The following is a 137218-nucleotide window of genomic DNA, read 5'->3' as shown; positions in this document are numbered from 1 at the left end:
TTTCCTCAAGTTTATCTTCCAAACTTTCTGTTGTATTCTTTTTTATTTTATTTTATTATGTTATGTTAGTCACCATACAATACATCATTAGTTTTTGATGTAGTGATCCATGATTCATTGTTTGTGTATAACACCCAGTGCTCCATGCACTATGTGCCTTCCTTAATACCTATCACCGGGCTAACCCATCCCCCCCACTCCCCTCCCCTCTAAAATCGTCTGTTTCTCGGAGTCCATAGTCTCTCATGGTTCATCTCTCCCTCCGATTCCCCCCTTCATTTTTCCCTTCCTTCTCCTAATGTCCTCCCTGCTATTCCTTATGTTCCACAAATAAGTGAAACCATATGATCATAACTTTCTCTGCTTGACTTATTTCACTTAGCATAATCTCCTCCAGTCCCATCCATGTTGATGTAAAAGTCAGGTATTCATCCTTTCTGATGGCTGAGTAATATCCCATTGTATATATGGACCACCTCTTCTTTATCCATTCATCTGTTGAAGGGCATCTCGGCTCTCTCCACAGTTTGGCTATTGCGGACATTTCTGCTATGAACATTGGGGTGCATATGGCCCTTCTTTTCACTACATCTGTGTCTTTGGGGTAAATACCCAGGAGTGCAATTGCTAGATCATAGGATAGCCCTAAAGTGGTGTGGAGTGGGAAAGTAGAACTCAGCTATAACTTACTATCAAACGAATTTTACCCAGTCTTCCTTATTTTGGCCCTTATCTTTCCACCCAAACTTCACCCTCAGTTGGTTCTCAATCCTGCCAGTTCCTGAGGCTTTTGGTGATTCTGGAGTATAAACTGGATTGTTTCTTGGGTTTCTGCACTGACAAGTAAGACTTGGCTGTCCTGCCTTATTAAGTTAATTACCACTCATCCATCTATTTTTCAGACTCCAAACTGTCATCTTCTTTCCTATTTTTGTACTGTTAAGTTTTTCCACTTAAATTAAAAAAATTTTTTTTTCTTTAGTTTTAGTGGAATTTCAGAAGGTAATGGAATTAGATGTGTGTATTTAACCTACCATTGTACCTGGAACTCCCTTCTAGGACTCTACCATTGAAGGCCTTCAGTCTAACATCCAAAGTCATCAACAGTGTGACTTGAAACTAACTCAACTCTTTACCAATCTTATTTTTCCCCTCTCCTCATCATATTGGAAAACCATGCTACTGCGAGATTTAGCTACTAATAATTTCTGAAATATACCCTGTTATTATCCAGGTTGTTTCCATTTATGCTATTCTGCATCTCTGGAATATTTTCCCCCATCTTCCTCTGTTTATTGGACTCTTGTTCACCATTAAAGCCTGGCTCAAATACCACTACCTCTGCTGGGCCACATACCTAACCACCACCCAGGCTGTGTAGTGACACCATACCCTTGGATCACAGAATTCCCCTTCCAGCAATAATTCATTCTTATCCTAAAACATTCCTTCCCCACCAAGTACCATGATTCTGGCCATTGGCCAATATATAGAGGAGCTCCAAGTTTCCCAGGGGGACTTCAAGCCACCAAAGAAGCAAGTGTTATTTTGTTATACACAGCTTTAGTCTTAAACCACTTGGTCTGGGTAGTTTGATGCTCTACATGCCAACTTCTCCCAACCATCCTAGGTTTGGCTTTTCATCATCCGATTGCGTCCTGTCCTTGCCATACCACTTAGACCTGAAAATCATCTCCTTCTTCCAGGTTAAAATCTTAGTTTCCCCACTTTAAGTATGACTTGGATTCACTTCCTAAAAAAGCTGCTTCTGACCACCCAGCATAATCATCCCTTGACCCATCTCAGCCTTCTGAGCCCATTATTTCAGAGCAGTCACACCAGATCAGATCTTCCCAGCCAACAGGAAGCAGGATTACAGTCACATGGCCCTACACAGGAGGTAAACGTGTGCCCTGTATCTACTCCTCAATTTTAGTAGACATCCTCATTAACTTAAGTAAAACCTCTCATTTCATGGAATCATATAATTTTAGAGCTTAGAAGAACTCAAACAGTCCTTGGCCCTCATGGGAGGTGGAAGCTGGATACCACAGGAATTGAGAAGCAGGGTCTGGAGAGATGTGCAAACAGAAAATGAAGACTCATAAAGAGATGGGTAGGGTGGTGGCAAGGCTAAAGTAGAATAGAAAAGGAAAATTGTCTGTTTACAGCAACATTTCTGAACCTTGCTACACTTTAAGTTTGCCAGCATGTAATAAAATATTTCTAATTACGTGAGCAGTTATTTTTGTCTGTTCCTTATACATTTCCTAAGAAAATATTTGTCTGCAAACGTGCATTAACAAGCATTAAGGATAAAAGGCACAGATAATGAATGAAACGGCAAAGAGATCAGAATCAGTAGTTTACACGTCGTATGAAAAAGCACATAAGATTTCCCATTTCTCAAATTACTTCCTATTAACCTACACTTTTCCTTATAGCAATTAATAAATTTTCTTTAGTGAATGAGGAGAATACATCTCAGTTTTTGTAGGGCCCTACACCTGTAAAATCTAAATCAGAATCACAGAGTCGGGGAACCATAGATGCTGTGTCTTGGGTCAAGGCTCTTTACTAATGATGTTTTCAGAGAAAACTAAGTACCCGTGCCTTCTTCATCCTAGCACCATTTACATTGTTCCCTATTCACATACACACAAGAACAATGTAGTATTTTTTTTATAAACAAGTGTAACATGATAAAGATTAGAGGAGTTACTACTTTTTAAATGTTTTATTGTGAAAAGAAGGCCTTTAAAAATATATGTGAAGTTATTTCAGAAAGTAGCTCTCCACCCTGGCAGTAGTATCAGCTTACTCCTACCCATTGCATGAGGCAAAGTGGTCTCTTTTCCCATGATCTGATTGTATGGCACTGTTCCTGAGATTACACACTGTGAACCCATAGGTTTCCAAAATATAGAGAGTACAAAGTAAAAAGTCACTAAATTGTCCTAACAGTCTATTAGACATGGAAGAAATATAAGAAGCATCCAGTAGAGCTCTTCCATTTCAGGTGGCAAACAAGGGCAGAGAGGAGAGGGATTAACCAAACATCAAAGAAAACGAGCCCCAGAACTCAAATTCCTGACCTTCAGGTTGGTGCTTTCCACTTTATAGTGCCCTCTGCGCTTCCTGCTAGCTGGAAGAGCTGGGGAATGGGTATCAACAGATGATAATACAGCAAGAGCATGGACTTTGGGGTCAGATAGACCTGACACTGCTATAGTTGGCATGTGACCTTGGGCAACGTAATCTCTCTGATTCTAGGTTTCCTTATGTGTAGAATAGGGTTAATAATACCTACCTACTTCATGAGATCAAGCACTTGATCTCATGAAGTAGGTAGGTATTATTAATTTAAAAAAAATTTAAAAAAGATAAAGATTATACAGTTGAGAAGAGAGGAGAGAAAAAGAGAAAAGGCAGGGAGGGAAGGGGAGAGATGGGGAGAAGAGAGGAGGAGAGGGGAAGAATCCAGGAAACAAGTAATGTGTCGCTTGTGGCAGTAGGGTGGATTAGGGGTGGTGAATGAGCATTAGTAGTGGGAGGATGGGAACATGAAGCCATCATAGACTAATAGAGGTGGGTGTGGATTCTTTCATATAACACTCAGCCCAGAAGTCCCTCTACACCCTGCTGAAAGCCAGAAATGCTCCTACAATTCCTCCTACATCAGCTTCACTTGAAGCGAATTCCCTTGCTCAACATCTGAACCCAGGGACTGAGATGATCCATGCAATCACCTTACATGCATGGGAACTTTCTGTTCTTACTGCTGAAGCCAAAGTCATCTTTTTAAGACCTCTATCTTTGTCAAGATTATTTCCAAACTCAAGAATACCTACTTCTCTGTCAAGGTGGCAGAAAGTTCTGCCCTTACTAAATACAACATGAAATTCTGTGCAGTCAGGCTGAGAGACAAAGGAGGTCTCTCAAGGGCCAAGAGCTCCCAGTCCAGATTTTGGGAGACCTTTGCCTTAGAGGGCAATCATGCAGAAAATGGTTTTGGACGGTAAGGGTGTACAAATTGGAGGCAGGAAAACCAGTTAGAAAACGGGCACAATTAGCCCCTGTAAGTTTGGCATTTCTAAGTTGCTGAACTAAAAGAGCCTCCTTACATTTCCAGACTGGATCCTGGTGCCTGGGCTCATCAGATCAGGGACAGGGTAATATACTCTACTACAGAAGCAAATCCAAATGACAGGGAAAAGGAAACGTAAGGGAGCTGCTTTAGGAGAGATGGACCACAGGAGTTCTCTGCACTCAATCAGAATGGGATGAAAGAAATCCTAAACTATGTTGGAAAGGTGAGATGATTCAGGCACAGCTACCAGACTAAAAATAGTAATATAAGTCATAGTCTTTGAATAAACCCACAATTATATGGTCAGTTACTCTTCAACAAAAGAGGCAAGAATATGCATTGAGTCTCTTCTACAAATGGTGGTGGGAAAACTGGACAGCAGCAGCAAAAGAATGAAGCTGGACCACTTTCCTACATGATACAAAAAAGTAAACTTAAAATGGATTAAGGACTTAAATATGAGACCTGAAACCATAAAAATTCCAGAAGAGAACACAAGCAGTAATTTTTCTGACATCGGTTGTAGCCAACATTTTTCTAGATATGTCTCCTGAGGTAAGGGAAACAAAAGCAAAATTAAACTATTGGGACTACATCAAAATAAAAAAAACTTCTGCACAGCCAAGGAGACACTCAACAAAACTAAAAGACAACCTATGGATGGGAGAAGATATTTGCAAATGACATATGTGATAAAGCATTAGTATCAAAATATAGAACTTTTAAAACTCACCACCAAAAAAACAAATAATCCAATTTAAAAATGGACAGAAGAGGGGCACCTGGGTAGCTCAGTCCATTAAACAGCTAACTTTTGATTTCAGCTCAGGTCATGATCTCAGGGTCGTGAGTTCGAGCCCCATGTTGGGCTCTGCACACAGAGTGGAGTCTTCTTGAAATTTTCACTCTCCCTCCCCCTCTGCCCCTCTCTCCACTCTCTCTTTCTCAAATAAATAAAGAAATAAAATCTTTTTTTCAAAAATGGGCAGAAAATATGAACAGACATTTCTCCAAAGAAGACATCCAGATGACCAACAGACACATGAAAAGATGCTCAACATCACTCATCATCAGGGAAATACAAATCAAAACTACAATGAGATATCACCTCACACCTGTCAGAATGGCTAAAATCCAAAACACAAGAAACAAGTTGGTGAGGATGTAGAGAGAAAAGAACACTCACGCACTGTTGGTGAGAATGCAAACTGGTAACTGGTACAGTCACTGTGGAAAACAGTATGGAAGTTCCACAAAATACTAAAAATAGATCTACCATATGATCCGGTAATTCCACTACTGGGTATTTACCCAAAGAAAATGAAAACATTAATTCAAAAAGATGGATGCATTATTTATTGCAGCATTATTTATAATAGCCAAATTATGGAAGAAGCACAAGTGTTCATCGATAGATGAAGAGATAAAGAAAATGTGAGATATATATATGTATATATGTATAATAGAATATTATTTGGCCATAAAAATGAATGAAATCTTGTCATTTGCAATGACACGGATGGAGCTCAAGCGGATAATGCTAAACAAAATAGGCCAATCAGAGAAAGACAAATACATGATTTCACTCATATGTGGAATTTAAGAAACAAATGAACAAAGGAAAAAAAAGAGACAAACCAAAAAACAAACCCTTAACTATAGAGAACAGAGGGTTACCAGAGGGGAGGTAAGGGAGGAGTGACATAGGTGAAGGAGATTAAGAATACACTTATCTTGATGGGCATTGAATAAAACATGGAAGTGTTGAATCACTATATTGTACACCTGAAACTGATATAACACTATGTTAACTACACTAGAATTAAAATTTAAAGAAGGAAAAAAAAACTAGATTCTTTAATAAAATGGAAACATTAAATATTCAGTAATAAAACTGTTATCTTTCAAAAAATAATAAACAAATCACAGTCTTTGATATAGTCACCTATATAAAAAGATCCTTTTTTATATCATAGATCCAGTATGGGGGTAGGGCAAAGGTGATTTCCGAAATGAGACCCAAAAGACACAGAGCAGGAAGCAGAGGCTCTTTGCTTCCAGAGCACTGGCTGCCAAATAATTAAAACTCTTTAGGTTCATATTTGCAACCCACAGCATATACCTGAAGGTTCTTATTAGAACATGCCAGGGTAGGGTTGCCATGCTGACTGGCAACACAAACTAGTTACATGCTGTTTTCACCAGTCCACCTGCCACTTTTTAACTGCACACACCAAGTATGTGCCTTCAGGCTTCAGGCCTCACAACCTTTGTAGAACAGTTGAGCTGTATCCACTTGATGAGAAAACATCAAGTCTATTCCATTAAAAAAAAAAAAAATAAAGCCAACCCCAAACAATCAAAACCTAGTGGGTTTCTTTACTGATTTACTTTTTCCTGTGGTTTTCAATTTATTTGTTGAATACTCTTAAGAGTCATAGTCTCAGAGTTTGAGACTCTCATTATCAATTTAGAAAGAAAAAAAAAGGAATGCTTTTTTAAATGTTAAAAATAATTTATTTTTAAATTCTATTCCTGTGTCTAAACCAGGTATGCATATTAACATATGTGAATGTCTTTAGGGTTTAAAGAGTCTTAACTGGAAAAATAAATATTGTGGCAAGACTTAAAGAAACTAGGTGACAGGTCAATGAAAATTTTAAGAATTTCATTCTCCCTAATTGCTTACTAGATATAGTTTATTTGCAGCAGGAAGTATAGGTAAGTTATAAAAAAACATTGCATCAGGGTCTTAACAATTTCTTTGGTCAAATCTTCCCAAAACCATGTAAGGAGGGGATGCTGCATCATAGTTGTCATTGTCGTCTTCATCTTCATCATTATCATAACTATTTATTGAGCCTACACTAGGTCAGGCACTATGTTAACCAGTTTATGTATATTATCTTCGGAAGAAGGAAGAAAGGCTACGTCATCTTGCAGAAGTTTAAGAAGTCATTTGAGAAGGGAGAACCAAAAGGAAAGCACAGTGAAGTAAAATAGTATCAGAATTTAGAGAAGGGGGAGAAAAGTATGAGAGCAGCAATGAACAAGTTATTTTATTGTATTGGGGCAGGATGCGGAGGTGTAGGCCTACCTTAAGAGTCCGATATAAGTGATCATGAGGACAGAACTGGCAAAGAAAACTGATAATACTAGGAAATAATTCCTAAAGAAAGAATTCAGGTATGAATATTCAGGAATCACAGAACTATTGCCAAAAGAGTAAGTAGATTTTGAGGAAACCAGATTACCTCTCCCCCAGCTTATTGTTTGGAGCCAGTCCCAAGAAAGCAGATCCAAGAGACAGCTAGATCATGGCGATGTCATGCAGGCCCTGTTTCCAGCCACAACTTTCGTTATGTGAGCCAATTGTTTTCTCTATATATCCTTCGTCTTCCCTCCTCCCATCCTTTTTTATTCCTCAAGTTGGTTTTATTCCTTAAGTCAGACTCTCTACTCTTAATTGATACATCACAGAATGGAAAGGCTTGGTCCAGCTGAGTCCAAAGGTATAATCAATATCTTCAAGCTACTCTCTTCCTCTCCCCTGCTTCATTTTGGCTTGGATTTTCTTTGTATATTGACCTCCTCTCCTATTACAGGCAGATTCCTTCAATACAGGTAGGAAAGATGGTCGAAAGAAGTTCCAGCTTATGTTCTTTGGAGAATCTTTTTTTGTTAGCTCCAGCAGAAACATCCTCTTGAGAGGATGTTGATTGGGTTTGTTTGGGTCACAAGTTCATCCCTGAACCAATCACCATGGCCAGGGACTTCTGACCTTATTAAACAGGTCCAAGTATTGGTCTCACTTCTCCCTCCCAAAAATCCCAGGCGAGTGGAGTCAACTCAAACTGGAATACAACAAAATGTTGTATGGGGAAAAGTGGTGTAAAGGATATGGGTGCCCCACTCAGGACCCCTTTATCTGGCCAATGCACCCATCCCCTGGAAGCTGTGAATGTTGACCCTAAACAACCCATAGCTGCCTTCTCTCTCTGAGACTTGCCCTTGGCCAAATAGGAACTTCCTCCCCTAATTCGCTTTAAAATTTGATTTTGTTCATTACGATTTTTTATTAATTTTGATTTACTTAAAATGTTGCATTAAAATAGTATTCATCTTGATTATTGAAATTTTGCCACCCTTCAAATTTTGCCCCGCTCCCCTCACCGTAGTCCTGGCTCTGGCTAAGAAGCTATCACCAGCCCTCCATCATCCCCTCTGGGGCTAGACCTCAGTCAATGACTAACTGAATAAGGGTACAAAAGTTTGGCCCCATTGCCTCAAAACAGGGCTATCTCTGCAGTAGGAGTTTCCCATGGGATTAGATCCTATAGTTAGTCTCCCGCTAGGACCACATTCCCGCTGGTTTTTATTCCTGCCCCATTTCTGCTTTCCTCAGTCTCTCTTTTTGAGAGCATTCCCAGCAAGTGACATGGATAAGAATCCCTGTCTTCAGGGACCCCTACTTAAAACAATTGATACCAGGAAGGGTTCTAGAAAGTAGACACTACAGGTGAGTTTCTGTAGTTCAATTACTCACCAGCTGGATAACAAAGAGAACTAGGTTTTGATACTGCCTGGATGCTGTGGTAGTAGATTATTAAAATTTACCTGTAGTGAGCTATTATGTGATCTGGACACAAGAAGATGCATTAACTGGTACAATATCCTAGCATTAAAGTCACCTAGAATCTCTAAAAATTCCTAAACCCAGACCACATATAAGATAATTACATCACAATTTCTTCAGGGGAAGGACACAGGCACCAATATTTTTAGAAGCTCCCAGGTGATTTCAATGTGCTGACAAGTTTAGGAACTACTGTCTCAGGCAGTTGTGGAGTATGGGAGCAATAGTGACCGTGAGAAAGGACTGTGGAATCGGATAGCTCTTGGTACTAATTCCTTGCAGAGAGAAAAATCACAGGCTCAAGTTTATTAATGAACAATTTTAAACAGTGGAAACTGTCAGAGTATCTCCTTGACAACACTTAAAGAGACACTCATTTCCTACAGCTGGAGGGGAAGCATGGCTGAAGAGTAGGCTGAGGATAGATCAAGAACTTCGAATTGCCTGAACCCTCTAGGCCTACAAAACAGACCAACTCTCCCTTGTTGAAAGATACAGCCCTCCTGCTGCTTAAAGACTACAAGGAGACCTCAATGAGGCAGTGCTTTACAAGGAGGGTTGCCAGAGAAGATGCAAAATGTCCAGTTAAATTTGAATTTCAGATCAATAATGAATAATCTTTTAGTATCCCAGTCTTCTGTATTCTGTATTTTTATTTGCTAAAGCTGGCAACCCTATTTTTTTTTAAGATTGATTTATTCATCTGGTGGGGGCAGAGGGAGAAAATCATCAAGTAGGCTCCATGTCCAGCCCAAAAGCCTGACGTGGCGCTCAATCTCACGACCCATGAGATCATGACCTGAGCCAAAACCAAGAGTGGGACGTTTAACTGACTGAGCCACCCAGGCACCCCTGGCAACCCTAATTTTAAGGCAATGCTTGCCCTCTTATAATCTGCCCCCACTTCCATCTAGCTACTGGACACATCATTAATATCAAATCTAAGTAAAACCTGACTGGGAAGTCTGAGGCTTGCTAAAGAAACAGAAGAGAAAATATACCAAAAGAGCTGAAGGACCTGGCTGGCATGTACTGGCAGGAACTGGGAAAGTATTCCTGGGAGTGCGTCCTGGGTGCTGGATCAAGGGAGGAAGAATGAAAATCTAGGTAAAGGATTTAACACCTGGCTGTAAAAGGGTCCTAGCGTTCTAATATATTACTGAAATGGCACTTGAAGATTGGAAAAAAACATGGCGCAGTGTAAATGAAGTAGAGGTGTCAGAACTGTGATGGCAAACTGTGGAGAAAAGGCTCAGAAGGCTTAGAGAATTCAAGATGCTAAAATGAGCCTACTATATAAACCCGGAAAACCTATCACTGTCTATTGATCATGAGGGCCTGGAAGACACCTCATTAACCAAGGCAGTAAAAAATATGCTGGTGAGAGGGGACATAAGCATTGTTGAAAGTCCAGTAATATTTGTCCTATGTAGATGAGGACTGACAGTAGAAGATGCTGTTATAGAGTGGGATTTACAATATCGAGGATGACATGACTCTGGAATACTAGAGGTCAGGGGCAGCACTTTAACATCAGAGGTAATGGGCATAATTAATGTGATGGGCAGCAAGTTTGGAACAGTAGGCAGGGGGCCTCAGTGATTCCCTAGAGATGACTCATAAAAATGGTACCCCTAGGGGCAAGGAAATGGGCCACCCTCAGGGGTCCTGTTTAACATATGTAACCAAAGGATCAAGAACAGATAAGAAAACTGAGGTCACAAGCCCACCATCCCCCCACACCTGTAGGTAATCTTTATCTTTGTGATAAAACTTTTCTTGTTTATTATTTTGCAGCCTATGTATGTACCCTAAACGATATAATTTAGTTTCCCTCAGTTTCCAACTTTTATATAAATAAAATTATACTATATGGTTTTTTATGTGTGACTAATTTCCTTCACTCTATATTATGTTTGTGAGATTTATATATATTATGTGTGTGCTCCATGTTATTCCATCGTATGAATATCCTATACAAGGTCTGTTTTGTGGGACATGCAACCAGGGTAGTCATACAGGCTCCCACACTCAGAAGGACCTGTTCTTGGTTTAATAATTTTATCTTTGAATTTTAGTTTTGTAAGGGAATTCTGATGGAACAATGAAGCATGTGCTGCAGGCTTGAAGACTTGGCTCAAGAATGATCCTACCTCCTGCCATCTTCCTGGAGTAGGTTTTCAGCCAACCACTCCCCACCCCAGTAATCCCAGGCTTCTTGGTCCCAACCCCAGGCAGCAATGGCTAACCCCTTATTGGAGGTCTGGGCAAGGGCACAGAGAGGGTCAGGATAGTGTCCTACAGTATTTGGGGGAAGGGATTTATGGTGGCAATCGTCCCTGTCCTAGGCTGGGAATGCCATGGTGAATTCAGCGGTGACGTGATGGAGACAAACCTCTCATCCACCCATGTCCAGGAACCTAGCACTTCCAGGCATGAAGTTACAGTACTTTGTGGGGTGAGAAGGGGAGATGACTGCCTCAACTTTGGGGGCCAGGTCTGGAAGCTGTTGGGAAGAGTAACCCAGGAGTTGGTGGCTTTCATGCCTGTACCAGAGGATCTGCCCTTGCCCCATGAATGTCCCTGAACCTAGGAGAGAAAGACACTAGATAACAAATCATAAATACCATGACAGGTTGAGAGAAACCACAGAAAAAAGGAAAAAGCTTTCTTCTTGCTTTTTGAAGGTGCCCACGTTTTCATTTGGCACTGGGCCTTGCAAATGATGTGGCCAGCCCTGATGCTATAGTTTGTTTGTCCATTACTATTTAAATCAATTTGCAAACCTTAAAAATTGTACCCATATAAAAATGCATAATTAGGGGTGCCTGGGTGGTGCAGTCAGTTGAGCATTTGCATCTTGGTTTTGGCTCAGGTTGTGATCTCTCAGGGTCATCGGATGGAGCCCTATATGGGGCTCTGCACTTAGTGCAGGGTCTGCTTGGGCTTCTCTCTCCCTCTGCCCCTCCCTGCCCCTCTCTTTAAAATAAATAAATGAAACTTTTAAAAATGTACAATTAGATGAGTTTTGACATATTTATACGTCCAGGAAGCTGCTGCCAAAACCAAGATTCAGAACATTTCCCAAAAGATGCCTTATGTCCTTTGCAGTCCACTCCTCCCTCCATCCTGTCCCCCAGACAACCACTGATCTGCTTTTTGTCATTATAGATTGTTTTATAGATGATAGATTGATTTTCAAGAATTTTACATAAATGAAACCATACAATATGTATTCCTTTTTTTAATTAAAAAAATTTTTTGAGGTATAGCTGACACACAATGTTACATCAGTTTCAGGTATACAACATAGTGATTCTATAACTAGTATGTATTGTTCTTTTGTCACTGGCTTCTTTGACTCAGCATGGTTTTGAAAATTCACTTCATCTTGATGGACAGTTGAATTTTTCCCAAGTACAGCTGTTATGGAAAATACCATTACTGACATTCTCACACACGTGTCCTGGTGCACATGGGAACAAGTGTCTCCAGGATTCATACATAAGGTCCTGGGCTATGGTTAGTTTCTACTTTATTAGATAAAACCAACCTCTTCCAAAGTTGTTGTTCCAATTTAAATTCCCACCAACATGTATGACAGTTTTCCCTACTCTATATCCTTGTCAAATCTTGGTATTGTCAGTCTTTTTAATTTTTGCCAATCTAGTGGGTGTGTGATGACATTTCATTTGTGGTTGTTTGGTTTTAATTTGCATTTCCTTGATTACATCTTTTCATATGCTTATTAGCTAATTAAATTTGCTGTATTATGAAGTACCCATTTATTCAGTTTTTATATTAGATCTACCTTTTTCTTTTTGATTCATAGGAGTTCTTTATGTATTTTGATCACTAGTAAGGTTTTTTCTATCAGTTTTATATGTTATAAATATCCTTTCCTCTTCCATAGCTTGTCTTTTTATTCTTTTTATTGTATCTTCTGATTAACAGAAGTTCTTCATTTAATGTAGTCAAAAGCATCAATCTTTTCCTTTATGATCAGTGCTTTTTATATCTTGTTTAAGAAATCAGTCCCTACATGTAAAGTCATGAAGATACCTCCTGTGTTATCCTCTAAAATATTTTTGTCTTTTCCTTTCACATATAAGTACTATCTACAATTTATTTTTGCGTATCATATGAAGTATATGTCCCAAATAATTTTTTTTGCAGTATGGATACCCAATATTCCCAGCACTGTTTACTAAAAAATCTACCTTTTCTCCACTGCTCTGATATACTACCTCTGTCATAAGTCACTTGTCCAGATATGCATGGATCTGCTGGGGGACTCTCTGTTTTATCCGTTTATCTATTTTCCATCTTTACACCAATACCACCACACTGTCTGATTAGGGCTTACCAAGAAATCTAAAACTAAAGTCTGGTAAACAAGTTCTTCCACTTTCTATCTTGACTATTCTTAGCCATTAGCACTTTCATATATGTTTTAAAATTTGCTTACCAAATTCCACAAATAAATCTTTTTGAATTTTGACTGTTACTACACTAAATCTATGAATCAATTTGTAAAGAATGGGCATCTTCACCAAATCATATTTTCCATCCTGTGAATATGGTAGAACTCTCCAATCATTTATGTTCTTTGATGTCTTTCAGTAAAATGCTAAAATTTTCTCCATGGTAGCCATGCTCACTTGCTCATCTCTTGATAGATATGATCCTTGGCATTTGATGTGATATTTTTAGTTTTATTTCACGTCTAATGAACTGTTGCTGTTATCTAGAATGAACTACAATTTATTTTTGTACATTGATTTTGTATCCAGAAAACTTCCTAAATGCTCTTGTTGATTCCACTAATTTATATGTAGATTCTTTCAGGTTTTCTACTTACACAGTCATGTCATCTGAGACTAATGATGGTTTTATTTCCTTTCCAATCTTTATACCATCTATTTCTTTCCTTGCCTTACTGTATTTCCTAGGATTTTCAGTACAACACTGATTAGAAGTGATAGCAGGCATTGTTTTATTCTTGATCTGAAAGGAGATGCTTTCTAATGTTTCACCATTAAGAATGTTTACAGTAGGTTTTTGTACATATTTGTTATCAGATTATCTTTTTTTTTTTAAGATTTTATTTATTTATTTATGTGACAGAGAGAGAAACAGCGAGAGAGGGAAAACAAGCAGGGGGAGTGGGAGGGGGAGAAGCACGCAGAGCAGGGAACCTGATGCGGGGCTCGATCCCAGGACCCTGGGATCATGACCTGAGCTGAAGGCAGATGCTTAACAACTGAGCCACCCAGCCGCCCCAGACTATATAGCTTTTTATTCCTAGTTTAAGAGATTTTTATCCTATTATTATAAATGGAAATTTAATGTTATCAAATGGTTTCTGTATCTTTTGGGACAATAACAGAATTTTTCTATATCATTCCATTAATGTGGTTAATTATATTCATTGTATTTCTAAAGTTATTCAATTTTATATTTCTGGGATAAATGCAATTTAGTCTTGATCCTTTTTATATTGACTAGATTTGGCTTGCTAAATGTTTGGCTTCAGATTTTTGTACCCATTTTCATGAGTCAGATGTCTGGTAATTTTGCTTTCCTGTCCAGTTTTCTTGTCCTAGTCCAGTTTTGGTATCAAAAGTATATTAGTTTCCAATAATAAGTTTGAGAAATGTTACTCCTTTTCTATTTTCTAAAAGAGTTTGCACTCAGTCTCACCAGGGATTTGTCAATTTTATTAGACTTTACAACAAACTACCTTTTGGCTTCATTGATCCTTTCTCTTTTATATTGTTTCCTACTTCATTCATTTCTTCTCTTATTTGTTATTTCTTTCCTTCTACTTTCTTTTGGCTTATTTTGTCATGCTTTTTCCAACTTCTTTAAATAGATAATTCATCCATTGATCTTCAGGTATCTTTCCTTTCTGATCTACTTACTTAAGGCTATAAATTCTGTCTAAAAACTGCTTTAATTACATCCCAATATTATGCTATGCAGCATTTACATGATTGTTCAGTTCAAAATAGTTTCTAAATTCTATTGTGATTTCTTATATAACTCATGGGTTACTTATAAATGTATTTCTCATTATCTATATAACATTTAGGGATTTTCTAGTTTGTTTTTGGTTTTGGTTTTATTGGTTTGTTTTTACCAATTTTTAGATTAATTACATCATAGTCAGAGAACATGATCTGCATGATTCCCAGTCTGTGGTTTTGTTGTTCTTTATGGCTCAGCATATGGTCAAATTTTTTAATATGTTCCTTATGGGTTTGAAATGGAAGTATTTTGTAGTTGTTGGGTACAGTGTCCTATACAAATTCATTGTGTCAAATTTGTTAATGTTAGTTAAATCATTTAAATCCTTATTTTTTGTATTGTTATTCTACCAACTACTGAAGCTTTTTAATTCTCCCATGATAGCTGTGCATTTTTCTATTTCTTATAATTCTGTCAATTTTGGCTTTGTATATTTTCAGGTTATATAATTAGATGTATTTATAAATTTTAAATTGTGACGTTTTCCTGATGAATTAAGCCTTTTATTGTTATAGAGTGATTGTCATTACATATGGTAATTCTTTTTGTCTTTAAGTATACTTTGTGTTATGTTAATTAACCATACCATATTTGTTGGTTAGTATTTGCACACTGTATCTTTTTTCATCCTTTTAAGATACCTCTTAGTGTCTTTAGGTATTAGATGTGTCTAAACATTTATTCTTAGTTTTTATAAATCCAGTTTATCAATTATTATTATATTTATTGTAATTGCTGATATATTTTGTTTAAATATATTGCTTTATTTTGTGCTTTTTATTTGTTCCACCTGTTCTATGTATATTTTTCTCTCCTTTCTTGCTGTCTCTTAGATTAAGTATTTTCCAGTATTCTAGTTTTATTCTCTACTAAGTGTGAAATTAAATATTTTGTTCCCATTATTTTAAAGATTTCTATAGAAATAACAATATACAAAATTATCAAAGTGTACAATTAATCACTGTCTCCTTGGAAAATACAAAGCCCAAGTACACTTTTAATACCATTTAAACCTCTTCCAACTTACATATTATTTTTGTCATGTACTTTAACCATATCTTTTCTTTTTTTTTTAATATCACAAGACATCATCACTGTTTTATATAGTCAATTTACCCACATATTTACTACTTTTACATTCTTTATTTCTTCTTAAACTGTAGGCCTTCCCTCTAAGGATCCCTCTGGGATCATTGTCAGTCTCTCTAAGGTATATGCATTAGACCTTCTTTCAGTGAGGATCTGCTGTTGAAAACTCTGTTTTATTTACCCTTATTCTTGATAGATATAAAATTCTATGTTGGCATTGTTTTTTGTTTTTTGTGGGGTTTTTTTTTTTTTTGGTGCATTGACGATATTATCCCACTGTCTTCTAGCTCTCCTTTTTTTTTTTTCCTTCTGGCTTCTCTTAAAATCTCTGTCTTTAGAGTTCTGAAGTTTCATTATGATGTGTCTAGGTATGTATTTCTTTTTATTTATGTTGCTTGGGTTTCATTAAGCTTCTTAAACTGCTGTATTGATATTTCTTTTTTCATTTCCAATAAATTTTGATCCATTATCTCTTCATATATTGTTTTTCCAAATTTCTCTTTCTTCTCCTACTACAGTTCTGATTAACTGATTTAGGTTTTCCCATACCATTCTCCTTGCCTCTTAACTTTTCATCTGTATTCTCCAGTTGTTTTTTTTCCTCTAAACATTTTTTTCCTGCCTTATCTTGTAATTCACTAACTATGTCTTTACCTATATCTAATTTGTTGTTAAACATTTCTACGTTGTATCTACTATGCAATTCCTGGTCCTTCTCAGAATAGAATGGTTGTCATTCATTCATTCATTTAATTAATACTGAATACTTACTATGTATCAGGCACAGTGGATGAATAAACTTGGATATACAGTAGTGAATAAAGCAAACAAAACCCCTGCCCTCATGGAGCTCACAGTCTAGTAGAAAAAACATACATTTAAGAGGTAATTAAACTGAACATTCATTTCATACAGTAGTAAATATGATGAAAAAGAAAAACAAAATGTTGGGAGAGAGAATGGGTGTTGGAACTTCCACTGTGCCTCATTTACCTCCACGAAAGCTCATATCATGATTTATTGTAATTGTCTGATACCTGTGGCTATTATTCCTTGGCTACCAACTTGCCTTTTGTCTGACACTATTCCTCTCTGAGCCATCATCCCTAATAGGGACACACCCAAGCTTGACTTGACTTCCCTTTCCCCTGGCCGCCCTGCTGACCTAGCATGGCATGAGTCACTCTTGCTCTGAGAAACAAAGTTCTGAGAAAACTGAGCCAATGAAGAGGTGAGAGAAAAATAAAACTCCTAGCGTAAGGGATTTGGAGCATGTAGGGGTGGAAAAATCACTCTGGAGTTGTCAGATGAACCTGATCCAGATAAAATACTCTGTGCTTAGATGAGCAAACAGATAGTGAAGTAAATAAAAGTACATTTTGAGTACTCTTTGGAACAGTGGCTCATAAATACCTCCTGTGCCTTGAGAAAAGCCCTCACAGTAATAGAGATCTCATGACAACACCAAACCTAAATATTTGGACTGTGAAAAAAGAGAAGACTGAACATGCAGTCAATGAATTCACATTTTCCCTAACATCATAGTCTGGAAAATAAGCCATTATATCCTCAGGCTTTCAGGACCTTAAAAGAAGTCCTATAATGACAAGAAAGGGCCTTCCAGTGTCTTCCTTGAGCTAAGGGCATTTACCATCAAATCTCTGCTCCACCAGCTTCATGGTCTCAGGGAGATTGTTTAATCTTACTCATTTTGAGCTCAATTTCTCATCATGAAATGTGAATAATAATGGACTTTCTAGAGGGTTTTAATACTTAATATATAATAGGCATTATAATTTTATAATATATAATTTTTTCAGCATCCAGCTCAGTGCTGAGCACATATTAGAAGCTCAATAAATGTTTTATTGTTCTATTAGCTATACTTTTATTATTGGGGCCTCTCTCAAATAGTGAGGATGCATCTCTAAGATAAATGAGTAGGTGGTCTCCGCAGCCCCACAGAGGCTATCAGAGGCCTGGTGACCAGGTCTGCAAAGAGTGACACAGGGGCATTCCAAGATGCCCTTTTCCATGCCTTGGGGTCTTAGCATGGAAAGACCCCAAGCATGGAAAAGAAAAGACTTCCTCCATTTACCTAGGCCAGGTACCTTGCTTGACCTATTTATCTTCCACCTCCCTTGGTAGACATGGTCACAGAAACAGTAATTTGCATATTCTTTAAATAAATAAATAAATAAATAACACTGGGTAATGCTTATAAATATTCTTAGTTGAGCTGAGCTAAAAGGAAAACTCAAACTGACTAGAGGAGCTTTGCCAACCATCTGCTCAACATATAAGGTTTTGATAGAGTAGGCAGTTAGTTAGACATGAGCTGCAGCCAAGAACACTGATAAATAGGTTACCCACTAGAAGACTGAGGGCACAGCATCCTGACTTTGTGGCTTTCAAAACCCCTCAACATCCTGGCCTTGTGCCTTCCAAGACCCCAGGACTAACAGACCAAGAGCCGCCAGGTGCAGCACATGCACTCTCCCCTTCCATATCTGCCCCAGGGTAACCCACAGAGTCATTATAATGCATTTGCACTGTGAGTTTAGTCCCCCCATGGGGGAAGGCTGTCATGACTGTTCTGGTACAAACCTTGTAGGGTCAAGAACTCCCCCTCCCAACTTGTGAGAGGAGTGCCCCAAATACTTGGAAGCAGCCTTCATTAGAGACCACCCTCCATGACCCAAGACCCAGCTCACATAAAAGGAAAAGACCCCTGTAGCCTCAGGGCACACCTGAGGGGACTGCCAACTCTCCCTTCTTGAGAGCGTACTGTCCTTAATAAACTGCTTTGTGCTTACTACTTTCCTTCCGGCTGTCTTTATTCAAGGACAGATCCTCATGTAAACCTTTCATGGGGAATCCAAGAACCAAGACCTCCATTCACCCAATGTAGACTCTCCTACCAGTAACAGTTGCATGGTATTAGCTTTACACAGCAGACCACTGACTCAGTCCCAGGTCTCACACCTCTTTCCTGACCAGAGTTTTATCCCACACCCTGGGGGTCTTCAGTCAGCTCATATGTTTTAACCTTCCCAATGGAGCAGCAGAAATTATCGTCTCTATTCTGTCACCTGCTTCACTTCCATAGCTACAAAATGCCAAATCATGAACTGTCAGAGGATGGGGTAGGAGCTGCTTGCAAGGTCACCACCTCTGGCTGCTTCCCTGAGTATTTAATGGAAACTTCAGCTCTACAGGAAACTCTGTTGTTGGGGGCCTGGTACCTAAGGTAGAAGGAGACCGAACAGCACTTGGTCCCAAACCAGTCTGTGACACAGAATAAGAAGGGATTCTCAGGGAAGGAGAGACATTCTGCAGGGCTCCCCACCTGAAAGGCTAAAGTTCACCTTAGAAATTTTTATGGAAAATTTGATGGACCTAACCAATAAATCATCTAAAATTCAAGGAGATTTACTCCTACCACAAAGAAAAATAAGCTCAGAATTTTTCTTCTCAAAAGAGCCTAAGCTACTTTTTGGAAAGGAAGTTTGATATTTATAATTACGGGTTTCTTAGGAATCAGCTGGCAACAATTTTATAAATCAAAACTGGAGACAAAAACACTCAGATATGAGTTTGATACATCATGGTTAAGGTCAGTCTTGTGACAGTAAAATGGTTAATTTGGGTTCACAGCTGTGGGGTAAAAGAGAAAAAAAAAAAAAGTTTCTTTCCTGAAAGCTAAAGACTAGGCTCTCTCTCTAATCCCAGACGGCATTATCCTGATAAATAAGGAAGTTGTGCTTATTAACAAGAGCTTAATAAGATTGCATCCCCCTTTAAATATCCTGAAAACATTGGCAGCTTTCCTCTCTAGCAACAAACTGTGGTAAGCAACTCAGAGTCATTTCCTGCCCTGTCCTTGACTCCTGGCAGCAGCCTGTGGACGTGGCTGACCAGGGCACAGAGCCATGATTCACCTATCTTCCAGCATATGGATATGAGGGCAGCACCCTCTCGCAGGAAAGGACAATTTTGTTTTATATTGTTTAATGTGCTTCTGGGACAGCACAAGCTGTCCTTATTCTGAGGCTGGAGAATCTGATTTCCTCTCTTGTCTGTGGAAATGGGCTCAGTATCTGATCCTATTTAATCACAGATTATTAACACTAACCTGAGAAAGATGGCCGACTGGGGGCCCTCCCTGGGCCATGGCAGAAAGCAGCACTAATCCTTCTCACTGAACCTAAGCCCAGCCTCAGAATATAGAATTCGTGGCAGCCCCGCCAACCAGAATAGGCATGTGTGATTAAAACCACCATATAGTTCTTCAGTTCAACAAATTCATATTATTTTTTCACTAGGAAAGGAAAACACATTACTATTTCAAGAGTTAGCATGGAATTCTACTGAGGGAAGAGACCAACCAGTTCTAGCAACAGTAATGTATTCTTCTGGTACTCTTTTCAATGCTACTCACAAATTCCCCTCTGAGCTCCCTAACTCCTCAGTCAGAATCTAATATAGACAACAACCTTAATATTCCTGCTGCCTTAAGGAATGGAGGAAGAAGGGTGGTGCCTATGAGAAATGAAGCACAGGGGAGAGAGGACCACAGATGCGGAAAGAAATGGTAGAAGCCAGGAAACAGTAGAGGCAGACTGCAGAGTGGACAAACTCGGAGAGAAGTAGACATAAGAGAATCCTGAAGAAAAGGGGGGAGGGAATGGAGAAACAGGTATGTGAGGGTAGAGGGCCTGGGGGCTATTATATGGTGAGGGGCTTTCCAAATAGTAGACATTTATTTGTTTAACGAATCTGTGGTAATAATTCATGTATAATCTAGTTCCCTGACTTTTTTGCAAAATATAATCTCAGAAGTACTTTCTACGTTAATAATACATTCTCTTCGGGGCGCCTGGGTGGCTCAGTCGGTTAAGCGTCTGCCTTCGGCTCAGGTCATGATTCCCAGGGTCCTGGGATCGAGCCCCGCATCGGGTTCCTTGCCCAGCAGGGAGCCTGCTTCTCCCTCTCCTACTCCCCCTGCTTGTGTTCCCTCTCTCACTGTCTCTCTCTGTCAAACAAATAAGTAAAATCTTAAAAAAAAATAATAATACATTCTCTTCATAAATATCATTTCCAACGGTTTCAAAATAGTCTATTGAGCAGATGTGCTATGGTTTACTTAATATTTCCCTATAATAGACTTTTAAATAAATTCAAAATTTTAGCTGTAAAGGATGATGATACTATGAATATCATTCTGTATAAAATTTTTTTATCAGGGGCGCCTGGTGGCTCAGTCGTTAAGCATCTGCCTTCCGCTCAGGTCATGATCCCAGGGTCCTGGGATCGAGCCCCGCATCCAGCTCCCTGTTCGTCAGGGAGCCTGCTTCCTCTCCCACTCCCCCCTTGTGTTCCCTCTCTAGCTGTCTCTCTCTCTCTCTGTCAAATAAATAAAAGCTTTAAAAAATAATAAAATAAAGTTTTTTATCATAGGAAAATTCCCTGATGGTACATTATCAGCAATGGCATTTACCAGGCCAAATGGTACGAAATTTTTGAACTTTTGATAAATATTGATATGTATTTTTTTATTTGCATCAATACTAATGGGGATGCCAGTTTCTCTGCACAAGGGACGCTCTCTATTAAGTTCCATTTATTCCCTGGAGGGAGATGTTCTTAGACTGACAGGTATTTTTAGAGGCTGCATTCTTAAAGATAAAATTGCTAAGTCAAAAAGTACATATATTTGAACTTTTGGGAGACAATGCCAAATCACCTTCCAAATAGGACCTACCATTTAAACTCCCAACCATAATGTTCATACATTGACCACCTATGAAAATATTCATTCCTCCCATGGTTGCAGAACATGGGTACTATGAAACTCAAAATAACTATTTTTGGTCAATCTTGTGGTCAAAAATATCATATGATTTTAGTTTACATTTTCAGAACTGCTAAAGAGACTATCTTTTCAAATTATTAGCTACTTGTGCTTTTTCATCTGTGAATTGCCTGTTCACCTATCTTGCCATTACTCTATTAAGTTGTACATATTTTACTTATTGATTTGCAGAAGTCCTCTAAATATTATCAAAATACATTGCCTATTATGTATATTGTAAATATTTCCTGCCTTCTTTGTCTTTAATGCCTTCTATTACACAGAAAATTTTAATTTTCCTATATAGTCAAATCCATCTGTCTCTCCCTTTTGGCACCTGAGTTTTTATCTAGCTTAGGGGGGTCTTACTCACCCAACGATTATAAAAATACTCTCAAAAGTTTTATTCTAATAATTTTTTATATTTAGCTATTTAAACTGTATGGAATTTTGTTTTGTATATGCTGCTAAGTGTGGTTTTATTTTTCTAAAAATAGATGAGCAGTTGTCCATTTATCACAAACTAAATCCATAGTGTTCTTGGATTGAGTTTTATGTTCTCTAATTATTAACTTTGTAACAGATTTTATTCTCCTAGAGGAAAATATCTCCTTGATTTCTTTCCTATTTTAAAATTTTATTGATTATTCTTGTCTATGTTTTCAAGTAAACTTTAGGATCATCTAGAAAAGGATTACCTTTTTAAAAAGCAATTATTGTTCATTGATTTACACTAAATTTATATATTAATTTGGGGATAAATAATACACCTTGATAATATACCCTGGTAATAATATTAAATCTTTCTGTGCATAAAATGGCATCACTCTCCATTTACTTATTTATTGGATTACTTTTCTATTCTATTTTTATTGATATCTTCAAATTTTTCACTTTGTCTTGATTATCTTTTTATAACAACTTTATTGAGATATCATTCACATGCTATAAAGTTCATCTTTTTAAAGTGTATAATTCAATGGTATTTAGTATGTAACAGAGTTGTGCACTGATCACCACTATTTCCAGAAGATTTTCATCACCCCTAATTAGAAGCTCCATATCTATTAACAGTCACTCCTCATTTCTTTCTTCCACCTAGCCCCTGGCAACTACTAATCTACCTTATGTCTTATGGATTTGCCTATCCTGGACATTTCATATAAGTTGAATTATACAATGCATGGTCATTTGTGTCTGGCTTCTTTCACTTAGTATAATGATTTCAATGGTCATCTATGTTGCAGAATGTTATCAGAACTGAACTCCTTTTTATGCCAAATAAACTCCATTAATTGGAGATACCATATGTCATTTTTCCATACATCAGCTGATGGATATTTGGGTTGTTTCCACTTTTGACTATTATGATAATGCTGTTATGAATACTTGTATATAAGTTTCAGGTGGACATATGTTTTCCGATTCTCTTGGGCATATACCTAGGATATAGGTATATACAGTTATACACACCTGGAAGTACTGGGTCATATGATAACTCTATAACATTTTGAGGAACTGATAAACTGTGTTCCAAAGTGATTATATCCATTTTACATCCCCACCAGCAATTTATAAGAATCCCAATTTCTCCAACTCCTCATCAACACATATTATTATATTATATTATTATTATATATATTATTCAGCCACAAAAAAGAAGGAAATTCTGACATTTGTGACATGAATGGGCCTTGATAGCATTATGCTAAGTGCAGTAAGTCAGAGAAAGACAAATACTGTATAATCTCATTTATATATGAAATCTAGAGGCAAAAAAAAAAACCTCACCAAAAAAATCTCCCAAACTCATAGATACAGAGAACAGACTAATGGTTGCCAGATGCAGGGCAGGGGGTAGCTGGGGATGAGGAAGGATGAAATGGGCAAAGGTGGTCAAAAGGTTACAAGCTTCCAATTATAAGATAAATAAGTTCTGGGGATGTAATGTTCACCATGGTGACTAAAGCTAAAAATATTGTACTATATATTTGAAAGTGGCTGGAAGAGCAGATCTTAAAATTTCTCATCACAAGAAAAAAAATTTGTCACTATATATAGTGATAGATGTTAACTAAACTTATTGTGGTAGTCATTTCATAAAATACACATATATCACTTCATCATATTGTATATACACCTAAAGCTAATACAATATTATGTCAATTTTATCTTTAAAAATGGAAAAAATTAATAAAATTAAATTGATTTTTTAAATTAAAAATGCAACATTATGAATACAAAAAATACAGTGAATATTTATTAGTGTGATAAAGAAATCACCACAGCCTTGGAGTTAGGTCTCTTTATTTAATACCCAGCATCCCTGTGCTGATTCACAGGGGCCATACAAATGAAGGAGCCTGACATTTCAAGGTATAACTACCTCTGGCAAAAGTTCTGCATTTATGTTAAAATAATGGAACTTTATTTCAAAAATACAAGCTGGGGATATTGTTTGACCACAATCTTGTTGTGCATCAATATTGTGACAGAAGAAAAAAAAAAAGCTCAGGCAAGTAATATTCTAAATTTACCATATGCATCAGTCAAATCAGTCTGGGAGCCCAGATGGAAAGAGAACATTGGCAAACCAGAGCTTATGAGGAAAGAAGCTACATTGCTAAGTTTCCTTAGCAAACCAGAGCTAAGGAAAGAAGACAATATGATGAGAGTCTCAAAACCTGTCTTTGAGGAACTGCTGAAGGAATTGAAGCACTTGGCTCTGAGAAGGGAGTGCTGCTGGGGAATAGTTGAAGAGCCAGCATGTACAAGAAGAAGACTTAGGGGCACCTGGGTGGCTCAATTGGTTAAGCGACTGCCTTCAGCTCAGGTCATGATCCTGGAGTCTCGGGATCGAGTCCCACATCGGGCTCCCTGCTCAGCGGGGAGTCTGCTTCTCCCTCTGACCCTCTGACCCTCTTCCCTCTCATGCTCTCTATCTCTCATTCTCTCTCTCTCAAAGAAAGAACGAAAGAAAGAAAGACTTATTAGGGGCACCTGGGTGGCTCAGATGGTTAAGCGTCTGCCTTTGGCTCAGGTCATGATCTCCAGGTCCTAGGATCCAGCCCCACGTGGGGCTCTCAGCACGGTGGGGAGCCTGCTTCTCCCTCTCCCTCTGCTTCTCCCCCTACTTGTGCTCTCTCTATCTCTCTCTCAAGTGAGTAAATAAAATCTTAAAAAAAAAAAGACTTACTTTGCATTGTCCAGAGGAAGGAAGTATGAGTTGCAAGATGTCAGTTCAATATAAGTCAATTCAATTCAACAAATATTTATGGCCCCTATTATACCCCAGGAATTGTTTGAGGCACTGGGAATAAAGCAGTGATCAAAATGGACAAAATCCCTATTCTCAAAAAGTTTACATTTTGTAAGAGAGATAGATAATAACACATAAATAAGTCAGGTGATGAAGTGATGATGTATCCTAAGAAGGGAAATAAAGCAAAGTATCAGCAACAAACAATTAAGAATGAAATTTTAAAATGATGCCAAATACAATTTTATCAAAAACCATCAAGGGGTGCCTGGGTGGCTCAGTAGGTTAAGCAGCAGACTCTTGATTTCAGGTCAGGTCATGATCTCAGGGTTCTGAGTTCGAGCCCCACATGGGGCTCTGTGCTTAGCAGGGAGTCTGCTGGAGGATTCTCTCCCTCTCCTTCTGCCCCTCCCCCCACTTGCTCGCTTCCTCTCTAAAAAGTAAATAAATAAATCTTTAAAAATAAAGCATCAAATACCCAGGGATAAATCTAATAAAACATGTGCAAAACTTACAAACAGAAAACTCTAAATTATTAATAAAAGAAATTAAAGAAGACTTAAATAAGTGGAAGAATATTTCATGTTTATAGATTGCACATCTATGAGATGTCAATTTTCTCCAAAATTGATCTATAAATTCAATGTAATACAAGTAAAAAATCTAGGGGGGGGGGTGTGTGTGTGTAGACAAGATGATTCTAAAAATGCATATGGAAAAGCAAAGGACCAATAGCAGCCCACATGATCCTAGAGAGGAATAAAGTTAGAGAATTTATTGTACCAAATTTCAAAACTTACTATAAAGCCACAATAAAAAAGACAGTTTGGTATCTCAGCAAAACAACAGGCAAATACATAATGGGACACAATAGAGAGTCCAGAAACAGACCCATACATAACTGGGTATTTTATGACAAAGATGACACACAGAACAGGAGGAAAATGTTGATCTTTTCAATAATGGTGCCACGTCAATTGGATATTCATTGGAAAAAAATGCAAGTTGACCATAGAAAAATCAATTCCAGGAGGATCATAGATCTTAAGGCTTCCAGAAGATAACATTGGAGAATATATTCATGACTTGGTGTAAGCAAACTTTCTTAAGCAGGACCAAACACACTAACCATAAAGGAAAAAACTAAATTAAAAATAAGAACTTCTGTTCATGAAAAGGCATATTAAGAGAATGAAAAAGCAAACTACAGAATTGGAAAAGACATTTTTAGTATCAGTAAATGCAAAGAACCTAGAATATAAAAGGTATGCAAATGTTTAGCACTAGAAGAGATTACCAAAGAATTTTCTGAGTGGTTGTACTAATTTCTATTTCCACCAGCAGTAAATGAGAGTTCTTTTTTATTTATTTATTTATTATTTTTTTAAAAATTTTATTATGTTATGTTAATCACCATACATTACATCATTAGTTTTTGATGTAGTGTTCCATGATCCATTGTTTGCATATAACACCCAGTGCTCCATTCAGTATGTGCCCTCCTTAATACCCATCACCAGGCTAACCCATCCCCCACCCCCCTCCCCTCTAGAACTCTCAGTTTGTTTCTCAGAGTCCATAGTCTCTCATGGTTCGTCTCCCCCTCTGAATTCCCCCCCCTTTCATTTTTCCCTTCCAACTATCTTCTTTTTTTTTTTTTAACATATAATGTATTATTTGTTTCAGAGGTACAGGTCTGTGATTCAACAATCTTACACAATTCACAGCGCTCACCATAGCACATACCCTCCCCAATGTCTATCATCCAGGCACCCCATCCCTCCCACCCCCCACCACTCCAGCAATGCTCAGTTTGTTCCCTGCGATTAAGAATTCCTCATATCGGGTGCCTGGGTGGCTCAGTTGGCTAAGCGTCTGCCTTCGGCTCAGGTCATGATCCCGGAGTCCTGGGATCGAGTCCCACATCGGGCTCCCCCTTCTCTGTGGGGATCCTGCTTCTCCCTCTGCCTCTGCCTGCCACTCCCCCTGCTTGTGCTCACTCTGTCTCTCTCTCTTTCTATGTCAAATAAATAAATAAAATATTTTTTTAAAAAAAAGAATTCCTCATATCAGTGAGATCATATGATACATGTCTTTCTCTGATTGACTTATTTCGCTCAGCATAATACCCTCCAGTTCCATCCACGTTGTTGCAAATGGCAAGATTTCATTCCTTTTGATGGCTGCATAATATTCCATTATATACCACATCTTCTTTATCCATTCATCTGTCGATGGACATCTTGGCTCTTTCCATAGTTTGGCTATTGTGGACATTGCTGCTATCAACATTGGGGTGCATGTACCCCTTCGGATCCCTACATTTGTATCTTTGAGCCAAATACCCAGTAGTGCAATTGCTGGGTCGTATGATAGCCCTATTTTCAACTTTTTGAGGAACCTCCCTACTGTTTTCCAGAGTGGCTGCACCAGCTTGCATTCCCACCAACAGTGTAGGAGAGTTCCCCTTTCTCCGCATCCTCGCCAACATCTGTCGTTTCCTGACTTGTTAATTTTAGCCATTCTGACGGGTGTGAGGTGGTATCTCATGGAGGTTTTGATTTGGAATTCCCTGATGCTGAAGGATTTTGAGCACTTTTTCATGTGTCTGTTGGCCAGTAAATCAGAGTTCTTATTTATCTTATTAACTCAGTAATTCTACTCTGTTTTTGCCCAACAGAAATGCAAGCACATGTACACCAAAAAAATATTCATGGCAGCATTATTCATAGTGGCTCAAAACTGGAAGCAACTCAATGCCCATCAAGTGAAATGGATCAATGAATTGTGATACAATCATACAGGAGAAAATCCTACAGCAATGAAAGGGAACAAACTACTGCAAAATATGGTTGAATGTCACAAGTTGTTGAGTGAAAAAAGTTAGTGAATGATTCCATTAATATAAATATAAATATGGTGTTATAAGTCAGGACAATGGTTACTTTCTAAGGGTTTTACAGAATGGAAAAAAGTACAAGTGCTGATCAAGTCATACGCACTTCTAAACGTGTGTTCCACTTCAATCAAATTTGTTAGTTAAGACAAAAACAAAATGATTAGGCTCCATCTGAGTTTCTTCGTGCCTCTTGAGAGGGATCAGGGTGAAGAGGACGTGGGCTAGAGATGAGAGTGTGAGAACACCCTCTGGCAATGAGACAGGAAACTAGGACCCTAGGAGGAAAAATGGCCAAGCAGAAATTCATGGCATCTGGATTCCTACATGTTTGTAAAGAACAGAATGTTACATAGTCATTTTTAAGTTGTTTTCTGCGCTGCTATTTGCTCTAACTTCTCTGACCCCATCACCGCCCCCCCTCAACTTTATTTCCTTCAAGCCATAAATAAAGTTTACAACACCCTAAAAAATGATAAAACAGAATAAAGAAACAGGTATGATGTGGGCTGAAAGAAGGACTATGCTATTAGGGGATAGGAATCCCAGAGGAATGCATCTCTGAAAAGGTAACTCTTGAATAGAGACCAAAAAGAATGTTCCAGACTGGGAAAAGTAAATGAAAGTCTCTGATTGCAGGATCTGCTGAGCACATTCAAAACCCAACAAGGAAACCAGTGTATGGGAGCCAAGAAGGATTATAAGAGATGAAATCAGAGAAATAGCCGGATAATGCTGGCTTTTATGGGCCATGAATTTTACTGGATTTTAGTCTGAGATAGGAAGTCATTACAGACAGGGTTTTGAACAAAGAAATGACATAATCCAAGTTGTATCAAACGTATCACGCCAGTTGCTATGGGAAGAATAGATTGCAGAGAGGCAAGGGTGGACGCAGAAAAAATTAGGTTTTCTAAGACACTCTGGTTTGGATGAAGCTGGTAGTGGTGGAGGTGAAGAAAAGAGGTCGATTCTGGCTGTATTTTGAAATTAGAGCCAGCATGACTTGCGGATGGATTGGGTATGGAATGTGAGGGGAAGAGAGGTCTTTCAGGGATGCCTTAGGAAAGAACTCTAACCCAAAGAGCTGTCTATTGAATGAGCTTCCCTGAATGCAGTTATTCTAATGTGGTCAGTTACTCATTCTATCTGAATGCTCTTTTCCTTCTAGCCTACCTGTCATATAAGATCCTGAGAGCATAGCTGCCCTTAGAGGCAATAGGCCCTGGTGACCTCTAAGATATTGCACATGTCAAATGTTCTGGAGCTTTAAGGCAGTCCGATCATGATCCTGTACATCATGAATGTTTAGCCCATATAGTTGCAAAGTAAATTTCCTACATCGAAGTAACTTTTTAACTGCTGTGTACCTTTTCCACCACACATGCATTTTTATACTTGTCAAAATGGGTTAAAATGAACAGCAGGGGCAGCTGCTTTGGGGTAAGCAGACACCACACAAGCCTGAAGCTGGGAGATGCTGATATTTGAAAGAAGGAAGAGCAGCCTTGTCCTCCCGGCCTTTGGAGATGGTTATGAATACAGCCTACACCAGGAGAAAGTGCAATTAAAGAGCAAATGATTGAATTGTAAACAAACACCCTAACATTTTCAAACCCCCCAAAACATTATCTCTTTCAAGTCAATTACCTTGAGAATAATCTGCCAGTGTTCTTCCATACATAATACAATTGTCACATTGGTGCTGCTGTGGCTCAAAGCTCACTTGGAACCCTTCTTTGGAATTTGTCTTCAAGAGGCATTAATGTAACTTATTTCAAAATGCAGTCTCTCCAGTGTTCTGGTCTCTGGGAAACTCTGCTGTCAAGAATCTCAGATTCTTTGGGGCGACTGGGTGGTTCAGTCGTTAAGCGTCTGCCTTCGGCTCAGGTCATGGGAAGCCTGCTTCTCCCTCTCCCACTCCCCCCCCCCCCGCTTGTGTTCCCTTTCTCGCTGTCTCGCTCTCTGTCAAATAAATAAATAAAATCTTAAAAAAAAAAAAAAAAAGAATCTCAGATTCTCCTGGTTGGCAGGAACTTCAAAGCTTATAGCCTATCTAGTGTGTCTGACTTCCCGTGCCATCACTAGTGACAAGCAGGCATCTAAACTCTGCTTCAACTCCTGGAGGGAAGGCAATGTGGTAAATACCCCAATGGCAGCCCTTTCAAATCTTCCCACACAGCTCTGATTGTCAGGAAATTCCCGTTCATTTTGAACTGAAACCTGCCCCTCCATACCTTCCATCCACTGGTCATAATGGAGTGTGAGGCAGTATTTCCCAAAGGTCAGGCATCTGTGTACCACCTTCATCATTTTGCCATTTCTACCATATCCAAATATCACTGGTCTTATTTGTTCTTTAATATCTTTCTTTGAAATTACCCAATTTTCTTATGTAAGTAAATTTACCTTAAATGAAAACTACAACACCTTGTAAGTGGAAAACCTGTATCAGTTAGAAATTAACACTGTAAGGAATAATATCAGAAGGAAGAGAAAGCGATGATATTAAATTCTACTTAGGAACTGTTGCCTAGCAAGGGCGCTGAGACTGAGGCGGACTTTCTCTTTGTTAAAAACAGATTGGCAAGTGTTAGAGAGGTGTAAAGACAAAGAATCACAAAAATGATAGTTCTTCCTAGACATAATCCATAGAATCAAGAGAACTGAAAAGGACATAACATTTTTCCCTATGTGATCCACTGTTATTTAATGTCATCACCTGTATACCACCCAAAACCATCTACTGTACCCCCAGTGGGAGATGTACACACTGGGACTCACTGGCAAAGGGGTCAAACACCTTGGCTGTGGTCAAACTAATCAGATGTCAGGTCATGCTTCTGCCACCCCCCTTTTTTTTTTAAAGATTTTATTTATTTAGTCATGAGAGACAGGGGGAGAGAGAGAGAGAGAGAAGCAGAGGGAGAAGCAGGCTCCCAAGGAGCAGGGAGCCCAATGCGGGACTCGATCCCAGGACCCTGGGATCATGACCTGAGCCGAAGGCAGACGCTTAACCATCTGAGCCACCCAGGCGCCCAGCTTCTGCCACCTCCTAACTGCCATAAGTTTCGGTTTCTTCACCTTTAAAATGTGATAATAGCTCTTCAGAGTGACACTTTCTTAAAGACTTTTGAACATTATGCCCAGGTGTAAATTGATCACTGAAAAGTATTAATTCAGCCTAAGGCTGCAGTGTCATTCAGTTTGGGGGCGGAATTAATTCAGCTTTTAGGCACTGACTCTGTTGTGCTTGTAACCAACTACAAACTTTAAGACATTTTGGGTATGGACTGCTACTGAGCCAAATCCCCCACTGTGAACTTGCTTTGCTGGGCATTTGGGCCTGAGGCAGGACTTGGCATTTATTCTTAATAACTAGATTGTCCTCTTCACTTTATCCTGGTGCTTGAACATTTGTTCGACCCCCCTTATGCTGCGTTTGAGGGGAAGTAAGTCAATGGGCAGAACTTGGCTATGATGAGGATGTATTTGAGAGACCAGATGTGAGTCTGTGCTCCTTTGAAGAAAGAAAATGGAAACTTTTTGCTGAGTAACCACTATGTATCAGACATTTCCCCCAAATATTTAATTACATTTAATATTCCAAGAATCCCTCAAGGTGTTATCCCCATTTTACAGAGAAGAAATCTGTGTTTTTTACTTGAAGTTGCTAGTTAAGCTTAGTAACTATGCAACTCTTTACTCTTTTGGCTTAATGTTATTTTGCAAACACTTCATCATGTTACTTCACATTTTCCTTTTTTTTTCCTTTAAAAAAAAATATTCCCTCTTGTTCTAAAAACATTTTGAGGCACTCTTGCCTTGATGTTTTTCATTTTAAGGATTGTGTAATATCTCATTAAGTTATCCTCCCATAATTTATTTAACCAATCTCCTATTGTTGACAGTTTGGCTTTGTTTGCTTTTTGTGTTTATTACTAATAATTTATGTAAAAAAATAATAATCTTGCAACGAACATCTGCACACGAACATTATTTTGTTTTGGAAATTTCCCCAAGAATGAAGTTACTGCATCAAAGAGATAATAATTTTTGTGGTTCTTTATAGATACTAGCAAACTGCCCACCCAAAGGAGTACGTGTTGTTTGAAGATAAAAAGAAAAACACTGGTTTTCTACAAAAGAAACTAATTTTTCCTATTCAAACAATATTCGAGCGCCTGATAGGTGGCGGGCGCCATGCCAGGGTCTGGGGACTGGAATGAGCAAGGCATGGGTCCCGGTCCTCAAGGAGCGCAGGGTCGGCTGGGTACAGGAAACCACACGCGGCAGGTGCCTGCGTCTGGTCGAGGAGGACCGAGAGCCCTTTGGCGCAGGAGCGTGGACCGAAGAGAGGAGGGAGCTGGTTTTCGGGCACCGAGAAAGTCTCGCCGCGTAGGCAGCGCTTGACCCGAGTCTTGCAGAATGAGTAAGAGTTTGGGCATGGGATCTATATTTATTTTACTATGACTCTCTGGCCTTTTACCAAAAAAAAGTTTCCCACTCTTGGCACAGAGAACGTTGGTGGAATCGTAAGCCCCCAACGTCTAAAGCCTCTTCCCATTTCCAAGGAGGAGAGAAGGGGTTCTCTCTGACTGCAGGAGCAGGATCTGGGGTCTGGGAATTCCTGGTGCGGAGAGGACAGGAGAGGACCCGAGCGCGGGGCCCGCTGTCCCCGGGGAACCAGACCCAACGAGTGGCCCGCGGGGGAGAGAAGGGGCCCCTTCGGCGCCGGGCTCCAGAGAAGTTAGCGCAGCTGGATCTGGACTGGGAAGACGGTGAGGGTACTGGGGCTGCCGGGAGTGCGAGGTTACAGAGCAGCGGGAGAGTGGTCTCCGAAGGGAGTTGGGCTCCGCAGTCTGGGATCCCCAGGGGGCAGGCGGGCGGGGAGCGGGAGAGGGGCGGAGCTCCGAGTCCGGAGCCGCGGCGGCTGGTCGGCGGGGGCTGCTGTGGCCGGCCCTAACAGCTGGTGCCTCTCCGAGACCGTGACCTTGGCATCGGGAGCTGGGCCCACCTGGCGTCCTGAGCTCAACTTCCAGCCCATCTTCTGGTAGATCTACAGCCAACCGGCCGGCGCTGCCCCTGGTGAGGGAGCCCGGGCCAGGGCGACAGGTAGGATCAAGGTACGCGAGGAGGGCGGGCGGAAAGCGCCCCAATGCAGGATGGGCAGTGGCGGGGTCCAGGGACCGCACGGGCTCAGGAGCCAAATGAAGGGCGCCCGCCGGAACAGCTCAGCCTTGGGAGCATCGGGGGCGCGGCGTGGGGGTAGTCAGGGCAAAGTTACAAGACCAAAGACTTCCAGGTGAGGACCGGACTGTTGAGTTACCCACAGAAGTTGCTGGGGGTCGCCCTCTCGGATGAACGGGAGTGCGTACCGAGACACGGGCTGTGCGTAGTGTGTTGTGCCTGCGCCTTGTTTCTGTCTGTGGCGCCGTCAGAAAGAATTCCCTTTCCCCGCGTGTTAACAAGGGAACGGGCAGCTTTCTAGTGTGTTCGCAAAGGAAAGGGAGGGCCACAGGGTTAGCACCCATCCTCCTCGGCCCAAGCCTCCTGGTGCCTTGAGGACACTGCATCCGTGGCACCAAATTAGGGTGTCAGATCTGATCACCAGCTGCCACATTCCTTGGGGAGAAAAAAAAAAGGTGGCAGGCAGGTGGGGTCTTTTTATTTTTTAGATTATTTTAAAATTATAATTTTAACAGATAACACATGCACATGGTTTTAAAATCAAATAATGCAAAAGTTTATCTTCTAGTTTATAGCTCTTTTTTTTACACACATGTCCTTTCTTACTCTTGCTCTGTCCCCTCCTTTTGATTCTTTTTTTTATATATTTTATTTATTTATTTGACACAGAGAGAGAGAGCACAGGCAGGGGAAGTGGCAGGCAGAGGGAGAAGCAGGCTTCCCATCGAGTTAGGGAGCCCAATGCAGGGCTCGATCCCAGGACCCTGGGATCATGACCTGAGCCAAAGGCAGCCGCTTAACTGGCTGAGCCACCCAGGCGCCCCCCCTCCTTTTGATTCTTTAACCCACCTCCTGCCTAATGAAAGTACCAGAAGAAAATGACATCACTGCCACTGCCCACATCCCATAATCTCCAGCGTTGCCCACTGGCACCGCCCCTGCTGTCTTCAAAGTCTTCCACTGGGGTGGCCGTTGGGGTAGGGAGCCCACTACTGAGAGGATACTTCATTTACTTTCCTTAACTCTCCCAGCATTAGGGAGGAGTCCATGATGAATGCTATACTATGTTCTTTCCCTTAAACTAGACTTTCCAAGTGTGATTTAAGTAGAGTCTGGTACTGAGGGGAATTAATGAAGGGTATTTCCTAAAATGCGCTTGATTTCCAGGAATTAACACCTCACGGGTTCCTATTCTTGAAAGCAGAACTTTGCCGATCACAGCTTTGCATTGCCTCTTCCTTCTCCACCCAGGCCCAGCAGAGTGGCGGGCATAGGATTCTTCCTCTGGAAGAACCTCAAAAGATGGATGATTTATACTTGTGAAGGGGTTCAGGGACATAGCTTTGTGGCAGACAACGGAGGTGGGGAGGTGGTGGGGAGAGACGTAGAAGAAGGGTTAGAGAGTTAGAGAGGAACACAGAAGTAAGAAGGGAGGAGCAGGCCAGGTTCTTGAGTGGAGAAGAATCCTGAAGCACAGGGCCCTGTCATTTAGGAATAATCTCCAGATAATTTTGCTATAAGACCACACGTGTGGCTTAACTTCTTTCTAACAATTAGCACAAGCAACTCTGTTCCAAGGCTTTTACTACGCAAGGCCAAAATATATTGAGAAATGGAAAGAAAATCAGCAAATAAACCCATTTTTATCTATATGATAAAATAGAAGTAGTTTAAATTATTTTTAAGGAACTAATAGGTTTTTTAGGAGTTATGTAGAGTGTTTAAAATAACCTAATAGGGGGCACCTGGGTGGTACAGTTGGTTAAGCAGTCAACTCTTCGTTTTAGCTCAGGCCGAGATCTCAGGGTCATGGGATGGAGCCCCTAGTAGGGCTCTGTGCTCGGTGCAGAGTCTGCTTAAGACTCTCTCTCCCTTTCCCTCTCCCCCTCCCTCCTGCTCTCTCTCTGAAATAAATAAATCTTTAAAAATAAATTAATTAATTAATTAATTAATAAAATAACCTAATAAGTACTCTAAGTCACTACACTTCATTTTGTTTATTTTTTTCATGTTGCATGACCTAGACCTGGATCCCACACATGTCAGAAAGTTCAGGTTGGTTAGAAGCCCCCACTTGTAAGAAGCCTTTTTGAATGGAGGTTAGTAGGGGAGTAGATTTGAAAATAAGGACTGATCCTTGTGGTAGGGTAGGGAAATAATGAGGAGGAATGAATTGAGTACCAGCTTGAGTCTCATAAGGAATCAGGTATAATTTTTAAGACATGGCAATGATCCATTCATTCATTCATTCATTCATTCATAATGTTTATAGAGTGCCTGGCTATGTGTCAGTCACTGGAAGAAAAATAGTGAATAAAACCAGGCAAGATCTCTGATCTCCTGGAGCTTATAGATGCTTTAGAGAAGCAACTGTTAGTAAAATAACAAAGTACTGAATATGTAATTACAAACTAAAATAAGTTCCCTAAAGGAAAGAAATCAAGTTCTTTGAGGGTGTATACAGACTGTACTGAAAGACCAAGGAAGCCTTTCTCAAGGAGGTTTCCCTTGAGCTGAGATTCAAGAGTAGGTGGAAATATTGAAGATATATATGGTTTTGAGATAGGAGCAGAATGTATTGGCTAGAAATTGCATTTGGCTGCTAGTAATCAAGAAGTCTGGCTGCCACGTAGTGTTTGCCATACGGCATGTGTATACACGTAGAATTGGCATTTCTGGAATTTGGGGAAAGGATTCCTTGCTATCACAGCATCATCTGTGCTGTCTTGAGGTGGTCATGGTTTTCCATTGCTGTTATTCTTACTTTTAAATTAAATGTTTAATTTCATTCTTATCAGTTTCTTTTACTGTGCATAATAAAATATGTGCATTGTGGTTCAAATGTGAATCATCCATATTCTCATTGCTAAGGTAGATATATATATGCAACTGTCATACCAAATTTGGTTTGTACAGTGACAACTCATTGTTATCACTTTCCCAGTACTTTCCCAGGTGAAAAGAAGTGTGGCAGGTAGACTACAATATCTTCTCTCTACTCATCCACTGCTCTAATTGGTAGGATGTCAAAATGTTTAGTTACTCTAAAGCTGCATGTACCTCTTCAGAGTTTCATATTCAGTCCTTTAGTTAAGAAAAAAAATTACTAATTGCATTGATGCTCTAAGTAAAAGCAATATAAATCTCACAATATATTGGCATGGGGTGCTCTGACCAAGCAACCTACTTCACATGCACACAAATATTTTCATTTATTCAACAATATTTGCAGTAAACCTTCTATATGGCCAGCACTGTGCTAGATACTGTGGATAAAATGGATTAGTAAGACATGGTCCCAGTGTTTAAGGAATTCATAGAAGTCTAAGACAGGGGACTCATACTTATTCATGTAAGGATGGGAAAGCATTGTGGTTGCCATAATGAAAGCATAATTAGGGGACAGTGATACACAGGGAGCGGAGGCGTCAGTTCCACCAAGGAGAGGAGGGATTGAGGGAAGGTTCATGGATGAGTTAACACTTGAGATGAATCTTAAAAGACGAGAGACATTCCACAAGATAAACAAAGGGAAGAGGGCATTATAGAAGAAGGGATTTGTGTGCAAAAACAGAAGTGTGAAACAGCATGTCAAGGTCCAGGACATGCACGTGGCTCAAAGAGCTGAAGCATAAGTAGCAAAAAGGAGCTCATGAAGAGATGAGGCTGGAGTGGTGAGCAGGCCAGGTCACAGAGAACCTGCATGCCATCACACAGTAGTTGGTGGTTTTAAAATATGCACTGTGAAGACATATAGATCCAAGTTTGAGTCACGGCTCTGCCACTTTCTAGCTGTGGGGCCTTGGTTAAGTAACTTGACCTCAATAAGTAATGGTAATGAAGATTGTACCTCCCTTATTGGGTTCCTGCAAGAACTGAGGATAGGTCATGTAGTACCCAGCACAGATTATGCATCTAGTTATTATTGGCGCTTTTTTTTTCATTATTTATCCTAATGCAAAGGAAGCCACTGTAGGGTTTTAAGTAGAGAAGTGACTTAATGAGCATTTTTATTTAGACCATAATCATTCTGGCTGCATAAGGATGCTGAGTTAAAAGGGGGCAAGTTTGGAACAGAGAAACCACTTAGAGAAATTATACCCATTCAGATGATGATGATGATAGTCTGAACCGTGGTGGCCATGGCAGTGGCCATGGAGAGAAGGAACCAAAGCTTGAGATGTCTGCAAGGTAAACTCCACAAAACTCAATTACTAATTACTTGTGGGGAGTGGGATTCTGGTCTGTCATTTTTTGGTTCTGTCATCTAAATGGTTTTAGGATAACAAAAGGAAACCAGGTATCAACCAGGACTAGGGATCAGGTATCTAGGAAGTGCTTCTGTGCAGAGGACTTAATGATTGGAACCAAAAAAAAAAAAGCTGTCTTTGTAATTGAGAAGACTCCTTGACAACTTCTGTGTTACAACATAAAATAGTATCAGGAAGGCTTAGTTGATCCATAACAAATAAAAGCCATTATCTCTCTCTCTGTCTCTCTCATCTCTGGAGGCTTTTAGTTCAAGGTGAGTGAACATTAGATTTCATCCATTTGCCATTGTCATAAGTGGCACATACAACACTCACTCATGCCTGGTAGTTTTGTTTTTACTCTTGCCTGACACTAACCTGATTGAATTTTTTCTCCTTTTTTCTCAAATGCCCTCTCACAATTCAGTATGCACAGGTTAAGGTGCCTCTATTAAAGCTATTGAGAATCAGAGGATTTAGGTGGTTCCTATTTTATAATGCAATGTAGTCTTGGTAACCACATCATCCGTTCATAAGATGGAAAATAATCCAGATGTGTGTGGTAACGTTTGCTGAACAGTGGTTGGGAACTTTGTGCCTGTTTCCCCCAAACGTGGATCCTAGGAAATGCTGACTGAATGTTGAATTCACTTGCCTGAACAACTGTATAATTACTTGAAGCCACAGAAATGAACAGACATTATAATTAGGCAGGGCCAATGAGTGAGGTGGGCAAGTAAAATGAGGAAAAATAAGGTCTGCCTCTGCCCTAGACAGTCTAGAGTTTGGATAAAAGTGGATCGTCCATCTCTGTGACTTTGGGCAACACATCTCACCTCTCTGAGCCTCAGTTTTTACTGGTGGATATTCCTTTGGATATCTGTAAAACAGAGGTAATGTCTCCTTCAAAGTGTGGTTGTGAGGTTTAAATGAACTATATGTGGAAAGTGCTTAACACAATGCCTGGCATATGGTAGCTGCTTAACTGGTCCACATCCTTTGACTCAGTTCCTGTCTGAGATCTTTCCTTACACTGATAAAGCAGGAAGAATGAAGATTTCATAGGTTAAGTAACCTGAATTAATTGGCTTTTATGTGTTTCTCATCTATAATTGATTTTTTCCCTAGGAACTGGGGTGGAACCCTCCTTTCCTCCACCCTAGGGGAATGCTTATCAGTATGATGGGGGCAAAGGTAATATGATACCTGCAGGGAGAAAACTAATTTTAGCTATTCTTTCAACAAGTCTTTCATATACATACAAGCAAAATTACTAACAGTAAGAAAATGAAGTGATTTGACTTCTTTCTCCCATGTTTTTTGTTGGTGGAGTTCCTAACAAGCATGTTTCTTGTTTATTTTTTTGTTTTTCATGTACAAAGAAAGAAGCAGGCTCAAAGATACTGTTACTGTTTCCCCCACCCCCCAACAATAATTGTGAGCTGTCTGTCCTTAGGAAAAAGTTGTTTTTCTCCTCTTAATAGAAGCTGATGGTTGAAAAAATTACCATATCCTCCATTTAGTCCTTCTAAATATTCTGTAATTTGACATAAGCCTTTAGTTTAGTTCAACAGGCATTGGTTGAGCTCCAACTGCATGTCAGGCATTCAGTTAGCAGTACAAACTCAGATAGACCAGTCTTGATACCCAGATCTCCAGTCTGGTAGCCCTTGTGGAAGAGGGTGGGAAGGGAGAGGAAGGGACGTGGCAGCTGATCAGAGAGAGCCAGTGAGAGCGCAACCATCAGACCAAGGTTCTCTACCACAGCTTCAGACCCCCAGTCCATCAGCTCATGAGCTCCCTCAGGTCAAGATTCTAGTCTGCTCCTCCCTACACCCCAAACCCCTGTCCAAGGGAGCCCTTTTGCTCTGTTTGTCAATGGAGAGATCAAGAGATAAAGCTAGTGAGGAGGCCATATGGCCTTCTCTTCCTGTATTCTTAAAAATGAAAATATTCCAAATAAAGTTTCACTCTGCAGTTATCTAATTATCACCCTCACCTTTTGAGAGGCAGCACAGCCTCATGGTTAAAAGTCTGGACTTTGGAGTTACACTGCCTGGGCCTGTGTCCCAGTTCTACAGCTTTCTAGTTGTGAGACCTTGGGTGAGTTACTTAACCTCTCTGTGCTCCAGTTTCCTTATCTATAAACTGGAATTATTAATATCACCTACTTCACTGGGTTTTTTTTAATTGAGTTATAATTGACATACATTATATTAGTTTCAGGTATACAACATAATGATCTTATATTTGTATATATTGCAAAATGATCACCACAATAAGTCTAGTTAACATCCATCACCATAAACAATTTTTTTCTTGTGATGAGAACTAAGATCTACTCTCTTAGCAACTTTCAAATATGCAATGCAGTCACCTATGCTGTTCATTACATCCCCGTGACTTATTTTATAACTGGAAGTTTGTACCTTCTGACGTCCTTCACCCATTTCACCCACCTCATTTTGCCCACTCGTTGGTTGTTAAAAGACTTAAAAGATCTAATACACCTTGTTTAACCTCATCCAGCACAGACAGCAGGTCTTATTCAGTGTAGAAACCCCAGAGTCCAGCTCGGTGCCTAGTACATTAGAGGAGCTGAATGAAGGAACAAATCTAAGATGTAGACTGCTATAGCACTCAGTGGTGATTAACTCATATGATCCTCAGAACATCTCAGGAGGTAAAAAGGGAGATGAACAGGACAGGTATCATCGTCTCCATCCTACAAATGAGAAAACCAGGGCACTGCAACGTGGAATGACTTGCCAGAGAAAACATGACCATAGATGACACAGTGGATTAATGCTCCTGAGTGCATTTATTTCTAGCCCTCGACTCTTCCCACTATCTGGCTGTCTCTTGATCGTATGCAGGTTTCATGGAACTCAACGGATATCTAACAGCAAAAGGGAACACACATAGCTCTTTTAGCTTTCTGAAGAAATGAACTTCTTACTATAAATATACTCCCTCAAATTGTAACTTCAAGCTAAACTTGAAGTTTGGAAAGTTTCCTTATGGGGGTGTGGGGAGGAAAGCAGAGGATTGTTTATGGGAATGAGGAAATTCTTTTTAAGTATGAAAGCAGCAGAGAATCATGAAGGAAAATATTAATAGATTTTATACATAAACATTTAAAATACTATATATAAAAGTCATAACTAAATTAAAAGGAAAAAAAACTAAAACAAATCATACCAAATATGCCAAAATGTTAAAAGCTTCAGTATCTAAAGAGCACATGGAATTTATTACGAAGAACATTAAAACTGTGGTTTCAAAAAAGTGGGCCAAGGACTTAACAGTTTTCAAATAAAGAAAAGCATGTGATTGCTAAACATATACAAATATTTTAACTTTACATGAATAAAAGAAATAAGAATTTTTTAAAATGATATACTAGTTTGTTTATTAAGAATACTAAGACTTTACAATCAGAGAAAGACAATTATATGATCTCACTGATATGTGGAATTTGAGACAAAACGCAGAGGATCATGGGGGAAGGGAGGGAAAAATGAAACAAGACGAAACCAGAGAGGGAGACAAACCATAAGAGACTCTTAATCTCAGGAAACAAACTGAGGGTTGCTGGAGTGGAGGGGGTTAGGAGGGATGGGGTGGCTGGGTGATGGACATTGGGGAGGGTATGTGCTAGGGTGAGCGCTGTGAATTGTGTAAGACTGATGAATCAGACCTGTACCTTTGAAACAAATAATACATTATTTGTTAATAAAAAAGAAATAAAAGAATACTAAGACTTTAAAGATAATATAGGTGGGGTGGGATGAAATGGCTACCCTCATAACACATTATCTGGAAAACAATTGCCTTAAAATTGTTTGTGGCCCTTGACCAAGGATTTCAGGTTCTGGGATTCTGTCCTAAAGAAATTATCAGGAGTATGGTTAGAGTCTTATACCTGAAGAGGTCCTCCACAGTGTTTATTTATGAAAGTGAAATGCTGGAGACAACCTATATGTCCAATAGTAAGGGCGTGGTTATACCAGTTATGGTGGGCAGGGGTGGGGTGGGGGAAGCAGCACAGTCTAGCAGCTAAAAGCATGGATTCTGGAGTCTCACCACCTGGGTTCAAATCCCGGCTCTGCCTCGTATTAGCATGTAACCTTGGAAACTTCTCTGTGCCTTGCTTTTCTCATCTACACAAAGGGGATGACAAGAGTACCTACCACATAGGCTTGTTTCGTGGCTTAAATGAATCAGTATCATTTACAATCCCAAAATCCTCAAAGCCCTAAAAACCTTTGGGGCTAAAGGTTTTTTTATAACTTTATTACCAACAACACATAGTTGCGCTGACATAACCTAATCCCACTTACTGTACCCATATTCTGTGACTATCATCTATCTTAACCTTTTTCCATAGTTTTACTTTCCATACAGGATCTCTAAAGTTCTTTATAAATTAATAACCTTCATGGACTTGTGAAAAGATTAACTTTGAGGTCAAAGCTAACTGGAATCAGGTGTATCTACTTTGAGCCAATCTCTTGACCAAGAAATTTTTGATTCCTCCAGCCCAGGACTTTCAAACTTTAAGGTTGGGGATACTCTTAACATGCAGATTGCTGAGCTCCACCCCCAGAAATTCGGATTAAGTAGTTCTGGGGTAGAGCCAAATGTCTGGAATTCTTACCGGTTCCCAAGGTGATGCTGGGGATGCTGATCCATGGACCACACTTTAGGTAGCCCTGCTTGGATCCATTCCCTCTTTAACTTTTATCACTCCTTATGTTGTACCTTTCTTATTTGAACATTTACATTTTTGGAAATCTTCAACTTGTTTTTTATGTTATCATTCTCCTATCCTCTCCTTCCTATGCTGTGCTTTTATCTCCAGAAGTAGTCATATCATAAAATTTTCTATCACTTTCTAAGCACTTATGAACCTCCAGTAACTGTTAGTGTTTTATTCATATTATTTTTTTTTCATCCTTTCAACAATCCTCATTTTAAAGGTGAGAAAACTAAGGTCCTAGGACTCCTAGTAAGTGGGAGGAACAGGTCCTCTTGGCCCCAACGCCCAATCTCTTTCCATTTTACTGTCCTGTCCGTGGTGGTACATGTCAGCAGGTCTCCAGTCAACATGCCTTCTCAGTCCTGCCTCAGCTGCCTAGCTCCTGCCAAGTCCCCAGTCTAGAAACCCCTCTCTCCTCATCATCTATCCAGAACCCATCCAGGCCTGCTATGCCAGGAAGCCTTCCCAACTTAAACCTGCTCGCAGCCAACACCCCACCACATCTTAGGTTCTTACCTGGCCATTTATCATATATGTTTGCATTTTCTATATCAAGGGATTTTGTCTTCCTAACTGAATTTGAAACTCCTTGAAGGCAGGGCCCATCTCCTGCATCTCTGGGTTCCCCTTCAAGTAGCCATTGTGGGGACTGATTGCTCCCCTTACCCACACCCCCCTTCCTACTCTTCTCCTTACCTAGCCCCCTATCTCTACCTTGTCCCTTCCTAATTTGGTGAAATCAAGCCACATCAACAAGAAGTCAACAAATAAGACAACCTTAACCCTCCTTCCCCCTTCCCTGCATTGCAGCTGTGGGTGACTTGCTAGTGTTTGCCCTGTTGTTCCATAGTATCAGGAGAAGGAACTTTTCTGAGACCCTGTGTTTGGCAGAAAAACACTAGCAATGTCCTGTGACCCTTGGTTCTTTTTGAGGGTTGCCAGACACCCCTCCTCTCCTTCCATATTTATTCAAATTCCATTTCCATTATTTTACTTCCCAGGTTCGCTCTGCATCCTTCATTGAATGTCTTCATTCAAGTATGTCAGGCGTTCTCAACTGCCCACTCCCAGTTTGTACACCTGTGGAGCTACTTGCCCCCTAATGAAGTCTATTAGGGCCAGTATGGTGGTCTGCACACTTTGGGTCTTTTCTCCCCTCCTTTCTCCCCTCATTCCCTGCCTCTTTCCATTCCTGCCTTCTTCCTTCTTTTTGAGGTCAATATTCCTGTTACTGCTTGAGTGGTGTCAACCCACTATGACAGCTTACACATCTCGGGGCTTAAAATCTTCCTTTTGTAATTTTCCCAAAACTTGTCATTATCTCCTTGTAAGGGGTCTGCAGAGCAGCTGGGCCTCATAGCAAAGGGGTGAGATTTCCCATAGCGCTTTCATTTCCTCCCTGTCCATCAGTAGGAAAGTGCTCGTTATGTTTGTGTTGCAGCCTCATGCAGCTATGCTGTTAAAATGACACCACTAGGACATAATTTTAGAGCCAATTAGTTTTCTAATTGAAGAAGGCTTTTTGCTGGCCCACATTAATGAGCCAGTTTCGTGGTGGCCCTGACGCTTTCCTTTAGTATTCCCTGTAATCTGAATTCCTTCTCCGTGGTGCCACATTCCATGTGCTATTTTTGGTAGCCTTTGGTATGAAACCATAAGAAAAAAAATTCTAAGAAATACCATTTACTGTTTACAATGTATTAGACATTGCGCTAAGCATTTTTATGCCTTGCTTTGTTTAATCCTATCAAAAACTTTAGTTAGGTATTATCCTGATACAATGAAAAAACTGAGGTTTAATGAGGTTAAGTGATTTGCCTGAGGTCTCATGGCCAGTAAGTGGAACAGCCTAGATTCAAACCTATGTCACATAATTCCAAAGCCCATAGTCAAAATTTAGTTTCTCGGAGCTTTGTTCCATTCTTCAAAAAATATGATGATTTTGCCAAAAGCTCTCTCATGTACTTCCATGACAGTGTAAATGAAAACACCCTTATTGGAAGGCAGTTTGGCAATACATATCATGAGCTTTTAAAATGTTCTTATCCTTTAATCTAACAATTCCCATGCCTGAATTTATACTAAGGAAAGATTTAACCCTAAGGAAGGTTAGGGAGGCAATATCCATAATATGAAAAATTTGAAATAGGTTCCATGTCCAACAAAAGGGAATTAAGTATGATACATAGAGGTAAAGAAATACAAGTGGCCATTATAAATTATTTGGAAAAAAAATATTCAGTGGTATAGAAAAGTGTTCATGATATAGTAACTACTATAGGATTTCAGATTACATCCATTTTTGTAAAAACAGGTATGACAAAATAGATTCAAACAAATGATACAGAGCTAGAGACACAGATATGTAGTATATATAAAAAATGTGAAGAGTTGTGAGATTAATGGGTTAGAATTAAGACTAATTTTTATTTTCTTCTCTTATCGTTTTGTGTACTTTTTAAATTGACATGGAGGTTTTTTTTTTAAACTTATTTTTCTTCTTTAATTGGAAAAATGCCTGTGTGTTGTTTGAAGACGTAGAGTCTTTGGAACTGCATCTTGGTCATTCCCTCTGTTAGTGCTTTTATGCTAAAGACTTCTTGGATTGTTCTTTTGGCCCACCCCCCTGCAGGGCTGAGCTGGGGAGCTGATCATATGTGCTGGAAATATTTGCAGGAAACTAAGCTCTTGTTGGTGTGTTGTACCTTGTGGTTCAGGTAGCAAATTTATAGCTTGTTTGGTCCAAATCCTTTTTCTGGTCTAAATTAACTAAACACCCTCTCCTCTTCCCTCTGCTACCTGGTTCTGTGCCAGGCAGCTCTTATTTTTCCTGTAGAGCAGGAGACAGCCACCTTTCCTTACCTTCACTCACACTGTGAAGAAAATGTCCCGCTTTTTTTTATGACAAGATCTTTGACCACTGTTCATATTTACCAGTGCTTTTTTTATATTTATAATTTCCTCCACAAACAACCTTTTCTACAGATACTCGAGTTCCATCTTAGCTTCTTTCGTAACTTTTTTTCCTTCATGCAAGTTTTCATTTGTTTTTTTTCTTTGACTCAGCGCACTTTGGTTTCCTAACCAGGTCACCTCCTAACTGCCTTGTGCCGCTGACTCGTGTGCGTCTCCTAGCCTCATTACATTGCCTCCCCTTCTTTCAGGTCTCAGGGTGTCTTTGGAAAGCACCTCCCATTCTTGCTTGCTTGCTGCGCTCATCGCTTTGATCATCTCTGCTGACTTCTTTCATTGACCGCTCAGCAGTCCCCATTTCTGCTTCTAGAGAATCCACCTATCTGTCTCTCATCTATTTATATCCTCCATTCAGCTGGTAATCCTTAGTCTAATCATTTCAGCCTTTGATTTGGACCTTCTCTGAAGTGTTTTTTCAGATATTTTTAAAACAAGTTCCACCACTCAGGCTCCTGAAGGGTACGTGGAGCTTTCTGACTCATGCCTTTTTCTTCAGAGCATAATCAATTGTAGGAGGAATAGTTTAACCTTAGAAAATAAAATACTAAAACAAAACATCAGTTGGCATTCCCTGTATTTTAAAAAATGTATATATTGGTTTAAAAAAAAAAAGCAAGTCATCTTTGAAAAGAGCAAATTGTCCTTGACCAAAAAAAAGCTCATGACACAGTATTTCTACCTCCTTAGGAATTAATCCTAAGGAGATAATCAGACAAGTGTTAAAGAAGTATTTGAAGATAGGTTAATTGAAATATTGTTTGTAATAGGAAAAAAAAGAAGAAATATCTTAAATGCGTAGCAGTAGATGATTGGTTACATAAATTTTAACTCATTTATACCATTAATCACTATGAAGCTGTTAAATATGATTGTTATATATTTATGGAAACAAATACATTTGTTGAATGAAAAAAAACTGGGTTGTGGTCCAGAATGTATAACATGATCCCTTTCTGTAAAATTATACATGTATGTGTGTATATAGTCACCAGAAGGAGGTCTCTTGGTGATGCTCTTTTGGGGTGATTTTTAATTTTCTGTTTCTTTTGATGTCTTATTTATGCTTTTGTACACTGCTTATATATTTTACTGTTAGTAAGTATTGGGTTTTTTGTTTTGTTTTATTTTCTAGCTTCTTAGTAGATTACATAACTAACTTCAATTTTTTATTCTTCCTTTTATATTTTCCTAACATTTTACGATGACAATATCAAACATTGCTTGACTTACGAAATATGTCATTCATACTAGAGATATGTAATATACATGTATGGTTTAAAGAGTAATAATAAAATAATAAAATAATCAGCTTAAGAAAATTAATTCTTTGGAACCCTTCTGTGCTTCTAATCAAGCCCATCATGTTCCTTCCTCCGAAGAGGTAACTACTCCCAAATTTGTATTTCACATTCCCTTACCTTACAGTTTTATGAAATATATATACGTTCAGTTGATTATGCTACAACTTGTGTTACTTTAATGCACACTATTCATATGTAATGAGTAAATAAGGGAATTATGTCAATATACACAAAAGTCGCATTGTTTATATAATATTTTTCTCCCCACATAAATGTCCTGTACTACTAAGGAGCAGTAGCTAATTGCAAAGTACACACAAGGCTGAACTCAGCAAGCTGTGAATTTCTGTACACAAAACTTACCTACCCCAAGTTCTTGGCTCATTTTAGCCTCACTCTGTCTGGGAAGTCCTTGTACCTATCTAGGAAGTGTTTATTACACAGGCTTAGAATCTTTGTCCCAAGGCAGCTTCCTGAACCTTCCTTCAGCCTTCTTCTAAGTTATCTTCCTCTTTTATTTAAGATCAATTCTTATATCTACATCTTTATTTATTAAGAATGTAATATGCCTTACAACTATACTAATGTTTTTATTAGGATTTTTATTGGTTTTATTGATATTCTGTTTACATAGTTATCTAGAATTTTTTTTCTATTTTTTCCATGGAAAATAGTCCATAATCTCTGTCACTGTTATTGCATGGTTTTATAGAATGAGGGTTTTTTAATACATATATTACATTATATCACAGACACCTGTATCCCTTAACAATATTGTTTAATTTGCATTGTTTTGAATTTTGTACAAATGGAATCATGCCATTTTCATACTTCAGTGCGCATTTCTAAAAATAACATATCTGTGAGAGTAATCCCTATTAATGACTACAGCTGTGGTTCATCCATTTTCACTGCTATATAGAATTTCACTCTGTGAGTGTGCCAAAGTTTATTCTCCTGTTGATCAGCAGTCGGTATTTGCAGTTCTCTGCTGTTATTTTAAAATTGTTATTATAAACAGTTTCGTACATGACTCCTTGACACATATGCAAGAGTCTCTAGGGCATTCTACCTAGGGGTAAAAGTGCTAGGTTTAGAGTATGCACATCTTCATGTTTCCTAGACAATGTGAAATAGATTTCCAAAGTGATTTTACCAATTTAAACTTCCACAATTAGTGTATGAGAGTTCTCATTTATCTACATCCTTGCCAACAGTTGAGTTGTTGCCAAATTGTTGTGGTTTTAATTTGATTACCAATGTGTATATGTGTTTCTTTCCTTTTCTATTCATATGTTTTTCCCTCTGAAATGCCTGTTCATGTCTTTTGGCCATTGCTTTTCCATTAGGAGGCTTCTATTTTTCTTTCAATAGGAATGCTGTACATTCTGAATACTACTCCTTTTTCAGTTACATTGCTGCAACTATCCCCCTTCCTGTTTGCAGTCCATCTTTTCATTTTATAGGATCTATGAGCAGTTCTGTTTAATATAGTTGAATTTGTCATCTTTTCTTGTATTACTTGTATTTTTCTTAAACTTGCTTAAGAAATCTTTCCATCCTTGGGGTTATAAGACATTCTATATTCTCTTCTAAAAATTTTTTTGCGGGGGCGCCTGGGTGGCTCAGTTGGTTAAGCGACTGCCTTCGGCTCAGGTCATGATCCTGGAGTCCTGGGATCGAGTCCCGCATCAGACTCCTTGCTCAGCGGGCAGTCTGCTTCTCCCTTTGACCCTCCCCCCTCTCGTGTTCTCTCTCTCTCATTCTCTCTCTCTCAAATAAATAAACAAAAATCTTTAAAAAAAATAAATAAAAATTTTTTTGTGCACCATAAACTTTATTAATGGAAAATGGAATGCCTTGTTAATGGAAGTCATCTTAAAAATGGCAGAGAAAATCACATTTTTTTAAAGTGGATTCACATTGTATTGAGCTGCAACATGGTGGCAGGATTTGCTTTCATTTCTTAAAAGATTCCACAAGTTCAAGGTTACTCTGGCTTGAGATTCAACCGTGCATCTGCCTACCTGGAAACTTGGAGTGAGTGGGTTTAGTAGTGGCAGGTGAAGTAGCAGTACAGGTGGTGGTGGGAGTAGGGACGGGGGTGTGGGACTCTGCTGCCCTGCGTCCTTTGCCTATCACATTTAAATATTCAAGCCATTTGCAGTTGATTTTTGCGTATGATCTGAGTACAGGTCCAAATTCACTCTTCCCACATGGTTAACCAGTTGTCTCAATATTGTTTGGTAGAGCCCACTCTTTCTCCCACCAATACAACACCATCTCAATTATCAAGATTTTGTGTATGCATGAATCTCTTTCTGTGTTCTCTGTTCTATACTATTTGTTTTCCCTGCCATTATCAACTATCTCAATTATTCCAGCAGAATATTGTTTTGAATGAATACTGAATATTCTAGGCCTTTGTTCATCCATATAAATTATAGAAGCAGTTTGTCAAATTGTGCACATGCAACACACACACACATATCTGTTGAGATTTTTATTAGAATTGTAGTGAATCTATAGACCAGTCTGGGGAGAACTGACATGGTAACAATATTGAGTCTTCCATGAACACAGTAGAGATGTATTTATTTAGATTTTCTTCTATGTCTTTCAATAATGTGAAATTTTCTCCAAAAAGTTCTTGCACATCTTTAGTTCATTCTCTTCTTAAGAAACTTACTCTTTTGGGGGTGCCTGTGTGGCTCAGTTGGTTAAGCGATTGCCTTCAGCTCAGGTCATGATCCTGGAGTCCAGGGATCGAGTCCCGCATCAGGTTCCCTGCTCAGCAGGGAGTCTGCTTCTCTCTCTGACCCTCCCCACTCTCATACTTGCTCTCTCTCATTCTCTTTCTCTCAAATAAATAAATCTTAAAAAAAACTTACTTTTTTCTATTATTAGTAGTATCTATTTATGAAGTATGTATTTCTGTTATTGATGATTAATAGAAATGCAATTGACTTTTATCTACTATATAACTGGCAACTTTGCCAAATTCTCTTATGAATTCTAGTTATATGTATGTAGATTCTAAGATTGTTATATTGTCTATAATTGATAATTTTATTTTTCTTTTATAAATCTTACACTTTTGATACCTCCCTATTGTATTACTAAATTGTCTAAAACCTCTGAGAAAATGTTCAAGAGAAATGGTGATGGGGCACCCTTGTTTTATGTCTAATTTTCTTTTAAAGATTTTATTTATTCATTTGAGACAGAGAGAGAGAGTACATGAGCAGGGGGAGAGGCAGAGGGAGAGGGAGAAGCAGGCTCCCTGCTGAGTCAGGAGCCTGATGTGGGACTCGATCCCAGGACCCGGGGACCACGACCTGAGCAGAAGGCAGATGCTCAACCATTTGAGCCACCCAGGCGCTCCCTTTTATGTCTAATTTTGAAAGGAGGGCTTTTAACATTTCATCATTACATATAGTGTTTGGCACCCCAGCATGGAGATGCCTTATATATTGGAGCACACTTTTTTCATACTTGATTAGGAAGAGCTCAACTCAAGTTTAGCCTTGGAGCAAGAGGCGAAATCATATGCCTTAGATCTACATTACTTAGGCTAATGTAGTACAGAAAAAGGATTTTCTCCGTGGCCCACTAGAATTTGACATTGGGGTTTGGAGCCAAAGCCCCATATTCTCTGTACAAATGTTTTCCTCTGAAACCTTGGGGCAGGATTTGAGTAGTTCTGAGTCCCAGCCAAAACCACGTCCTAATGCAGTGGGTGGGTATCAGAATCAAACATTGGTGGGCCCCACCCCAGAGTTTATGATTCAGCAGGCCTGGGGTGGGGCCTGAGAATTTGCATTTCTAAGAAGTTCCCAGGTGTCGCTGATGCTGCAGGTCTTAGAGCCATACTTAGAAAAACACTGTCCTAGAGGAGCCGCAGTGGCTCAGGTGGTTAAGCATTCAACTCTCAATCTCAGCTCATATCTTGGTCTTGGTCCCAGCACATGTCGTGATCTCAGGGTCTGTGAATTCAAGCCTGCACTGGGCGGGGAGCCTACTTAAAAACAAAAACAAAAACAAAAACAGAACACTGTTGTAATACCATCTCCTTAAAACATCCCAACAGTGACAATCAAGAGACAAGGAAACAAAATTATTAAAGTGCAAATAAAGGAGGGAGACTGCAATTATGAGTACCAGCCCTGGACTCCATGATTGGAGGATGACAGATGGCCACTCCAACTATGGGAGAAATGAAAGAAGAGGGAAACACAGAAGGAAATGGGAGATTTGGGACAGAACAATGAAAGGAACTCATAGGAAAGTATGAAGAAGACCACAAATAAGCAAATAATCAGGTGGGGCTGATTATTCAGTCCCCATTCAACAAAGGACATGGAGGGGAAGGATGGCAGTGAGACCTGCATAGCGTTTGGGAGGGGCAGTAACAGTATGGCCATTTAAGTAACAATTCCTTGCTAAGATCTGTTCCACAAAGAGATGGGCCCCTGCCAACTAAGATAGTAAGTGCTGGATAAATCAGAAACCCAAGCCCCAGGAAGTAACAGATTTAATGCAAGTTTCCTATTAAGCAGATAAATTGGGTTTATTCTTAAAGTAGATAAGAAAAGGTAAGGTACTGCAAGCAGACAAGCCTTAAATTCATGTTCATCACTTCAGGAGCTGCAGTCCCTAAGAGAGATGCTTTTACTTGGGCTCAGGGCCAGTGAAGTGGCAGGGTTGGGACAGGGAGAATCACATAAGGAAGAAGTTGGATTCATTGCCCTATTGGAGGGAAAGCAATACCAGAGGTGCCAGGGAGAGCCAAAGGCTAACTCTGCACATAAGACTGGAATTATACAATGCTTTTGATACTGGGCTTTTACTCACCTATAGTGTAAAGAAGCAACTGATAAAAAATAAGAAGGGTGTAAGTTCTTCATTCCCCTTCCATACCTGCTGCCAGCCAACTTCCTGTCAAGAGCTAGCTGGCTCTCTGGGACATCATGTTTTAAAGCTGTCTCTGGCTTTGATAGTGTACAACATCTCATAGCTAGAAGGAAGGAACCACAAAGGTGGTCCTCACCTGCTGGACCTGTACAGCAGGAGTGATTAACCAAAAGTCAACCTGAGTAAATGCATTCGTTTACTTTATTTTACATATTTGTCGTTAGGACTGTTTGATTCAATTTATTTACATATTGAAACATATAAATCAGTATCTCCATATTTACCCTATAAAATCTGAAAAGCTTTCCTTGGATATATGTAGCATGTTGCCTCTAGGTAAACTCAAGTAGTTTCATGTGTAGAAGTTATATAGAAACCATTAGAAAGAATTATATCCCTTTGAAGGATTTTGATCCCAAATTAGCTCAAACAATTTTTAAGCAAGTTGCTTCATTATTCTGTGATTCACTGCTCTTGTGAGGCTAGAAGTAAAAGCACTTTAATTTCCAAGAAAGAAAGGTGCAGTATAAATTCAAGATAGTTCTTAGCATTGTAGATTCTTCTCGTGGTGTTACGGAACCTGGACTGGATCACCCGATGGAAGAACCAAGCAACACTCGGAGATCTTGGAGGAAAGGAGGTTTATTTAATGCCAGCAGGCTCAGAGGAGAGTGATCTCCAAAGGTCTGAGCCCTGAGCACAAAGGGGGTAATTTATACACTTCTACTTCCACATACTGGGTACTCTTGGCACGTGCGTGAAGCAGGGCAGGGAGAGGAACCCAGACTGGCGCGCGAGGGAAGCAGAGCAGAAAGAAGAACCCTGAAGAGCCCCAGGGCAGGGGCTGGGACTCCCTTGCTGGCTCAGCTGGCCATCTTAAGACACAGATTTCCCTTATCAGTGGGACATGCAGATCACATGTCCACACTCACCCATGGCCAGATGTCCCTTCTCTTTCCCTCACACCTGCTCCTCCAGCCTCTTCCTGAACACTTTTATACCCTCACTTTGGGAGGCATATATTTCCATTGTTGCATCGTCCTACTGTTGTAATAGGAAACTTTTCTCATGCCTTTGAAAACCTACTAGGTTTGTACCTTGTACAGTTTTGATAGTTAGAAAATTCTTTCTTACATCACACCAAAATCTGTCTCCCTGGAATTTCTGCCTGTCTGTCCAGTCCTGTTCTTGGTACCCACCAAGAAAAAACCTAAGGCCTCTTCAGCATCCTGAGGATTCCAATCATGTTCCAACTAAGAGTTCTTTTCTCCCAACAAACTATCAGGGTTAGTTCCCACAACTGTTTCCTCCTTATGGCTTCATTTTCTTTCTTTCTTTTTTTTTTTAAGATTTTGTTTATTTATTTGATAGAGAGCATGATTTGGGGTGCAGGGGTAGCAGAGGAGCAGGGACAAGTGGACTCCCCACTGAGCTCAGAGCCTGACAACGCAGGGCTCCATCTCGTGACCCTGAGATCAGAACCTGAGCAGAAACAAGGAGTTGGACGCTTAACCGACTAAGTCACCCAGGAGCCCCATGGCTTCATTTTCAAGCTTTCATTGTCCCGTTTGCCTTCTCTGGACATAAGCCAGCTTGTCTGGAACCCCTTCTCTAAGACTGAAATATACATATCTGGACACCGTGTAACAGGAAGTGTAGGCCAAGGCTAGGTAGGATAGGGTTCTCGGTCCTCCTGGTCCTTGTTAACAACCCACTGCTTTAGTAGTCACCTGACCCTGTGACTCATATATTGCCTATAGGCACTATAGACCCCTTCTATCTTTTTTCTTACTATTTGAGGATAGTTGCTAAGCCAGTATCAAAAACACCTATCTAAATTACTCAAATCAACACTCATTTTTTATCTGTCAATTTGACAACCATAGCAAAGAGAGGTCAAACATAATTTAAGATGTTTGTTTAACTTGCACAAGCTGATTCCTGACTATTTCAGCTGTGGTTTCTAAGAGGTGCAAGCCCTCCACTTGAAGATATCTTTCTCATTTCTTCCATGTGCTTGTTCCTCTTGGCCAAATTCTGCCAACTGCCCTGGACCTATAATCGGTGCACTGTCTGCCCACATTTAGCTCCTCAACACTTGACCCTGCATTATCCCCTCTTCTTGAAAACTCCAAGGTGACTTTTGGAAGTACTTGCATTTTTGTTGTTGTCATATACTATTTCTTTATCCCTTTGTCCCTCTGATCTTTCATTTACCAGATTCTTTCATTTGCTCTTTTAGGTTTGTTGATTCTACTTTATGACTCTGCTCTCTTTTTTCCTGCCTACAGTATCCACTTGAAGGTCCTTTTAAGAGTCTTTAATGGAGAATATCCATTTTTGCTCATTAAAGTCTTTGATTTGTGCTGGCTTCTAAAAAAAAAAAAGCTTTCTTCAGAACTTCTCTAAAAATAGTCCATAGTAGCCTTATAGTATCTTAAAAGGGGGTACAGACAAGCAGTTTCAGAGCTGGAAGAGAATCAAGTTCTCTAATCTCTCATTGTATGACTAAGAGAAGAGGATGCAACCTTACTGTTCTCTCTTAGTTCAGAATGTTCAAAAACCCCAGGGAGATAGTGGACGAGGCAGGAGGGGTGAGAATGGACTGGAAACATTAAGATCATTGAATGACACACGCTGAACACATCTGAGTCCCAACTCTGGCCCAACAGAGAAAGATGTACTACTATTCAGGTAATCTCAGTTGTCATTCACTCTGTACTTGGATTGTACAGGAACGCTTTACAGTCTAGACTCTAATGGTGAGAATTTAGCCATATAAAATCTCTTGGCTGCTAAGGAGTCGTTGGAATGAAAGTAACAAAGAAAAGACCATGTCCCCTAACTGGACACATGGCAACAGAGCAGTAAGGCCAATTCCTTGTTTGAAAGCACCCATAGCACAGTATTTTTTCAATGACTGGACGAGGGGTCACACAAAAGTCCATGATAAATGACTTGCTTTTTTCCCAAGTCATTTATTAACCTCAGGAGTGTGGAATGCATCACCAAGAGACTAATCTTTGCCACTGGAAGGATATAAACCAGAGTTTTCTGGACCACTAAGGGGGAGGGTGGAAAGAAAGGAGGAAGTAGGTTTCTCCTACTTGCAAATATAGCCGCCTCACTACCTTGAATAACAGATGGATAGAGAGTCTTTGCCCACACATATGAGAAAGCTGAGCCATGCTATGATTAAAGCCCCCTGCCTCCAGGAGTGAGCCAAAGGCACAACTGGACAGTTGGGCTATGAACGAGGCATAAAAGGACTTACTAATTTATTTTAAATCAACACACTGGTGTGTGCACAGCCATATGAGTATGGTCTCCTTTTAAGTAAAGTTCCTTGAAAGGCTTTCCACGTATTGCATGACGGTTCTGTTGCTCAAAAAATTTGGGGAGAGTTGGGTGCAGGAAAATACACATGCACACAAATGACAATCATCTATATCTACAAGTTAGACTTAGCTGCTAATATTTTGCCATATTTGCTTCCAATATCTTTCTTTAAGAAATCTGTTTCTGTTGTTTCTTATTAAAGCAAAACATGGCTTATTATAGAGATTTCAAGTAATGCAGAAAAGAACAAAAATTGAAAGGTTTTTTAAACACCTCAAAGTCCATCATTAATATTTGGGGGAGATTCCAAGAATTTCTCTATATATCCCATTCTTTTGAATATCATTAGTTTTGACAAAGTTTCCACCTTTGAGGAAGGATTAGATTTTTGGAAATAGGTCAAAGTTGCCAGGAGCCAGCTAAGTCTGGTGAATAAGGTAATGATTAAGCTGAGTGACAAGATTTTGGTGCCAAGTCAGGTGTAATTGGTTTTCTTGGACAGCTCAGAAATTGGCTCTAAGAGAGGCACCCGTGTCAGAAGTGCTCTGAAGTCCAACAAGAGCTACCCTCTGTCTCTGCAGGATGTGTGCATGGGGCGGCAGAAGCCTTGGGAACCATAAGCTCTGAAACTGAGCCAGGACTGTGTCCCGTGAGAGCTATGGGCCTCAGTCAGGTCCTTACCTGTGAGGAGCCTCTGTTTGCTCATCTTTAATGGGATGTTCATAATGTCCACTTTTCATGAGCAGTTATGAGAATCTAATTCGATCATGGACATGAAAGCACTTTTGCAAACTGTCTAGCCCTGTACAAATGTAAGGCACTATTATTTAAGTATGTGTGTCAATCAATCTTGTTTCTTGATAGGCACACCTCCTACACACACAGTTTCCATGGACAGCCACATCATCAAAGCGTAAGTGCGTAGGACTATTCTCTCCCCTTCCAGTTTCCTTCGGCTGCAGATTTATCCCTTCAAGGCTGCCTTGCCCTGGACCTCATGATCATTTTACCGGATTTTCCCAGTACCTGAGTCTGGGCAAAGGAAATCAGAGAAGAACTGGAGGGACATAGTTTGAATCACCACCACTGGCATTTCTAGCTTTCAGGGGTCTGGGCAGGGGGGGTGGGAAGGGAGTGGTAAATGATCTCAGTCTGGGATGTCTGTTTTGGAATTTTCAAAGGATCTGGTCAATTTATCATTTACCTGAAAGGTTTTTTTTTTTTTTAACATTATCTCTCACAGAACAAGGGAATCTGAAAACAGGAGTTCCCATGAGGCATTAAAAAGGGCAAGAAAGATTAAAAACTATAGTTATCTCATCTACAAAAATGGGAATAACTGCACCATCCTAATAGGTGGTTGGGAGGACTAAATTTTAGACATTATTTATATAGCCAGTATCTGGCACATAAAAAGTGCTCAATAAATGTTAGTATTTTTGGTGTTATTATTAATACAAAGATTGGAATTTATAGACTCTAAGTTATAAAGATGTCAGGACACACTATCAGTGACTTTTGGCACATGAAAGAGTACCTCAGCAATAATGAGCTAATGTTACTCATATATATAGATTTAATTTCACCATTTGGAATTGTTTTACAATTTATATTTTATTCATTCAACATGTATTTATTGACTTTTTACTATATATAAGGCACTGTGCCATCCACTGGACATACAACAGTGAACCAAATAGACATCACCCTTATCCCCATGGAGCTTACTATGAAGGCAACAAGCAGTAAACAAATAATTATGGAAATAAATGTCCTATTAGAACTTGTTTTAAGTGCAATGATGGGAAAGTATAATTCTATGAGGTCAGATAGCTCAGTGGAACCAATCTTGTGGGGATGAAGGGGGAGTGGACAAGAAGGATTCAGAGAGTTTTCTTAAGTAAATGACATGTGAGTTAAAATCCAAATAATGAACAGGACTGATGCAGCAAAGAATGGGGAGGAGCAGATTCCCAGCAGAGGAACAGATGCAAAGGCCTGGAGGCTGGAAGGAACAGGGCATAGTCACGTCTGGAGTAGTGAGAATAATAGGCTGTAGAGCAGAAAATGAGGCTGGAGACTGGAGGGGACTAAATCAAGCAGGGCCTTGCAGACCACTACAAGGATTGTGGTGTTGACCTCCACAGCAAAGGAAGCCTCCGAAGTCATTTAAGCAAGAACATGAAATGACCAGATTTCTGTGTTCAAAGATCACTCCCACTGCAAGGAGAAGAATAGAATGGAGGGGAGCTAACTGAAGCAGGGGTGCAATGTGAGAAGCCATCACAGCAGGTCACATGAGGGTTGATGGTAGCTTGACCTAGGGTGGTAGTGGTGGAGCTGGAAAGAAGTGGAAAGAATTAAGAGTTATTTAAGTGGTACAATCTACAGGATCTCATGATGAACTAGATATAGAGGGTAGGAAAGGGGAGTATGAATAATCTACTCATTCATTCATCATAAATATTTACTGAGCCCCTACTAAATTTCAGACACTGTGCTAAGTACTGAGGATTCAAGTGTGAACAAGACAGACAGGTCTTCACCTTCAAGGGGTTACAATCTAGATTTGGAGCTAGAGAGCTGAGAATAAGCAAACAGACGAACATTCACGTTTGCATTTGCAAATTATAATTACATGTTGCAGAGTGTGTGATTACAGATATAAGTGCTATGAAGAAAAAACACAGGGATATCAGACAGTGGGGGTGAGGGCAACTTTTCATAGGGCAATCAGGAAAGACCTACCAATAGAAGTGACATTTAAGGTTGGACCCGAAGGATGAGAAGGAAGCAGCCAGGAGAAAAGCATTCCAGGTAGAGGTAACAGTGAGGCCAAAGAGCTCGGTGTGTTCCAGGAACAGGTAAGAGACTAGGGTGATTAAAAATATTGAACAAAGGGGGAGTCATACAAAATGGGGCTACAGAAGCAGATCATTGTCAGGGTTTAAAAGATTAACTGATATAGGAAAAATGGGGAAAACTGGATGATGTTAGAGCAAGAGTAAAAGCAGGGAGATCAGATAGGATCAGATGATAGAAAATGATGGCCTGGACTAGGGGTGTGAACCAAGGAGAAGTAGACAGATAAGAGGTGCACAGACTTTTGTAGATAAATCCAACTAGCTTCATTTAAGATCTAAATGGCCCCTAAAGCAGTGGTGGCTTGATCCAGCTGCAGAGGTTGTCAGGATGGTGTAACCTACCTATAGAAACGGATCTACAGTTCATCTCCTGAGTCCAGGCAAGGGTGGGGCTGCATTTGTCCAAGATCCAGAAGAGCAGGTTGTTGGCACTAGGGAGACCCAGCCTGGATCAGGGATCAGAGACCAAAATTGGCACCAGGGTAACTGGGATCAGGGTTCACCAAGACTAAGGTCACCAAAGTCACAGCAGCCCAAAATGAAGGGGGAATCTCTTGAGCTAGGTCTATACAAAAGGTACCTTCCCGGAGCCAGAAGCAGGAACTGGTTCAAAACCTGGGTCAGGGCTGGGCCAACCATGAAGGTTAGAGTGGCAAACCCACCAGTTCAAGGTTAGAGGGGTAAAGAGGTACCATCTATGATACCACTTTAGATGAGACATTTAGTGGATGATTCAGACATGTGAGCTCTATTGTAGAATACCAAATACTATGATCTCATTGTTGTTTAGCTTCTTGTGATTTAGACAAGAGGAGTTCCTGCCTTACAGACTTGGTTTGATCTAGAGTGTGAGGCCTTTGGGCAGCCTCACTAGGAACCTACTTGCCTCCCTGATCCCATTCTCCGTTTCTCTCCATCTCAACAACATTGTGCACATAAGGTAAAATATTCAGAATTCTGTGACAAGTTTCAGCTCAGTGCTGCCATACTGCTGTGTCTGCATGTACATATGTATAGACACATATTATATTAACCATGATGAGCATGTGTGGCAGCTGGGGCTACATCCAGGTGCATTAACTTGCAGGGCAACAAGCATCTCCATGCATGCTATGAGTTAAAGAATAGGCAAAACTAATCTAGAGTGATAGAAATCAGAATAGAATTTGAGGGTGTAATTGGGAGAAGGCATGAGGGAGTCTTCTGGTGTGCTCGGAATGTTCTATGTCTTGATCTGGATGGTGTTTGTATGGCTGTTGTACATTTGTAAAAATTCACCAAGTTGTAGTTTTATAATTTGTGAACTTGATTATATGCAAGTCATGCCTCAACAAAAATGTTTTTATTAAAGAGAGAAATAGAAGAGATACCTGAACCCAAAGCAGACAAGACAAAAGAAGGATGGTCCATTCTGGTATCAATCCCAGGGAGCAGCAATGTGTCTCCTCTCAGAGCTTGCTGGCATCTGACCACTCCTTCCTGCCCTGCTTCCAGTCTCAATCCCCAGCCAATGTTAACAGTACCCAGCAACATATAGAAAGGTTGGCAATTTATGACAATAAGCCAGGTCCAGTGAAGTGTCAGATAGTACTGATTATTTCCAACTGTTGGGAATTCAGCGTGACACAGACTGAAAATTTCTAGAGAAATACAGAGCAGCATCCCTGTTAGTCATCATCAGTATCCCTGATGATCACAGTTAAATACAAATAAATAAATCAATCATAGAACACCAAGGATTTACAGCACTATGAACTTGAGATCCAGGAGAAGTGAAAAAATAAGAATAAGAAAAGTGACAGAATGAAATTATATTTGTCTTGCCTTTCAACTTTATTTACTGTGTCCTTTTCTTGGAGATTCTATAATGCACATTAGACTACTGACACTGATAAGTCCTACAGTCAACAGACATGTTTACTTTTATTTCACACAGTGTTTCCTTATATATTTGATCAAGAACACTTGGGGAAATTGTACTCTAAGGCTATCATTTTTTTTCCCCCCTCATTTTCTTCCTTGGAGAATCATCAAAGCTCACCATTCCGGCTGCCGTCTTGGTGCTATAAAGTCTCTCTTGTCTTAGGTTCAGCCCCAGCCTCTCCCTACCCCAGCTTTAGGACATCTCTACGCATAGCAAATTTTCACCTAAATAGTCCGCATGGGGCAGAATGGGGATCTAACAGGGGTTCAGAGGGAACTCTGAATTCATTAACCTTTCATTCAATGAATATGAAGAATGAACCTGGTGGTATGGAAAAGGCTCTATTTTTGCAGTTTTTATTAAGCCACCTTGAGAACTGAACCCTGAACGCAGTGAATCTTAACGAACAACTATGGCAAATATAAAATACCTTTTACTCACCTCTTTCTTATCTGTCATTTAACTCCCATCTTCTCCCACTTCCTTTTAGATCCAGGAAGCTAGCACATTTCCACACAAACACCTGAATCCACAGCTATTCAAACCCCTCTTTCCTGCCACAGGCACATTAACTGAGAATTCTACCAGACAGGGAGAACTGGGCTGGCCATTTTCTTCTAGGACTGAAGTGGGGTTGGTCTTTTTCTGAGAAAGCCTCTAAAAGCCAACATCATTATTTCAGAACAGATTCTACAGAGTCTCAGGTAATGAAGGCCCTCGGGAGGATCCATGCCCAGCTGGGGGTCAAGACAATTCGCTTTGTCTTGGCCCTTGGTTTTCTCGTTTGCTAAGTAGTTCCCAAAGTCCCTACCAGCTCTGATAGCCCAGGTACCCAGGGTGTGTGCATAAAGTGCCTGGCAGCTTGCCTACACCACTTGCCCATGAGAGGCTCAGGAAGCGGGGGGGATGTCTGTTGAGCACATTACTGTTATCAGTTCTTAAAGCAAACAAAAACAAAACTGTTTTTTTATTGGCATCTAAATGACTCTCTGGCCAGGCCAATGTGACTACTTCAAAGTAACAAGTCCTTCTTGAAATGTATATACCTATGAGGGACACCAGCTCTCTGAGGAAGGAGTGGATTAGAATGGTCCAGTGGAAGAACACTGAACCGGGAATCTGAAATCTGGTTGCGGCTGAGGCTTTGCCAGTTACCAGCTGTGTGATATTGGGCAAATCACTTAATCTGCCTCGGTCTCAGGTAATTGTGTTGTTGCTCTGGTTGGTTGGTTGTTTTCGGCATTATGGGCTTAACACTAGGAATCCCTTCCCTCTCTAGCTCATGGAGATGTTAATAATGCTCCATCTTTTCTTTCTATGTCTATTCGTATTTTTAAAACCAGTTGGTTACTGTATATGCTGTTCTGTAAATTTGTTTTTTAATTTATTTAACAGCATGAGTATTGTCCTAAGTCTTTAGGTGGTTCTATTACCTGTTTTTAAGGACTGCACAGTCTTCTGAGATTGTAGCATCTTGGCATGCCAATCCTCATTTGTTGTACACAGAGTTCCGTTTTTGCTATTAGAAATAAATAGTGTTGGGGCACCTGGGTGGCTCCGTTGGTTAAGTGTCTGCCTTTGGCTCAGGTCATGATTCCGGGGTCCTGGGATGGAGCCCCACATCAGCCCCCCTTCTCAGCTGGGAGCCTGCTTCTCCCTCTCCCTCTGCCTGCCGCTCCCCCTGCTTGTGCTCTCTCCCTCTCTTTGTCAAATAAAGAAATAAATAAAATTTTAAGGAAGGGAGGGAGGGAGGAAGGAAGAAAGGAAGGAAGGAAGAAGGAAGGAAGGAAGAAGGAAGGAAGGAAGGAAGGAAGGAAGAAGGAAGGAAGGAAGGAAGGAAGGGAGGGAGGGAGGGAGGGAGGGAGAGTGTTGCCAAATGCAGAGAAAAGGAAAGAACCTGGGCTTCTCAAATGGAGATCGCACGTCTTGTGTGCTACTTATAGACTCATCTGTCCCTGGCTGGAATTGAAACCCTGAAGACAGGAAGGACTGAAGGACTGGTCACTTAGAAGAGAGGAAGAGGCTCAGGAGAACAGGGCAGGAGCTGTATGTATCTGTTTATTGGGAATTGAGGTACCAGACACTTTCATGTCTGTTAGAACAACCCTGGGAGATAAGGGTTGTCCCCATTATAGCTGCCCTAGCAAGGGTGAACTGAATCTGCTCTCATGGCTACCAGCGTGAGAGGGGAAGCTAAGAGGGGACCAGAACTAGCGCCGTGTCCCCTGGTTCCTGTGCCTTCCCCCACTCTGCTCCCCAGCAGGTATCCTCCCTTCCCTCCCCCGTCTACGTGTTCCATCCCCCAGTGCCCTACTCCTCTCAGGTACATCCCCCAGATACCCACTGACTTATCCTATCTGGAATTCCCAATCATGTATTTCACATATTATTATAAATGATCTGACTCTCAGATTCTTTGGGTTACCACAGTTGATTTACACAGCCTTGCCTATGTGCAATGAAGTGCCTACAACACAGAGAAACTCCTGTTTTTCTGAAAGTATTGTTAAAATTCAATAATCCCACAATACTATGAAGATAATCTATGCCGAATGTTTATTTTATTGTAAACAGTTTTAAATTTAAAATAGACACTTTAAGCCTGCTGGACGTTTTTTGCCAGCCTCTATATTTCTCTCTCCCAGATCCACCCCACCCTCAAAATCAGGACACATACTAGAAGCAAAACTTCCTACTTTCCTACTGGAGTGTGCTTATGGGGTTCATTTGCATTTCTGTTAAGGTGAGTTTGTTTATTTAATAATAGCTGTGGCATCGGACCGTGTCCACAGGTGTCTATACTAAGCAGTTGATAACTAAAATGTGGCAGCGAGCTAAGAGACCTCTAATATCCTTAGAATTTAGAATTTAGATTCTGTATCATTTGGGCATAATATTTTAATGTTCCAGCGCGATGGATCTTTCCTTTGTGGTTTACTTTCTTTTGTAAAAAGTTTGCACACTAAAAATGAAAAATAAGAAGCCTTCCATTCCTACCTAAGTAAGCTCTATGAAGTGAGGGAATGAACAGTCACATTCTACTCCTAGAAGTCTGGCCATGTGCCCTTGGCAAGTCGCCTCCCCTCCCTGAGCCTCAGTTAACCCGTTTGTAAATGGCAGATTTAGACCAAACATAGACGTGCCGCCTGGGTTTAACTGGCTTCCGATTATGTCTTATTTTGCTCAGAGTGTGTCTCTGGTCTTAAATTATTAATAACTCCCGGAGGAGCCTAAGGCCTTGGGACGCGACCCCCCAAGCCGGTCCGAGGCGCGCAGGGGCGGCCCTTTGCAGGAGTCGCCTGCCTGGAGCAGAAGAGTGCAGAGGCAGCGTCCCCTCTCGCCGCGGGGCCCGCGCCCAAGGCCATAGAGGCCCTCTCCCCCAGCTCCACGCATTGCAAGTCAAAACAACCTCTACTCCCTGCTGACGCCACGGCCGGGCTGGGGCTGGAAATCGATCTGCGATCTTTCTGCTCCAGCACAGCCGGCCCCCTAGCCCATGCGGGCGCGTGGACGCGCGGGCGGAACGACGGTGGGCTGCGCCCGAGCGAACGGCGGGGGCTGCTGACCGCGGAGAAAGGAGCCGGCTTCCGCGAGGGGCATCCTCTCCCCGCCCCTCCCGCCACCACTATCCACCCCCCACCCCCGCCGCCGCCGCCCCCACAGCACAGTCGCTGAGCCCGCGGGGCTGGGTGAAGGGAGGAGGGAAGACAACCCCCCCCCCCCGCCCCCGTAGAAGGCGAGGGGAGGGGACAGGCAGAGTGGCCACCTCTGAGCCCAGCCCCCCTACTAAGGCTCCGCCTGCAGGGACTCCCCAAATCCGTGCTGCCCAACTCAATCCTCTTACAGATAAAGAGGCCAAAGCCCAGAGAAGGACAACAGCTGGTCCCCCAGGGGGAGTGGCAGAGCCGAGACTAGAACCAGGGTCTCAGGGTCTCCTGACCCCTTAGAGTCCTCCTCTGTCTCCAACAGGGTTTTTCAGCCAAAGGGCTTCTTGGTTTCTCCACAAACATGCTTCCAAGTTGTTGCACTGACCTATCAGACTGATACATAAAGGATCAGAGATTGCACACTTGAAACCTGAAACCCATCTCTCCCTAGGGGATCTACAGCAGACCTTCCTTGCTTTTTCTCCTTGCCATCAGCTCAGACCTTTTGCAGCTTTCTCAGTGTCATGCTCTGGCCTGTGGTCACCCTGGGAGACATCAGAAAACGTCCTGATCGTGATCCCACTGTAGGAGTGTGTCATACAGCTAATATCCACCCTGTGGACAGGATGCTAACTGCATCTCTAATCCGTTAGGTGGCGTGCCTGACTTTCTGCCCCAGTCCTGTCTCATCATCATACACTTGCTGTTTGAAGGTCACCATGTTGTGGGGGAGCTAACCCAGGTGTATTCTGGGACCAGAAAGAAACAGCAAAGTGACCTCTCTGCTCAATTCGAGTAAGACTGGAGAGTTGGGGGCCATTGCTATCATCACGTTAAGAGCTAACGTTTATCGAGTGTCTACTGCGTGCTAGGCTCTGTAATAAGTTCTTACAAGATTATTTTAATGTAATGCTTACAGCAACCCCACCATCGTTATTCCTGCGTTACAGATGAGGAAACAAAAGCACAGAAGTTATACAGCTTGCCCCGAGTTACCAACTAGTCATTGTCAAAGCAGAGATTTGAACCCCGGGTTCATTCAGAGCCTGTGCCTTCAACTGTTATGCCCTGTTGTGTCTCATGATGGAATGAACATTTTGATGTTAGGGGCAAGGATAGCAGGCGGGGAATAAGGAAATTTAGCTTCCGTTCTTGCCCTGCCTCTTCACAGAGGTAAGAGAGAAGTACCTTTCCACAGGGAGAAAAACCTCAAATCACATAATCTTGCTTTTCAGGTATATGAAACACCTGAAACGTGCAGATGTGCATTTTTCTGGGAAGAGCAGACATAGTTTTCATCAGCATTTCACAGAGATCCATATAAATAAGCTGTCGGGACTATCTCATCTTTATAGCCTTTTTCTTGCCAAACGGCCTATTCTACACCGTCTTACAACATTTTAAATAATCATGCACTAGCAGCCTCAGACTCTGGAACGCCCCTCTGGTTCAGGGATGTGAAGGGCTCCTGGCTGCATGCTGGCCTTTCCAGCACACCCGCATGTCCAGATAGTGATCACAGGAAGGACAACATTGGGATGGGATCATCAAATTCATCCTCCACCTAGTTGCAACACCTCAGCATTTTTGCTTTAGCCTGTTGTATTCTTTACTTGCAACCAGACTCTAAGTTTATACAGAGGCACCAAGAAAAAATTTCAGAATGCTTTTTTTTTTTTTTATTGTACTATAAAAAGAATCCTAGTGGTGGAACCTCCACCAGGCTTGGGGTAAATTGTCCATTCATTATTGAGGACCTGCTATGTCCAGAGCATATGGCAGTGAAAGAGACCAGATCCCTGACTGCCTGGAGAGTCAGAGGGACTAGCAGGGAAATGCTAGGAAGATGCAGGGAGCACTAGGAAGAGTGAGGCCTAGAGAGTCAGGAGGGAGCACTAGGAAGAGTGAGGCCTAGAGAGTCAGGAGGGGCTTCCTTGTGAGGTGATGGGATTTGAGCCAACCCTGAAGGATGAATAGGAATGGATTAAGCAAGATGGGCAGGTCAGAGAGGGGGAAGAGCACTTCTAGGCAGAGGAGTCAGTTTGTGGCCTGAAACAATAAAGAACCTGGCCCACTGGAGGAAGTGAAGGGATGGGCAGCCTGGAGGAAGGAGAGTGGCATAGGCTGTCCCTGCACCTACAATGAGGCTGCTGAAGGAGGTAGGGCCAGCATATGCAGGGCTCCCAGAGTCAAGAAACATGGGTCCCAGAACCAGCTGTGTGATGCTGTGTGTGTGACACAGTCCTAACTCGCTGGGTGATGTTGGCAAGGCAGGCAACATCTCTGATCTTCCATTTCCTTAACTTAAACATGCAAGGTTTAAACTAGATGGTTATTCTAAAGTCATTTCTGGCTCCACTATCTTGTGATTTGGTGACTTTAAGGAAAGTGAAAAAGAGTTGAGTCGGTGATACTAACTGGTCAGGGAGAAAGAGAAAACTGGCTCCTGATACTGGGGCGCTGGGTGGTACTGTCAGTGAGCCCTTGATGTTTTCCTGCCGAATGTATGCAACTTCATAGAACATCACCATCAAACAAGACCACTTTGTGACTGTGAAGGACAAAGACAGAAATAAAAGCACTCCACAATCATGTCTCAGCACAGATTAACAAAAGAAAAAACTTACCATTATCCAAACCACAAAAACAACCGAACATCGCCCTATCCTGGCTCAGATGACTACTGTGTCTTTACCAGTTACAGCTTCAGCCTCACTCTAGTCTTCCTTCCCTTTAGGCAAGAGTCACTAAGATGCCCTCCCCAAATTCCCCTCACACAAGCCTCAGCCCTGTCGTTCTTTCTACTACCTTCTCTGAGATGACCCACAGCTCTACTTCTCTGCAGTGAGTAACAAACCACACTTGTCCAACCATAGGGCTGTTCCTCCCAAAGGGCCAGGACAAGGGCCGGCCACAAGCGGTGCCTCTCCGAATCTGCACCCTACATGCCTCCCTTCCCTCTGTCCGGATGGTGCCTGGCTGAAGGGCATTGACAGAAGTCCCCTCCCCTTCCGGATGCTCTCTAATCTCACATCAGGAGCCCTACTCTGAGTCTCAGGATGTTGGGAAGTGGAGAAGGAGGAGAAGAAAATGAGAGAAATGCAAGGGGACAACTTCGCAGGGGAATTTACCTCCACCAATGATAAGAGCAGAATGAAAGCAATCTCTCCGATCTCTCCGGAGCAAACGTTCCTTCCCTCACCTGCAGTGCTGGGCCTCCTCCTTTCAGGCCTCCAACCCGCCCAGACCATGCCTGGGCTACAGGGGAGGTAGTGGTGTTTCTGTTTCCCAACCAAACCACACCAATCATACTCTAAGGTCATCTTCATCGGAAGGCAGCCGGTTCCCAGGGAACTGACTCATTTGGCAGCATCAAAGGGGGTAAAAATTGCTGCTGCTGGTGATTCAGCATCTCATCTTGGACTTCCCATCTTTAGCTGCAGTTTTTTCACTGGAGGGAGTCCCTACCACACAACCCACTCTGTTCTCTTCATGTGAGAAAATGGCAAACAAGACCCCTTGATGCCTCCTGAGTCAGATGGCATCCAAGGAGAAGAAGTGACCTGTTCCTCTGGTCACAAAACAGGCTGTTGGACTCATTGCTCTAATTGAAAAGTCTAATGGCATCAGCTCCTTTGAACTTGCAGAAACCATCGTGCACACCAGGCAGAGAACTATTTCCAAAGCTGTCAGCATACAGTCATAGCAGAGATGGAGTTTTCTCTGTGTTCAGTTTAATTCAGGACTCAACAAACTTTCTGTGTAAAGGACCAAATAGTAAATACTTCAGGCTTTGTGGGCCAATGTCTGTTGTAACTACTCAGATCTGCCCTTGTAGCACAAAACCAACCATAGATAATATGCAAGTGAATAGGTATGCATATATTTCAATAAAATGTTGACAAAGAGAGGTGGGCCAAATCTGGCCATAGTTTGCTCCTGGTCTAATATAGTCAGCACATGGGCATATCTAGATAGGAACATAATAACCTTTACCATTACTTTTAAAAGAGCTTATTTCTCATCGGAGCGATTGGGAGAAGTCTTAAAAAAAAAAACAGTTTGAAAATTTCTGAAAGACAAAAGAAAGCAAAAGAGGGAGAGAAGAGAGAAGAAAATCAGAATAAAATAGGATTTCATTTCAAAAGAGGAATGGAGGCATCAAAGTGAAAAGAGCTCTTCGTAAGGCCTCTGTGGCCTCCTCTTACTACGACCAGGTCTTCAGGGGCCTCTCACACAGGCTCAGAAGCAGGCCGAGCCACACAGAGTGCACTGGATAGCCACAGATCACAGAATGTTCAGGACCATTCCAGCTCCTAAAGGAGAGGCCTTTCTGAGCCCCCAGAAGGGCTGGCAGAGAGAGCAGATGAGAACAGGGGGTGCTGGACAGAGGGGATTTGTGAAAGTGACTTTTTTTTAAAGATTTTATTTCTTTATTTGAGAGAGAGAGTGTGCAACCACGAGCAGGGGGGAGGGGCAGAGGGAGAGGGAGCGGGAGAAGCAGGCTCCCCTTTGAGCAGGGAGCCCAATGCTGGGCTTGATCCCAGGACCCTGAGATCATGACCTGAGCTGAAGGCAGACGCTTAACCTACTGAGCCACCCAGGTGCCCCTCTGAAAGTGACTTCTAATGGTCACATGTAAACAGGATCCTGGACCTTCCTATCCAGAGCTAATCCCCTGGTTGCAAGGCATATATATCCATTTGGCAAATTTGAAAGAGGAATTTAGTAATGAAAGATTTGAGTTTAAAAGTAGAGCTCCCAAGAGTCTGCCAAAGAAAGGTAGAAGAGAGTGATCACTAGATAGATAAATCCCCTGGCTGGGAAAGAAGGCAAGAAGTGGCCAATCTGGGGTTAATGGCCATTCTCTAGTTCACAAATCATGCATACTTTTTATAGATTCAGAAAGTTACCCTAGCTACAGAGCAATGATTTATGAACTATGATTCCTGGAATACTGCTGTCACAAGATGTTAACAATTATTATACGAGAAAAATTTCAGAGAAACTGAAGAATAAATTGACCTTGACAGGACACTATTGTGCATTTTTGCCTTGCTAGGTTATGCTTAGAAAGAAAAGTTATAGTGTTGGGAAAAAAAGGTTCATTTTGAAATTATTCTTAGGAACCAGATTTTTCAGAGCCAAGAACAGACTACTAACCTATGCCAATGCAGATTAAAAGAATTGCTACGATAGTCTAGCAGCGGTTCTCAAACTTGAGTGTACATTAGATACAGAGCTTGTTAAAACCGGATTGCTCGACCCACCCCCAGAGTTTCTAATTCAGTAGGTAAGGGTGGGATGCAGGAATCTGTATTTCTAACAAGTTCCCAGGGGATGATATGGCTGGTCGTGGTAGTCCAGGGACTTTACTTTGAAACCCACTGCCCTGCACCCAGCCCTTGCCTGACAGATATGAGAATCTGTTCAATAACACTACATATCTGCCTGAGATTTACCACATCGCAGGAAATCAATTAGATGGGTTTCTACCATGTGTGAGCGTATGTTGGATACAGCTTCAAAGTCAGGCTTATGGAAACATACGTGGCTTTATTTGGGGGAAGGGTTACTATACTTTGAGATAGTCTTCCTCCAGAACAGCTGCAGGCAGGTGTCCAGGGGGGAGTCTTCTCAGGGGGGCAACGGAATGTAGCATGTTCCAGGATTTATGTTTTTAAATGATAAGTCATGATTCTCCAACAAGTACAAAGTTGGAGAGGCCAGTTATCTCCTGACATTTCTTGCCTGGGGGACATAGTCCTTCAAAAATGGGAACAAAATTCAAAATGAATTTAACAGGGGGCAATAGTTCTTCAGAAATAAAATTCAGTTGGAACAACTGCAATGGGATATATCTGGGGATTTTTTTAGGTTCTGACAGGACTGTGGAAGCAAATGTATATTAGAAAAACAAGGAGAACCTAGATGACCAGAATGTTGATGCGAGTCAGCCAAATTATAGTGTGTGGACGGACAGAAGGCAACAAATATGTCCTGAGATCTGTCACAAAAGGGCTGGGACACAATGCCTCTCAACTTCAAGTCATTCTCAAGCATGGTCCCATTTTTGTTAGCATACTCTCGATAATGGCATGAAGAAGTTAGAAAAAGTTCACAGGATAGTAACATATCTCTAGAAAAATATGAAATAGCCCTAAGCAGAAAGGCTTGAAAGAAATTTGGGTTGTTAAGCCTGGAAAAAAAAAGGAAGGCAACTCTGTTGTGCCTTTAAATGAATTAGAGTTTTCTGCTTCTGGTCTTTTGCTGCAGTGATAAAGTAAGCAAAAGGAAATGGCCCTAATTTTTAAAATATTTGTGATTTTGGTTAACTTTAAGGCAAAATGTTCTTTAAAATAGGATGACGGGGGTATGTCATTTTGGGCCTTGGATTTTGCAAGAAGCTAATAGCAGTTGGGAATTTCATAGAACTCTTCCATGATTCCAGCACAGACAGGAGCGAACCTGAAGGAAAGAACTGCCATGGTCATTGAAACAGCCCAAATGCCCATCAATGGGGAAGTGCATGAATAAACTGTGATATATTCACACAGTCGGCTATTTATTATACAGCAGTCAAAATGATGAACTATAGTCACAGATAATAATATAGGTGAATCATATGAATATAATACTAAGTGAAAAAAGTAAGTCTCAGAAGATTACATACAGCATGATGCCCTTTTATAATGTTTAAAACAACTAAAAAATTTTAATGCTTAAGAATACAGGTAAATACAACATAATCATATAAAAGGAAAACAGATGACTGCAGTGAAAAAGACTGGCAATATTCACAGGCGGGCAAGGATATGGATCAGTGGAAATTCTCATATACAGCTGACGGGAAGATAAACTGGTTACAACCATTTGAAAAACTTTTTGGTATTACTCTATGACCCAGCAATCCCACTTCAGGCATGTCCTCAACATATTTCACAAAAAGCCATATTCAAGAATGTTCACAGCAGCACTATTCATTAAAACCCAAACTGTGGGGCACCTGGGTGGCTCAGTCGATTAAACATCCGATTCTTGATTTTGGCTCAGGTCATGGTCTCAGGGTCATGGCATCTAGCCCTGTATCAGGCACTGTGCTTAGTGTGGAGTCAGCTTGATTTTCTCCTTCTCCCTCTGCCCCTCCCCCTGCTTGTGTGCTCTCTCTCTCTCTCAAAATGAATAAATAAAATCTTTTTTAAAAAACCTGTTCATTAACAGGGGAATGGATATATAATGTGCAATATAATCATATAAAAATACTATACAATAGTGAGAAAAAGCAGACCGTGGTTACACAAAACAATATAGATGAATCTTGCAAACATACATTGAAAAAAAGAAGCCAGAGGGGCGCCTGGGTGGCTCAGTCGTTAAGCGTCTGCCTTGGGCTCAGGCCACGATCCCAGGGTCCTGGGATCAAGACCCGCATTGGGCTCCCTGCTCCGGGGGAAGCCTGCTTCTCCCTCTCGCACTCCCCCTGCTTGTGTTCCCGCTCTCACTGTCTCTCTCTATCAAATAAATAAATAAAATCTAAAAAAAAAAAAAAAGAAGCCAGAGACAAAAGAGTATATACTACATAATTGCATGTATATAAAGTTCAAAAACATGGAAAACTGATTTGTGATGGTAAAAGTCAGGCTACTGGTTACCTTGGATGAGGATAATGACTGGGAGAAGGCATGAGTGGGGCCTCTGGGGCTCTGGTTCTATTTCTCAATCTAGTTTCTTGGATGCTGGCTTCATGGATGTGTTTACATTGTGAAAATTCACTTGTGTATATGTCTTGATGTCTTATATTTCAATTAAAAGTTTGAGAGAGAAGAGAGAAAAGGGAGGTAAAAATTTTATTTAAAAAGAATGGAAGATATGAAGAAATAGTACCCATAAGCATATTTTTCAAAATGTATTTCAAAGTATATACAGTATGACTAGATAGTAAAATCATTTTTGCAATGTTTTACCTTCATGTTTAATGTTTATGTCTATTTACATAGCCATCCTTTTATTTTTTCTTCCTTAGGCCACCTTATTTTTATTATGAATTTATGTGGGATGAGGAAAATTTAAATAAGCATATTCCAACCTTTTTTTTTTTTAAGATTTTATTTATTTATTTGATAGAGAGACACAGCGAGAGAAGGAACACAAGCAGGGGGAGTGGGAGAGGGAGAAGCAGGCTTCCTCCTGAGCAGGGAGCCTGATGTGGGGCTCGATCCCAGGACTCTGGGTCATGACCTGAGCCGAAGGCAGACGCTTAATGACTGAGCCACCCAGGCACCCCATATCCCAACTTTTTCAATAATGTTTTGCAGTAACATCTTTTCTGATTTAAAAAATAATACCTTTTTTTAAGTTTCAAAAACAAGAATCAAAACAGGGAAGAAATCCATAATTCTACCACTGAGAACAAATCACTCAACATTTTGATGTGTATCCTCCCAGTCTTTATTATGATTTAAAAAAAATTTTTTAAAGCAGGGGTTGGAGGGGATGGAGAGGAAAGCAAAGAAGTGATGAACGTGTGGTTCAGGACGATGTTTCTTTGGTGGGAAAGACGCAGGAGCTCAGGATGCAGGAGGGGAACCTACAGGTAGGGTACTACTAATGTTCTTTGGGATGCTTATTCACTATTAAAAATAACTTAGAAATAAAGAAATAAAAGTGGGTGAAGGTGGTCAAAAGGTATAAACTTCCAGTTACAAAATAAATAAGTCATCAGATGTAATGTACAACATGGTGACTATAGTTAATAATACTGTATTGTATATTTGAAAGTTGCTAAGAGAGTAGATCTTAAAAATTCTCATCACAAGGAAAAAACTTGTAACTATGTGTGGTGATGGATGTTAACTAGACTTATTGTGGTGATCATTTCACAATACACACAAATATCAAATCATTATATTGTGCACCTGAAACTAATACAATGTTATATGTCAATTCTATCTCAATAAAAAAAGTAAAAATATCTCCAGACAATACCAGAAAATCAATGAGCAATGGAGCTAATAAATAATACAGGAACTCTCAGTTAGGTATCAACATATATAATCAACATACAAAAATCAACAGCTTCCATAAACACAAATAATAATCAGCTAGAGGACATAATGGTAAAGAAAACCCCATTTATAATAGCAACAAAGATAATTAAATACTTAGGAATAAATTTAACAAAAATGTGCAAAACCAATGAGAGGAAACACTCTTGAAAGACACGAAATTAGACTTGAAACAAAAGGAAAGGCATCCTTAAAGTGCTTGGATAAGATAACTCAACACCATAAAGATGTCAATATAACACAATCCCCGTAAAAATATCTACAAGCTTTTTTTATGGAGCTGGACAAGTTGATGCCAAAGTTTATAAGGAAAAGCAAGCATGCAGGACTAACCTAGAACACACTAAGAAATAAAAACTATAAATGTAGACTAGTCCTACCAGGTATTAAACTATACTATGCGTCCCCATCATTAAAACAGGGTCCTACTGGGACATCTGCATGGCTCGGTAGGTTAAGAGTACGACTCTTCATCTCAGCTTAAGTCTTGATCTCAGGGTCGTGAGTTCAAGCCTCATGGTGGGTTTTGTGTTGGGCGTGGAGCCTACTTAGAAACAAAAACAAAAACAGGGTGTTGCTGCCACTGCCCATAAGAACAGCCACACAGACAAGAATAGAATAGGTAAAGGTGGCATCTTCAACCACAGAAGCAAAGATGGGCTATTTATTTTCTTATTTATTTTAAGATGAGCTTTTTAATAAATGTTGCTGGCACAACTAGGTAGCCACTTGGAAACAAAGGTAAAACCAGACCCATATCTCATACCAATACACAGAAATAAACTCCACACTGATCAGGAAACTAAATGTAAAATAAATAAATAAATAAATAAATAAATAAATAAATAAATAAATAAGGTAGAAAATAAATTAATAAATTAAAGTGGAAAAAATATGGTGAGCTCCTCTATAAACTCAGTGTAGGGAAAAGCTTTCTAACATTAATTCAAAATCCAGGGGCAATAAGGGAAATAATTCATAAATTTGACCACATAAAAATGTTTTTTAAAGTTGCATGGTAAAATAAAGTCAAATAACTGCCAAATTAGATGAAAATATTTGTAGCATATCTCACAGCTTAAGGTGTGGTATTAGCTTAAGGGCTAATATCCACAATATATAAAGAACTCTTAAAATTTGACGGGAGAAAGCCCAAAACTCTGATAGAATAATGGGAAAGATACAGGAACAGAAAAAATGTTTCATAAATAAAAATAAAAATAACTTAATTTAAAATGGAGCAGGCACGGACCAATGGTGAGGATGTCTCACCAACCAAGGAATATGATTAATCCAACTCTATGCATCTAAGGGCCAGTTAAAACTCCAGGAATTCCCATAATAGTTTTTATGCTGAAAATGAAAGTAAGTTTTGTCTCCTAAAAACCTAAAATGCTATTATTAAGACAACACTAGGGTGCACTGACAAATCAGAGGAAACAAGAAAATGACTTCCCTTCCCTTTCATTGCTGAATGTCACACAGTTTTTTCCGTGGGTTCTAAATTCCAACTCTTACACTTGATAAGAGTGGCCACCATGATCCAAACACGGAGGTGTCAGAAGGTTTCAGTGTGAACCAGTTATGCTTCCCAGGTCCCTTCTACCTCTAAAATTCCACACTTTATTTTTTATTTTTTTAATTATGTTCAATCAGCCAATACATAGTACATCATTAGTTTTTGATGTAGCGTTCAACGATTCATTAGTTGCATATAACACCCAGTGTAGATTGATGACCTGGTCTCCCAAAACAGCTGCTAAAATCTACCCACTCAGTTCCTGAGGCAAGAATGGCTTTCCCAGACCCCCTCCTCCTAACAGCACAGGGAGTCTTCTCTGGGGACGCTTCTTATTCCCCATAGCAAAACCCCCGATATATGTTTGTTTTTGTGTTTATATTAACTCTATCATTGCTTATACAAATGAAAGATGTAATAGGGTGAGGAAATAGGGGTGAAATAAGCACAGGAACAAAAAGTGGTATGTTGAGTAATGTTAGAACACAAAAATGCACTCTTTGGTTTCTATGTTATCTAGAGCTGGGCCTCAAATTTGCCTTCAGCTTTCCTAGCAGGCGGAGCAGAGAGGGAAACGGGAGGAAAGAGAAGATTCATAATGCCCATAAAATAATTGGGGCCAGTTTTTCCAAAGACCGTATTTCCATTTGCGTGGAGCTGTGTCCCAGCAGTATGTTGCAACGGGCTTCCTCTACTAGCCCATGGGAGCCAATGGTTACATAGCAAGGAGTTTTGCAAGTTGGTTGTTAAATCACTGGTAGCTTGAAATCTGCCGTGGTGGGAATATTCAAATACATTACAGATATACAAATTAGGGCATTTTTTCTTTCATTTTTTTTCCTTCTCTCTCTCTCTCTCTCTTTTATTTTTGCCTCCAGAGAGCCAGTTTACCAGCACACCCCTGCATGTTCTAAAGGTCCTTGTAGGAGAACACTATTCTAGGCCAGAGTTGCTGCAAGTGGGAGGGAGAGAGGCTTGGTGTACAAGCTTGCTGAGTGCCGTAGAGACATCCTGCAGGAGAAGAGAGCCTAAACATCTATGCCCGAGATCGGAAAATGACTGGAGTATGCATCAGCATTATCTACCCCCACCCCCTCAGTCCTTCCTTTCCAATCCTACCCTTTGGAATTTCATTCCTGGGATTACAAGAAATGCTATGCCCAGTGAGGGACAGACATACCTCCCCATTCAAAAATGCATCCAGAGAGACCGGGGAAGCTCCAGTGAAGGATTTTATGCTTTCCATGAGGTTAACATTTCCCAAGCCTGTGTTTCACAGCATTGTTAACAAAAGTTCCATGCTGAAATAAATTTGGGAATGAGTGGATTAAAGTTATCTTTACTGCAGGACTTTTCAGAGCCTTTGGGAGGCAAATGTGTCCTTGTGGCACAGAGTGTACATCAATTCCCAAACTTACTTTACCCAAGGACACTGTAATAGCACATCTTGGGACACCAGGCTGAAAAACACCTGGCTAATCAGGGTTCCTTGCAGTTTTGCAAGGTAATACCAGGACATTATTCCACAGAAATATTTTTTTCATATAGGACTTGAAGCTCTGGCATTTTTTCTTTATAAAAACATGAGTTGCATGTCTTTGCTTTTCACCTGAATCATTTAATTAAGTCCAAAGGTGTCTACACATCCATCAGCAGAGCTTACTTAAGGCATGCAGGGAATCATTTCAGGACAAGAAATTTCTTAACTCATGGCCTGTGTCCCCAGGAACTCACTCCATCCTGTTTTGGAAACCAGGCATTGACAATGTCAAATCCCAAAGCCAGCACACATTTCAACTCATAAGACTCTACAGCAGAGAATAAGCATTTCTCGTCATTTTTTAACCTTGAATTTTTCACCTTCCCTCAGCTCCCATTCTATTTCTTTTTTTCTTTTTCTGTCTTTTTCCTTCTTCTTGAGATAGCTTTATAAACTCCTAAGATGGTTTACTGTGATGTGGGCAGCCCACATATATATTCATTCACCTAATCATTTATGGAGCCCCTCTGGGTTCTGGGCCACGAACGGGACAGACCAGGCCATGTTGTCACGGAGCTCATAGTACAACATTAATGAGTGTTCATTTCCTCTCCTACTTATCTCCTTTATTTGCTTTGTCTTGGTTCTTTCTCCCCATTTTGCTTGACACCCCATGCTGCTCCTCCCCACTCTTGTTCATCCTTTCTCCTCCCTTCCTTGATAGCTTTTTCCAGTGACTAACAGGAACCCAGCTCAGCTGGTTTTTATCACGCTCCTGTCCTTGCATTTTTCCGACTCAATTAAGCCATTACCAGGGCTAAATGAGGCATGGACTCTCCAAAAGTCACACCTGTCGTCAGGGAGATGGAGGGTAAGAACCTGTGCAGCTGGAGGGCGAACAGCAAGCCCGGCTGGAGGGAGGCAGCCGAGTGTGACTCGGCAGCTTATGTTCCCACCAGTGCTGAAAGAGGGCCCTCATTTTAAAACAAGATGTCCCTTGCTTTAATACAGAAGGAATGAAGTGTGACACAGACCTGAGGATGGTCACATTAATGATGACAGATAAGATGTCCCTAATTCTTCAGCAAATGCACACCAGGTGCATATAAAAATCCACATTGTGGATGTGTCCTCAGCAAGAGGTAAAGCTGTAACCAGAGCCACGTACACAGGTTTTGTGGTTACTGGTTGAATTTCTCAGGTTTTTCCCTATTCACCCTCATTAAAATATACACATTTCACCTTTCTGCAATGGTGGCTTTGCACCTTACTGTTACTGTTCTTTATGATCAGTATGACAAAAGAGGGCAAAGGTTATAGTACAATAAATCACAGACAAATCAATGTACTCACCCTATGTAGATAAATGATTTCTACTGGAAATCAATTTTGGTTTCATAACCACCTTTTTTCTAGGCAACTTAGAATTTTTATGTCTGCAGCCTAGGAATCAACAAATTGTAGTTTTTGAGCTTGCCATGCCTCTAACTTACTGAGTGGTTTTATTTATTTATTTATTTATTATTTATTTCTGAGTGGTTTTATGTTTAGAGGTCTATGCTTCGGTTTTATCTGGTTGAAATGTAGGTAAAATCATTCTTCTCTAGAGTTACACAATTTCTGGAAATGTTAAAGCCAAGGGGCAAGAGCCAAGGTGGTTTTTTACTTTGATGGAAATTGAAATGTTGCAATGTTGCCTTCTAACCTTGCCCTTCTATCCTGTCAATTCACCCTTGACTCTGGAACTTTGGGGACAAATGCAAGTTCAACAGATATTGACACTTTTCAGTACCAGGTTCCCTGTTCAGTGCTGGGAACGCCACCCCTTCTCTGTTTTGTCCTACAATTGCCTAAGCAACCCCTGGTTTTTACTGGTCATGCTTCATTCATTTTCATTCAGCAAATATTTGTGGAGCACATACTAAGTTCTAGGCATTGTGCTGGGTGCCAAGCTACAGGGATGAGAAGAGACAGGCCATACCCTCAGGAAGATTCTGGCCCCCACTTTGAATTTATTCTCCTGGCAGTTATCTCCTGCCTCTGTACTCCCTCAACACCTACTTCATGCCTCTTTCTAGCATTTACATCACTGTACCTATAATACATATCCTTGTCTCCTTTTAAACCATGAGTACCTTGAAGACAACAATCTCAACTTTCTCTCCTGGGTGCCTCGCACTCCCTAATGTCTAACACATAGGGGAGCTCAATAAATGTTTTTGAATGAATAAATAATTGCATGGATTTACAAATTAATAAACCTATGGAGCCATAGACCAGTCTGCGTCTGCCCTGACCTCCCATCCCACATCTCTTGGATTAGGAACTCAACGATCAGTCATCTGTTAGCACTACAACACTCCTCGTGATTTCAAGGACCTTCTAAATGTAAAACCAGCTGGTACACGGGTCATTTCTTCTTCCAAATATATTTGCCATTGAGATGAAGAACAAATACTAGCTTCAGCTTGTGTTTACAATACTTTTTTGCAGGAGGGCAAACATGATTATATATGATTTAAATGAAATGAACTTATAGTAAGGAAAACAAATGAGTTTACTTGCGACTCATGGATAGATACTGTTAATATAGCGACAGAAAGAAGAAATATAACAATGGCTTAAACAAGCTAGAAGCTTTTTTTATCTGTCATGTAAAAGTCCGGAAACAGTCTGATACAGAGGTTCTGCTCCATGAAATCATCAGCTCATGGTACCATCATTCCCTAAGATAGGGTGCCTGGGTCATGATGGACTCCAACTGTCACCTAGACCTCCATGCAGCAGAACGAAGGAAGAGGGATGAAGGGACAAAGGACAAACACTAACTCCTAAGCAGTTTCTTGGAGGCTGCCAGAGGCACTTCAGCTTACATCCCACTGGCCACACGTGATTATAAAGGAAGTTGGGGAAAATGGTTTTTATTTTGGATAACGACATGTCCAGCTAAAAACGATTTTAGTGTGGCATAAAAGGAGTACAGACGCTAGCAATACAATCAGATGTCTCCACTGCAGATACTGCAACTGAAGTGTTATTTGACTCTTCAAGGACTATTGTATTCTGATTCCTGCAAGCTGAAGTCACAATGATGAACTCCAATTGTTAATCCACTGTGCTATGATCACAGTTGGTACTGCTCTGTCACTATCAATGACACTATCTGTCACTGCTCTGTCACTCCTCACAGGAGTGAGGGAGAAGAAAAAGAGAGCTTTTGCAATAAGGAAATTAAGGGGCAGTGGGAGTCTGGGTAAGGCAGCGGCAACGGCAGTCAAAAGGGGAAGGCAGGGGGGAGAAAGATGGTAGAATCAGCAGGACAAAGTGGTTGGACATTGGAGGAAAGGGAGAGGGAGGATCTAGAATGATTTAGCTTTAAAGCAAATTAGACCCTCGTAATTGGACTTAAAAAGGGCAGTTTGGAGACTGCATTAGACTGGTGGAGTTAACTGCTGTAAATTGACCTGAAATCTCTCCTTGATCTATTACTTCTTGCCATGAATTTTCTTTTGAATGGATTAATTAAGTTAATAAACTCCAAGTAGTTAATCTTTCACAGGGAAAATTTTACAGGTCTTAGTGACCTACCTTAACCAGTAATAATGTTCCCTCTCCTAATTCAGCACACTACTCGGGACTCCTTAAAATTCTTAGTTCTTGAGGCATTCTTAATTCAAGTGCCAGAATTTCTCACTTGAGTAAGCTGAATATATGGAGAATCTATTCCCCCATCTAGAAAATGGAGTTGGTACTGCAGTTGCGAAATTTAAAATACATTGGATGTTTAAAGGACATGACACAAGGCCTGGTCCAATAAATGCAAGTTTCTGTCTCCTTCCAAAGTGCTTTCTTTTTTGTATGCATTCATTCAACATTTATTTAGCAGTTACTAGTGCAGACACTGGGCTAAGTGCTAGGGAGCACAGCTACATTTAGTTCTTGAAACCAAAGTTATAATATCTTTTTTTTCACTTCTGAATGTTGAGGTAAATTCTGATCCTCTACACCAGTGTGCCTGCCTACTGGACTGGGAGTTCCTGAGGGCAGGGAACATGCATATGTTTGTTACCTTTATATTCCCGGTCCTTAACACATGTACTTATTAAATGTATGAATGAATGCATGACCAAGGTCCAAGAAATGAAGCCAAAAATCTAAATGCAGGCCTGGAGTCAGAAAACTACTCCAGGTAGTTCTGGATGGATCATGGATGTTCAGACATTATTGGAGACAATTCCATGAATGTTGAGTGTCTGTGGGGGTACTTCTTCCACATGGGGCCCAGTAGCTTCTGCTAGAATGGCTATTGGAGGAGGTGGGGTGCCTAAAGGGCAAGAGGCAGCATGTGACAATGATTAAGGGTTTGGGCTCTGGAATCAGACATTTATGCATGTAATTACAGTCAAATATGAAAAATCTCCCAAGAGGAGAACTCCAAGATCCAAGATGTAAAAGATTATACCAGGTGGACCTGCCTAGTCTGAGGGTCCAGGGAAGGCCTCCTTGAAGAGTCCTGTAAGTTGCTCACTGTACAACTGAGGGGTTAGTGTGGGTGGAGATCCAGGCTATGCTCCACTCCCAAGATGGATGCCTTAGTGCAGGGCTGTGTCTGGCCCAGAGGAGTTCTTTCCTCCATTCACACAAAGGCTCCAGTTTGCGAAGCTACAGCCCGTGGTTATGAGCACCTAAAAACTGAAAGATAAATAGATGTTTTCCAGGCAAAATTTAGGCCAGAGGGACCAAGGTGGGGGAACAGCATATGTGAGGTCTGGGGATTTTACAGAAGGCCTGGTGCACTTGAGGAACTGAAGGAATTTTGGGATGACTGGAGCATGGAGTTCAAAGAGAAGATCACCAAGAGTGAAATTGGATCACAGCTAGCATTTTCTGTGAGTTTACTAATTACACTATGTTAATGGCCCTCCATGCTTTATTTTATTGAGATCAAAGAAAATGACTTTACCAAAGTCATATGTTAGAAAACAGTTGAAACTATGATTCAAAGCCAGATTTAACTTCAGAGCCTGGGCTCCAAACCACATGTTCCATGGCATCCAAAGATTTGCAAAGGCAGATTGCAAAGGGATGCAACTGGAGGCAGGAAAGCCTATTGGGAAATAGTTGTAGAAATCCAGATACGAAATGCTGGCAGGCTTAAGATGGCTTTGGAAATGGAAAGGAGTAGATGGATTCCAGAGATTTGGGAAGCACAATCTACAGGACTTGGAGGTTATCTGAGTATGAAAGGCAATGATGAGAAGAGGGAGGAGGCTAGGATGACTCCTTATTTTGTGTTTTTGTGGATGGTGCATCCTTTGCTGAGATTAAAGAACAATGAAGTAACAAGTTTGGGAGGAAGGTGAGTTTAGAGCCTCTCAAGTTGGAAACACCTGTCATCCAGGTGGAGATGGCCAGCTGACAGTTCAGTGCTGGCTCTGAAACTCAGGAGAAGCTGTATAGTTACCCAACATCAACATATCGTTGGTAATTGACCCAGAAAGTGAGTGAGAGAGTGTAGAGAAGAACAAAGATTTCCTAGCAGAAGGACTTTTCCCCCGATCCAGCTGTTGAGCCTTATCAACATAATCTGACCTTTGATTTATCTGCATCCTTTACAAGAACTATTCCTCAAAGGTTTATGGAGTGTCATATTATAAACTGAAACCAGAGATCTGTGATAAGAAGGTACAAAAAAGGGAGTCTACCATAATAAAGAATAAAGAACAAATGGCCTTTTCTGACTTTTTTTTTATTCAAAGCCAGATTTAAATGTAAATAGGACTCATTCTGTATTTTCTATAAGAACATAGGCGCTGAATAAAATATCATTTATATTACAATAATGCAAGGAACTGCTTCTACTAGGAAAATCCCATGCATTATTCACGCAGAAGAATGAATGAATTAAAATCCAGCAACATCAGTGGAGGCCTGAGCTTATCAATGACCTCTTTAAAATGTGGCCTCACAACTGAACACAGTCCTTCTCCAATATTGCAAGTAAAGTTTTCTGTATCTTACACTAAGTGCTATAAAAATGAAACTCTAAGTCATGCCTTCCCCTCCTGCTACCCCTCAGCCTCTCTAAATGGAAATTCTAAGCCATGTCAGTTGCAGTCATCATAATGAGATGGGATTTAGGCTTAGCTGAATTCATTTTGTCTCTTTTCTTTTAGAAAGCATCGCAGACACCCTTTCCATGATGTGGCTTCTAAAGACTCAAGGACCACCCACCTTACTAGTCTGCAATGGGAAAGGCAGAAATGGATATTCAAACCCCACAGCCTCCGTTCTGTTATTAATCACTCTGTAGACATGTGCCCCCACTACAGAGAGTGAACCGCACCAAGGGGCAAAGTTCCAGGGGCCCCCAAACCACCAGCACTCTTGTCCCCCCCCCCCCCAACCCCCGGAGAAAAAGCAGAACTATGGCGTTTAATAGATGTTGTTTGATCTTCTTGGCAATTACCTGGTGCACTTCTGCCTATGGGCCTGACCAACGAGCCCAGAAGAAAGGGGACATTATCCTCGGGGGACTCTTTCCTATTCATTTTGGAGTAGCAGCCAAAGATCAAGATCTAAAGTCAAGGCCGGAGTCTGTGGAATGTATCAGGTAAAGAAAGGAGCCAAGTCAAAGAGTCTCTTCTCTTCTGGTGGTTGTAGAAAAACTGTACCAAACCCAAAGTAATTTTTTCAAACTTGGTTCTCTCTTTTCAAAAATGGTGATTGGTAGTCATGCTGAAATTATTCCACCACCACCCCTTTCTAAAAGAAATTTTTCAAATAGTAAAATGTCAAAAATGTTGAGTAAAAAAAAAATCCATGGCCTGCTGGGGTATGTGTCCAGTCACTTGGTAACTGAATTGTCATTGTTCATCTGGCAGAAGTGTTGCCGAATGAAAGACTAAGTACCTAGAAGGAAACTTATTATAGGGCTTGCAAACCTGAGTAGTAAAATCTCCCATTTACCTTAAGTGCCCTAGGTGTTAAGGTCAGTAATACCTGAGTGTTGGCTGCCTCACTCTCACTGTTTTTAAAAAAGGATTTTAAAGTTGAAAGAAACCTCAGTGGTTGGCATGATCCAGGCATCTTCAAAATGCAGCCTGCAGGATTTTGGAAGTCCTTCTTATAGAAGGCTGAAATCCTGCTGCTTAACACAGAATATGCTTGACACCAATGAAGAAAACACAGAATCTATCTTAAGTGTCTCACTGAACTCTCTCTTCAGCCATTGGAAGACAGCTAACATGTCCCACTGAATCACTTCTTTTCCAGGCCTGAGTCTCGGTTTTCTGAACAATTACTTCATGACATGATTTCTAGACCCCTCACCATTCTCAATGCCCTCCATCTAATGCTCCCTAATTTATCATGACTATGATACGGCATCTAGAATTAGGCACAATTCCTTCAAACAAGATCTGACTTCTGCAGAGTAGAATGGACTGTATATCACCTCCCATCACCAGGATATTGGAGACCATGACTGCACCCCATTTCTAAGAGAAAATACCACTTTCTCTCTAAGACTTGCAATGTTCAGAAGGGATCCAGCATTTATTTCCTGCTCTTCCTGATTGCTGTAAAATGAAAATGAAAAATACAATTACACCAACAAAACTGATTTCTGTTCATGTTTCTAATGGAAGCTGGAAAATTAGATAACATTTTCACATTTTTCTCATGAATACAGAAAAACTAAGTACAGAATTTCCGTTATGCTGATTATATCCCTCATATAACCCATGTGGACAAATATCCTTTTGTTGTGCCCTACTGGACAGAGTTGTGTGTGTGCTACGTATATATGTAAGATCAAGCAAGAAGCCCTGAAATACTATATTTTTAAAATTATATTAAAGAAAGATAGCAAAAGCAGTATAAGTGTTTTATGTAAAGAAATATTCTATAATCTCTCTTAACTTTGCACGTTTAAAACAAATAGCTAAACCAAAAAAAATGATGGAAACATAAAGAAAATGACTAGGAGAAAATGTTACATTAAAAGTTAGGAACCTAAACAATACAGTGGAGTATAGCAAACTGTACTTCTTACCTCCTGTCATTGAGTCACTGTAACCTACCAGGTGGAGAAGGAACCTGCGGAGTTGTTCCATTTCTTGCTTTGGGCACTGATGCACTGATTCAGCACGCTTGTCTAGCCCTCACACTTACCTAGCCTAATTCTGGGAGACTGAAAACTATGTCACTGACCCTACTTCTCTTTGTTAAATTTGCTTGATATTTATTTAAAATAATGTTCTTTGAAAAGCAATACATGCTCATTTTTTAAAAACAGAATACATAAATAAAGCAAAAGCTCACAATTTTAAAACCCATTGCTCCCCCACCCAGGAATAACCACTGTTTGTAAATAGCCCTCCTATATATGTTTGTTAGTTTACAAAGATGAGGCCCATCATTTCCCTTTCCCCTTTGACCTCCAGTAATGTCATAATCTAAATTTGTGACTCGGCCAACCTGAAGTTATTTTTAGGCTCCCACCTATTAAAATCCTAATCTTACTTATATTTTCCCTAATCCTTTCTTTTAATCTCTGTATTATTTTTAATACTTCACATCAGCAACTTCAAACTCTGCTGGACGAAGCAGATACAAATTATTCATTCTATTACTAGTAACAGTCTTTGCTATCATCACTCCCTCTGTGAAAGGCACCATTCTGAGAATTTTGCATAATTATCTCATTTCACAGCCACCATATGAGGTAGGCACTGTCCCCATTTGACAGAGAGAACTCTGAGTCTCAAAGAACAGATCATGAAACCAGAGTAACAGAGCCTGATTCAAACCCAGCTTTGCCCAGTCCCTACTCTCAAGTGATTGACTAGAAAGCCTCCCATTTTCTTCCATTTCTTCTTTCTTCCAGGTACAATTTCCGCGGGTTTCGTTGGTTACAAGCAATGATATTTGCCATCGAGGAAATCAACAGCAGCCCAGCCCTTCTTCCCAACATGACACTGGGATACAGAATATTTGACACTTGCAACACCGTTTCTAAAGCCTTGGAGGCCACCCTGAGTTTTGTGGCACAGAATAAAATTGATTCTCTGAACCTTGACGAGTTCTGCAACTGCTCAGAGCATATCCCCTCTACCATCGCTGTGGTGGGAGCAACTGGCTCAGGCATTTCCACGGCAGTGGCAAACCTGCTGGGCCTCTTCTACATCCCCCAGGTATACGTGCCTTCTTAGATGGGGCAGCAGTGTAAGCAGGGATCAGGACTCAAAGGGCTGCCATGCCCACTGTCCATGCAGCTTGCTATTTTCCTACCTCCGGCTCTACATTAGCATAGAAGACCTTTTAACTAGTCAGGGCACTGTACCATGACCATTTCAGAATTCTGAGACCCCAACATCAACCATGGCAACTAAACCTTCAACACTCTTCCAAAATTCTTTTAAACATTCTGTGTATAAAACTTTTGTCTTTTTTATCAAAGTGTTCAGTTATTTTTCACTCCCTTCCTTTAGTAAATGACATTCTTCTGCCTATACTAAAAAGAATGAGACCACGTGATGTAAATCCCACCTTTCAAACTCAAAATATCTGTCCCTAATCCTATTCCCTTAAAAGTCTACCTCTCTACCTTCTGGCTGAGAGTTTAGCTCAGGGGGAAGCAGAGTGTATGTTCTCACAGAACAGGAACTTAATCATTGTCTTGCACATTCTAGAAATGGAAAGTACTCTATTTCATTCAACAAATACTTATAGACCATATATGAATAAATAGTGTCCACCTTGCAGGAACTCAGCCTCGATGAGGAGATGTCTGTATTTTCAAATTCTAGTAAACAGTTCACTAAAACAAGTGCTATCATAAACATTTATTCAAGGTTGCATACTTCCCCCCGTGAAGTAAACCTTTTTGCATGTTAATATTCATAGATCTATGACATCATTTTATAATAGTGAAAAATTGGAAACAACCTAAATGTCCATGGATGGGACAATCAGCTCAATTGTGAATATCCTTTATAACAATTTTTTAAATTCAATTATAAATGATAATTGATTTATCATTTTCAATGTTTAATATTTAAAATTTGTAAGAGTACCTTTCATAAATTCACATTTATATGTTGGGAGTCTCCATTTCTTTGGTGATAGACATTATCCATTTATATACATATGGCAACTAAAAAAAGTCTTGTCATCATTTCCCGAATCCTTACTTCAGGGAATTAAAGGTGTTTCCCATGGGGAAGCCCTGGCTCTATAACTTTTTCTCAAAATGATCTAACAATGCTCTTATCAGTAAATGTGCTGGGCAATATGCAAATATACATCTTATAATTTTGGTATATTGTACAGAATTTTTTTAAATACACAGTTAAAGTGAGTTGTTGTAGCCAACAGGCATAAGATGTAATTGCCACCAAGTAAATAAAGAACCCAAAGTAAAGGTTTTCATTCTTTGTGGTTTGGATGAAAGATGAGGTTAAGCTAAATTTGAATTACAAAAGTGAAGACCATAATAAGTCTCAGTCAAAACAATGTCACTTGTATCTACAGCAGTGGTTCTCTGCAGTGACTGCATGTTGGAATCATACAGGGAGCTTTAAAAATACCGATGCTTGGGTTTCACACCCCAGAGATCTGGGTTTAATTGATATGAGATGCAGCCTGGGTGGCAGGAGTTTTAGAAAGCTTCTGAGGTAATCCTAATCTGCAGCAGAGTTGGGAGTCACTCTTCTCTTGCGTGGGGGCAGAGGCCCAGCGGTATTTCTTATGCCACTCATGCCACCAAGTGGATGGAATAAGCAGACCAGCTAGAACAGTTGTGGTTAGAAGTTCTCTGAATCATTCATGAAATTCTCCCCTCTTACAATAAAAAAAGTTTTGTGTGCTTTTAAGGGTTTTTTGTTTTGTTCTGTTTTGTTTTGTTTTTTGGTGGGGAGAACAGGTAATGAAGTAGTACTTATCCCCACTTTATTTTAAGAGAAACATATCCATAGTAGATATATTTGTTTGTAATTTTAATCCTTTTAAAGTGCTTTTCAGCCCACTTTTCAAAAGAAGAAGTAAGCAATAATTGATGAATTTACAAAACATCTGAGTAGGTTTTTCATTTGCAAACATCTGATTCAGAAGCCTGCTGTTTGGGTCTGCAAGTAGAGCTCTGTAAAAACAATAACATCTCAACAAATTACTTAATCTAACTACCTACACCTCATGAACTCTCATAACAGCAAGAAGGGGCTTATTCTGATAAAAGAAAAAATTGTCAATTTCATATTACAACTTCCAAAATCAAAAGCTCTTATCAGAAAAATCATGCCCCCTTAGCAAAGTTGGCCCTGGTGGGTTTTTTTTGTTTTTTGTTTTGTTTTGTTTTGTTTTGTTTTTTAGAGGTGGTGGAGAGGGGAGAGTAGAGGGAGAGGTGAGAGAGAATCTTAAGCAGGCTCCATGGCCAGCATGGAGCCCGTTGCAGGGCAAGATCTCACAACCTTGAGATCATGACCTGAGCCAAAATCAAGAGTCAGACGCTCAACTAACTGAGCCCACCCAGGTGCCCCGGCCCTGATCTTTCATACACCAATGTCTTTCGTATTTTTGATGTAGAAACTATTCATTGATAAGAAGGACTATATTGGAAAAATCAGGGAGGGCACATGATGTGATGAGCGCTGGGTGTTATATGCAACTAATGAATCATTGAACACTACGTCAAAAACTAATGGTGCTATATGTTGGCTAATTGAATTTAAATTTTAAAAAAAGATCTAAAAAAGGGAAAATTCATTTTAAAACATTGAACATAGAAAACTAATTATTTCAACTGGTGAGATATTAAAAGGACATTCCCCCCAATTTTTTCAACTTGGTTTCCTTTAAAATCTCTCTAGAAAACTGGAGAACAAGAGATATTAAACACTCTTTCATTACCAAGAGAGGGAACACCTGGAGGCTGGGAGAGAGGAAACTAGGCAGAATAGGAAAGAGGACACTTGGGGCTCCTCTGAAGAGCCTTGGGTTTCTCAAGAACCTCATTCCTTCCAGAAGTGAGTCATGGACAAAGTGTTCATCATAGTGAAGGGGAAGCTAAAACGTTTAGGTCAGAACCTGGACCTAACAGGAAAAAGATGTGTACATGGATATATTATAACCAATGAGGCAGCACAGAGGAAGTTAGGAGCGACTATGCAACAGTGTATAAAGACTCTCTTTGAAAATATAAGTAGATTCCACTATTGTTGGGTTGACTTTATGGCCAGACCCATTTCTGAAGGTAGCATTGTGAAGAATCATCCACTGGGAATTATGGTGCTCCCTGAAAGACAGATGCTTGAGTGCTCATGCTCACCCTGGAGGTAACAGATTCTGGCTATCTTTCCCCTTTCATCCTGACTGCCATGAACAGCATGTTTGATAAATTAAATTCATGAATGCTCAAAAAACCACCTCCACATAGCCTCCCTCACTGGTACCTCACTCACTCATTCATCCTGTGTTCTTTCCAGGTCAGCTATGCCTCCTCCAGCAGACTCCTCAGCAACAAGAATCAGTTCAAGTCCTTCCTCCGTACCATCCCCAATGATGAACACCAGGCCACTGCCATGGCAGACATTATTGAGTATTTCCGCTGGAATTGGGTGGGCACAATTGCAGCTGATGATGACTATGGACGGCCAGGGATTGAGAAGTTTCGCGAGGAAGCGGAGGAGAGGGACATCTGCATCGACTTCAGTGAACTCATCTCCCAGTATTCTGATGAGGAAGAGATCCAGCAAGTGGTGGAGGTGATCCAGAATTCCACAGCCAAAGTCATTGTTGTTTTCTCCAGTGGCCCAGACCTTGAACCCCTCATTAAGGAGATCGTCCGGCGCAATATCACAGGGAGGATCTGGCTGGCCAGTGAGGCTTGGGCCAGTTCTTCCTTGATTGCCATGCCCGAGTACTTCCATGTGGTTGGGGGCACCATTGGATTCGCTCTGAAGGCTGGGCAGATCCCAGGTTTCCGGGAATTCCTGCAGAAAGTCCATCCCAGGAAGTCTATCCACAATGGTTTTGCCAAGGAGTTTTGGGAAGAAACATTTAACTGCCACCTCCAAGAAGGTGCTAAAGGGCCTTTGTCCATGGACACTTTCCTGAGAGGTCATGAAGAAGGTGGTGGCAGGATAAGCAACAGCTCCACTGCCTTCCGACCTCTTTGTACAGGGGATGAGAACATCAGCAGCGTGGAGACCCCTTACATGGATTATACACATTTACGAATATCCTACAATGTCTACTTAGCGGTCTATTCCATTGCTCATGCCCTGCAAGATATATACACATGCTTACCTGGAAGAGGGCTCTTCACTAACGGTTCCTGTGCAGATATCAAGAAGGTTGAGGCTTGGCAGGTACATCCTTCACTTAGATAGCAGTTCACTGTGTATTTTGGCAGAGTTGGGCGGATCCAGGCAAGACAGATAAAGTGGTTACCTCAAAAAGGCAGTATCTAAATGACATTGCTATACGTAGCTTTGAATTCAAATTGCCTTTTCAAACATCTGAGCAACTGACTTTTGCAAAATTAATAGTCATTTAACTTGATTATCTGTTTAAAGCCTTGGATCTTTAGCCCAGTGGTTCAGAATACCTAGAATATGGCCCCTAAAAGCTTTTAAATATCCTGGAACAGATTTAATACTGTGTGGAGTATTTTTACAATGCTTAAATTACAGATATTGTTCCCTTATAACAAGTATTTGTTGAGTACCTATTATATTCCATGCACTAAGGGGCATAAAACTAGTGTTATTGTGTTTAGCCACTATTACCATAATATTATTTACAATATAATGTGCTGGACAACCCAGTAAGCCAACTAAGCTTAAGACACTAGCAAATCAACGGCATAGGAAAAAAAAAAAAAAAAACTCTTCCTAAAAAGATTGGATATTGGATATTTCAAAAAGAAATACTGAAGTAGTTATCATAGAAAATGGTTAGGTGAAGGTGGAACTCCTACCCTCATTTTATGGCTTAGTTTTATTTTGTATTTTTGACTTGAATTACACATAAAAGAGACATCATAATCTTTTTCATTTCACAGAACTTCTGAGGATAAAAGTCTGCCTGACTTAAATCCTACATAGCTGTCCATGTCTTGCATACCATGATTTTTCAACCAAACCTTGTTTTATACTTTTTGTATTTTTCTCAGTTCTAAACTGACCTATCAGAGAGTGCATGGTTGTTAGGGAGAGGGGAAGGGGACATTCCTGAACATGAGTTGAATGACCCAGCCTCCAGCTTCAGCTCCAGCTTCCCCATATACTAACTGCATCACCCCTGGCAAGCCACTGCTTTAAGCCAGTCTCTTCATCTGTAAAATGGCCCTAATATCTAGCCTACGAAATGTGATGACATATGTGAGAGCAGTTTATAAATTTTCAAGCTTTAAATAGATGGTGATTATTATAGTAGTATTTCAATATGCCTCTAATTAAGCTATCAGTTAGGTTAAAAAATGGTAACTACAACAACCGTGTATGTAGAAACCAACTACCACAGACCCTTGGGAAAAGATACCAAGAAACAAAGAATGTACAACCTATGTCAGTCATTTTAGAGACTCTCATGGGATCAGGAGTGACTGTCTAGGGTGGTACAATGAGCCAGAACCACAAGTACTTCTTAACCCTTCTTGTGTAGGGAAAATCTCATTCAGATGTCATTGTTGGCTAAAGTTTCTCATCTCTATGAGGTACTTAAAGTTTCTTTCCTTGCACTGCACCACCCGCCTCCTGCACCCTAGCAAAAAAAAAAAAAAAAAAGGAGCGGGGAGTTCCAATCACAGTCAAAAACAAAAGACTTCAGGAGCCATAATGATAAGGAGTGGTTTTAAGAGGGAGGAATGAAAGGACAATATTTTAGTAAATACTGTTGTCTTTCCTCCCTTCCCTTCCATGTCCCCTGAAAGGAAGACTCCAGCTCTTGAAAAGCCTACAGGATGAGGGTGAGGTTGAAGGGGAAAGAGACTTCCAGTACATAATTTGACAGTTCTGTTCTTCAGTGGCTCCTCTCCACACAAGGAAGTAAGATCCAGATGGTCAAGACGAAAGCTTCAGCATATGTGAAAAAAGCTGTAAGAAGGAGGCTATAGTCAAGACTGGGACTTTTAGTTCCATACAGTAGAAAACCCAAACCAAATTGGCATAAACAGAAGAAACTCATATTATTAGCAGTTCATAATATTGAAAATTGGAGAAGTATTCCAGATACAAGTAGATGCTTTCATCTCCATCTCAGTTCTTTATTCCTCATGGTTAGCAGTTTTCAGCCTCTATAGTAGCTTCAGGCTCATAAAATCTTTACTGTTAGGCTCTTACTTCCCATGATCTCCTGTAAAAGTCCCAGAAACCACACTGATTGACCAGTCCAGAATCACATATCCATCCCTGAAGCTAGGAGTGGAATCCTTTCAAACTATATAGACTGAGAGTAAGAAGGGGAGTGGATCCCCAAAGGGAAATCAGGATGCTGTTACCAAAAGGAGGAAAAAGGAGAGACAAAGCAGGCAAAATTAAGATCCAACACATAGACACCTCAGCTGACAGGTTAAGTACAGGTTAAGATGTGCCATCCTGGCTCACACACAGTCTGGCACAAGTCCTCCAGGAGAGGAGACAGATAGGAAAATAGGGTCGCAGCTCTAGGGAGGAATAACATGTGGTCATTGGCCAAAACGTCCTGTGTACTTGCTGTAAGTCTCCTTTAAGCCTTGTCTCTAACTATCAGGAGATGGACCGACAATTATTCACTCTCATTATGAAGACCTACGTGGAAACCTATCACCTGTACATTATATATAATCTAATCCAAAGATCTCAGCCTGGAATTCCACCCCCATCTCTCTCAATTCTCCTTTAAGCCAACCTGCCTAGCACCTCCCCACAAAAGCATTTATGAGGTTTTGGCATAGTATTTTTGCTTAGATCATATCCCACACCTGAAAGGCCATCAATTTTTGTTTCCTGTATCCACTGTCTACCACAAAGTTTTAACTCTTTCTCAAAACTGACTTTCTCCTAGAAGTCTTTGCAAGTCATACTCCCACACACACTTTTTATGGCCACTCTTTCTTCCTCATTTTTGCCATTTACACACTCAACTTAAGCTTCCATAACTCTTCAGTTGACTGAAATAGGTTCTTATTAATTAAACTTCTGGTTAAATTAGGTCAATCACAAGTTTTTTCTTTTGTTGACCTTTGCTCCCCCTAAAATTTGTCCATCAATTCATATGTCTTAAAGTATCATTAACAAATAATTTATGAGCACACAACACACAATTCCCTCCTGACCTCCTCAAAGAACCCAAGTCCTTCTCACTGCTCCTCAGCTCTCTCTTCACTCTGACTCCTCCACTGTACTGTTCAGCACTATTCCAGAACATTTGACACCTGAGTATGTGTAGAATAAATGAAAGAAAGAATCGAAATCTAGTTGATTTGGCCTGACAACTAGAGTCCTTGCAGGAAAGTGTTCAACCCAACAACTCATCCTTGAATCAATCACTCTGGTCCAAGTACTCTAGACTCTGATTATATAAGCCTGTGTCACATGCCCAACAATCAAATTTGTATGGAACTTCATGTAAAGAAGTGTGGAACCACCTTCTTCCTTCTCTCAGGATGATTGTACATAAGGCATACTTCCCACTTTCCCCTACCTTATACCAACCACTCACTAGTCAAAAAATAGGTAACCATAATGACAGAACCATGGTGATAACAGAAGTCAGATGGAATTGATCTTTCCAGGAATTGCGAGTACTATTGGGATTTGGAGAGGGGAGTGAATTGGGGTGAAAATCAGAAGAGATGGAGGGTAGATAAAGAAATATGGTTGAGGTTAGAGAAGGAAATTGGTCCTGGATTGTCCCAACACTCTTAGTACAGGAAATGGGCAAGAAATAATAGTCTCCTTATCTGTGTAAACCATCCCTCATTCACCCCTGTGTGGATGGGGTGCTTTGTACATCCCATCCCATTTTCCCTCTGTGCTATGATGCCATGTGTAAGAGTTGGAAATCCTAGACAACAGTAGGGGGTTTCTAGTCTCTTCTAATCTTTGGTTTATTTCAATTAAACATTAGAGTATGTGCCAAGAGGTGGTTCCCATTTACGCTTATAATGAGCAACGGTTTGACTTTAAAATCCTTTAGAGGAAATACCCTAAAAGGCCACAAGATGGAAATAGTACCACATAAAAGATAGTATATGACCATCTCAGTGTGTGCACGTTGTAAGTACCTGTCCCTCTTTTACTACATCTTTCGCAGTATTTAGTTTTCTTCATGAGCTAGTTTCTGTCTGTAGATTATCTTCTATGTTTAAGTCTTTCCATTAGCCATTTTCCTTTCTCTTCCCCTTCATTTATTCTTATTTTTCTCACATTTCTCCCCAAGTAAGATAATTTAGAGGCATATTATACTGGATTGTAATTTCAAGGAAAATTTTATATTTTCTTTTTTAATGGAACTATTAGTGCCTTCTTTTAAAATTCCAGAAGAGTGTTCTCTCTGGGGAAAATATTTCAGCTATTTTGAAATGTATGTTGCTCTTTTCTGGGTCAATGATTATCAATTTAAAGATTCCCTATCATTGCTTTTAAGGGTGAAACAGTTTCCATCTCAACCTTCCCTGTTATGCAAGGTATTAATGTAGAAAAATTAAGTGTTCAAAGGCAAAACTTGAAAGTCAACATGCCAAAAGAAACATTAAAGATATCTAAAAAGATGGCTTAAAGATATGACTTAGAAAACAAATAATTGATTATTAATGGACAAGGTACAAATTTTGACTAGAAAAATTCAATACTCGTGATTTTATTTATATACCTGCTGTGAGGGTGAAACAGTACAATACTACGCAGGTTGGGATTTGAAGTAAGGATGAAAACAAATGATATCATCTGAGATGGGCCTTGAAGGATGGACAGACAAGATTTTTGGAAAAGGTCTGTTCCTTGGAGAAAATGTCAAATGCAAAGGCAAATACACAACAATGTAGGTAAATCCCCAAAACATCATGCTGAGCGAAAAAATCCAGACTTAAAAAAAAAAAAAGTCATACTCTTTTATTACTACACTTATATGATATCCTTTCTCTAATGATAGAAAGAAAACAGATCCACTTAGTCTAATGGTGGAAAGAAAACAGATCCACGGTGGCCTAGGGCTCCAACTCAGGGTGGGGACTAACTTGGAAGGGACATCTGGGAACCTTTTGGGATGATAGTAGTGGTGGTTACACAGGCATATTTTCCAAAACTCAGAACTATCCTCTTAAAATAGGCATATTTTACCCTATGTAAACTATACTTCAATATAGTTGATTAAAAATATAAAACAATGAAAAGTCACTGGAGTCGAAAGTTCAGGCCATGCATGGAGACAGATGTTGTTCAGTATGGACCACTTTTCCGATTAAGGCCTCTTGTGTTGCCACAAGCATTATACCATGTCTCCATGATCCCATTTTAAAAATAAGCCCATCATCTCAACCTAAATTTTACACTAACCTGTTGTAACTAGCAACAGACAATGTAATAGGTAGACATCTAGTCTGACTCCTAAACCTGAGTAGATGGTATATAGTGTAATGGTTGACAGCTTGGACCCTAGAGCCAAACTAACTAGATCTAAATCTCAATTGCTACTTAACAGCTGTATGACCTTGGGCAGTCACTTAATGAGCCTGTGCCTCACCTGAAAAGTGGAGATAATGAAATGTATAAGTTCATTATAAGGATGACATTAGTTAATATGTATAAAGTGCTTACGATACTGTCTATACATAATAAGTGCTCAATAAATATTAGTCTTGAGTATTATTCTTTTGTAGGTGAGGAAAGTAAGACCCAAAGAAGCCAAAATGATTTGCCCAAAGTCGTATATCTAGCCAGTATGAAAACCCACGTATGTGTAGCCAGTATGAAAACCCACATCTGCCCCAGGCAGTCTGTTCCCCTGATAACACCAAGATTATTGTTAAGAGAACCATGTACCCAATTGTCCCTCTGGGCACATGCTTTCTAGCTCCTAAGCGGCTGCTGGGTCAGCCAATGGTTTCACAGTGAAGACAGTGGTCCCTACCTTCAACCTGGGTGATCACCAGAGGAAACCAACCATCCTGAAACTGATTGATTCATATATAGACACATAGACAAAGTACAGTGTGCAAATCAGTAAAAGTGGACACAACTGACCAAATTAGAGTCTACCAAACATCCCTCTGTCCATCTTGAATATAATTGTATCTCTTGTCACTAAAAGTGCCTGTTTGGCCCATATTAGGCGCTTAATAAATGCTTGTTGAATGAAAAAAGAAAGAGAGAGAATGGGACAATCATAAATACTGAGAGAAGGCAGGGTTTAAGTGGGTAACAACAAAACAGTACAGAGACATAGGCACAGATAAAAGAGAAGGTGAGTGCTCTGAAAGATGTCAGCAGAAAACGCTCATGTGAAAAAAACCCACAATAATTCTGACTTCAGGGGTCCTCAGTTGGTTAAGCATCTGCCTTCAGCTCAGGTCATGATCCCAGGTCCTGGGATTGAGCACCACATCGGGCTCTCTGCTCAGTGGGGAGCCTGCTTCTCCCTCTCCCTCTGCCTACCATTCTGCCTACTTGTGCTCTCTCTCTCTCTCTCTGTGTCAGATAAGTAATAAAATCTTTTTAAAAAATTCTGACTTCATAAATTTGGGCTGAAACAGTGAGATAAATGATGGGGAAAATACCACTTCAATAAGTATTTTAAGAGTATAAAAAAGAGCATAAATAGGATTATTGAGACATGAAGGAAACCATAAATTTTATTATTTTTAATTGACACAGGCTTCCTAAGAATCTGATCAGGAACAATTTTTAGCCTACTTTGTACCAATGAATATTCCTAAAAGGAGAAAAGAAACTTTTTAAAAAAAATCTCTTTTGGCATTTTTGGTTCTCTCTCTATTAAGGGACTGTCAGCCCTACATTCAGGTGTTGGCTGCTTCCTTTGCCTTCCGGCATACTCTGTCATCAGTCTTACATGGAACAGTTGTTTGGGGGACTGACCCTTGTCTTCAGGACACTGCCAGCTGTTACACCACCATTACTACATTATGGTGATTCCAACTTTCTTTTTCCTCAAGAAAGTGGTGGAAGTTTTATAATCCATTTTCCCATGTTTTGAATGTTTACTAAGAATTAAATATATGCCTGTAATCAAAAACATGACATGCAAAATATAATATCTAGCTGCAGGTTTCTAAAAAGACCACAAAAGACATATTCCCCCACGGCGGGGGGAAAAAGGATCTTTTCCCTCTAGGAAGAGGTTATTTTTTTTTTTTTTAAGATTTTATTTATTTATTTGAGAGAGAGAATGAGACAGAGAGCATGAGAGGGGGGCAGGTCAGAAGGAGAAGCAGACTCCCCGCCAAGCAGGGAGCCCGACGTAGGACTCGATCCTGGGACTCCAGGACCATGACCTGAGCCGAAGGCAGTCGCCCAACCAGCTGAGCCACCCAGGTGCCCAAGGTTGACATTTTATTCTTTGAAAACTATAATTCTTATAATATGACTTCCCTACCACTCTTAAGTAAAATCTTCTAGCACATTTTAAAACAAATTCTAGTATTTCCCTATTCACTTGTGTGCAATTTTTTGTTTGCTTCTTTAAATCTAGAATGTTTTTCTTTTTAATTCAAAATGTAAGAACTTAAGTTACAGTTATATCTCAAAGGGAAAAATTATGTTGGCCCTTTATCCTGTAGTATAATTTTAAGTATTTTGCTTTTAAAAACAGATTTAAGTTACAACTGATTATATAAAAGCCTTAATTTTTATGGTCTTCAATGAAGTTTTTCAAAAAGTGAATCTTAAGTCTTTTCACCTTATTTGAAAGTTCTTTTGTTTATTTGTTTTTGTTTGTGTATAGAACTTAGAACTTTATCTTTTCACTCTGAATCAGCTGAATTCAGCCCAACTGTACTGGCTAGAACCTCCGTTCTGTAGCAACAGTGTATAGCCACAGTGAGAATGGACATTTTTATCTTGATCCTGATCTTGGGAGAAAAACATTCAGTCTCTCACCACTAAGCATAATGTTAACTGTAGGGTTTTCATAGATGTCCTTTATAGGATTCAGAAAGTTCCTTTTTACTCCTAGATTATGGAGTTTTTATCAGGAATGGAGATTGAATGCTATCAACTACTTTTTCTGTATTTATTGAGATGATCATATGGTTTCCCTTTTGTAGTATGTTAATGTAGTTGAATGTTAAACCAATGTTGCAGGGCACCTGGGTGGCTCAGTTGGTTGAGCGACTGCCTTCGGCTCAGGTCATGATCCTGGAGTCCTCGGATCAAGTCCCGCATCGGGCTCCCGGCTCAGCGGGGAGCCTCCTTCTCCCTCTGACCCTCTCCCTTCTCATGCTATTTCTCTCTCTCTCTCTCTCAAATAAATAAATAAATAAAATCTTTAAAAAATAAAAAAATTAAAAAAAATAAACCAACCTTGCATTCCTATGATAAACTCTACTTGGTCACAGTGTATTTTCCTTTTTGTAGATAGTTAACATTCGTTTAGGAAATTTTGCTTCTATGTTCTGGTTTTGGTATCTGATTAATACTGGCTTCAAAGAATGAGTTAGCAAGTACTGCCTCCTTTTCAATGTTCTGAAAGAGTTTGTGTGGAATTGGTATTACTTCATCCTTAGATAGGTGGCAGAATTTGTCAGTGAAGCCAGCTTGGCCCAGTTTCCTTTGTGGGAAAATTCTGAGCTGCAAATTATTTCTTTAATACTTACAGGGCTGGGGCACCTGGGTGGTTCAGTCAGTTAAGCATCTGACTCTTGCTTTTGGCTCAGGTCATGATCTCCGGGTCATGAGATTAAGCCCTGTGTCAGGCTCTCACTGGGTGTGGAGCCTGCTTAAGTTCTCTCCCTCTCCCTCTCTCTCTGTCCCTCCCCCACAGCTCTCCACATGCACACACACACTTGCTCTCTCTCTTAAAAAAAAATACAGGGCTATTCTAGTTACCTTTGAAGACAGCTTTGATAGTTTGTGTCTTTCAAAGACTGTGTCTAAGTTGTCAACTTTATTGGCATAAATTTGTTTAGAATATTGTTTATTAAATTGTTTATAACATTCTCAGACTATCCTTATAATGTCTGAAAGATCTTTAGTGATGTCACTTCTCATTCCTTTTTTGGAATTATGCATCTTTTCCTTTTTTTCTGATCAATCTGGGTAGAGATCCACTGATTTTATTGATCTTCCCAAAGAACCAGCCTTTGTTTTAGTGACTTTCTATTTTTGTTTTCTATTTCACTGATTTTTGCTCTGATCTTTATTATTTCCTTTCTCCTGCTTTATTTGAATTTACTTTGCTCTTCTTTTTCTAGTTTCTTAACTTAGAAAGTGGGTCATTGACTTGAGAACTTTAGTAATTTTAGTGTTACAAATTTCCCTCTAAATGTTGCATTAGCTGTATCCCCCAAATTTTTATATGCTATGTTTTCATTTTCACTTAATTCAAAATACATTCTAACTTTCCTTTTCATTCCTTCTTTAACCTATAGGTTATTTAGAAGTGTGTTGCTGGTTTCCACGTATCTGGAGATTTTCCAAATATCTTTCTGTTACTCATTTCTAATTTAAATCCTCTGGAGTCAAAAAACATACTTTGTATGAGTATTTTTAAATTTATGGAAACTTGTTTTATGATATAGAATATGGTTTATCTTGGTAAATATTCTATGTGCCCTTGAACAGAATGTGTATTCTATTGAGTTGAGTGTTCTATAAATATCAATTAAGTCAAGTCTGTTGATCAAGTATCGTTCAAGTCTTTTATATCTTTATTGATTTTCTACCTACTTGCTCTTTTAACTAATACAGAAACCATGTTGACCTTATTTTTCTTATTTATCCTCAGACTGGTGAAAACCTCATCATGGTTTGACATTACCTCACAAATGCAACAGTATTAGTTTAATGCCCACACTATTGACCAAACATTCAACAGACATAGGTTGAGTATCCATTAAAATTCAGGCCCTCTACAAATCACTGGGGATACAGAAAGGAATAAATCTTCTTTAGAGGAAATTTGTCTAATCTTGGGTATAAAGTTTCTAGCCACAAAGATTCTGGGTGCTTCCTCTTCTGGGTAAGATGTTTGTACTTCTCTTACTTTCTGCCTATCCTTATCTCCCTGTCTCATTTGAGGCTAGAATTGCTATGTCTCATTAGTAAATTCTCAACACCAAGTATGCTCACGGTTACCTTGTTGTCAAGGTCTCTCCAGCTGCTAAATATCAGCTCCACGAATGAAGTCATATTTGGATATTTGAAATCCCTTTCCATACCTCCTTTTTAAAACAGCTTTATTGAGATTTAATTCACATACCATACAGTTCACCTATTAAAGTGGTTTTTGATATTAGTTGCAGAGCTGTGCAACCATACCCACAATCAATTTAGAATATTTTTACCACACCAAAAAGAAACTTCATACCCTTTAGGTATCACTCCTTCTCCCCTCACCTCCCCCCATTACTAAATAACAACAAATCTACTTTCTGTCTTATATATTTGGATATTTCTGGACATTTCATATAAATATGTCAAATTTATATAAATTTATAAATATAAATATTTCTGTGTGACTGACTTCTTCCACTTAGCGTGTTTTCAAGGTTCATCCATGTTGAGCATGTATCAGTACTTCATTCCTTTTTATGGCTGAATAGTATACCATTATATGGATATAACACTTTGTTTATCCATTAATCCAACTGATGGACATTTAGCTTGTTCCGACTTCTTGATTATTATGAATAATGCTACTATAAACATTTGTATTCAAGTTTTTTTAATTCAATTATCCAACATATAGTACATCATTAGTTTCAGATGTAGTGTTAAATGATTCATCAGTTGCATACAACACCCAGTGCTCATCACATCACGTGCCCTCCTTAATGCCCATCACCCAGTTACCCCATCTCCCACCCACCTCCCCTTCTGCAACCAATAGTTTGTTTCTCAGAGTCAAGAGTCTTTCATGGTTTGTCTCTCTCTGATTTCTTCCCGGTTTTTCCTCCCTTCCCCTATGATCCTCTATGCTATTTCTTATATTCCACATATGAATGAAACCGTATTATAATTGTCTTTCTCTGCTTGACTTATTTCACTTAGCGTAATACCCTCCAGTTCCACCCAGGTCAATGTAAATGGTAGGTATTCATCCTTTCTGATGGCTGAGTAATATTCCATTGTATATACAAACCACATCTGTTCATCTGTTGAAGGACATCTTGGCTCTTGCCACAGTTTGGCTATTGTGGACATTGCTGCTATGAACATTGGGGTGCAAGTGCCCCTTCAGATCACTATGTCTGTATCTTTGTGGTAAATACCCAGTAGCTCAATTGCTGGGTCGTAGGGTAGCTCTATTTTTAACTTCTTTTTTTTTTAAAGATTTTATTTATTTATTTGACAGAGAGAGAGACAGCAAGAGAGGGAACACAAGCAAGGGGAGTGGGAGAGGAGAAGCAGGCTTCCCGCTGAGCAGGGAGCTCGATGCGGGGCTCGATCCCAGGATCCTGGGATCATGACCTGAGCTGAAGGCAGACGCTTAACGACTGAGCCACCCAGGTGCCCCAATATTTTTAACTTCTTGAGGAATGTCCATACTGTTTTCCAGAGTGGCTGTACCAGTTTGCATTCCCACCAACAGTGTAAGAGGGTTCCCCTTTCTCCACATCCTTGCCAATACTTGTTGTTTCCTGCCTTGTTAATTTTAGCCATTCTAATTGGTGTTAGGTGGTAACTCATGGTGGTTTTAATTTCTATTTACCTGATGACAAGAGATGTGGAGCACTTTTTCATGTGTCTGTTGGCCATTTGTATGTCTTCTTTGGAAAAATGTCTGTCCATCTCTTCTGCCCATTTCTTGACTGGATTTTTTGCTTTTGAGTGTTGAGTTTGGTAAGTTCTTTATAGATCTTGGATACCAGCCCTTTATCTGATATGTCATTTGCAAATATCTTCTCCCATTTCATAAGTTGCCTTTTAGTTTTGTTGACTATCTCTCTTGCTGTGCAGAAGCTTTTTATCTTGATGAAGTCCCACTAGTTCATTTTTGCTTTTGTTTCCCTTGCCTTTAGAGACGTGTCTTGCAAGAAGTTGTTGCAGCCGAGTTCAAGTTTTTGTGTGGATATGTTTTCATTTTTCTTGGGATGACACATAAGAGTAGAATTGCTGGGTTCAGTGGTAACTCTATTTTTAACTTTTTGAAGAAGTGTCTGAATGTTTTCCAAGGTGTCTGCACCATTATACATCCCCACCAGCAGTGTATGAAAGATTCTGATTTCTCTACATTCTCATCAATCCATTATTATCTAGTCCTGTGCCTTTTTTTTAATGAAATCTAGCCTCTTTGCCTTTGCTCCTCTTTACCTATCTACTTTATTTCCCCTTGTTCTCTAGCACATACACGAATTTTAAGAAGCTGGTTTCTTTACTGCCCCCATAACACTTCATGTTTATTCCTAACTTGATCTTTGTCCATACTATTCTCACTGTTAACACCATCCTTCCTTCTGTCCTTTGCCAATCCAAATTTCTACCATGCCTCAAGCCTGTATTGACCTTTTCAGTCCTTTTTAATTTCCAACTCTCCTAACGTTAGCTGTATTTATAGCTGATACCCCATAAGTTAGCACTTAACTATATTTTATCTCACATGGTTTGTTACTTCATCCAATATTTTTGTCTTATTCCTTATCTCCCTAACCCATATGTAAACTCCATGAGGACTATATTACTATGCCTTATACTACTGCAGCCTAGTTCAGAACATAGTGGATAGTCTATATTTACTTGTTGATTGATTCTAAGAGCATACAAATCTCACCTTGTATTTACAATGAGTTTTTTAATGGAAACTTTAAGAAAATGGTTTTTGATTAGCTCCTTCTTCATTCAAATTAAGATTATGGTAGAAATCTCCATTCCCATGCCAATAGCAATGGGATGCAAAAGGATTATAGCCAGTGGTGATCTTTGAGTCACTTTTCTGTCCAATCTGATCAATGTAGAAGAAAACCATTTAATTATAAAATGATTGTCCCTGTTCCCTTCTCTATTCACCCACTGATGCCTAGAGAGTTTCACTGCAGAGAACCTATAGACAGAAAAAAGGAGAGAGGAAGTTTGATGCCTGGCATATTGAGAACCAAGGAATCAAAGCTGAATAAAAAGTAAATTTACACTAGATACTCTAGTTTTACTGCTTTATGTGCTTTTAAAATTGTTCTTCAAGTAAGAGTGATGCTTTTTAAAAATATATTTAATGAGGAAATATTACTGACAAATACTTGCCATGGACACTCTAAACAATTTATATTGGATGCAGGATGGTGCAGTAGGAAAAGCTCATGTTTCAATCAAAGCTCAAGAACTTCCTAGCTTATGACTGGCAAGTTTCTTGACCTCTCTATTCCTCCATTTCCTCATCTATAAAATAAAGATAATAACAGAGTTGTTGTGAGGATTAAATGAGATATTGTGTAAAGCATTAGTACAATGCCTGTCACATAGACGTATAACTAAGAGGTAGCTCCCTGCCTCTCCACTCTTTTCATCTCCTTTTACACACATCAGAGGAAAGACAAGAGTTAGCACAATTATGGAAAGGACCATGGAAACTGTACGATTAGGATAAAACCCTTGCACTGAAAAGTAATGGTGGGTATGTGGGACCAAAGTATGGAAGGTTTTGGAAGCTACCTAGAGAAGTTTGAAGCATATTTCATCTGAGCCATGACAGGTCCCCAGCAGGATGCGGGAAGAGTATGATTATGGAATGGAGAAGGGTAGACTGACCATGTCAGAAAGGTTCCAGAGTGGGTGCGAGGAATGAGGCTCTAAGTGCTGCAGGAGAGGGTCAGCCTTACAGAGTAGAAGGACTGTATGTTCCTTTCAGGGAAAGAAGGCTGTGTCAGGACAGGGATGCACTGGGGTAGAGGCAAAAGTGACACCACAGACATCACTCTGTATAGGAAGAGGCCAGATCATTCCAAAAGCAAGGAGGAAAAGGAAGGAGAGCTAGAGGTATAAAGAAGGAGCATATCTGGGGCACCCTTCTGCAGACAGGTTTAAGAGCTCAGTAAAAATGAAGGAAAAAATAGGACACTGATGACCACTGAGGAAGGCTCTGGAGAACACAGGTGGCACGAATCCTTAGTAGGATTCATTCTCAATCTTTTTTGAGGATAGCTAGGCAGTTCTGGTTGCAGAACAGAAGAACAGATAGCAAGGAGTGAGGCACTCCCTCCTCCACCGTAGGTCTGGGCAAAAGTCAGGGCAGCCAGAGTCTACCAGGGTAGCAAAGAGGACACTAAGGGAGTAAATCACACACAGAAGGTTAGATGAGGTACCCAGGGTGGTGTGTTTGTGTGCATATGTGGTCTCCCATAGACTCTGTCCCTTGACTTGTCCCAGAGTTGTTTATGAGCAAATTCAGGTAACTCCTTTTCCCCATTTAATTTTCCTTATAATAAATGTTTATTTGAAAATAAACTCAAGACCGATAGATACTGTTAAAAAGCAGTGTCAGTTCTGGAATGGAGTGGAACATTAAAGGTGCCCTCAAGGAGTGGAGCATTAAAGGTCTAGCTCAGTCAGCTCAGTCTGTCATGCATATTAATATGGATAATGAGTGCTAGGCCTCAGTAAGGCCATCCATTAGACTCAACTCAAACTTGTTCCCAGTGTCAGATTAGATATTGGTTTTTTAGGTACCTTAAAAATAATGATAAAAGGGAGAGGTGCCTCTAGATGTACTCCTGGGACCACCAAACCACAGAAGAGAAGTCCATGCTAGAGTTTGCAGAGACCCTGCTGCCTCTCTGGCCCAGCACTCTCCTTACAAAAGTGAGGAAACATGCTCAGAGCTGGAAAGTGATAAAGCCCAGTGACTTGTGAGGTGCAGCAGAAGCAAGCATCTCTACATTCACAGGCTAGGCCGTATCTTAATTTCTCTTGGTGGCTCAGTGACCCCTGGCACGTCCCACATGAAAGGAGCTGAGTGTCCCCTGCCTCCTCCTGATCCATGTCAGGGGCACACAGGAAGCAAAGCCAGGAGCCTAATGATGCTACAACAAAGCACAGCCATTAAGAGCGCAGGCTTTGCATCACTTGCTAACTGTGTGACCCTAAACAAGATACTTCCATTTCTATGCCTAACTTTCCCCATCAATAAAATGGGGGTGATAGTACTATTTGTTGTAAAGATTAGATAATGAATATAAAGTATTTAGCATTTGTGCCTAAAATGTAGTAAAATGACTACTAAGATATAATAATTATTATCACTATTTTTTTGTACAAGAGCTATGTGACATATATAGCAAGGGTTCCACCCACAGCCTCATTTATTTCTTCCTTTCACCCACCACCTCTGTGATCTTTGGCAGCAAGACACTTCCACAGAGGCAGTAGAATAAAGATGGTGCAAATCATAAGAGTACTTCATGCCTCCACTCCTTCCCCAAAACCCATCTTAGAATACACCACAAATGGCTCTGGCTTACAAACCCTGCCCCTCCTGGGGCACCACCAGTTGATGATGTTCCTGCAGAAGATCTGATTTGGCCAGGGGCCATAGTGAGATGTACCCATTTTACTTTCCTGACTTCAAGAAAGTGTTTCTTACCCCAGTTACCATCTGAATACCAAGTAAAGCCCAAGGCTTACCAGGGCTGCCGCTAACACATGCAAGTACCTTAGTGTAAATTAGAAAAAAGTGCCTCTTCCTAAAAGTTATGTTCCTTCCACTTTGTTAGAACAAGATAGTTTACTGTCCCTTGTGCAGTACCCAACATATTCAACCATACATGGAAGCCCTGTGGCTTGTTCTCAGAATCTCTGTTCCTCTTTAGGTCCTGAAGCACCTACGGCACCTAAACTTTACCAACAATATGGGGGAGCAGGTGACTTTCGATGAATGTGGTGACCTGATGGGGAACTACTCCATCATCAACTGGCACCTGTCCCCAGAGGATGGCTCCATAGTGTTTAAGGAAGTCGGATATTACAACGTCTATGCCAAGAAAGGAGAAAGGCTCTTCATCAATGAGGAGAAAATCCTGTGGAGTGGGTTCTCCAGGGAGGTATGTGCTGTCCATCAGAACAACAGATGCCTCCACCATGGGGAGGAAATTGTGCTGGGCTTTGGGAGGGCCTTGGGCTTCACCACTGGACTTGAAAAATGATAACTCCACTTCCCTCAACTTACTAACTCTGCACTGCCGAGGTTCCCTGTGAAATCCATCAGTGTTTAGTGTACAGAGGAGAATCCTCAGAACCTGAGTCCCATACTTACTATATTGGAAAATTTGTTATTCTTTGTAAGTCTGACTCCTTGACTAAATGACACAATTTCCTCACTTAAAACTTCCCCAACTAGAGCAAAATATTTAAGCAAACATAAACATCATTTAAGGCAGGGCCCAGACAATTCACACAGAGTTAGTTCCCTGTCATCCAAATAACTCAAGGCTGACTTATAAATCAAAAGGACAATTTCTTAGATTAAATGGGTTGATAACCTGGGAAAGATAAAATCTCTGAGAGTACTGTGTTACTATGGTTCAGAGTGCTAATGTGTACTGTCCTTCATTATTTCTTTTCCTTCCTTTCCCTGGACTCCAGGGTCCCAAGAAACTTAGAGATCAGGTCCAATACTGCCCTTTCTATCCCTCTTTCATTAGAAGATAATGCCAATCATCTTCTATTCAAGTTTTTCAAAAAACTTCTTGTCACACCAGTTATTTCTTTTCTGTTAGAGCAAAGAAGTTTCATTGTTTTCCATGCATTTAACTCTGTAAGATGTCTCCAAACCAAGCAGGTAGATGGGAAGAGAAGGGAAGAGTCTTATTAAAGAGACATTTTGGAAATAGTATGAGTCCTTCCATGTTATCTGACATGATCATATGGAATGAGACAGAAGTAGAGCTTCTGAAATGGTGAAGCAATAAACTGGACAAAACTGTCAAAAACAACTATTTAAGGATCTGGCAATCAACCAAAAGCAAACAAAAGGTGAAGTGTCTTTTTAAGAAAAACTAATGAAATTTGGGTAAGAAAAGTCCGTGGCATTTTAGCTTGGGGCAGCTCCCCAATTGTTTCTAATAATTTGGTTGCTGTTTCAAGTTTTCTGTGTGGACAATCATATCATCTGCAAATAATAATAGTTTTATTGACTTCATTCCAATATATATATGCCCTTACTTTTCTTGTCTTATTCCACTAGCTATGAACTCAATGTTTAATAATAGTGGTGATAGTGGGCATTCTTGTTTTAAAAGAAATGCTTTTATATTTTCTCATATAGAATGATGTTTAAGAATTTTTTATATTACCCTTTGCAAGTTAAAGATATTTCTTCCTAATTCCTTTTTCAGTTCAGTTTTTAATCATAAGTTTGTGTTGAATTTCATCAAATGCTTTGTCTTCATCTACTGATGATCGTATGGCTTTTCTGCATTAATTTATTAATGCAGGGATGACATTTATAGATTTTCTAATGATGAACTTGTTTGCATTCCTGGCATAAACCCAACATGATCATGGTATATATTGTGTCTTATGTCCTTTGAGTTTGTTAATTGTTTTAGTATTTTTCATCTTTTTTCAAGTGGTAAAAAATAGTTGTACTCTTTCCAGGTCCTTTCAGATTCCTATACGTTATATATACCTCCAGGACTTCTATATATTTTTGCTTCCAATAACCAAAACTCACCACTCTTTTTCAGGAGACTACCAGCAGGCTAATGGAACCCACTTTGCCCACAGGCTCAGAGAGGCAGAAGAGCCTAGGAATTTACATTTCCCTAAGATGACCCTTAACAATGAGTGGTGTGGAAGTATGAAATCTCTGGCTCCCTTTTCCTCAGGTCAGGACAGCTCTGAGGAACAACTTACAGTCCAGAGTTCTCCTATGGGATCAGGCAGAAGCTACTCTCTTGAGGGTCTTTGCTCAAGATCACACCCTTGCTGTCTTATTCCCTTCTGTGTCTGACTTGCTCCATTCTCTTCCTGGTTCCCTTGAGAGAACTTTCTTTATAAACTACTTGTACACAGATCCTCAACTCAGGTATGCCTCTGAAGACAAAGTAGTGAGATAAGCCTGTAATTTTTTTTTCTTTTTCAAACTGCTCTTGTCTGGTTTTGGAATCAGGGTTACACTGGCCTTATGAGTTAGAGGGTGTTCCTTCTTTTTTTTTAAACCTTTGACAGAAGTCACATAAGATTAAATTCATCTGTTCCTTGAAAGTTTAGTGTTATTTTCCTGTGGTAAACACAGAATAGTGGTCATCTCAGGTATGAATATGTGGTGGGGGGGTGGGGAGCAAGGGGTGGAGGAAAGCATACAGTTACATGTAGGTTATTCTGGTCCTAGCTTTTGTTTTGGGCGGTAATCATTAAAAATGACTGACTAGGGGTGGGAGGGATGGGGTGGCTGGGTGATGGACATTGGGGAAGATATGTGCTACGGTGAGCGCTGTGAATTGTGTAAGACTGTTGAATCACAGATCTGTACTTCTGAAACAAATAACGCAACATATTTTAAGAAAAAAGAAAAAGAAGAAGATAGCAGGAGAGGAAGAATGAAGGGGAGTAAGTCAGAGGGGGAGACGAACCAGGAGAGATGATGGACTCTGAAAAACAAACTGAGGGTTCTAGAGGGGAGGGGCTGGGGAGATGGGTTAGCCTGGTGATGGGTATTGAGGAGGGCACATTCTGCATGGAGCACTGGGTGTTATGAACAATGAATCATGGAACAGTACACCAAAACAAATTATGTAATATATTGTGATTAACATAACAATAAAAAAATTTAAAAAAATAATAGGTACTTAAAAAAATGACTGACTAAAAGTGATTGAAACATGAATAAATAATGATGGGGAAAAAAACAAGGATTATGATCAAATTCCATGCACCTGAAGTCCACTAAGGAAGGAAATAAACAAACAAACAAACAAATAAAATCTCTGTTATCTGAAATTAATGTAGCTATTGCAGATTTCTTTTGGATAGTAATTGCCTGACATATCTTTCTGATTCATTTACTTTTGACCCCTCTATGCCTGTCCTGCCTGCCTTGCTGAATGATGGCAAGTATCTCAGAAGTCTCCCTATAAAGCCTAAAATAAAATTGCAGGAATTGCAATTCACTGCAAAGTTCAAAGTCTTATTTCAAACAAACTTCTCCTCATCTCAGCATCTCCCCCTTGTAATGTCCTGTGTGTAGGTCCATGTCCCTATATCTTTTAGTTTGTCTTAAACTTCTGTTTCCATGGAAAGTAAACAGGTGTGCCATTCTGGGACTTGGAGGAAATGGAACGGGGGATTATTTAAGGTGGATTTTGGTCACTGTGCAAAGTCACAACAACCAATCCTCCCAGAATCCCATGAATGTGTGTGTGTGTGTGTGCGTGCGTGTGTGTGTGTGCGCGTGTGTGCGCGCGTGCATGCACAGCCTCTTGCCCCTGGACATCTCTCCCTTTCGTAGATAACAGGAACAAGGATCTCTGGAGCTTCCTCTGTCTGGAATGGGCCTGAAGTCTGTTGTACTGGTCCTTGTGTACAAACTCCTCCCCAGTACTTACGTCAAAGGAGCTGTGAAACTGATCCCACAGCTGCAGCCCTTCACTTTTGTGCTCTCGGTTCTTCAGGTGCCATTTTCCAACTGCAGCCGAGACTGCCTGGCAGGGACCAGGAAAGGAATCATTGAGGGGGAGCCAACCTGCTGCTTTGAGTGTGTGGAGTGTCCTGATGGGGAGTACAGTGATGAAACAGGTAAAGGAACATGCCCTCATGGACACAATGCAAGGCTCGGTCCACTTGGGGGCCCTGGGGTCAGTGAAGTCCCTGAAAGGGCTAGGCTGAGAAGGTACTTAGCACAGTTTCTCATTTAACAAGGTATGTCTGAGGGTCACACTGGGCCAGGCACTGAGGGGGACAGAAAAGAAATATTAGATGTCTTGTAATACTATAAAAGCTTAGACATCTTTCTTTTACTCTGATACCACTCTCCAATATTGTAATCCTTTTCTTACAGCTCAGTAATGCTGAATAGACAAAGTTCTGTCTGTTCCAGACTACAGAGTTAATAGGCCATGATATATTGCCTGCTGGGTGCCTAGCATTGTATTTGCTGTCTTACTTATGCTTTTCCTGTGCCTCAGTTTCTTCAACTATAACATGGGAATAAAAAACCTATTTTATAGAGTTTGGGGAATTAAAAGAGTTAATATTGGTATAGCATATGTTAAGTTCTAGATAAATGTTAAATAAAAACCTTACTTGACATATTGGAAGCACTCTATAAATATTAACTATAATTGTTATTATTGTTATTCTCTCATTTCATCCTCACCGCAATAATGGGATTATTGCTTCCATTACAGAGATGATTGAAACTGAGGCTCAGAGAGGTTAAGAAGCCTCACCAAAGTCACACAGCTAGTAAATGGCAGAGCCAGGATTCCCATTCAAATCTCTGACTGAAAGCCCATGCTCCTTTCACTCCCCAAAACTGCATGCTGTTTGGGACATAGCAGAGACTTAATAAATGTCTATTGACTGAATGAGTCTGCAGCCTCCCTCATTGGAAAGGCACGGATGTGGAGTAAGGAAGGCACAGGTCATTTGTGCGGGATACTCTGCCTTGATCTAAGAGGAAGTCTGCTCTGGCATGTCCACAAAGCCCATCCATACATCCAAAATGAGTCAGGCTGAGTGCAAATCACTATGGAAAGGTGATGAACGATGCTAGACCCCTAGTATGTAGATAGCCACCTGTAGAGCAAGATTGATCATTCTCTGCTGTAAGCCATCAGCAAGTAGTGCTAAAAGAAACATGTAGCACCACCCCCCACCATGTACAAAGGAAAGAAATAACAGAACTATTATAATTATGTAAAATTAAATAGTATACTATTAAACATAAGTCAAAGTTCAATATGTTTGTAATGTAAAAATCCCAATCATTTCATCAACAAAGAAAATTTACATTGACCACATCCAATAACCTGTATACCCTTACCACCACATTCACACTCACAAATTATAGTCTGTGCCACACAGTAACACTCTTCCCTGGAATAATTTACAGATGCAAGTGCCTGTGACAAGTGCCCCGATGACTTCTGGTCCAATGAAAACCACACTTCCTGCATTGCCAAAGAGATTGAGTTTCTGTCCTGGACAGAGCCCTTTGGGATTGCACTCACCCTCTTTGCCGTGCTGGGCATTTTCTTGACAGCCTTCGTGCTGGGTGTCTTCATCAAGTTCCGTAACACACCCATCGTCAAGGCCACCAACCGAGAGCTCTCCTACCTTCTCCTCTTCTCCTTGCTCTGCTGCTTCTCCAGCTCCCTGTTCTTCATTGGTGAGCCCCAGGACTGGACATGCCGCCTGCGCCAGCCAGCCTTTGGTATCAGCTTCGTGCTCTGCATATCATGCATCCTGGTGAAAACCAATCGTGTCCTCCTGGTGTTTGAGGCCAAGATCCCCACGAGCTTCCACCGCAAGTGGTGGGGGCTCAACCTGCAGTTCCTGCTGGTCTTCCTCTGCACCTTCATGCAGATTGTCATCTGCGTGATCTGGCTCTACACCGCCCCACCCTCAAGCTACCGCAACCATGAGCTGGAGGATGAGATCATCTTTATCACATGCCATGAGGGCTCCCTTATGGCACTGGGCTTCTTGATTGGCTACACCTGCCTGCTGGCTGCCATCTGCTTCTTCTTTGCCTTCAAGTCCCGGAAGCTGCCAGAGAACTTCAATGAAGCCAAGTTCATCACCTTCAGCATGCTCATCTTCTTCATTGTCTGGATCTCCTTCATTCCAGCCTACGCCAGCACCTACGGCAAGTTTGTCTCTGCCGTGGAAGTGATCGCCATCCTGGCAGCCAGCTTTGGCTTGCTGGCCTGCATCTTCTTCAACAAGGTCTACATCATCCTCGTCAAGCCATCCCGTAACACCATCGAGGAGGTACGCTGCAGCACTGCTGCTCATGCTTTCAAGGTGGCAGCCCGGGCCACACTGCGCCGCAGCAACGTCCCCCGCAAGCGGTCCAGCAGCCTCGGGGGCTCCACGGGCTCCACGCCCTCCTCCTCCATCAGCAGCAAGAGCAACAGTGAAGACCCCTTCCCACAGCCTGAGAGGCAGAAGCTGCAGCAGCCGCCACTGGCCCTGCCCCAGCAAGAGCCACCGCCACGGCAACCCCTGACCCTACGGCCACAGCCCAGATGCAAGCAGAAGGTCATCTTCGGCAGTGGCACCGTCACCTTCTCACTGAGCTTTGATGAGCCTCGGAAGAGTGCCATGGCTCCCAGGAATTCCACGCACCAGCACTCCCTGGAGGCCCAGAAAAGCAACGAGACCCTGACCAGACACCAGGCACTGCTCCCGCTGCAGTGCGGGGAGACAGACTCAGAACTGACTGTGCAGGACACAGGCCTGCAAGGGCCTGTGGGGGGGGACCGCCGACCCGAGACGGAAGACCCTGAAGACATGGCCCCGGCACTCGTCGTGTCCAGTTCCCAAAGCTTTGTCATCAGCAGTGCAGGCAGCACTGTCACAGAAAACATACTGCGTTCGTAAAATGGAAGAAGGTGGCCAGTCAGGGAGGATCCACACAGGTTTCCTGGGAACGTGTCCTCTGACAGGGATGAGGAATCGCCCCCGAATCCTTTCGTCTGTGGAAGGAGGCATAAGACACACCAAACACCTCAAACTCAGTTGCACTGTTGGAAATAACAGTGAATTGACTAATGTTTCCTTTAAAATTTAAAAAAAAAAAAGAAGAGCCACGTGATTCTGTGGTTGGATATGTCACAGTATTGAGAACACCATAATAAGATTTGCTATTCGTGTCTCTTCTCTGTTCTCTTCCTCTGTTCTATCGCACCCAACAGCCCAGAGATGAAACCAAGCCTGTAAGCAACCTGTTCCCTCCTTTCTTTCTTAGCACTGAAATGCCTGCTCTGAACACTGCAGACACCCTGGCCCAGAGACAGAAGTGTGCAGAGTGACAAAACATCGGACTGGCCACCACCAGATTTAAGAGTCTGAAAGACAGAATGTCACCAGTGCTGTCCAGCACCTTGACAATGGGAAGAACTTCAAATGTTCAAAACCGTAAGGTGAACATGTCTCCTCCTATTTATGAAAACCGTAAGATATTTGGTCTCCTACTTGCTGCTATCATGTGACATCTAGAAGGTTAGCATCCCTCCTGTACCAACTGCATGTGGTCAAGAATGTGATAATGATGCCATGTTTAGATTCCAGGATCACAAGAATCACCTCAAATTGTTGGGAAGGGACTGCATGAATCCAATGAGCTGTATCTGTAATTCATATTGCTAATATGTAGTTTTATCTTTAAGAAAATGCTTCTGTTATAATAGTTCATGGACAATATAAACTGAAAAAAAAGTCACAGTCTGATTAATATAAGGCAGTATTATCTAGCGCCTTACCCAGCTTTGCCCACCCCACCACCCCCACCTCCATGAGCTAAGCCCGAGTGAGTCCCAGGAATCCAGAAGTTCCCCGCATCCTGCCCCCAAGGCTTTCTGAAGCCAGATCCACACCTGACCCTGTGGAGAATAAGCTTCCAATCATTAGCCTCTACCAGTTGCTGGGGTAAGAAAATGTGATTCCGAGAGAGCTCTCACAGGACCTCCCCGCCCCCGACCACACGCACACCAAATGCCAGACATGTATTCCCTCCGGCAGTGGGAATCTGCCCATGGGTGGTTAAAGTGGTTGAATGGCATACTTCTGAGAGTTCAGGCTGTGAGGCCAGAGAGACCTGAGTTCAAGCCAGTCACTTACAAGTTGGGTGACCATAGGCAGGGAACCTTAACTTCGCTAAGCCCCAGTTTCTTTGTCTCTAGCACAGAGGTAATAATCATTCTTTTCCCTCAGAGCGCTTATGTGAATTAAATGAGATAATGTATGTAAAAGTACTTTAGCATGGTGCCTAGCACATAGTTAACACTCAATAAATATTAGTTAATATTATTACTGACATTGCAATTATTTTTTTCACTTGCTTAGAATATAAAACAAACCTTATTTGTTTACCCAGATTTTAATGACAAGCCCACTGATGACAAAAACTTTCTTCATAATAACCCCAAGAACTCTGGGACCCAGTTCAAGGGGTCAGTCCTAGCAACACTAGCTCCTGGTGACAAAGCCAAAAAGTCAATCAGACCCCCAGAGGTCCCCATGCTCTGCTTCTCTGGTTCCAGCACCAAGGGAAGACCATCACAAGTTTGGCAGTAGTTTCTCAGATCACTCTAAATGCTGCTCTTAAGCAAAGCCAAAATATAGCAATTAAGTCTGTGTGAGGCCTCAGCTTCACAGTTCTTGCTGACTTCTTCCTCTGACCACTTTCTTCCAAAGGGCTGCCTTTCCATGACTTTTAAAGTAACTTGTTGATGTGAGGGTTGTTCATTTGGCTGAAAAGGCATTCAAGGGCACCATGTGTGTGCGTGACCGTAAGACACAGAGGAGGGCTCACACAGGAAGATGCTGGTGAGGTACCTGCTCCCCGAGCCAGGAAGGGCACCAGCCACGGGCCCCCCCTGCTCCTCCGGCCCTCGTCATGCCTCTGAGCAGGGCACAGAGCTTAGTGAAGACTTATATTTGACATTTTACTTCACCTTAAAACAAAAACAAACAAAAAAAAGAAAGGTGAAAAGTTTGAGGGCTTGGTTTTTATGTGTCAAAACAGCCATGTAGAAAAAGTTACTTTGCTGTGCACAATGTCACACACTCATCCTTCAACATGCAGCTCACCCATGTTGCTGATCTGGAGGAGGCTCATCAAGGAAAACATGCAACATTTACACTAAGCTCCATTTCACCACGTGCTTACAAATGAAGTAGTATTTCCCAATATTCTTGTCAGAATGGGAGACTCGACATCGTTGTCCTCATTTACACGCTGCAGGCACAACTCTCAGACAAAATCAGGGGTGTAAAACATAATTTTATTTTTCTGTAACAACTTCATTTCTATCTCAAATTCCCATTCAGCCTGGTGCAGGAAACTCATCTTAATTAAATTGGGGTTTTCTCAGCAACTTCGGAATTTTCTGAATCAACTCAGATTTCCAGGGCTCAGTTCAGAGATTTCTTCCCTCCCTCTTCCATGAGGGCTTTTAGTGAAAAGGGAGGTGGTGTTCCTCAAACATCAGCAACTCCAACTGACATCTCTGAGAACATTCTTATCGGGCCCTCAGTAATTGTTACGCCTCCCCACTGGCATTCTCTGAGGCCTGGCATCCCCATATGGTCCCCAGTCATGGGATCCATGGTGATTTTCACAGCTGCTTTACCTGGTGCCAACCGCTAGGCTCCTCCCAGGCCTGCCAGCTTTCTCCTGAATAGAGAACACTGGGGCCTGGGGACAGCCAGGCAGCTCCCAGGCCCCTCCCTCCTGACCTCTACTTCACTGCTGCCTCCCCATGCTGGTGTGGAGAATTCATGGAGACTGGCTTTCAAGGCGCCAGAGGGAAAACAGAGCACGTGTCTCCAAATCTGTACAGGAATCTGTTGAGGGCTGAGTAACAGCCCCCCAAAGATGTCCACATCCTAATCTCCAGAACCTATGATGAGAAATTATGTGGCAAGAGTGAATTAAGGTTCCAGATGGGATTAAGGTTGCTTACCTTACTGACCTTGATGGGGAGATTATTTTGAATTATTCAGGGGGGCCCAATGTCATCACCAGCTCCTCCAAAGTGGAAGAGGAAAGCAGAGAATCAGTGTCAGAATAATGTGATGTGAGAAAGACCCCACAGGTCATTGCTGCTTCTGAATGTGGAAGCGAACCATGAGCCAAGAGATGCAGGCAGCTTCTAGAAGCTGGAAAAGGCAAGAAAACAAATTCTCCCCAGAGCTTCCAGAAAGAACCAGCCCTGTCAAAATGTTGATTTTAGCCCATTGGGAGCCTTTTTGGACTGCTGGTCTTCAGAACTGTAAGATAATAAATGTATGTTGTTTTAAGACACTAAGTCTGTGGTACTGTTACAGAAGCAACGGAAAACTAATCCATTTTTACTGTCCTCCCTTTCCTGAGCTTTTTCAGCTCAGGGAACAGGCCAAGGCCTTTCTCAGAGATCCACCTGCTCTCACTCTAGTGCTCTCCCCACCAACTAGCTCTGTCTCTTTCCTCCCTAAAGAAAGTTCTGTCCTATATTCTATTCCTTCAAATCTATTTGGGGAAGTATAAACCTTGTGTTCTTAGTCTTTCTGGGTTTCAGTTTTAGATAATTAACAGCCATTTGCTCTCAATCTATTATCTGTTAGTAGCAGAAACTGGAAAACAGTGGCTTCAACAAAAGAGGGTTTGTTTTCTCTCTTGTATAAAGTCAGTCAAGAGTTTTTTTAAAAGATTCTTTAGAGTCCACTGGCAATGGGAAACTGTTTATCTTTCTTTTGAAAATAAAAATGAATCATATAGTTATGAAGGACTTTCACTCAAATGAAAGCGTTCCCTAGAAGATTTTAATAATTTACATGAGAACTTCACAGGTAACAATCAGCATGTAACATTATCACTCTGAAAGTCCCTATAATCCCCAGAAGTTGTCTAACTGCCTTAGTTTCAATTCTGGGGAAATCAGACTTCCCTCCGTCTTTCTCCCAAAGTTGCATTTCCGGGCAATGTTATTTATCTTCCAGGCCTGGCTAAAGTCCTAGAAGCTGTGGGTTAGTGCTGCACAGAGTCAGTTTTCCTCTGTTATCTCCTGCATTTGTACACATCTGAGCTAGCAGAGCAACAGAACATTAATGGGGGTGCTGGTTAATCACCGCTGGTCTGAGCCTGGATGGTCATTTTAGGAGTCCATTGGAGATAAAGGTGTATCTTGAAGGTGGAAGAAAGTTGTTGTAATGAGATCACTGGTGTCCAGGAAACCCTAGCTTTCCTGTCCTGGATCATGGGGAAATACCAGCAGTTGGACGAGAACTTTGCTATCATGCACGGAGTGAGGTAGGGGTCAAGAATACAACCAGTACAGGGTAGGATGAGTCACGGGAACAAAGGTGCATTCCAAGGACAGGGAGAAAAGTTTTCGCCTTGAGGGGAGCCACTCAGCTAGGGGTATAAGTGGAGAATTACTAGAAGAAGCCAAGTAGGGGCAGGAGACTGGGCAGAACCAGCAGAAGGTATATTTAGGGACTAGCAGGACAACTGTGACCCAGGCATCAAGTGGGCAAGGGGGACCACCTCCTGTGCTAGAATGACCACCACATCCGTCCCCTCCCCTGAATCGTGCACAAGAGTGGGGGGAGTTTGGAGTGGAAGTAAGGATACCTGTGTATACCAAGAGCTGGCTTAGAGGAAGTGGGTGGGGGAGCAATAGAGATAATTACCAGCTGTCTTCCTCTGAAATTGGGGCACTAGCTACCTGGATAACTAGCTAGAGTAGAAGGCTAGAACCAATAAAACAATTAACTCTCGGACTGAGTTCCCAGCACATGGAGTGCAAATGTTTGTGAGTATAATGGAAATAGGCAAGAGATCAAAGCCCAAGGATAACCCTCAGGGTCAGTACAGGATTTGATCCCTGACAGAAATATCAGGAAATGTTTTTGGAAGAATGTGTTGTTCTTGACATCAACCCAAAGATGTGGTTATTGCTCAAAACCTCCCAATTTTCTTTAAATGTTTTGTTTCTATCTGACCTATGAAAAACATTCAAATAATAGACAGTGCAGCTTGTGGTGGACTAATCATTTCTTCTTTAGAGTTATCTGTAGTTCCCACATTTTGTACATTAAGCACAAAATGATATCAGAAAAATTAAGAAAAGAATTTAAAATTGCCATGAGTGACGTTTTAAACCGATAAGCAAACTATATTAGATAAGAATCACCCAGTTAGGTCAGTTGCCACTCCTATAAAGTTTTGCTAGCGCTATAATTGGTTCCAGGACTCTTAGGGACTATTTTTTATTGTTAGTCATGAATAGATCAAGTATTGGAGCAGTGAAACACCAGGTGTGGGATTCTAAACAGCACAACAGATAAACTATATATGTCCTTAGGTGAAGTAGTTAATGTCCAAATTCATTTGTCTCGGTTTCTTATGTAAAGAGGATACAATATTACCTGCCATAATTGGTTATTTGCCAAATAAAATAACTAATGTAAAAGTATCCCCCCCCTTTCAGGAGTATAGGAAAAATATATAAAATCATTAAAACCACAGATGACTAAGGTTTGGAGGTTTTGCTTTTAGAATCTCAAGAAGTATCATAGAGTTCAATAATTTCTTCTATCAAGTTTCTTAGTTGGACACAATAAAATTCATTCTAGCTAGTTTAAGCGAAAAAAAAAGATCTGTTATAGGATATTAAGATGCTTATAAACTTATGATAATTCAAGCTTGGGATGCTACACAATCAGGAACAATGCAGCCAGGAGAAATATCTAATCCCTCCATGGGGTTCTTCTGGCAAAAACCTCACTACTTCTCCTGCCTTCCACTTAGCACCCATGGCACAGGGGACCTGGACACTGGATTCTTCATTGCAGCTGGAGGAACCAAACCCTTCTGCCACTGTGCTTGGCTCCATTCACATCAACCTTCCAGGCCTCCCACTGGCTATGTGCAAAACCCAAGCTGCAAGGGAGTCTGGGAATGTGGCTTTTGCTGTCCAGCCTCCACAGTATAGGAAGACCTGCTAGGAGGGGGTCAAAGCGGATGATGGACAAGCCAATCTGCAGTACACAGTGCCCACAAACAGAGCATTTTTAAGATCAAACACAAAACGAAAAATGCATTCTCCTGAGAAAAAGCAAGAAAAACAGGATTCCCTTTCATCTTAACAGCTGTGACAGATAAGGAGGTACTACTCTGAAAACAGAGCTGCAGCTGGTATTTTGCCATTAGACAAGAGCGAGCACACAAGAAGTACTTCAGGTGGGGAGACTGGAGGGCACGGGATGATGGGAATTATGTGCTTGATTATAAGCCCATCAGACTATTTGACTTTCTAAATGATAGGCATATTTTGGGTGTATCTGTCTGTTTAATATCCTGGAGAAAAATACATAATCATTAAACAGTGATTGTGTCTGGGTGTTAGAATTATGAGTGATTTTTATTTTCTTTTTAATATTTATCTGAGTTTTTTCATTTTCTTTCCAAGAGCATGGTTTAGAGTAAAACAAGAAAAAACTGTTCTTGGATTATCCAATGTGATATCATCATGGTCATGTTTTTCATTTGGTTGGGTGGTTTTTTTGTTTTATTTGTTTTACCTTTTACTTAGAAATAATTTCAAACTTACAGAAAATTTGTAAAAATAAGTACTACAAAGACCACGCATATCCCTTTACCCAAATTTGCTTACTGTTAACTCTCCTGCTTTGCCATAAGCACTGTGGTCATTTAATAAGATGTGATGTAGGGTGAAGTATTTATGGGTGAAATCATATGATGTCCGGGATTTGCTTTAAAATATCACAATGTGTTCGGGTACCGGGTGGTGCAGTTGGTTAAGCATCCGACCCTTGTTTTCAGCTCAGTTTGTGATCTCAGGGTCATGAGATCAAGGCCCCACGTTCAGCTCCACACTCAGCAGAGTCTGCTTAAGAATCTCTCCCTCTGCCCCTCCTCACCGCCGCACTCACGTGCTCTCGTTCTCTCTCTAAAACAAGTCTTTAAAAATAAATAAATAAAATAAAACATCACAACATGAGGAGGAAATAAGCATATAGGGAGAAAAGAAAAAACAACAGAAAGTTAATGGCTGTGAAGCTGGGTAATGAGTACATGGGGCTCCATATTTCTACTCCTTCTACTTTTGTTAAGTTTTTTAAATTTCAATAGAAAATGTTAAAAAATCAGCCAAAAAAAAAATAAGAAAGAATTCATCAGCCAAAAAAATCACACAACAGAATTTCAGTGATTTGACCGGCCCCAGTTTGTCACAAGAGAAATCAGTCCACCAAACATTCCAAAAAAAAGAACCTGAGAGTCTGCCAAGCAGCTAAAATTTTAGTCGAAAAGCAAAAATATTTAAATAAAATTAAGACCTTTACAACAAAGTTCGAAAAGTAATTCCTTGAAGCATATCAGAAAGACCTTCTTGGAGGTTGATGAAAGACCAGTCCCTCTGGATCTTCCAACATCCTCTATAAGGATCTATCCCTTTGGTAAACTAACTTCTGGCTGGTTCATTTTCTGGATTGTCCTTTGGCAAAAGGTTTAACAGTTTTTATAAAGATCTTTCTCAGCCTTTGTGGCAATAATTTCTCTTTTATGTATACACTCCCAAGGAAATAATCCAATGAATTAATTAGCAGCACCATGTTCCAGCTACATGAGAACACACCTGAGCCACATGCCCAGAGCCTGCACCTAAGGGAGCACTGACACACATTGCTGAGGTTCTGGGACACAAACAGGAAAGAATCCAGATGCCCAATATCAGGGCACAGCTAAGGAAATTACACTATAATCCTATTGTGGGAGAGCCCACAAACAACAGATATGACAAGTATGTGTACTGTATCAAAACCCATCATCAAGTTTAGAAGGAATGTTAAGGGGGAGAGCAGGACACAGAATACTGGTCCACACAGAATAACACAAATGAAGTTTCAAGTTTCATTGAAAAGGAAGAAGAGGAAACACAGGGAAGGAAAATAGAGTATTGTCTGCTTGCTTCTTTCTTTTGCAATGCTATATAACAGCATTGAAAGGAGGGAGGGAAGAAAAGGGGGAGGGAGGGAAAGAGAAACACAGCCTTACCTGTGGTATTTTAGTTACAATTTAAGGACTGATAAAGCCAAGATTATAGTGCACAGTAGATGAGAAGAAATCACTTATGGGCTCTTGAGCTAAATCTATCAGAATTCTTGATTGGATAAGCTACGAAAGAGTGTTAATCCATTTCCCTACATCCTGGCCAATACTAAGTGACCTTAAATAAGGTGGAAGGTGGGGCACCTGGGTGACTCAGTCCGTTAAGCATCAGACTCTTGATTTCAGCTCAGGTCATGATCTCAGGGTCATGGGGTTGAACCCTGTGTGGAGCCTGCCATGGAGCCACTCAAGGAGTCTGCTTGGGATTCTCTCACTCTGCCTCTGCCCCTCCCCCCATGCTTAGGCTGTCTCGCGTCCTCTTTAAGAAAAGAAAAAAAACTTAGGGGTGCCTGGGTGGCGCAGTCGGTCAAGCACCAGACTCCTAGTTTCAGCTTGGGTCAGGATCTCAGGGTCATGGGATTGAACCCCATATTAGGCTCAGCGCTCATTGCAGAGTCTGCTTGGGGTTCTCTCTCCTTCTCCCTCTGTCCCTCTCACTTGTGTGCACTCTCTCTCTCTCTCAAGATAAATAAATAAATCTTAAAAAGAAAAAAACTTAAAAAAATAAGGTGGAAGGTAAAACATTCAAAAAATAATTTTAGGGGCGCCTGGGTGGCTCAGTTGGTTAAACGACTGCCTTCAGCTCAGGTCATGATTCCAGGGTCCTGGGATCGAGCCCCGCATTGGGCTCCCTGCTCATGCAGGAAGCCTGCTTCTCCCTCTGCCTGCTGCTCCCCCTGCTTGTGCTCTTTTCCTCTCTCTCTCTCACTCGCTCTTGCTATCTCTCTCTATGTGTCAAATAAATAAATAAAATCTTAAAAAAATAATAATAATTTTAAAACACACTTTCTTTGTTATACAGATGTGGGTAAGTAAATTTTAACCCAAATATAAAACAAACAATATTATTAGCATCCCTCAATCTCTTTTCCAGTCTCCTGACGTTTCCCCTCTCCCCCAGCATGTTAATTAAGGCACCAGACATCTATGTCCTGAACTTTTACAACTGTAACAATCATATCAAAAAAAGCAAAACTCAGGGGATATAATCCTAAAGTAACTATTTTTGTTTCCCTATTCACCTAAATCTGCTCCATAGAGCTAGTTCTCTTTTCTCTAAGTGGAAAACTTGGGTATGACTTTTCTGGTAACTGTCAGGTGATGTGAGGTCCTAATCAGTAGTTCAAATGTCTAGTTTCTTGTTAAGAGTCAAGCTCTTGGCTTAATTTTGTCCCCCTCCCTTTTCCTCAGCTCAGGCCTCTTGCAGAGAGAGAAGCCATTAGTAGGGAAGAGGCTATGGTCAGCCATTTCCCTATTTATCCCACAGGTGCTATGCCCTCTCCTCCTTACACATATGGCTATCCTCTCCAACGATGGGGCACAGAGAGGAAGAAAAAAGTAAACTGGGCAGGGAAGTCCCCATACTGACTGGTACCCAGCAGATGTTTTCAGATTACTCTCGCTCATGAGTATTTCTAGTTCCTTAGAGACCCCCTCCATTGCTGGGGACCTCTGTCCTGCAGGTTCCTTAATGTGGGTGATGCACTCTCCTCACTCCCAAACATTCCACGGTATCTCTAGTTTTTCTGTTTGCTCATGCAAGTGGCCCTGTTAGTTGGGATCTAAGAACATGCTAAGAACAAATCTGCACTGCTTTAAGCCACCATATTTGAGGTAACTTGTTACAGCAGCAATACAGCAGTTACAGGAATCTATTATACTGAGTCATTTGCGGTTGGCTTTCCTGCTCTGACATTCGCTGGTTGCAAGTCTTCCAGAACGACAGAAGAGTAGGTAAAATCATTTTGTGGCTTCAAACCACTGCAACTTCTGAAAACTTTCACATGATAATACGAATGGGTTGTCATCAAATTAATATGACTAGATACTCTTATAATCAAGTGACTCTATAAAGAAAAGTTAGACAAATCCAAAATATTGGACATTCTATAAGACAACTGTCCTGGTCTCTTCAAAACGTCAGTATCGTTATTTAAAAAAAATTTTTTTTAACCTTTCTAAATTACAATATTCTAAACAGCAACCAAAAATAATGTGTTAAATTTGAACTTGAGGGAAATTTGGGAAATGTAAATATGGACTGGTTATAAGATAAAATTAAGGAAGTATTGTTAATTTTCTTAGGGGTAATAACACAGTTATGTAAGAGAATGTCCTCATTTTAGGGGATGTGACTCTACTCTTCAGGGGTAAATGGTCACAGTATCTGCAATTTCAAAATGTTTCACCAAAAAAGGATATATATTTAAATACGTGGCAAAATATTATTTAATCTGCGTGGTGGTATAGAATAATTTACTGCACAATTTTTCTGAACGTTTAGAAACTTTGTAATAAAAAGCTAGGAATTTATTTTTTAGAACTGTTTATAAATGTTTGTTGAACTATTGCTCAGAAACTACATTTTGGCTTAAAACGCCCTTTTGTATAGAACATTCTAAAATTATTTGTAGGAACTCAGAGTTGTGGCTAGAATATGGCAAGATAAGTACTATCATATGTAAAGTAGTTAAATGAGTTTCCAGTTAGAAAGCTGATGGGAAAAAAGTGATGTCACTCTATGAATCAGTGGAAAATTACTGCCCTCTAATTGAAGAAAGTAACCTGGTAGAATGGGGATTTTTGGTCTCAGCAGGTCAGAGATTTTCATTTCTTGCTTTTGCCAAGAGAAGGATAAAAATGAAACTCTGAAAATAAGAAATGGAAACTTATGGACAAGTTAAAAAAAAAGACACAAAAATTATTCCCTAAACCCCAACATCCTAGAACCAGTAGCAGAGGGAAACTGCAATAAATTTGTGTTATCCAATTTAACTGATCTCAGAACTGTGCCAGCCATTTCCCATTGACATATTACTATAAAACGACATCAGAGGGAATTAATATCATTCTAGTCAGTCTAGAGATAAGAAAAGGATCAGTTAGCAATACAATGAAAAACACTGCTATGTAGTTGGCCTCTTGGACTTTTTTTAAAAATATGATTGATCAACATTTCCTATTTGCATTAAAGCAATACTTAAAGTTTTTATTAAAATACTCAAATGAGGGCACCTGGGTGGCTCAGCTGGTTAAATGGCTGCCTTCCCGTCGGCTTAGGTCATGATCCCGGCCTCCTAGGATCAGAGTCCCATATCCAGCTCCCTACTCAGTGGAGAGTCTGCTTCTCTCGCTCCCTCTCCCTCTCCTGCTCTCTCATGTGAGCACTCTCAAATAAATGACTAAAATCTTTAAAAAAAAAAAAGAAAAGGTCTTTCCTTAAAAAAAACTCAAATGATGTTGTTAGTTTTTATTTGAAAAATATACAGCTAAAATCTACAAGGAAATCTGAGCAGAAAATTAAAATTTGAGCTTGTAGATAGCATAACCAGGATATCTGCTGCCACCTAGTGGAGAATGACTGAATTACAGGAAAAGCCTGAGAGGTAGGGGAGATTATCAATCTCTAGTTTAAAGTACAGAAAATCCTTTCTGATGGCTAATATTCCATTGTATATATGTAGCACATCTTCTTTGTCCATTTGTCTGTTGAAGAGCATCTCAGTTCCTTCCACAGTTTGGCTATTGTGGACATTGCTGCTATGAACATTGGGGTACATGTGCCCCTTCTTTTTACTACATCTGTGTCTCTGGGGCAAATACCCAGTAGTGCAATTGCTGGGTCGTAGCATAGCTCTATTTTTAACGTCTTGGAACCGCCATACTGTTCTCCAGAGTGGCTGTACCAGCTTGCATTCCCACCAACAGTGTAAGAAGGTTCCCCTTTCTCCACAACCTCACCAACACTTGTTGTTTCCTGTCTTATTAATTTTGGCCATTCTAGCTGGTATAAGATGGTATCTCAGGATGAATACCCACCATTTGCATCGACATGGATGGAACTGGAGGGGACTATGCTAAGCGAAATAAGTCAAGCAGAGAAAGACAATTATTATATGGTTTCAATCATATGTGGAACATTAGGAATAGTGTGAAGGACCACAGGGGAAGGGAGGGAAAACTGAGTGGGAAGAAACCAGAGAGGGAGACAAACCATAAGAGACTCTGGACTCCAGGAAACAAATGGAGGGTTACAGAAGGGAGAGGGGTGGGGGGTTGGGGTGACCAGGTGATGGGTATTAAGGAGGGCACGTTGGTATGAGCATTAGGTGTTATATGCAACTAATGAATCGTTGAACACTACAACAAAAACTTGTGATGTACTATATGCTGGCTAACTGAACATAATAAAAATAAAGTACAGAAAATCTTCTAAATTTTCTATTTCTGAATCTCTGTTTCTTATATTGATGCACACAAAAAAATTTAACTTCTCCCATTCTGGTTACCAAATACACCCAGTTTATCACACATTCTAAACACAATGGGCTATGTACTCAAATAGTTTGCTTTTCTGCCATCCCTCACTACCTTTGACCAGGCTTTGCTGAATCTTTTTTTCCCACCCCTAAACAACATTTTGGGCAGAATCTATGTCTTTCCAGTCAATTTATTAAAAATTCTACTATTAGTAAAATTTGAATTTCAAATCCAATTTAATGATCACACCTTCTCCTCATCCCATCAGCAGGCCAGCTTTGGCTTGAGAGACTCAGAATGAGAAATGGCTATGGTCTGTTCTTTCACTCCTACCCCTCTCCCTCTTCAAAGAACTACTCACAAAAAGTACCAGGCTCAGTTTCTCTTTATCTTTAGGTTTTATTTAAATTCCAGTTCGTTAACATAGAGTGTAATATTAGTTTCAGGTGTACAATATAGTGATTCAACACTTCCATACAGCACCCAGTGCTCATCACATCAGGTGCCCTCCTTAATCACCATCACCTGTATAACCCATTCCCCCCCACCTCCCCTCTAGTAACCAACATTTTGTTATCAATAGTTAAGAATCTGTTTCTTAGTTTGCCTTTCTCTTGTTTTCCCCTATGATCAGTTGTTTTGTTTCTTAAATTCCACATGAGTGAAATCATATGGTATTCGTCTTTCTCTAACTTACTTCACCTAGCATAATACTCTCTAGCTCCATCCATGTCATTGCATGGCAAGATTTCATTCTTTTATAGCTGAGTAATATTCCACTGTGTGTGTGTATATACCACTGCTTTATCCATTCATCCGTCAATGGACATTTGGACTCTTTCTATAATTTGGCTATTGCTGATAATGCTGCTATAAACATCAGGGTGCATGTACCCCTTCGAATTAGTATTTCTGTATCCTTTGGGTAAATACCTAGTAGTGCAATTGCTGGATCACAGGATAGTTCTGTTTTTAATTTTTTGAGGAAACTCCATACTGTTTTCCAGAGTGGCTGTTCCAATTTGCATTCCCATTCTTTTTTTAAAAAAAAAAAGAAAATGACAGAAAAATATCATTTATGTATGTTGATGCAAAAATTCTAAAATAAAATAGTAAACAGAATCCAATGCCACATTAAGAAAATAATACACCATGTCCAATGGATTTATTCCAGGAACTACAAGAGTGGTTCATTATTAGAAAATCAATTACTATAATTCCCCATATTAATAGATCTAAGAAGGAAAATCATATGATGATCTCCATAAAGACTGAAAAAATATTTGACAAAACTCAAAACCTATTCCTTATGTAAAAAAAAAAAGCACTCAAAAATATAGGAACGTAATAAAATGTATACACCTCAGTCTTGAACCCAGCATCCTACAGATGACATAATTGTATATACACAAAATCTTAGAGAATCCATGGTAAAACTAACCAAATAATAAAAGAATTCTAAAGTTAGCAAGATATAAAACTAATATACACAAATCAACAGCCTTTAGATACACTAAGAATCAGTTTCAAGATATAATGGAGGAAAAAAGCCCTATTTACAACAGCAACCAAAAAAAAGATAAATTCTAAGGTATAAACTTAACAAGAAATGTGCAAAATCAACATAAGGAAAACTCTGAAACATTCTTGAAACACCCACAAATTAACTTGAACAAATGGAAAGACATTATATGTTCTTAAATATGATCACTCATATTAAAAAGACATCTGTTCTTCCTAAGATAACTTATAAATTAAATAAGATTCTTCAAAAATATACCAATAAGCTTTTTTCTAGAACTAGAAAGCTGATACTAAAATTCATATGGAAAAATAAACATGCAAGAATAGCTTTTTTTAAAAAATGAAAAAGAAGAGCTATAAGGGAAAAGTAGCTGTACTAGATATCAAAATATAAAACTTCTATAAAGTTTGGTACTGGCACATAAATAAATCAATGTACATATGGAAATTTGGAATGTGATCAAAGTGGTATCAAAAAAGCACTGGGTCATATATAGGGTGTGAGGACAACTTGATAACCATTATGAAAAAGATAAAATTGGATCCGTACCTCAAATCATACACAAAAATAACTCCAAATGGATAAGAAGTTCTAAAAGTAAGAAATAAGATCAGGGGCGCCTGGGTGGCTCAGTCGGTTAAGCGTCTGCCTTCAGCTCAGGTCATGATCTCAGGGTCCTGGGATTGAGCCCCACATCGTACTCCCTACTCAGCAGGGAGACTGCTTCTCCCTCTCCCCTGGCCCTACTCATGTTCTCCCTTGCTATCTCTCTCTCTCTCAAATAAATAAATAAATAAAATCTTTAAAAAAAAAAAAAGAAAGATCATATAAATACCAGATGAAATCAATGGTAAATTCTTTTATAACTTGAATGTGGGAAAAGGCTTTTTCTGATTCAAAATCCAGATTCAGTAAAAGAAAATACTGATAAATTTGACTACAAAAAAAAAATTAAAAACTCACATCACATAAGAGAATACCAAAAGTAGAGTCAAATGACAAATCACTCACTGCAAGAAAAATATTTGCAATATATATCACAGATAATGGGTAATACCCCTTATATGTAAATTATTTTTAGAAATCAAAGGAACCAAAAACCCAATATAAAAATGGGCAAAAAAGGGGCGCCTGAGTGGCTCAGTTGGTTAAGCGACTGCCTTTGGCTCAGGTCGTGATCCTGGGGTCCTGGGATGGAGCCCCGAAGCATCGGGCTCCCTGCTCAGCAGGGAGTTTGCTTCTCCTTCCGACCCTCCCCCCTTTCATACTCTCTTTCTCCCTCTCTCTCTTTCTGTCTCTCATTCTCTGTCTCTCAAAGAAATTAATAAAATCTTTTTTAAAAAATGGGCAAAAAAATATGAATACACAATTCACCATTATGTGCTGGAGGAAAAAGCTGTGAAGGTGAACAGGCTCCTGTTTTGTTGGGCTGTGCAGAGTTACAAAGGCCACCAACCTCTCTTTTAAAAGAGGGATAAATAGGCGCCTGGGTGGCTCAGTTGGTTAAACGGCTGCCTTTGGCTCAGGCCATGATCCTGGAGTCTCGGGATCGAGTCCCACGTCAGGCTCCTGCTCAGCAGGGAGTCTGCTTCTCCCTCTGACCCTCTTCCCTCTCGTGCTTTCTATCTCTCATTCTCTCTCTCTCAAATAAATAAATAAAATCTTTAAAAAAAAAAAAAAAAAGAGGGATAAATACTAGCAAGCCACAAGGGTTGCTTTAACTACAGGGCTGTTTTAAAACACCTCTCAGGGCCATTTAATTGACAATAGCATGAGTTAGAAAGTTTTCATTAGTCTAACAGCAGGGCCAGTTTTATCTATGATTAATGACAACTGAGGACTGAGGATACCACCAAAGTGCATTTGTAATTTTGCATGTCTATATATGTGGCTTTAAAAGTGACCAATTAAGGGGCGCCTGGCTGGCTCAGTCGTTAAGGCTCTGCCTTCGGCTCAGGTTATAATCCGGGAGTCCTGGGATTGAGCCCCGCATCGAGCCCCGCATCGGGCTCCCTGCTGGGCGGGAGGCCTGCTTCTCCCTCTCCCACTCCCCCTGCCTTTGTTCCTTCTCTCACTGTGTCTCTCTCTGTCAAATAAATAAATAAAATCTTTAAAAAAAAAAGTAACCAATTAAGTATGTATGCTTACCTTTAAAAAAAAAACTACTTTTATTTCTAACAATTGACTAGACTGCATTATGGTCTCCTTAACAATTTATTGTTAAGTGGTTGGAATTTCAGGTCTCCTCCAACCAGGAGACCCTGTGACACTGATAATTCTATGATGGCTCAGTTTGGCAAGCATAATCAACATGCCATTGGCCACTTGGTGGCAATAGACTCCTAATTATCTACAAAGTTCTTTAAAGGTATTAACAGCCTTCTGATTAATTGGAAACTAATTTATAAAAACATTTCAGGCAGGTCACAAGTTGACTTAGTTGGAAAGGTCAGCAAAATGCTGAGTATCTTTTAAAAGGGCATTTGAAGCAAAGCAAAACAAATCCTGTCTGTCAAAAATATAGTTGTAGATATGCTTTAGAAAATTGTTAGGAACGATCTTGGGAGGTAGAAAAGGTTGAGAGGAGAAGTGCTGACATAGTAATGATAACTAAAAAGACACACTGAAAAGAGATACCATGAGTAATATTAGGAACCTACTACTGTTTAACCATCTGAGCTTTAGCAAGCCAGTTACCTTTACAGAGCCTTAATTTCTTTCTGAGCAAGATCAACAGGGTCAGCAAATATTTTCTGTGAAGTGTCAGATAATAAATGCTTTAAGCTTCATGGACTATATATTGTCACAACTACTCAACTCTGTCCCTGAAGCATAAAAGCAGCAAATGAGGATAAACAATAAACAAATGAGCATTGCTCTGCTCCAATAAAACTTTATGGACGCTGAAATTTTTATTTCACGTAGTTTCCACATGTCATGAAATATTACTATTCTTTTGTTTGCAACCACTTAAGAATGTAAAAACCATTATTAGCTAGCAGGTCATTAAAAAATCAGCTGTCAGCCTGGACTTGGCTCCTGGAGCTATTGGCAATCCCTTGGCTGGATGGTCTGTCTCTCGGGTCTGGCTAGGTCTGTTAATTAAACTGCTATTGATTCCCTATTTAGCTAACTCTGGGGTTAAACTTCGTTTACAACTTTTGGTACCCTCTTTTACAGCCTAAAGCAGTTTCTCAAGCTTTACTTACACACATACCCATTAAATAAGAATTAAAAAGACTGGGGCACCTGGGTGGCTCAGTTGGTTAAGCAGCTGCCTTCCGATCAGGTCATGATCCCAGGATCCTGGGATTGAGTCCCGCATCAGGCTCCTTGCTCAGCAGGGAGCCCACTTTTTCCCTCTGCCTTTGGCTCCCCCTGCTTGTGCTCTCGCTCGCTCGCTCGCTCGCTTTCTCTCTGTGTCAAATAAATAAAATCTTAAAAAAAAAAGAGAAAGAATTAAAAAGGCTCTCTTATGAAGCTCCTATTATTTAAAATAGTAATGTTTGGTGTTCCAAACGTATATACAATCGTGGGTTTTCAAACTTTACATGTCCTCCTCCTCCTCTACCACAGAGATTCCCAGACTTGTCTTCACACATCTAAAGATCGCTGCCTTACAGATGCTTATACTTGAAAATTCCAAGTCGGGAAGCCCTCCAAAAACCTCACTTCTCCTTTCTGCTATTAAAGAACAACAATTTTCCACGAACTCTAAATAATGGTGGCCAAACTTACCATTTACTTCGTGGAACTACCAGTTCCAGGTATGACCTCCACTTGACTTCCTCTCAGTCCTTTCTTCCACCTGGTCAGAATCCAAAGTATGAGAGGGAATAAGAATTCCTGTATTTGTCCTTCTCCCCTGGCACCTAAGACTATGAGACCAGATATGATCAACTCGATAACCATCTAACTGGTTACAATAGCTCCGAGAACAAAACTTAGGGAACCCTCAGTAGGGTCAGTCTGTGCAAAACATCGTCAAACTGGGGGGCGCCTGGGTGGCTCAGTCATCAAGCCTGACTTCGGATCAGGTCATGATCTCCGGGTCCTAGGATCCGCTCCGTTCTCAGCAAGAGTCTGCTTCTCCCTCCCCCTCTCCCTTTACCCCTTCCCGCTTCCTCCTTCCCCCTGTCCCCGCCCCCGCCCCCGTGGTCTGTCTCCTTCTCTCTCAAATAAATAAATAAAATCTTTAAAAAATATATCTTCAAACTGTATGGAGAAGGAAAGAAGCTACCTGCCTTTAAATCCATACATGACTAAAAGAAGCCCCGAAACTTCTGAGGAATAGCAATCATCCCTGGGCCGTAGCGGGGTGCCTGGGCGGCCACGAATAACCCTGAAGCACCCCCCCAGAGCCACGCCAAGCAGCGTGTGCCCGCAAGGAATCAGAAAATCACTAGCCCACGGGGCATGCGTATGTAGCACCAAAGGGCAGTGTGCGCCTGCGCACCTACGTCGCCGGCCGCACAGTTACGCCAAAGGCGTCGGGAAGCACGTCATCCACCCCGCGGGGGAGGCAGTCGTGGTGCTAAGGGGGTCCTCCAACATACCTACCCCATAAGAAACAGAGCTCTTCTTCACGGCTGAGGGCATCCACGTTAGCTAGTTCGTGTACCGCGGCAAGAAGGCCCAGCTCAGCATCGGCCATATGCCTCCAATGGACACCATTCCTGAAAACATGATGCCCTGTCCTGTGTTGCCTGGAGGAGAAGCCTGCGATGGAGGCAAGCTGGCCCGAGCCTCCGCGAACGACGCCTTTGTTACCTACCGCAACCTGAGACCAAGGAGACCCAAGTGAAGCTGCCCTCGGGCTCCAAGAAGGTCATCTCCTCAGCCCATAGAGCTGTGGCCCGTGTAATGGCCGGAGGTGACCGCACTTACAAGCCCATCCTGAAATATACTGTGCCTACCACAAGTATAAGGAGAAGAGGAATTGCTAGCCACGCATGCGGGGTGTGGCCGTGAACCCTGTGGAGCATCCCTTCAGAGGTGGCAACTACCAGCACATCGGCAAACTTGATACCATCTTCAAAGATGCCCCCCCTCCCCCGCAAAGTGGGTCTCATCGCTGCCCAGGGGACTGGGCATCTCAGAGAAACCAAGACTACGCAGAACATGAACTAGGACTGGGGAGGTTCAATAAAGTATCTTTCTGCCACTTAAAAAAAATGAAAAAATAACGACAACAAAAAACAACCCACTTCTTCTGGGAAGAGACAGGGATTATAAAATGGCCCATCTCCCATATAGAAGTATTTCTCTGTTAAGGAGGCTCAGAAGAGAAAAGGAAGTTCCTGTCCACCCTCTGAAGTCACTAGGGACTATTAGCACCCTTGGGGCACATGAGGAATCCGGGCCTAGAAGTTTCTTACCCCGGGTCGCATAGGTCACGCAGGTACCAAGGAAGAGCTAAGACTCTAATTCAGACCTCCCTAGAAAAGCAGTTACCCATTCATCCATTCATTTTATCTGTCTCTCTGCCTCTCATATCTGTCTCTATTTCTGTCTCACTTCCAAATCTCCTCCTTTTAAAGCATTAGGTCACTTATGTTTGAATAATTAAAGTCCCCTGAGAGTTAGTTGGCCAATCAAATTAAGTGAAAAGGCTTGAAAGTGAAGTTGCCCACTGAGCATTTACCAGATAATATAACCTGCAGTGTTCTCTGTCCAATCCTTATCACAAATCCAGTTATGAGAAATGTGATTTTTGAAGGATAACTGGAGAGAATAGAGATCATGCTCTAAATACTACAACCTTAACTCTTAGATTAAGCCAGAGCATTAGAGACTCTAAGCCTCTATTTGACTTTACTGAATTGTAAAACGTGTGACGTCATTAATCTGCACTGGAAGTTAATATAAAAGACTAAAGTCTACTTTTAAAGTTCTCAAGAAAAATTTAAAGTTTCTAAATACTGTAAATCAATTCCTAAAATGCCCAAATCACTACTTCATTCCTTTGAAACAGTATGAAGGAATTTCAGATATTTCTAAATAACTCTATGATACTATCAGAATTTGCATGAATTGTATCCTACAACTCTACCCCCATAAAGCTTTATGCCTCATAAAAATATATATCTGAATTTGAAGCAGTGTAACTGAGAATGATAGCTTCCCATTAGTACTCTCGTTAGGATTTTTTTTATTAATTTTTACAGAAAATAGAGAAATTATAGTGGGTATAAATCTCAAACTATAAGCCCAAGTATTAAAGAAATAGAACTTGATTTTCTCAATTTCTGCTTCTGTTTTGAGCTCTCATCTCACAGGGAAACAGCCTTAATTCTTTGGCTTAATTATTTTCCCTCACTCACTTTGGGTATGTCATTGTTTCAGAACATTATGTGGTGCCAAAGATGGGGAATAGGAGTCACAGTCTCCTTCCAACTCGCAAGTGTATCCAGTTTACAGTGGAGATGCCTTCCATTCTGGTAAGCATACCTCTCTGCTCCTGCCTCACACCCAGGCACAGGAATCCTTTTGCAAGTCTGCGTAGGATCCATATGCCCAAATGCACCTTGAAACTATTTCCTCTTTAAAGTTTTGCTATCATCCTCCTTTGTTCCAAGCCCCCAGAGATCTCTGTTCATTGATCACTTCCCTTCCCCTTAGCCAGGACAATATTTTGAAGTCTCACTACAATTTCAGACAGACTCCTTGCCTGCCTGCTCTCTATTCTAAAATTTAATCTCTTAGAAGCCAGAAAGCCTTTCAGACTTCTGCTTTCTAACATGTAACATCCCTTCTTTGAGAGATGGATAAGCACAGGGTGACCACTAGCTTGAATGGGCAGGGAAAAGTATAAGAATAGTAAAAACATAGGTAAGTACCTGAAATATTATCTGGCCACACTTTTATTTTTCAGTATTTACATAGGTTCTCAGATATCTTTCTTAAACAATTTTGTATCTGGGGGTGCCTGGGTGGCTCAGTCGTTAAGCGTCTGCCTTTGGCTCAGGTCATGATCTGGGAGGCCTGGAATCGAGCCCCACATCAGGCTTCCTGTTCCACGGGAAGCCTGCTTCTCCCTCTCCCACTCCCCCTGCTTGTGTTCCCTCTCTTGCTGTGTCTCTCTCTGTCAAATAAATAAATAAAATCTTTTAAAAAAAATTGTATCTGTTATTAGCATCCCAATTGAAATAAGTTGGTAAATTCACTTTTACTTCTAACCACTTTCCTCACTTGCGTATTTCTCTGCTGTGGCCCTGTGTTTCCATAATACTAAGGATCCTAGGACTTGAAAACATAAACTAAATCAACACACAAAATCAGGGCATTTGATCATCTTCACTAAGGAAATTGGGAATAGTAACATCCTCTAATCATTTATTGATTTATCATATATGTGGGCAGGAGCTTATATAGAACAATGTTTATGCAGCATTATTTATATTAGCAAAAATTGAAAACAACCTAAATGTTCAATAATAGAGAATTGTTTAAATAGAGTAAGATCACAGGATAAAATTCTGTGCAGCTGTTAAATGTCAAACTGTAGAAGAATATGTGATGATATAGGGAAAAAGTCACAATAAAAATAGTAAACCCAGTATAAACTATGCAATTACAATTTTATAAAGTACATATTTGAATAGAGCCTATAGAAAAAGGCTGGAAATTTCCTTACCAGAATGTTAAAAAGGATCCCTGTCTGGTTGTATTATGAGTGGGATTGTTTTTTTTTGTTTTGTTTTGTTTTAAAGATTGTATTTATTTATTTGACAGAGAGAGACACAGCGACAGAGGGAACACAAGCGGGGGGAGTGGGAGAGGGAGAAGCAGGCTTCCCGCTGAGCAGGGAGCCCAATGCGGGGCTCAGTCCCAGGACCCTGGGATCATGACCTGGGCTGAAGGCAGACGCTTAACCGACTGAGCCACCCAAGCACTCCATGAGTGGGATTGTTAACGATAATTATTTTCTTTCCATATTTTAAAGTATCTCCACAATGTGCATATATTGATTTCATAATCAGAGAAATAATGTTATTTGAAAAACCAAAAGCATTTATTGAGCTTATGATTTGTGCACCACCTATATGCTATACTTCAACAAAAGGATTTTTTTTTAAAGATTTTATTTATTTATTTGAGAGAGAGAGTGAGCAAGAGAGAGAGCACATGAGCAGGGGCAGAGGGAGAGGAAGAGGAAGAAGCAGTCTCCCCTGCTGGGCCCGGAGCCCAACTCGGGACTCAATCCCAGGACCCTGGGATCATGATCTGAACTGAAGGCAGACACTTACGTGACTGAGCCACCCAGGTGCCCCAACAAAAGGATTTTTAAAAATAAATAAGAGCAGGGGCACCTGGGTGGCTCAGTCAGTAAAGCATCCAACTCTTGATTTCAGCTCAGGTCATGATCTCAGGGTCATGGGACCGAGCCCCACATTGGGCTCTGTGCTCAGCACAGCGTCTGCTTGTCCCTCTCCCTCTGCTCCTCTCCTCCTTGTGTGCTCACTCTCTCTCAAATAAGTAAAATCTTTTTAAAAAAATAAATAAATAAGAGCAGAGATCTTCAACAACAAGAATAAGAAAGAAAAGAAACATCTGCTGAGATAATCTCAGCCCTGGTTAAGTTGTTTTGCTCACCAAAGACATGTTTTACAATAATTAAATTTCTTGGCTATCCCATAGAAAATACACTACTTGTTTTTTTTTTTTTAATTCTCAGATATTAATATGTTTAGTAAATACATTTTGCAAATCAGAGGTACACTAATTGCTGATCCAAAGAGGAGATTGTACTACAAGTGTACTATCTCCCCACAGTTGACAGCAGAACCAGGAAGTAACTTGAATATGTCATACAGGTTTCCAATGTCCTGGTTCACAGGTTAAGTGAGTCATCAAGAACCGGTTGGGTAAAATTCCGGTCTGACTACTTGTCCTGACTCCTTGTCTGGCTACTTCATAACTCCTGACTCCACCCTTTGTCTCCAGGCTCTGCTCTGGCTGTCTGACAGCCCCACCTACTCACATAGGCTTGCAGGTTAGATGAGGAAGAGCAATGGTACTTAGAAGGAGGATTGGAAATTGACCCAGGCATGCCTAGTGAAGAATTATGAATGTGAAGGATAAGAACCCACCCGTCATCCCTGAATCTGGGTCTGATTTCAACCTACAGGCCACTTTATATTTCTTCTTATATCTGAATCAGTTATCTTTAGCTCCATTTGGAATTATAAAGTGGTTTGCTTCATTCAGCGATGTCATCTTCCACTGTCTTCCATTTGGTTTTAGCATTGCTTTGTAACTAGAGTGGTAGAAAGGGGATGGTTTCTATCTTTGTGCTGAGAACTATACCCTGGTTAACATTCTTTTAACCAACTCTGACACTCAAAAATAACATCCTGGGTATCTAGGTCTAGGTGACCTTTGATTAACATTAGTTTAACCTCCAGAATTTTAATCACCCTCAATTCATTCATTACTTTCATTCAACTATTTATTGAATGCCCAAAAGTGTAAGACTATGTGAGGCACCAAGGATAAAATCTTAAACAAGGGGCGCCTGGGCAGCTCAGTCGTTAAGCATCTGCCTTCAGCTCAGGTCATGATCCCAGGGTCCTGGGATCAAGCCCCACATCTGGCTCCCTGCTCAGCGGGAAGCCTGCTTCTCCCTCTCCCACTCCCCCTGCTTGTGTTCCTTCTGTGGCTGTGTCTCTCTCTGTCAAATAAATAAATAAAATCTTAAAAAAAAAAAATCTTGAACAAAACAGACACAGTCCCTGCCTATGAAGCTCATGGTTTAGACAGTACAGACCAAAAACATAAAAGCAAAATAAACAATTTTTAAAAAAGAAAAGAAAAACAGGCCATTCTAATACACTGTTTTAAAGGGTCTGATAGAGAAATTACAAAGTGCTACAGGAGTAGGTAACAGAGAAACACAGATGTCTGAGGCAGGTGGGGGGATGGGATGGGAAAGAACATTTCAGCTGAGGCCTTGTATTAGTTTGCTAGGTCTGCCAGAGCAAAGTACCACAGACTGGATGGCTTAACCAACAGAAATTTGTTTTCTCACAATTTTGGAGGCGAGAAGTTTGAGATCAAGGTGTCAGCAGGGTTGATTTCTACTAAGGCCTCCCTCCTTGGCTTTTCTGTTGTCATTTTCTCCCTTTGTCTTTCCATGGTCTTCTGTCTGTATGTTTGTATCCTAATTTCCTCTTCTTATAAGGACAGTAGTCATATTGGATTAAAAACCACCCTCGTGACCTCATTTTAACTTAATCACATCTTTAAAGGCCCAATCTTCAAATACAGTCCCATTCTGAGGTACTGGGGATTAGGGCTTCAACATATGAATTGGAAGGAGGGACATAATGTAGCCTGTAACAGGCGTGATAAAGAGGAGTCAGACAGGCAAATGGAAGCACAGAGAAGGGTTCCCAGCATAAGGAAAGAGGCAAAGAGAAGGGTGCCTTAGGAGAATTTAGTAAGAACCAAATCAGAAAGGTCTTATAAGCCATGTTAAAGAGTGACAACTGTATCCTGAGAACAACAGAATGCTATTGAAGGGTTTTAACTAAGAAAACAATATGATCAGATTTGCCTTTTAGAAGACATATTTGTGTGTTGCATAAGGATGGAGCATGGTCAAAGGGGGGAGACTGGAGAAGCTATTGCAGTTATTCAGGAGAGACATAATCATGGCCCGAATGGGAGTGGTACAATCCAGATGGAAAGAAGTCGATGGAGTCCATAGTAACTGACCAGAGATGGTGATTACTTGAAGAGGGGCTTGAGAGTGAGCAAAGAGTGGGGAGTGACACCCATCTTTCCAAGTTGGGAAATGGGAGGACCAGGCATGGGACACAGAAGGAAAAGAACCAGAAGACAAAAGGGGTCATCAGAAGTAGACCCTGCAACCAAGAGACCATCCAGCATTACCTACCCAATAGCTCCACTAAGGACCACACTTTATATCAGAAAAAGAAAGAAGAAAAAAATACTTAGTTACCTAGCCTGGTTTGGTTATAATGATGAGGCTTTTTAATCTCACCAACCTCAAATATTAAAAATTAATCCAAAAACCCAAATGCATTCTTCCAATCTGTTTTGTTTTCTTCATCTTTCTTCATATTTCTAGATCCTTCAAAGATGCAGCTGAGGATGTAAAATGTAAGGATATCTGTAAATGAAAATACGACTAGCTTCCATTTATGGAACACTACATGTGCCAGACACTGGGTGAAATGCTCCACATACATTTTCTATTTAACCTTCATAGCCCTGTGAGGTAGTTAGTTATTATTATTTATATTTCACAGACAATGAAACTTGTGCTCAAAAAGGTGAAGTCACACACCCAGGGCTACAGAACTGGACAGATTCTTGAACCCAGCCATCTCTGACTCCAAAGCCCATTGTATTAACCACTACACTTTCTACCTCCAGTGAGCTCTCCTTTGAAAACTTAGATGAATTTAAATTCATCTCATAAAAGCCTTCTCGCCATTATGTACATTTTTACTGAAAAATAAAACTATCCTTAGTAAAAATATCCCACAGACTTGAGCTCCATTTTAGAATATAGTGTGAATAATGCCCCTGGAATTGTGTAACCTAGCATCATCATCTCTGTTTGGCTCATCCTCATATGTGTACCAGCTTAGATAAAACTACTAGGCCTTCGGCCTAAATTCAGACCAGGCATACAGACTGCCAAACAACTCATTTATAAGAACAGATTAGATGAGTGACTGAGCAAACTGTCAAAACATCTGGACCAGTCCTTGGCCAGCAGAGCAGAGAATCTGAAGCCCAGCTGACCGTCAAAGCTGCCCATCTGTGAGAAATGTTTATGGAAGAATGTCTAAAGGAGATTCAATTAATTTAGTGTTTTGGATACTTTAGATTTTATCTTTGAATTAAGTGAGCTCAAGGGATTTTCATGTTGATCATTTTACTATTCAAAATTGCTTTTTCTGAACTGCCCTTCAGCCAGTATATAAGAAACAGGATTTCTAAGTCTTGTGCAACTTGCATTTACCATAGGGATATGTTAAAGACAGCTGTGTCACTGCTTTCCATCTCTCCTCCTTGTAGGACTATAGAGGAAATGTCTATCAGGCTTTGCCATCAGGGAATAGCTGTGCTTATCAAAAGAAACTGTTTTGTTTTTATATTCTCTCCTCCATGAATTGTTTAATCTTGTTTCCCTCTTTGCTTTGGCTCCAAGGACCTTAAAATCCAAATCTGTAGCTTGCCTCTGACAGCTAACCCTATCTTAGAGTCCACATCTAGTGTAATAACCACACCTTGGTTTCAATTTTTTTTTCCTTCTTACTCTTATTTTCCTTCGCTCCTCCATTCCCAATTTCCTCAATTACATACAGTACAAGTTCATATTGTTG

General features: G+C 40.5%; 1 protein-coding gene and 1 pseudogene across 3 annotated transcripts; both read left to right on the top strand.

Moving 5' to 3' along the window:
• The first annotated feature begins 32193 nt into the window (after window positions 1-32193).
• CASR (calcium sensing receptor) lies at window positions 32194-112172 on the top strand. Of its 3 annotated transcripts, XM_027581842.1 has the most exons (8): window positions 32609-32635; window positions 32912-32969; window positions 81259-81695; window positions 83973-84279; window positions 87568-88452; window positions 104040-104270; window positions 107841-107964; window positions 109283-112172. In XM_027581842.1, the coding sequence occupies exons 3-8, from the start codon at window positions 81511-81513 to the stop codon at window positions 110773-110775; spliced, it is 3225 nt and encodes a 1074-aa protein (XP_027437643.1). In that variant the 5' UTR covers window positions 32609-32635; window positions 32912-32969; window positions 81259-81510; the 3' UTR covers window positions 110776-112172. The 3 variants fall into 3 exon arrangements, with proteins under 3 accessions (XP_027437641.1, XP_027437643.1, XP_027437644.1); XM_027581840.1 differs by lacking the exons at window positions 32609-32635; window positions 32912-32969 and adding an exon at window positions 32194-32286; XM_027581843.1 differs by lacking the exon at window positions 32609-32635 and having other exon boundaries at window positions 32902-32980.
• A 16405-nt stretch (window positions 112173-128577) lies between these two features.
• On the top strand, window positions 128578-129986 carry LOC113915918 (annotated as a pseudogene).
• Window positions 129987-137218: the final 7232 nt, after the last annotated feature.

This window comes from Zalophus californianus, chromosome 1, assembly GCF_009762305.2.
Source record: "Zalophus californianus isolate mZalCal1 chromosome 1, mZalCal1.pri.v2, whole genome shotgun sequence".
In the NCBI taxonomy this organism is placed as follows: Eukaryota; Metazoa; Chordata; class Mammalia; order Carnivora; family Otariidae; genus Zalophus; species Zalophus californianus.
Note: the sequence above shows the minus strand (reverse complement) of the source record. Positions and strands in the feature narration are given on the sequence as shown.

Excerpts from the sequence above, each read along its gene's own strand:
- CASR (XM_027581840.1), top strand. The coding sequence starts at position 81,511 with ATGGCGTTTAATAGATGTTGTTTGATCTTCTTGGCAATTACCTGGTGC. Across the intron at positions 84,280-87,567 it reads GCCTCTTCTACATCCCCCAG|GTCAGCTATGCCTCCTCCAG; the intron begins GTATACGTGCCT and ends TGTTCTTTCCAG. Across the intron at positions 104,271-107,840 it reads GGAGTGGGTTCTCCAGGGAG|GTGCCATTTTCCAACTGCAG; the intron begins GTATGTGCTGTC and ends TCGGTTCTTCAG.